This window comes from Ictidomys tridecemlineatus, chromosome 5 (assembly GCF_052094955.1).
Source record: "Ictidomys tridecemlineatus isolate mIctTri1 chromosome 5, mIctTri1.hap1, whole genome shotgun sequence".
Classification (NCBI taxonomy): Eukaryota; Metazoa; Chordata; class Mammalia; order Rodentia; family Sciuridae; genus Ictidomys; species Ictidomys tridecemlineatus.
In genome coordinates, this window is record NC_135481.1 from 93,603,744 (window position 1) to 93,742,064 (window position 138,321).

General features: G+C 41.4%; 1 protein-coding gene and 2 long non-coding RNA genes across 5 annotated transcripts; 2 read left to right on the forward strand and 1 right to left on the reverse strand.

Moving 5' to 3' along the window:
• Nucleotides 1-28,116: 28,116 nt before the first annotated feature.
• Nucleotides 28,117-58,875, forward strand: LOC144377870 (uncharacterized). Its single transcript, XR_013439105.1, has 3 exons — nt 28,117-28,339; nt 55,573-55,634; nt 57,643-58,875. It is a non-coding gene; the product is annotated as an uncharacterized LOC144377870 (long non-coding RNA).
• Nucleotides 58,876-60,929: 2,054 nt separating this feature from the next.
• Ttc9 (tetratricopeptide repeat domain 9) lies at nt 60,930-91,855 on the forward strand. Of its 3 annotated transcripts, none has more exons than XM_078050431.1 (4): nt 60,930-61,534; nt 87,827-88,009; nt 90,143-90,250; nt 90,360-91,855. In XM_078050431.1, exons 1-4 carry the CDS (start codon nt 61,129-61,131, stop codon nt 90,437-90,439), a joined length of 777 nt encoding a protein of 258 aa, XP_077906557.1. In that variant the 5' UTR covers nt 60,930-61,128; the 3' UTR covers nt 90,440-91,855. The 3 variants fall into 3 exon arrangements, with proteins under 3 accessions (XP_077906557.1, XP_077906558.1, XP_077906559.1); XM_078050432.1 differs by having other exon boundaries at nt 90,150-90,250; XM_078050433.1 differs by lacking the exon at nt 90,143-90,250.
• A 31,084-nt stretch (nt 91,856-122,939) lies between these two features.
• On the reverse strand, nt 122,940-131,067 carry LOC144377871 (uncharacterized). Its single transcript, XR_013439106.1, has 3 exons — nt 130,943-131,067; nt 127,475-127,545; nt 122,940-125,030 (listed from the first exon to the last, which is right to left on the reverse strand). It is a non-coding gene; the product is annotated as an uncharacterized LOC144377871 (long non-coding RNA).
• Nucleotides 131,068-138,321: the final 7,254 nt, after the last annotated feature.

Below are 138,321 nucleotides of genomic sequence, written 5' to 3' on the forward strand. Positions count from 1 at the left end.
CAGCACCATTTGTTGAAGGGCCTATCTTTTCTCCAATGTATGTTTTTGGCACCTTTGTCTAATATAAGATAATTGTAATTATATGGGTTTGTCTCTGTGACCTCTATTCTGTACCATTGGTCTACGAATCTATGTTGCTGCAATACCATGCTGTTTTTGTTACTATTTCCTCTGTAATATAGTTAAGGTCTAGTATACTGATGCCACCTGCTTGATTCTTCTTGCTAAGGATTGCTTTGGCTATTCCATGTCTTTTATTTTTCCAGATGAATTTCATGATGGCTTTTTCTATTTCTATGAGGAATGTCATTGGAATTTTAATTGGACTTGCATTAAATATGTATAGTGCTTTTGGTAGTATGGTCATTTTGATAATATTAATTCTGCCTATCTGAGAACAAAGGAGATCTTTCTATCTTCTAAGGTCTTCTTTAACTTCTTTCTTCAGTGTTCTGTAGTTTTTATTGTAGAAGTCTTTCACCTCTTTCATTAGATTGATTTCCAAGCATTTTTTTTGAGGCTGTTGTAAATGGGGGTAGTTTTCCTTGTTTCCCTGTCAGAGGATTTGTCACTGATATATAGAAATGCCTTTAATTTATGGGAGTTGATTTTGTATCTTGCTACTTTGCTGATTTCATTTATTAGTTCTAGAAGTTTTCTGATGGAATTTTTTGGGTCTTCTAGGTATGGATTCATATCATTGGCAAATAGTGGTAATTTGAGTTCCTCTTTTCCTATCTGTATCCCTTTAATTTCTCTCATCTGTCTAATTGCTCTGGCCAGTGTTTCAAGAACTATGTTAAATAAAAGTGGTGAAAGAGGTCATCCCTGTTTTATTCCAGTTTTAAGAAAGGAATGCTTTCAGTTTTTCTCTGTTTAGAATGATGTAAGCCTGGGGCTTAGCATGGATAGCTTTTACAATGTTGCGATATGTTCTTGTCTTCCCTAGTTTTTCTAGCGTTTTGTACATGAAGGGTGCTGTATTTTTTCCAATGCTTTTTCTTGTCTATTGAGATGATCATATGGTTCTTATCTGTAAGTCTATTGATGTGATGAATTACATTTATCGATTTCCTTACGTTGAACTAACCTTGCATCCCTGGGATGAACCCCAGTTGATCATTGCTGAGGGCCATTACCAAGTAGGAATGACGCATCGAAATTTCCTTGCCAAGCGTACCCCATGCTGCTTAGAGGACATTTGATGGAACATTGCATGCATGCTTTAATAAGGTGACCTTGCTCAAGGACCAAGGCGGATCTGGGTTTAGAGCTGATCAGGTTTGAGGAAGTAACCGGCTCCTTGAGTTTAAGGCGTTGCCAGTTTAAGATAATGGGTTTTAGGGAAGTTGGCGGTTGAAGATTATTGCTGGGATTAGGGTGTTCCTGCTGCTTGTTCCAGTTGAGTTCTCGTGAGATTAAAATGGGATTTGGAGAGAGCCTCGTGGAGTAGGTGGTTGGTGCGGGAGACAGCAGAACGCGTTTGCCCCTGGACCTGTGTGGAGGTGGTGTGAGAGCTGGAATAAAGAATTGCTGTTTGAACCTACAAAGCTGTGAGTGCCTCCTGAATCTTGTGCCAAGCCGAGACATTGGCCTTGGCATTTTGGTGGCCCGTACTTGGGATGTCTGAAGCTTGGGGGTAAGTGAATTTGCTCGATCCTGAAGGAGAGCAAAAAAATGGGTGACCATTTCAAAAAACAACGTGTTCTTGTTTTGATTTATTTTGTTTTTATTTCAAGTTGCCTGTTCCTAGAACTTTCTCAGGCAAACTGGGGAAAATGGTTGACTCAAGGTTTGAAGTTGTTTGCCTCCAAGGAAGAGAAACTGTTAGAGGAAGGAGGCACCCCAGTGAGACCAAGAACAGCTAGGGCATATGTTGATTCAATACAAAAATGTAGCCCATGGCTTTTTAAAGATGGGTTATTAAGTATATCAATGGGACCATCATGGTATCCTGTAGAAGGATTTTTCTTTAACAAGAAAGAGATGGCTAGTTCTGTTTACTATACTTGTCTAAGATCTTGGTTTTTACAGACATCTGATTAATTTACAAAGCTAAAGTGTTAAAATATCAACCACTAAATATGAAATCAAGTACTCTTTACTTATTAAGTTCCATAAGGTAATATATTTAAACATTATGTGTGTTTTCATAAATTGGTGAATGGAAAAAGGTTTAATATTGCTTTGGTCTGTGTCTTTGCTGAAACAAGGTTACTAAGTGTTAAGATTCTATCATGTGTAATTTATATACAAAGAGTATAAGAAGTTTCAGTTGGGTTTCAATTACAGTATAATAGTACCTTAAAAAACATGAAAGTATTTCATCTTATTAAAGTGGAGTAATTTGTCTAAATCAGAAATTTTTTAAGGGTTGTTTCAGAATGTGAATTTATAAAAAGGGTTAATGGTTAAAAAAAGAGATATAAAAAGGTTCAAGATATGGAAATATATTTTAATATAAAAGGTTAAAGGTTAAATAAATGTCTCTAGATGAGATAATCTCTGTGTGGTAAAAAGTTGTAAAGGCCATTTTAAAAGATTTTGAGAAAACTAGACTTACTTTAAAAGCTTGAGAAAGGAAGAAAGAAGAAAAAAGGTATTTGTACATGGCAGATTGAGACAAAGCTTCTTAATGGAGTTAAAAAAAAAAAGCCTTTGGTTGAAGGGCAGCCATGTAAACTAATATTAAGTGATTTATACAGAATCTAAGCCTTGTTTAAAAGAGTGAAGCTGTAGGTGGAGAAAAGGTACATTTAAAAGTACAGTATAGATGATAAATGAAATGCTTTAAAAGGTTAAATTGAAGGTTGTTGAGATACCTTCATGGCGGGAAAAAAGATTGCTTTACTCATCAAACTATTAAAATGTACTTTAAAAATTAAACTAAAAAGAGGGAGATGAGATAATCTTTGTGTGGTAAAGTAAAAAGTTGTAAAATGTCTAAGTACATTGCAAAAGGCTTTAAAAGATTAAATTGAAGGTGGTTAAGATGCCTTCATGACGAAAAAAAAAATAACCCATGAAAATGGGAAGATAATAAGATAAAAGATTTAGATAAAGAAGATTAAAAATTTGAAGTGGAAAACTTCAAAAACAGAAGTACAGAAAGGTAAAAAAAAAAGAGAGAAGATATAGAAAGATTAAAAAAGATATAGGAAGATAAAAAGATGTAGAAAGACAAGAATTTTATACCCACAAAATAGGAAACAAAAGAAAACTAGGAGAAAAGAAAGCAACTAAGGGTAAATATAAAAACCTTAGAAGAAAAGTAGAAGATAGAAATAAGATAAAAAATGGTTGAAAATGTCAAGTAAAGGTATTTCAGATAGAAAATGCAAAAGGCTAAGACAACTATGGTTTAAAACCACATCTAAAAATTATAAGGACTAAAATAATTCTAAAAAGTAAGGCAGAATGCTTTTGAAAGACTTAAATTTAAAAGGATCTTAAAGGGGTATATATCCCCCAAAGATAAACTTAAAATAACCCTTTTTTTTTTTTTACTCTAAACTTTCTAAATTTGGATTCATCAGGACTTAGTGCTGCGGAAAGACATATGTATCCGAAAAATGTACATAAGCCTAAGGTACTTTGGAAAGATATTCTAACAGGACAATGGAAAGGTCCCGACCCAGTTATTGTCTGGAGTCGGGGTTCCGTTTGTGTGTTCCCACAGGGAGAACAGCAGCCGATTTGGATTCCAGAGAGGTTAACCAAAACAATTTCTACAGAAAAAGATGATTTGACTGAAATCCATAACAGCTGAAATCCAGAGCTCCAGCTTGGCTATTCTTACATCTGCGACAGTGATTAACCACGGTGCCTTTTTTCAATATCTATTTTATTATTGCATTTTTCCCACATCATAAAGTTCTATTTTAATTTTTGAGCTCATACAAACCTAGGTTAATGTTTTTCTGATCAGTTTTGTTTTTTGACTGTTTTTAATTTTTTGACTGTGGAGTTTTTAAACATTGCAATGGAGATTTTACCTAGGTAAAGCTACAAGGCCGTTATTGTCTTATGTGTTGTATGTTATGTCTGCACTGTTTTGTGTTGCATGTCAGTATGTGTGTATGTCCATATTTTTATACGAGGAGCGTTCATGAAAAAATGGATCCAAATTTTTTTTTTATTCACGTGATTTAAGTGGTTTAATCTAATTAGGTAAACAGCTGTTAATGATTGTTTTCAAAGGTGGTTAATAGATCTGTTTGCTTACTATTGTTTTTAAAGGTGATTAACAGATCTGTTTGTTTACTTTCACTTTTCCTTTTCATCATATTTAATAATTCTGTTCAGGATAATGTCTCTTTAACATCATTGCCAGAATTCCCATCTCCATCCCAGTGCCGGTGAAGACAAAGAAAACCAAACTACAGCTTCTATGATAGCTACCACAGTAAACTGTATAAACTGATGCATCAATGAATATAACTCAACAAGTAATGCTCAATCAAGGACTTGATTTACTTTGGGAGGAAATGGACATATTGATAGACTCCTCCGATTTGAACTGCCTGCAGAACTTGCCTGGACTATATATCAGTTGCATGCATTGTGAACTATCGTCTGGTGCAGCGAATTGTGGTACTGCTGGCATATTTTTGCTGATGGTGTCACCAGTGATGCAATTTCCTTGCCAGCGCACCCCATGTTAATTGTGGTAATGCTGACATCTTTGCTGATGGTGTCACCAGTGATGCAATTTTTCCAAAGGAGCCGTCAATTGGCTTGGTGTTGTGGCATTTCTGTATCTTCCTCCCTTCTACTAGTGATGGTCTAAAATTTGGGGGCCAACAGAGGTGAGGCAAGAACCTCACCCCCCCACTGGCACCAAGGTTAAATTTGGGGGCCAACAGAGGTGAGGCAAGAACCTCACCCCCCCACTGGTGCTTAGGCCTATCCACAAGCATGGCTGAATGTTGGACCGGTAGTCAGCGACGGGTTGATCTGATTGCAGTGGATTCAACCTAAGACAGGGGACTGACGCCTAGAGGTCAGTTCATCCGATGACGGGTAAGAACCATATGTTGAATTGGACAACCTACCAGGCACGGTCCTAAGCCGCATTGCTTGTTGTTTAATTAATCAGAAGGGGGGAGATGCTGAGGGCCATTACCAAGTAGGAATGACGCATCGAAATTTCCTTGCCAAGCGTACCCCATGCTGCTTAGAGGACATTTGATGGAACATTGCATGCATGCTTTAATAAGGTGACCTTGCTCAAGGACCAAGGCGGATCTGGGTTTAGAGCTGATCAGGTTTGAGGAAGTAACCGGCTCCTTGAGTTTAAGGCGTTGCCAGTTTAAGATAATGGGTTTTAGGGAAGTTGGCGGTTGAAGATTATTGCTGGGATTAGGGTGTTCCTGCTGCTTGTTCCAGTTGAGTTCTCGTGAGATTAAAATGGGATTTGGAGAGAGCCTCGTGGAGTAGGTGGTTGGTGCGGGAGACAGCAGAACGCGTTTGCCCCTGGACCTGTGTGGAGGTGGTGTGAGAGCTGGAATAAAGAATTGCTGTTTGAACCTACAAAGCTGTGAGTGCCTCGTGATTCTGGTGCCAAGCCGAGACATTGGCTTTGGCAGATCATGGTGCACTATCTTTTTGATATATTTTTATATTTGATTTGCAAGAATTTTATTGAGAATTTTTGCATCTGTGTTCATTAGAGATATTCATCTGATGATTTATTTCTTTGATGTGTCTTTGCTTGGTTTTGGAATCAGGGTGACATTGGCCTCATAGGATGAGTTTGGAAGTACTCCCTCATTTTCTATTTCCTGAAATAAATTGAAGAGTATTGGTATTATTTCTTCTTTAGAGGTCTTTTAGAACTCGCACTCAGCTGTGTATCCATCTGGTCCTGTGCTTTTCTTAGTTGGTCAGCTTTTGATGGTGTCTTCTATTCTGTCACTTGAAATTGATGTGTTTACTTTGTGTATATCATCCTGATTCAATTTGGGCAAATCATATGACTCTAGAAATTTGTCAATGCCTTTGATATTTTCTATTTTATTGGAGTACAAGTTTTCAAAATAATTTCTAATTATCTTTTGTATTTCTGTAGTGTATGTCATGATATTTCCTTTTTCATCATGGATGTTAGTAATTTGAGTTTTCTCTCTCCTTCCCTTTGTTAGCATAGCTAAGGGTCTGTCAATTTTATTTATTTATTCAAAGAACCAACTTTTTGTTCTGTCATTTTTTAAATTATTTCAATTTCATTGATTTCAATTTTAATTTTAATTATTTCCTGTCTTCTACTGCTTTTGTTAATTATTCTTCTTTTTCTAGGGCTTTGAGATATAATGTTAAGTCGTTTATTTGTTGGCTTTTTCTTCTTTTAAGGAAGGAACTCCATGCAATGAACTTTCCTCTTTGAACTGCCTTCATAATGTTCTGGAGATTTTAATACATTTTATCTGTGTTCTCATTCACCTCTAAGAATCTTTTAATCTCCTCTTTGATGTCTCTTGCAACCCATTGTTCATTCAGTAGAATATTATTTAGTCTCCGGGTGTTGGAGTAGCTTTTATTTTTTATTTTATCATTGATTTCTAATTTCATTCCCTTATAATCTGGTAGAATCCAGGGTAATATCTTTACTTTTTTGTATTTGCGAAGAGTAAATTTGTGGCATAATATATGGTCTATTACAGAGAAGGATCCATGTGCTACTGAGAAGAAAGTATATTAGTTCATTGAATGATGAAATATTCTGTATATGTCAGTTAAGTCTAAATTGTTGATTGTATTATTGAGATCCATAGTTTCTTTGTTCAGCTTTTGTTTGGACAATCTATCCAGTGGTGAAAGAGATGTGTTAAAGTCACCCAGAATTGTTGTGTTGTGGTCTATTTGATTCTTGAACCTGAGAAGAGTATGTTTGGTGAACGTAGATGCTCCATTGTTTAGGGCATAGAAGTTTATTATTGTTATGTCTTGTTGATGAATTGTTCCCTTAAGCAGTATGAAATATCTTTCTTTATCATTTTTGATTAACTTTGGCTTGAAGTCTACTTTGATATGAGGATGGAAACCCCTGCTTGCTTCTGCACTCCATATGAGTGGTATGAGTTCTTCTCAATCTTTCACCTTCATATTGTTGGGTCTTTTTTTTTAATCAAATTTGCCAGTCTATGTATTTTGATTGGTGAGTTTAGGCCATTAACATTTAGGGTTATTATTGAGACAGATTTCTATTTCCATCCATTTTGTTTATTTTTGGTATTTAATGTGATTTGGTTTGTCCTTTGATTCATTTCATTTTTCCTTCAGTGTAAAACCCCCTTTGCTAATTTTATTGTTGTTTTTCAATTCCTCTTCATGGAATATTTTGCTGAGGATGTTCTGTAGTGTAGGCTTTTGAGTTGTAAAATCTTTTAACTTCTATTTATCATGGAAGGTTTTAATTTCATCATCAAATCTAAAGCTTAATTTTTCTAGATATAAGATTCTTGGTTGGCATCCATTTTCTTTCAGAGCTTGATATATGTTGTTCCAGGATCTTCTAGCTTTTAGGGTCTGGATTGAAAAATCTGAACATACTCTAATCAGTTTCTCACATATGTAATCTGGTTCCTTTCTCTTGTGGCTTTTAATATTCTCTCCTTATTCTGTATGTTAGGCATTTTCATTATAATGTGCCTGGGTGTGGTTCTGTTGTGATTTTGTACATTTGGTGTCCTGTAAGCTTCTTGAATTTGGTTTTCCAATTCATTCTTCATGTTTGGAAATTTTTCTGATATTATTTCACTGAATAGATTGCTCATTCCTTTTGTTTGGAAATCTATTCCTTCTTCTATCCCAATAACTCTTAAATTTGGTCTTTTTATACTATCCCATATTTTTTGTATGTTCTGTTCATGGGTTTCTTACCATTTTCATTGTGTGGTCAACATTATTTTCAAGATTATATATTGTATCTTCATTGTCTGAGGTCCTGTCTTCCAAGCAGTCTAATTTTTGGTGATGCATTCAATTGAACATTTAATTGGCTTTATTGTTTCTTTCATTTCAAGGATTTCTTTTTGTTTTTTTTTTTAAAAAAACTTATCTCCCTATTGAAGTAATTTTTTGCTTCCTGTATTTGTTTATGTAGCTCTTTGTCAATATGATCTTTTTCTGCCTGTATTTACTCTCTTATATCATCTTTTAATTTGCAGAACGTTTTAATTCTGTACATCTTGAACTCCTTCTCTGTCATATCTTTGGCTATGCTGGCCATGGATTCTAATAATGTGATATCTTGATTTGTTTGGAGCATTTATTCCCTTGTCTTTCTTATTGCTTGTGTGTCTTCCCTTCTAGCACTGTGGAGCCTAGGCATACCAATTTTACCCTATAGGCTTATTGTGCCCCTGTAGGAATCTAATACCTCTCCTTTGAGGTGAAGGACAATGTTATCAGATCCCAATATAAACAATATACACCCTAAAAGAACAAATGTTTGCTAATAAGATGTTTACAGTTTGTTCACAATGTACAGAAATGGTGAATTCAATTATTATCTCATGGTAGACAAAGAACCAGGGTTGAGGAGTAGGATGATATGCTGAGGAGGTAGGAGGTGAGGACATAGATTTGTTATACCTTAGGAAGTGTGAAAGAGAAATCTAAAGAGGAAGATTAGTAGCAGGAGAAAGGAGAGAAGTACTTTTGGGTAGACAAGTGAGTGAGAAGACAGTAGGGTACATAAAACAAACACATACATCAAGAAAAATTAAAATGTTAAAAATAGCAGAAATCGGTCGGAAAAAAGAAAAAGAAAAAAATTTAAAAAAATAAAAAAGAATGTACAACACAACATAATATACTATTCAGTCATCCCAGACCTCAGAATCCTAATTCATGCAAAGTATTTAGTTTTACATATGTTGGGGATGTGAGGGTGGGAGAAATTAGAGGGAAAGGGAAAAAAAGAGAAAGAGAGAAAGAAATCTTCAAGGAAGACCCAGGGCTTGTTTTGGTTGGTTATCAGTATCTTTCCTGCTTCCCTTCTCATCCAATAGGTGGGGGTCTGTTGTTAGCTGGTTTCTCCACCCGCAGGATGGTGAAGGTAACCAGGGTGTTACTGTGCCAGGTTAGCGGCTATTGGGGAGATTGTGAGTTAGAAACTGGGTACCTGGAAGATGGTGATGAAGGTGATCCAAGATGAAGGCTCCTGCTTTCAGCAGTAGGTGTCAGGCCAGGTGAGGGGAACCTGGCGATGGTGTTGGACGATGAGTTCAGCAGCGAGCTCTGTGGTTTGCAGTGTCGACTGACTTCAGAGCCTGTGTGAAGTTCCTGGGCACCAACAGGCTACTGCCCGTAGGGGACTATGTCTGCTATTGCAGAGTCCCAAGATGGCGGTGACTAGGGGATGCCCCATGTTGATAGATGGGGGTCCATACAGGGGTGGCAGCAAGAGTTCTTACTTGCAGGAAGCTACTGGGTGTCCTTCATGGGAGCGGTGACTGTGGGAGCGTTGTCTGTGATTTCTGCTCGAGTGGGTGGCCTATAGTTCACGGGTGCTACTGCCACCACCTCTGGTCTCACTTGGGTATCCAGTAGTCCTGCATGGGCGAGTAGTTGGGATACCTACTCTGCCACTGAGGCCTGGAGCCCTGGATGGGCACGGTGTTTCCTGAATGAGGGGCAGGAATATTGCTGGCAGAGAAGCCATATTCTCACAATTTGAACCCACGGTCACGAAGCGTCGCAGAATGTTGCCTCCCTCTAGCCTGCCATCTTGGAACCTCCTCAATTTTTAAAAATCTTAATGTAATAAAAGTATATTGGTTATATACTTCAATTTTTGTCGGGGAGAGGCATATCAGGGATTGAACTAAGGAGCACTCAACCACTGAGCCACATCCCCAACCATATTTTGTATTTTATTTAGACACAGGGTCTCACTGAGTTGATTAGTGCCTAACTGTGAGTCTGGCTTTGAACTCATGATTCTTCTGCCTCAGCGTCCTGAGCTGCTGGGATCACAGTCATGCACCACTGCACCCACCCAGCTTTTATATATATATATGATGTAATTGGACACAATACCTTTATTTATTTATTTATTTTTATGTGGTGCTGAGGATTGAACTCAGGGCCTCACACGTGCTATGTGAGCGCTCTGCCACTGAACCATAACCGCAGTAGCCCACCTCAATTTTTTACCTAGGGTTTTATACCTGAGATTGTATGTATAAAACAGTGCCTCAATGGAAGATATATATATATATATATATATATATATATATATATATATATATATATATATCCTGAACATAGTTTTGACAGATGGAATTTTCCAGAAGGAAATATCAAGTTTTATGTTTTGATTTGGTTTCCTTATATTTATATCAGGAGAGAAGGAGATTAGGAAGAAGTGTGACAGAATGTACATCTGTAGATAACAGAATAATCTGTAAACATGATAGCCAAGCCTGATTGCTCAACCATTATCTTGTAGGCCATAGGAGATATGTAATTGAGCTTCCAGTTTAGAAATTATGGAGAGCAAGCTGTGCCCTATTTTGAGTTACCCCATAATTTTCAGGCTGTGGCTGACTCTGAGTTACTCCATTTTGTAAAGCGGTAGTTTGCCACTTTGAGTCTAATTGCCAAGGTAAAATGATGCTACACCTTGTATATACAAGTAAGCAATCATATCTGCCCAGCACAACCATAGACACAATTTGAAAATTATTTTCTTTGTACCAACTTATTAAACTAAATCCAGGACATGTGGACATGTGGGTGTCCACAATCATATCAGAAACTCTAGACATGAACCTCTCACCAAACACAATGCCTTCACCTAAGACCCATAAAAGAAAACGCTCCCCTAAGACTGGACACAGAGCACCATGACCCCATCACTTGGTTACTCTTCTCAAGCCTTGTCCAGGAAACTCTCCCCCAATTCTCTGTCCACTGGCTTCAGCTCATCATTGTTTCTCCTGCCTGGACCAATGACAAATGAATAACCCATTCAAAGCAGACACTTTGAAACAACTATGAGTCCAGACCTTCACCTGATAACTCTGGGGAACTAGAGTCATCATTAAAACCCTTTTCTGGGCCTGGGGATGTGGTTCAGTGATATAGCGCTTGCCTAGCATGTGTGAGGCACTGGGTATGATTCTCAGCACCACATATAAATAAATAAAGTCTATTGACAAATAAAAAAATATTTTAAAAAAGAAACCTTTATTTGCTTTCTGCCCATGGGCGCCACCGAGAAAGCATCATTAAACTCTCCCTTCCTACAGCTTCATATCTGAATCAGACTCCCCTAATGATCCTGAACTGCTGCAGAAGCTATTCAGAGGACTGAGCTTTGAAACAACTGATGAGAGTCTGAGAAGCCATTTGGAGCAATGTGGAACACTCACGGGCTATGTGGCATCAAGAGACCTTAACACCAAGTGTTCCAAGGCCTTTGGTTTGTCATTTGTGCCACTGTGAAGGAAGTGGATGCAGCCATGAATTCAAGACCACACAACGTGATTGGAAGAGTTGTGGAACCAGAGAGAGCTGTCTCAAGGGAAGATTCTCAAAGACCCGGGGCCCATTTAACTGTGAAAAAAATCTTTGTTGGTGGCATTAAAGAAGACATTGAAGAACATCACCACAAGATTATTTTGAACAATATGAGAAAAGTGAAGTTATGAAAATCATGATTGACTGAGACAGTGGAAAGAAGAGGGGCTTTGCTTTTGTAACTTTTGACAACCATGACTCCATGGATAAGATTGTCATCAGAAATACCATACTGTGAATGGCTACAACAGTGAAGTGAGGAAAGCCCTGTCAAAGCAAGAAATGGCTAATGCTTCATTTAGCCAAAGAAGTCAAAGAAATTCTGGAAACTTTGATGTTGATCATGGAGGTGGTTTTAGTGGAAATGACAATTTTGGTCGTGGAGAAATGAGTGGTCATGGTGGCTTTGGTAGCAGCGTGGTAGTGATGGACATGATGGCATCGGGAATGGCTATAATGGATTTAGTAATAATGAAAGCAATTTTGGAGGTGGTGGAGGCTACAATGATTTGGGCAATTAAAATAGTCATCAAATTTTGGACCCATGAATGATGGAAACTTTGGAGACAGAAGCTCTGGACCTTATGGTGGTGGAGGCCAATAACTTGCCAAACTGTGAAACCAAGGTGACTGTGATGTTTCCAGCAGCAGCAGTAGCTCTGGCAGTGGCAGAGGTCTTCATACTGCCAGGAAATGAAGCTTGGCAGGAGAGGAGAGCCAGAGAAGTAACAGGGAAGCTACAGGTTACAATAGATTTGTGAATTCAGCCAAGCACAGTAGTGGCAGGGCCAAGCTGCTACAAAGAAGATATGGTTTAGACAAAACTCATGTGTATGGGCAAAAAAAAAAAACTTGAGGATGGTATTTGTGACTTATTGAATAACAGATTATTTTAGTTTCTATTCTGTGGAAAGTGTGAAGCATTCCAACAAAGGGTTTTAATGTAGAGGATGACTTCTTCTTCTCCTCCTCCCCCCGCCCCTCCTTCTCCTCCCCCTCCTTCTTCCCCATGCTGTTTATTGCTAAATGTAATGGTCTGATCATGATGCTGAATGTTTCTTAAAAAAAAAACAAAACCTTATCTGACCACCTACAGTAACTCTTTGCATTCCTGTCTGCTCTCTGCCTTTGCTTTTGGCATAGCATCCTTTAACCAGTTGTTCTCCTTAACACTTTCTTAGTTTTTCTGTAACACAGTGTTTTTTGAACTTAAGATGGGATAAAAGAACTTGAGATTGCCAGGCTTATGACTATCAAGTGACCTACAAGTTCTAGGTGAAGAGTAACTGATTGAAGTGGTATAGCTTGTGAATTTATCGTTTAATAAATTCTGACATTGTGGAAAGACACAAATGTGATTGGTCTGTTAATGGCATAGCTGGCTCATGACAGGAAGATTATTTGAGGAGGATGAATTAGAAGTGTTTATAAGACTCAAAATGAGTAGTCCATTTAGGAAGTTCTTCCAAACTAAAGGATGTCTACACTAATTCACAGGGAGAGGAGAGAAAGGGTTTAAAATGTTTATGTGATAGAAACAAAGAGATAACTAGTGACTAGTAGACAACAATTAATACAGCCAGATGAGAGAGAGGAATTAAAAATGAATCCCAAGAGCCAAGCGCAGTGGTGCACACCTGTGATCCTCAGGAGACTGAGGCAGGAAGATTGTGAGTTCAAAGCCAGCCTCATCAACTTAGGGAGGCCCTAAGCAACTCAGTGAGACCCTGTCTCTAATTAAAAAAAATACAAGTGCTGAGGGCCATTACCAAGTAGGAATGACGCATCGAAATTTCCTTGCCAAGCGTACCCCATGCTGCTTAGAGGACATTCGATGGGACATTGCATGCATGCTTTAATAAGGTGACCTTGCTCAAGGACCAAGGCGGATCCAGGTTTAGAGCTGATCAGGTTTGAGGAAGTAACCGGCTCCTTGAGTTTAAGGCGTTGCCAGTTTAAGATAATGGGTTTTAGGGAAGTTGGAAGTTGAAGATTATTGCTGGGATTAGGGTGTTCCTGCTGCTTGTTCCCGTTGAGTTCTCGTGAGATTGAAATGGGATTTGGAGATAGCCTCATGGAGTAGGTGAATTGTGCGGGAGACAGCAGAACGCGATTGCCCCTGGACCTGTGTGGAGGTGGTGTGAGAGCTGGAATAAAGAATTGCTGTTTGAATCTACAAAGCTGTGTGGTGGCTCGTGATTCTGGTGCCAAGCATTGGCCTTGGCATACAAGAAGGGACTAGGGATGTGATTAAGCACCCTTGAGTTCAATCCTAGTACCAAAAAAATAAATAAATAAAATAAAAGTTTTATCTTTTGTTATTAGCTTCTAATCATTGGCATTATTTTCAGAGATTATGTTCTATATGATACATATTCTTTGCTATTTATTTATATTTACTGTATACCTTATATGAATACATATGCTTAAGGAGTAAATACACTCTTTATGTGTCGGACACAGGATTTGGAAGCATCTGTATTTTCCTGGTCTATAGAATAGTACCCCACAACTGCTCTGTTACCTCCCTGGCTATTCTTATTCTATTTAGGATACTGGCTCCTTTTCCTCTCTTTTATTCACAAATTCAGCAATCCTGAATTCCATGCCTCATCTTTGCCATTTTCCTGCTTTTTACTCTCCACATGGTCTCATTCACACACAGTAGCTACAATGTCCATCTTAGGTTAATATACTTGCAAAGGAGCCTACTCCAGACTGCCCTTCTAAACTCTAGGGAGTTTATGCAAATGCCCATGGGATAGCTCCAGCCTACTATTCTCTTTTTTTTTTCCAGTTTACTATTCTATGTCTCAGATTGAAGATTTTCACTCCTCCTTGTATTCTTGATCTTAAGTAAGAAACCTTTCCTCTCCCTCTTCCTTACTGACCACATTCTATCTAACGCCAAATCTTACCATCTTTCTCATGCACCTTTCTTGAATTAAGAGTCATTTTTGCATTTCCAAGGCTACTCTTTTAATCCTAACACCCATTCTGTCTTGCCTGACTAGAACATGTTGCTAAAGGGTTTTGATTTGGATTTTTTCCCCCTGGTACTGAGGGTTGAACCCAGAACCTTGTGCATGCTAGGCAAGCAGTCTACCATGGAGCTACATCCTCAGCCCCCACCACAGGCTTTTTTTTTCTTTTTTTTCATTTTATTTTGAGACAGGATTTCACTAAGTTTCCCAGGCTAGCCTATAACTGTATTTGGGATTACAGGTATACGCCACAATACCCAGTTTAGGATAATTTTTTTAGATACTGTTTTCTTGCTCTGAAATGCTACTGACTTTACCTTTTGCTCATAGGATGAAATGTAAGTGGACCCCATCTACTTTTCAGCTTTATCCCAAACTGAGACAGTTAGGGACCACCATGGAGACTGAAGACAAAAAGAAGCAGCCTTAGCCCTTGGTCTGTCATCAATTAAAAGAATTGTATGCAGAAAAACATCTGAGGCCTAACCTATCATTCCTTAAAATTGTTATGTATTTTTTCCTTTTCTTTCCATTTTCCATTCCACATTTTTCAACAATCTTATCACAAAGTTCAGGATGGCCATAAAGCCAGGTGCCCCATAAAAGTGAGAACACTGGAGCCATACTCCAAGAATAAACCAAATGACTACAGATCCATATCTTCCTCAAGGAAGAAATTCCTTGAAAAAATACCACACTCATGACCAGTGGAAAATTACCAGACCCTATCCTACCTCAGCAACCCAATACAAATACTTGTTCCTTTCCTTGTTTGGGAAGCAGCCTGATCTCTATATATTGGTGCTATCTCCTTTCTCCTTGAGATAAACCCTCCTCCTCCTCCTCAATTAAACCTTTGTCTGTGTGTTCTTACTTTGGGGCTCTATTTCAATTTTTCTCTTCGTAATTTTATAGGCAATATTTTAAAAACATATTCTATTTCATTTCTATTGGAATCAGTCACAGGCTCCTGTCTCTGGCATCAAAACGACCACCCTGCATTCTGAACTCTTACAACATCAAGGGTCCCACAGCTTCCAGCCTGCATGAAATGTTTGTGTCTTCAGGCCTATGGAAATGGTTCTACCTGGAAATTTTAAATGCTGTCCTCTCCCTTTCCTCACTCACAATCTCAGCCTAGTACACAGACAGTGAGTATGCATACACACACACATACATGTACACACATTTACCTGGAAAATTCTACTCATATGTAAGGAAGATCAGGATGAGGGTGAAAACTTAAAAAGATTTATTACTTTGCAGATACTGACAATTCATAATTAATGTGATTTTAGTTGGAGAGGAATATGTGAGTAGGGAGAAGGTAGAAAATAGTTCATGTCTGTGGGCAGTCCTCATCATCCTCTCTCTTTTGACTTGTTAAGGAAATTTTCTTAAACCCCCACAATATTATAACATGCTAATTTCCACTTCTTCTCAGACACTTAATTGCCCAGGCATTTAGATGATTTTATCTCCCAATCCACATTCATATTACTTTCTCCTGGGATTAGTTGCCTGGTAACCCTGATCCTAAGCTTTCCTTTCTAGTAATTAAGGTTTTTTTTTTTTTTTTTGTATTCTCCAATCATTATCTCCAGCTGAGTTTTCCTGCAGTGTACACTTATTTATTTCTAAATCTAGGATGGGTAGACATAAAGAAATAATTCTATTTTGTTAGAGTAATATACAGAGTGTGTTTATATGAGACCATTAACTAAGTATTTATTGGTAGAAGAATATTTCTGGGTTTTTGTCCTATTTCCTGCTAGATGAAAGTGACCTTTTCCTCGAGAATCTCTGTCTTTATGAGAATGGCTTTATGTGAATCTGATGTACAATGTGAGATGATTCTGGATTTTCTTGTGACTGTCAAAAGTGAAATTCAGTGTCATCTTACAGATCAGGATTTTAAAAAGATAAAAAAATTCAGTAACAGCCAAATAAACCTTGATAAAAGAAAAAATGTTTGAAATGATATACTTTACACAATTTCTTTTCTTATGCCATCAGTCTATATCTAAGTTATTCCCAAATTATGTGTAAATGAAGAATATTCATATAATTTTTGTTTGTATACTGTACATACATAAAACATAAAACCATATGATATATGTGCTAGCTTTTTTGGCATTTTTAAAAAGATGCTATTTATAAATGTGAAAATATCTTTCTGATTTATGGGCAAATCACTAAAAAAAACCAATTTGTTGTCTTTGTCTTCATTTATTTATTCACTCAGCTTTTTGTTTTGATTGGGAACAGAATGGCCATGTAAATCAGTATGGTAATGCAAAGTGAAAAATTATGTAATAGGTGTTATAGGTTTAGAGAAGGCCAATCAACTGAAAAGTCCCAGTGAAAGAATGAAATTATGCTTTAAAATACAAATTTAACATGCTTAAATTTGTATTTTAGATGAATGAGACATATTTGTACATGTGTGTACAAAGATTAAAAATTTATATTTTTGCTGTTAATGTATTGCTCCTCTTACAAGAAAACTGAAAACACAAGAGTTTGTCAAATCTCAAAAGCAAGATTAGAAATCACAATGATATCTGTGATATTTTAATACAGAATGAAAATTTAATTAATTAATTAATTCATTTTGGTACTGGGGATTGAACCCAGGGGCGCTTAACCACTGAGCCACATCTCTAGCCCTTTTCTTAATATTTTACTTAGAGACAGGGGTCTCACTGAGTTGCTTAGGGTCTTGCTAAGTTGCTGAGGCTGGCTTTGAACTTGCAATTCTCCTGCCTCAGCCTCTGAGCTTCTGGGATTACAGGCAGGTGTGCACCACTGCTCCGATCTCAGAATGAAAATAAATTCGACTTTGATGTGTGGTTGAAATTAAAATAAGTTAAAATTGAAATTAGTATGAATAAATCCAAAGTGGTATTAAAAATTGTCCTTGCATGTACACAGTCTATAAAGTCTTTTTCTCTATGTAGAAATAGAAAACCTAAGTAGAGAGGTTTTACAAAGTTAAAGTCTCTATCTGGGAATATTAAAATTGCTTATTATTAAAGGAAAGTACTCAAAATACCTGAGTGGATGCTAAGAATTCTTGAAATACAAAAGCTTGACCTGGCCTAATAGTTCCTGATTGAGTAAGACTTAATGGATCCCTGCCACATGGCACAACAGTATAGCTTGCCCAGGTATACCTCTTGACATAACAGCTGTAAGAAATATAAAGGAATTGACAAACTAGAATTGATGATGCCATTATCTCAGTTATTTCATTTCCCCTGAACTAATATAATACTAGGCATAAAACATCAAGTAAGCTAAAATAATAGCAAAGTTAAAATACAACTGGGTTGAAGACAATATCTGTAAAAATAAAAATTTAAGAGTTAACATTGACATATTAAATACTTAATGATATACCAAGCCCAGTCCTGGGCACCGTAGAAAACGGTTGCATTTGATCCTCCCAACAACCTGATGAGGTATTTATTGTTAAATCATCAACTTACATGCAAAGAAATAGAAGCTTAGGGAAATTAAACTAGTCATGATGACAAACGTGATCCAGGGGACCTTACTCTCCAGAATCTTTACTCCTTCGCATTTTGCTGTTCTGCTTTTAACATTGAACACAACCAAAGTCTGAACTTAGTATTGAAAGCTAAGTGTGATTTTCCTTGGAAAGGAAATGGGTACATTGCTTTGGATGGGGGAATAGCTTGACAGTCATAAAAGTGGGAGGGATTTGATTCAGAGAAGATGAGTATATTGTGCCATGAGCATACATTGTGACAGTGCTGCAAGTTGATATTGAAGGAGCACATGGGCCCAGCTGGTTACAGATATTATTTGCTTAGAAATTCTGACTTTATCCAGAAGGCATTAGCTAGTCAATAGAGGCCTGTATGGGAAAATGAGAATTCACATGTCAATAAGAAGGGTGAAGAGGGAGCACTATATTAAGCAATGGTCTCTGACAATCCAGATAAAAGACAAAGTACAATTAAACTAAGGTGGGAACTATCAAAGTAACCAAGATATAGACCTTGGTCCTCCAAATAAAATAAATTTGCTCTCCACTCACTCAGGCCCACAGGTGGGAACACTTCAGTTTGAACTTGTCTGTTGGGTACGGTAAGTGGTGGGAAAGCAGTGTGGAGATTCCTCAAAATACTCCAAGTGGACCCACAAGACGACCCAGCTATCTCATTCCTTGGTATTTATCCAAAAGAACTAAAATCAGCATTCTACAGTGATGCAGGTATACCAACATTTATAGCACTATTCACAATCGCCAAATTATTAAAACTGCCTAGGTGTCCCTCAATAGACGTTGACAAAGAAAAATATATATACACACAATAGAGTTTTACTCAGCCATAAAGGAGAATGATTATGTCACTTGCTGATAAATGAATGGAACCAGAGAATATCATACTGAGTGAACTAAGCCACCCTCAGAAAGTCAAGGGTTGAATATTTTCTCTCATATGTGGAAGCTGAAATCAAATAAGGAATTTAAAAATGGTGAGTGGGAGATCTCATGAAAACAGTAGGAAGAACTGTGGAATAGAAGAAGGGGATCAAGAAGGGAGGGAGAAGGGATAGGAAAGGAGAGAAAACAGAATGAAACTGACCAAACTATGTTAGGTACATATATGAATATATCACAGTGAATTCCACTTGCATGTGTAACTATAATGCACCAATTACAAATATAAATTAATAGAAGAAAGACCAATGAAGTAGACAAAGCAGACAAGGGAAGAGAGGAGAAGGGGATATTTTTAAAGATTGAAATGGATATGATGTATTCATTTATGAATAAATCAAAATGAACCCTAAAATTATGCATAACTGTAATGCACTCATAAAATTTTAATTGAAAAAGAGGGGGTAATGGGTCAACAAAAAAAATCTGCCTTGAATTTTTTACACAGCACTATTTTCTGCTGTGGGATTTTTAAAATTAATTTAAATAAGAAATCATCACTTGTGACTTTAGAGGAAAGAGTAATTGCAAAGTCATTAGGTTTCCTGAATGAAAAAGTATAATGTATTCTAAGAAAATAAGTGAACCACCATAGGGCCAGTGTATAATTTAAAGCTGTGAAGTGGGTCATTGCTTAGTGTCCCAAATCTAGTCTACATGTAGCACATTCATAATCACACTCCATCTGGCTAAAACTCGTCATATTATTCTGTATGCCAAGAAAAAAATTGTTTTAGAAAAGAAGGAAAGGAAAAAGGAGGGTTTTAAAAATATTTGACCTTCCTCAATCCTACGAGGATTCACTGCATCAACTTTCACCACAGGAGACCTAAGTATCAGCACATAGTGTTTAATTTGAGAGCACTGGCTGGGATGCAGGTTATATCAGAAATCTCTTCAATGTGCGTCCCCCCCCAGTCTCCATTCTCATTACCTCTCACTTCAATTCTGTAATAGACTGTCCCTGATTAACTCTGGTTTACTTGCCCCACTGGAATAATAAACAATAAGAGGAAATAAAAGGAGCTTCTTTGGAAGTCAGATGTGTAGAATTGGTAATTGAACCCATGGGGATGCACAAGATCTCCTAGATGTAGTGTAGCCTTTAAAAAACCAACAATCTTTTTTACTACTGACCTAGGGAGAGAGCACATGTTGTTCTTTTATTCAATAAATAAGTATGATGAATACTATTATACAGTTACTATAGGATTAAAATATTCTACCTGGGAAATAATGGGGGTAATGGGGTAGGATTTCAGTAATGACTTCATACAGGAGATCACATTTTAATGGACATAAAAGTGAAGAGGTATTTCCCAGATGTGGTGGGGAAGAGACAGAAGAGAGAAGATGGGAGGAGAAAGAAAGAAAGGGCAAAATATGTAGGCACAAAGCATCCTGACATATTCCAAGTTTTGCAAGCATTTCCTGTGGTCTGGAAATTAGGAGTAATAGAGAATGATAATGTGAAAGACTCATATGAGATATATAACATGAAGCAAACTAAGCCCAGTAACTGGAGGCCTTGTATTCTTCAATGTAACTATTTTGGACTTTATCCTACAAGCAATGAGTTAAGCATTGGGAAGTTTTACCTAAAAGGTAATAAGACTTTTTTTTTTTGTCATAGGAAGCCCAATCTGACAGTTTTATAAAGAATGGATCGAAGGGTACAAGTGCATACAGGCACAACTATCTATAGTTAAAGCAAAGAAAGAATTTGGACCAGAATTGGGAAAACAGCAATGAAATGAAGAGGAAAGAGTAGATGTGATGGTTATCAAGGAATTAGAATTTAAAGAACTCGGTGACTGAATGAACATGGGAGTGAGTGAGAAAATCTAGGATGACTCCCAGTTATTTGGCTTGAGTGAAGGGCAAATAGTATTCACTGGGGAAGTTGTGAACCTATGAAGGTGAGATAACTATTGAACCTACAAATAGTGAGATCCAGAGGGTACTTGGAAATAAGAACAGATTTTAGGGAAAGCTGTGAACTAGAGTTATGCACATGGGAGATATTGGAAGCAAAGAAAAAAAATCACCTTTCATCTCTGTAGTCCTGCCAATGACTTCACTCATGATCTTGTGATCTCTACATTTGTCCATTAAAATTACCTCCATAGTGATCTCTCCAGTTCATTCTTCACATTTTTCACATTCCCATCAAGGTGGTAGTTCTAATATATACTAGAATATATATATATATATATATATATATCACATATATTCTAATATATATTATATAATATATACTCATACTCTCTCACTTTAAAACTCTAGTGGCTGCCTACAAGTCTGCAAAACAAAATCTCTACTTCTTGCTTTGGGATGTTTGACAGTTAGAGAATAGGGTAGCCTCACTAAAAATGTCTGTTTTTTATTTGATGTCTTACAAGGATTTCACTCTATGATTATTCCAAGGAAATCTTATTCCTACCCTACATGTCTGTGATCACACCATAGAAAGACATGGATCCTGTGCCTCCAGATTCTTAAAAACTTATTCTCTACTGCCACTGTAAAACTCAGAAATGCCAGCTACATCTTTGGCCTCCAACCCCAACTGGAGATTCGGGACCTGTGGTATCTAGATGTGAGCCACCCAGAATAGGTAGTTTCAAGAACTCTAAATGAAATGCAGCTAGAGGAAATTCCTTGGCCTCTCATTCCTAGACCTTTTCCTTAGTCATTACTTCAAATCTTTATTACCTTAGTGATAATTTCAATAGCTAAAAATGACTCAAGTGAATAATGGCTAGCCAGAGTTCTAGGATATGAACCAGAGCTCAGACTGTCAGCTGCTAGACCAAACTGTACTTGCAAACATCTTTTTGTTAGGCAACACTTAGATTCTCTGAACAATTTTTTGTTGTGGTGGTGGCACTAAGTATTGAACCCAAGGGCTCTCTATCACTGAGCTCCATCCCAGCCCTGTTGATTTTTCATTTTTGAGACAGCATCTTGCCAAGTTGCCCAGGATGGCCTCAAACTTGTGATCTTCCTACCTTAGCTTTACTGGGATTACAAGTGTGTGCCACCATGCCCAGCTGGACAAGTTTTTTTTTAAAAAAAATCTTTATTCCTTTCCTACTGTTAAAATGTGAAAAATCAATCCGCTTTAGAGATGTGGGTGAACTTTACATTTTGATGATTGCAAATCAAGTAGAGCTATAGCAGAATTTTTCCTTAGATGGAGATTTGATTTTCAGTTCATCACCCCTGACTCAGTTCAATCATGTGGAGTAGGCTAGCATTTCTCAATCATTAAGATGCATGCAAATCACCTGGAGAATTCTGTTAAAATTCAGATTCATATTCAGAAGTTGTATGGTAAGGTTCTAACAAACTCCAATGCTAAAGCTGCTGGTCCGAGGAAGCATACCCTCAGTGGCAAAGAATTTGGGTAGATAGGATAGTAGTTAAGTGCTTCTTATGCCTCCAATGGTCTGGTTTTAGATCTGAGTTCAGTCACTTACTGGTTCTAAGTGGGTAAATTCCCTGGGAAAATTCCTGTATTAACTGTACCTCTGCTTCCTCATTTATAAAATTGTTCTATTAATAGTTCTTAAATTATTACATGTAAGATTGAGTTATTGTATGTGACAGTTCTTAGAAGAATGCCTGACACTCAGTAAAAAATTCAATAAATATTAACTATTATTATTTATTATTGATGTTACTGTGGTTATTCTCATGTTTAAAACTGTGATGAAGTCTGAACTCCTGGGGATGGCTTATAATGCCTTTCATGATCTGGCCTCTATTTTCCTCTCATCTCTTAGCATGATCTGGCCTCTATTTTACACTCATCTCTAAGCACTCTGCTCTCTCCCTAGAAAGTACACTCTCATCCTGATCCCTCTGCCCATGGAGATCTTAATAATACCAGAGACAGGAACTTCTGACCCAATGACAATAGAAATGAAACTGGGAAAAGTATACAAACACATAGAGGGAAGAAATAGAGGCTTTACTTTGAGGAGAAGAGGACAGCCCTGATTAAGAAAATATTCAGGCTGACCTCTGAAGAAAGGAAGGAGTTAGCCTTTTATCTAGAGCAGAGGTGGGCTATGCTTTGTTACTTTTCCACTGGAGATGTCCTAGCATCACCTTGCATCTGGTCTCTGTGGTTGACTTGAATAAGAATAGGAGAGTTGGAAGTGTTGAAAAGGGGGAGGGAGGAGAGAAAGATTTGAGTGGATTACAAGTTAAGAATTAAGGCCTGAGAGTTTACCCTTTTGTCTTACTCCCTAGTGATTTTATTCTTCTTATTCTTTTTTTTTAATTTTAATTTTTAGTTGTAGATGGATACAATACCCTTTTTTAAAAAAATTTCTTTATGTGGTGCTGAGGATTGAACCCCGTGCCCAATGCATGCAAGGCAAGCGCTCTACCATTGAGCCACACAACCCTAGCCCTCCTTCTTATTCTTAAGGGGTGAAAGGATAGACCAGTTCCCTGTCTTCTCATAGCTTCTTCCTACTGATGTATGGATGTTGATACTCTCTGTCCTTGGAGGCTATAAAAATCTCTCACTGCCTGATCAGATGGGGACAAGTTTGGCACTGCAGGTTTGGTCTGTGATGGTTCAGAAACTGTGGGTGAGCATCAGCTTGACTTCAAACTGATGAAGTTTGGAAGACACAAATCTTATAAGCATATTGAAGAAGCAGAGACCAAAGATCAAAAATAGAATAATGATGACTAATGGTGCTAAAAGTGGTAGAAGCCAGGCAAGATGAGGTGGCATTTGGCAGATACCTTCCATAGATCCTTTGTAGTTATATTTATGTAGCCATTCAGCTTCCTGGTATGTTTCCTTAATGTCAACCTCTACATATCCTGTGTTTACCTAAGTACAACAGGTACAGTTTAGGAGCACACAAACCCCTCCCTGCTATGGTAATGAGAAAGGTTAGCTTCCCCTATTTTTCATCCCAATAATGGCCAAGGAATTTAGTGTAAGCTGTAGATCAACCAGTGCATCTGCTGGGGTTTTTCCCCCCTATTTTCTCAAGGACTTCATAGTGTTACTTTTTGGTAAGTGAAGCTGCTCCAGAGAGCAAGAGATGGGACAGTCCCCTACGGCTCCTGAGGAATCTGTCCTATAGCACACTTACATCAGTATGTACTGAGGACCCTGGTTTTGTTGGAGATTATTATCTGTGCAGGGATGGCATGTCTGGAAGTTACTCTACCTAATAGCACCATTGTTGCTATCTCTGGCAAACAGCTGAACCATCCTGGAGCCCCAGGGCTTATCTGTGGGAGAAATGACCTACTGGTCTTGGGATGGGTTCCTGCTTTGGGGTTAGGACCCTTAAAGATAAACCTGGTTTTTATATATGACTTTTTTTTACTCCATGTCTTTGGTTATACAGCATTTAAGACTAGGTAGGGAGCCCTTACGTCAGCTTCTTTTCAAATTGGTAAGGTCAGTCAAAGCCCTCTAAGAGTTACTTTTAGAGCCTCATATTGGCTTCTTTTAGGCCTTTCCTCTACCAGCTGTCTCATCTTCAAGGACAGGACAGGATCTTACTGATCCTGTGACTTCCCTTGACTTTGACTTTTCCTTTCCAATGACTCTCTTCTCTGAAAAACGTGCACTGGTTGGTTCCTGGTCTCTAGGGATCTCAAGATCCCCTGATTAGGAGGTCAGGTAACTCACTGGAGTTCTAAGACACTTTTAGAGGGGCCCTGTCATCCCCTAATCACGGAAGTGGTGGTGGAAGGTGAGAATCAACACACTGACTGTATTCTTGGCCCTTTTATCCTTCTTGGGTTTGGTCTCTACATTTTGGTTGTTGAGCACCCAGAAGGCTAGTTCCATCAGTCTTGAAGAGGGAGTAGTATTATAATTTTAACTTTTTCAAATTTCATCATTACCCCTTCCATTTAATAAGGGTCAATATCAGTACAGGGAGTCAATATCAGATTCTGTTGTAAAAGTGATGGTTAATTTCTCAAAACACTGTTCCGGTTGTTCTGTTAGAAGTTGTGCTTTTTTGCAAAATGTTAACAGGCAACAGTTACAAAGTTTTACTTGTAAAATACAAAATAAAACTAATAAGAGCAAAACAAATCCAGTTTGTACAATAGTTCTGAACCAAGAAACATAATTTTCACAATAATACTCATATTTATCAGACATTTGAAGAAAACCTAATTTGTTTGGAAAAAAAAACAAATCTAGTTGAAAACTGTGTCGATGATGACATTTTAGAGTTTTTAAAATAAGTCTGATTGCAAATGTTTTAATGAAAAATCAAAGCTGTAGATAAAAAAGACTTAGAACATCCATGGTTAGAATTTTGAGGAGAGTTTACCAATTGACAAAACAATCTAGTTATTTCCATTGTAGATAGCATTTAACATAACAATTATGACTGATAGCAATATAGCAGGAACATGAAGCTTTCCTTATTATTTTTTTTCAGAAATACTTTGCTACCCCAGTGTAAACTATAATAACTTTGAGTCCAAAGTGGTGGCCCAAGCCTGTAATTCCAGTGACTCAGGAGACTAAGGCAGGAGGATCAAAAGTTCAAGGTCAGCCTGAGAAAATTAACAAGACCTTGTTCCAAAATAAAAAATTAAAAAGGATAAGGGTGTTCCAGGCACAAAACTTAACTCAAAGTAGATCAAGGACCTAAAAATTAAACCAGAGATGCTGTACCTAATAGAAGGGAAAAAGGGCCCAAATCTTCATTATGTCGGATTAGGCCCCAACTGCCTTAATAAGACTCCTATAGTGCAGGAAATAAAATCAAGAATCAATAAATGGAATGGATTCAAACTAAAAAGCTTCTTCTCAGTAGAATAAACAATCATTGAGATGAATAGAGAGCCTACAGAATGGGAGCAAATTTTTACCACACACACATCAGATAGAGCACTAATCTCTAGGATATATATAAAGAACTTAAAAATCTTAGTACCAAACTAATAACCCAATCAATAAATGAGCCAAGGAACTGAACAGACACTTCTCATAAGATGATACACAATTGATCAACAAATATATGAAAAAATGTTCGACATCTCTAGCAATTAGAGAAATGCAAATCAAAACTACTCTAAGATTTCATCTTGCTCCAGTCAGAATGGCAGCTCTTAAGAATACAAACAACAGTAAGTGTTGGTGAGGATGTGAGGGAAAAGGCACACTCATACATTGCTGGTGGGACGGCAAAATGGTACAGCCAATTTGGAAAGCAATATAGAGATTCCTTGGAAAACTGGGAATGGAACCACCATTTGACCCAGCTATCCCACTCCTTGATCTACACCTCAAAGAGTTAAAAACAGCAGGGACACAGGGACACAGCCACATCAATGTTTAGAGCAGCACAATTCACAATAGCTAAATTGTGGAACCAACCTAGATGACCTTCAGTAGATGAATGGCTAAAGATAATGTTATACAAACACACACACACACACACACACACACACACACACACACAATGAAATATTACTCATCATTAAAAGAGGATAAAATCATGGCATTTGCAGGTAAATGGATGAAGTTGGAGCATATAATGCTAAGTGATTTAAGCCAATCCCCAAAACCAAATGCTGAATGTTTTGTCTGATATAAGGATGCTGATTCATAATGGGGATGTGTGGGGAGGGCATGAGAGGAATAGATGAACTCTAGATAGGGCAAAGGGGAGGGAGCAAGGGGAAGGGAGGGGGTGTGGGAAAGATGGTAGAATGAGATGGATATCATTTCCCCATGTACATGTATAAAGACACGAGTGGTGTGACTCTACTTTGTGTACAACGAGAGACATGAAAAATTGTGCTCTATATGTGTAATATGAATTGAATCACATTCTGCTGTCATATGTAACAAATTAGAATAAAATTTTTTTTTAAAAAAGGGTGAGGATGTAGCTCAGTGGTAGAGTGCCCCTGGGTTCAATTCTCAGAACAAAAACAAAAACAAAAAACAAACAAATTAACCCCAAATCCCTGTAACTTTTGTGTATAACTTATCATTAATAAAGTTACTTTTATCTAATTACAAAATATTAAATGCCATAAATAAATCATCATTTAAATTCTTATTTTTTTGTATTTTCTTGTCTTAAAAATAAAATGATTTTAAAAATAAGGTAGATGTGGTTCTCCAAGAACAATGTTCTTGTTTACGATGTACTCCCTAGGTTACCAGTACCTAATCTTTTAATTATCAGAGTGGCTTGGAATGAACAGTGTTTGGGCATGTCTAATTTATCTTTGTTCAAAGATGAGGGTCATAATACAATCAGGAACACACAAACATAACCCTGAAAAAGGCTATCATTACTAACAATTTTTGTTTGGAGGACATAAGCTCAATTAAAACATTGTTTGTTTGTTTGTTTTCAATACTGGGATTGAACCAAATTCTTGTACATGCTAGGCAAGCACTTTACCACTGAGATATATCCCCAATCCTTTAAAAATATTTATTTTTAAATGTTTGAGACAGGATCTCACTAAGTTACCCAGGCTGGCCTTAAACTTACAGTCTTCCAACCTCAGCTTCCTGAGCAGCTGGGATTACAAGTGTGTACCACGGTGCTCAAAAGAAAAGTGTTTTCTTAAGCACTACTGCATTTTTGGAAAGCCTGTACATTCAACAGACAAAGAAGCTAGTAATATTTAGTACCACTACTACCCAGTATAGTTTTGTATATTAACTTAGCTTATTATTAACTCTAATCCTAACCCAAACATACTACACACACACACACACACACACACACACACACACACACAAACACACACACACACACATACAAATGTTCTGACAAGAGTTCTGAAACAAAGAATATTAAAATTAACCTGTTTTTTTTTAGCCATTATCAAGTCAATCATCATAAACACAAAACAAAAGCCAGACTAACAGATCTAAGAACATATGAGCCAATTACATTAAGTCAGAGTACACTTTCAGGTACAGAGGAAACAAGAGGGGAGCCAAAGTAAGAGGAAAAAGTAGGAAGGTGAGAAAAAAGGAGTACACGGCAATTAGTTAGGGGACTTGCACGCCCTTCCATGTGGCAGGGAACTTAATTCCCTTAATTCCCTCTAACACGTCAGTAGTAGACTCAAACCCCTTCCAGTCAGCAGACTCACACCTCCCTCTACTTGGCAGGGGACTCAACCCCTGTCACAAGCTCACCAACTACTTCAGGGGATCAGGCCTGCTTTCTTGTTGGCAGCTCTCAAGATGATCAACCTTGGTGAGAAACTCCCCATGAATCAACCAGGAGACAAGAACCCCCTCCCAATACTATGGAGATTCCCTTCCACAACAGATATCAGACTCCCCAACTCAAATGGGAGCCAAAAGGTAGGAGAGAGAAAAGTAGAAAGAAGGAGGGGGGGAGGGAAAATGAAGTATTGCTTGCAGGGTGGGAGACAGGAGGCTTACCTGTCAGTGACTTTGGAATTAAGAAGGTCCGAGAGGCCATTCTTTTGGTGGCAGAGGTCATTGTCCAGGGATCCCAAGTCAAACAGGTCTTCCCCCTAAGCTTATTTCCAAGATCCCACTGGAGTTGATAAATGGGACCAGAGACAGGAACTTTTGACTCAATGACAATAGAAATGAATCTGGGCCAGAATACAAACACACAAGCAGGGCTTTAGTTGGAGGGGGGGGGGGGGAAAGGGAGGTCTTTACCTCGAGAAAAAGAGGAACAGCCCTGATGGACAGAAAATTCAGACTGGCCCCTGAAAAGAGGAAAGAGCAGCTGAGGTGAGTGAGGGTCTGGAATTTTTGCCCAGGTCCCAAGTATGATAATATTTTAAAGGAACTTCTTTCATGTGGAAGATCCTTGGAGACATCTTGGCATCATCTTGCATTTGGTCTCTGTGATTAGCTTTAGAAGGGTTGGGAAAGGCACATTCCAAACAGTGTTGAAAGAGTTGAGGAGGAGCGGGGAGGGAAAAGTCTTAGCAGGTAAGAGGTTATGTATTAAGACCCACGAGTTTATCTGCCCTTTTGTCCCTATCTCATTTCTGCCTAGAATGACCTTCCTTCTCTTGAGCTAGTCAACTCTTAGATGTCCCTTGAAATTTAGTTGGGGAAACTCAAGTTAGCTGAGTTGAAATTCCTCCCAGATCTTCCCCATTACCACTGTGAGTTAGGTTGCTCTCATACACGCTCCGATAGCATCCCAAGTACATCTCCGTACTCAGTCCCTATCACAGTGTACTTCAATGGTCACATTTTCTCTCTTCTTTAAGAAAAATTCCTGTAAGAGTAAGCTTCCTGTCAATGTCCATTGTGGAATAAATTAATACATGATGAAATCAGTATTGGTGCTATTTCTGAAGTATACTGGTTTGAATTTTTTGATGGACCGTTTCTTTTATGGGTCCTGGATTTCTGGCCTTTAAGGGTTGAGGAAGGCTATCGCCCCATCCCTCATTTCAGGGATGCCCACGCAGCCACCACTGCCATGACCCTGCCAAGTACCTGAAAGCAATACAGTAGACCCTGCAGAAGTTCTTCCATTCTCAGATTCAAGAATGTGACTAAGTAAGGTACAAATGCAAGGTTCAATCATCAGCTAAGTGGCTAGCCCAGCCTGGCAGATTTAGACCTAAAGTGAGCCGACTCAATTCAAATTTATGCTAGATACTTTCTGTGGACCATTTTTATTTAACTCTGCATGGCTCATTTTTATGGCCTATGAGACCTCTTCTGATCTCACGTTTGTCCACCTCTCTAGCCAAGTCTCATTACTCTATGTTCCAGCCACATGGGCCTGTTTGTTTTCACTTCCTGAAAGACACAGCTACCTTCAGCAGATTCTTCATGCAAGCTAGTTTGTTGACCTTAATTGTATCCTTATCCCACACACTTTACACACACACACACACACACACACACACACACACACACACACACACACACATATACATATACACATAGCCTCCAAGCTATCTCTGCCTCCTTTTCACCTTCAGAATGTTAGACTCTTGAGACTAGGATATTTTTTTTTCACTGCCTTATTTCAAGCACCAAATACAGTGCTGGGGTGTAGCTCAGTGGTAAAGCACTTGCCTAGCATCAAAAAATGAAAAGTAGGGGCTGGGGTTGTAACTCAGTGGTAGAACGCTTGCCTCACACACTTGAGGCACTGGGTTTGATCCTCAGCACCACGTAAAAATAAACAGATAAAGTGAAGATATTGTGTCCATTTACAATTTTAAAAATTTACAAAAAGAAAAAGAAAAGTAAACCTAACACCAAGAGTAGTGCCAAGGCACATGGTAAGAACTCAATGAATATATGCTGGATATTGTTGAATTCACTCCTCCTAGGAGGTCTCTGCTTAACAGAAACCTCACAGAAAGGTCTCTGATGCTTGCCCCATCTAAAGGCAGCCTCCCTCCCCCTTCAATACTCTATGAGTTCCCAGATGTGTTTGTTTGTACTTCATGACACCTATCACCAATTATATATATATATTCTCCTTTGTTTACTTTCTCTCCTGTGTTCTCTCCAATAGATACTAAGTTCCATGAGGAAAGAAATATGAATTTTGTTTGATGTTTAGCACCTAGTAATTGGTAGATAAACATTTGTTTTTAAGAATTGCTTAGTGAAAATTAACCAGCCAAAGAATGGTGGCACTATTATTCCATTTTATTTGATATGATAAACAAAATCCCCAAAAGGTTTTAAGGGTCCTTTGTAACTTTAAAAATGAAAGAAACAGAATTAACCATAGCAAGTTGGAAAGGGAAAAAGCATTAGATTTCATGTGATCCATTTTCTTCATTTTGCAAGTAAAGTAATTAGGTTCCTAGAAGGGAAACTGATGTGCACAACTAGTCAATAGCAAGATTAGAAGTAAAGCCCATGCTTTCTAACTCTCAGGCAGGCCGGTGTTTTTACTGCATGATTGATTCATCCTGCCAAGAATAAAATTTTATTAAATAGTTATCCTGTTGAGTGGACTTTAACTGATGTGCTCAAAGAGAAGCTAGGCTTTGGGCCGTGGTTTTCAGCTTTGGTTGCACACTGCAGTACCTAGAGATCTGTAAAGCATACTAATGCCAAGGATCCAACCCCAGAGTTTTTCATGTAATTAGGTTAAGTTTGTGATGCCTAGTTACAGTTCTAACTAATTAAATAAGAATCTCTGGGAATGGAGCCTACAGGCCATCATTTCTAAAGCTCCCCAGATGAGCTTAAAAGAAAGACAGGGATGCACCTATGTTGATTCACCTAGATATGGAGTGCAGGACCCCTGGCTACCATCAGCCCAGGTTTTCTTCTGTTTTTTTTTTTTCTTTCCTGATAATTATCAGTCCTTTTAAGTGTCTCTTGTAAAGAACCATCCCCAACTTGTCAAGACATGGCCCACTCTACTGGTATGTTTGAATAATCTAGTATGTAAGGACTTCTGAGAGACTTGGGTTGATTTCTCTATGACACTGTCTGCCCAGTGGAAATTACCGATGGTTAAAGAGGAACAAAACATATGAGCTTTGTATAAGAAGCAAAAAGCTACCGAATAAAAAAAATCATCTACAAAAGAAGATTCTCTGGTATTTTGACATTTATGCAAATAAGGAACAGGAATTCCCTTTAAAGTCTCAGATTACATTTATTTCAAAATATTTAAGGGATTTCGCAGACTATACCATCTTTTTCTTTTAATAGCCTATGTTATTATCTCCAACTATTTCCAGAGTCCAGGAGAATTTTGACTGCCAGATCTAATCCCCTGGTAGCATCCTAGGTGTTCTGTTGGGAAAGCAAGGTAGGGCATCTAAAGCTACCCAGTAGCTACATCAAAGGCAGACGCAGATAAAAGAATGTAGACTGCTGTTTCTTAAGATCAGGTTTTTTCCTTTTATATAGTTGTATTTGGGCTTAGTCACAAAAATTGCATTCACTTCTATTTAAGCTCACACGAAGTTCTCTTGTAGCCAGTTTCTGGGGGTGGTGGTAGTAATTAAAAACAATTACACCAAGACTTAATTTTGATAATTTTGTATTGTCAACAAATGACTCACAGTTTTGGCAACTGCAGTTGGTTAGGAAAATTCTAGGGAGAAACTGTCACCTTGGATCATGCTTCCTCAATGAAGGTGATGGAAGCTTTCAGGGGTGAGGAAGGGGTGCAAAAAAAGTGCTCTTTTTAGTTATAAAGCTTGGCTATGTTATGCAGTACATAAACAAGTCTATTGTTTATCCATGGTATTAAAATTTCAGGGCAACCACATATTGTATAATTCTTTTCATACAAAATCTCTGGAACAGGCAATTCTAAAGAAATACAAAAAAAAAAAAGCAGATGATTGTCTTGGAATGGGGGGAATGGGGATAGGAGGTTTTGAGGGTTATTTACTAATAAATAAAGTGTTTATTTGAGGGCTAATGAAAATGCCCTAAACTTGAGTGTAGTGCAGTTTTCATTCTGTATATATACTAAAAGCCATTGATTTGTACACTTTAAATGGGTGAGGTGTATAATTTGTGAATTACTTTTCAATAAAGTTGTGTTTTTTTTTTTTTTTAAAAAAAAAGCTTTCCTCAAGGGAAAAAAAAAAGCATGAGCAGGGGAGGGTAGTTAGGGGGAAAATGACTAAGAAGATTCCTGAAATGACCAACAATAAAAAAAAAAAATACTGAGAAATACTTCCTTGAACCAAAGAACCAAATTTCACTTTTTTTCCCATTCTTTTTTTTTATTGGTTGCTCAAAACATTACAAAAAACTCATGACATATCATCTTTCACACATTTGATTCAAGTGAGTTATGAACTCCCATTTTTACCCCAAATACAAATTGCAGAATCACATCAGTTACACATTCACATTTTTACATAATGCCCTATTAGTGACTGTTGTATTCTGCTGTCTTTCCTATCCCCTACTATCCCCCCTCCCCTCCCCTCCCACCTTCCCTCTCTACCTAATCTGTTGTTGTTCAGTTCTCTCCCTTGTTTTCCCCCCCTTTCCCCTCACAACCTCTTATATGTGATTTCGTATAATGTTGAGGGTTTCCTTCCGTTTCTATGCAATTTCCCTTCTCTCTCCCTTTCCCTCCCACCACTCGCCTCTAATTTCACTGTTGATCTCTGTATTCCCAGCCCAAACAGCAGTGGTGACCCGTCATCCCTAGGTGGCCTCCACAGGTTCTGGATTCTGTGAGCCTCTACCAGTAGGTGGAGTCTGGAGCTAGCGTTGCAGCCCACAGTTGGTCTCCGAGTGACTGGACTGTCTTATGGGGATCAGAAATCATGGGAGTCGCCCATTAGAAACGGTCTCCAAGGTTTTACCCAGTCAGTACCCAAAGGAACTTCACCTTTATGTATATGTAGAAGAAAGGAAATGTAGTAGAGTAGAAGAAGGAGAAGGGGGGAGAAAGAAGTGGAAGAAAAGAGGGGATGGGAATCGAAATCAAATTCCTTGCATGTATGATTTTGTCAAAATGAACCCAAATACTATGTAAAATTTTAATGCTTTAATTAAAAAAAGAAAGAAAGAAAGAAAGAAACTGTCTCCAAGGACTAAGCATATAGTACCGTGGTACAGGACCTGGGTTCACTCCCTAGCACCAAAATTAATGAAAAACAAAATGGAAAAGCAAAACCTAAAAACCCATAATCTATCTCCTGATCCTGGATTGCTTGAGGCCACTAGAGGTGTCCTAAGCACAAAAGTCTCTAAGCTGACAGTGCAGGCTAAGTCCTCAGGAAGGCAGACTCAGGTGGTTCACAGCATGGCTTTTATTAGGAAGTGCTCCTGGAGTCCACACTTGGGGAAGGGAGTGGAAGGAAACAGGATTCAGCAGAGGACTGAGTTGACTCACAATACAGGCTTCACAATGGTCTGTGAATACTGAAAGCCATTGCGTGTACACCAAGAGGGGATCTGGAGCTGAGACGGCCTTTCAGACTTGTCCCAATGAACATCATTCATGCTGGAAGATGAATTTGTGTGGCTCATCACAGCAGCAACCGTTAGTCAACTTTTCATCACTGTGACCAAAATACCTGATAAGAACAACTTAGAAGAGGACAAGTTTATTTTGGCTCATGGTTTCAGAGGTTCGGTCCATGGTGGGCTGACTCCCTTGCTCTGGGTCCAAGGTGAGGCAGGACATCATGGCAGAAGGGCATGCTAGAGGAGCCCTGCTCTGTTCAGAGCAGAATAGGAAGTAGAGAGAGAGAAGGGGAAGAGACTGTAGGGAAGGGTCACGCTTCCAGGGTACACCTCCAGTGACCCACCTCCTCCAATCACCACCCACTTGCCTTTAGTTACCAGCCAGTTAGTCCATTCAAATTAGGAAGGCCAGATTAGGTTATAGCTCTCATAATCTAATCATTTTACTTCTGATTTTCCTGCATTAACGTAGGAGCTTTTGAAGGACATCTCATATGCAAACCATAACAGCTTGTGACCCACTCAACATTTTATAAGGGTCAGAACCAGTGGATTAAAGAACTGGACTACAGAAAATGACCTCCAAGATGAATTCATCCTTTTAATCTCAGAACCATAATGAACTTTGATGGCATTATTTTTATAAGACAATTAACCACCATCACAAATAACTAGTATCACAAATTTATATTGATATTTTCAGACAAAATACATGCATCAGCCATCATCAAAGATGCTACCTCCATCAATGTAAGGATGGTTAGCAAATACTACCAACAGTGTGCATTTCAGTACCACATATCTATATTTCATGTTATTTGACATGCAGTCTACTGGGGCCCTGATCTTTGAATTGCCAGCCTACAGAACAATGAGAAATAAATTTCCGTTCATAAATTACCCAGTCTGAGGTGTTTTGTTACAGCAGCAAGAATGAACTAAGACATAAATTAGTATTAAGAAATAGGGTGATGCTATAACAAATACCTTAATGTGTAGAAGTAGCTTTGGAACTGGGAAACAAGCAGAAGCTCGAGGAGTTTAGAGGAGAAGACTAAGAAAAGACTATATGCCTTGAATGGAGCATTGTATCTGATTCTGGTGAGAGGTCAGAAGAAAACTGTAGAGAAAGGCTGAATCCTTATAGAGGTTTCTTAAGTGGAAATGAGGAACAAGATTAGAAACCAGAGGAAAGGTCATCCTTGTAACAAAGTGGAAAAGATTTTGGCTGGATTGTATTTGTGTCCTTGCAATTTGTGGAGGGAAGAACCTAAGAGCAATAAACTAAACTACGTACACTATTTGGCCAATGAAATCTTTAAGCAAAGTGCTCAGGATGGTACACGGCTTCTTTTGACTGCTTATAGTAAATTGCAAAAAGAAAGAAACAAATAAAAGATGGAATATATAATCAAAAGGGAAAAACTTAAAGATTTGGAAAATTTTCAATCTGGAAGTTTTGTAAAGAATTTTAAAGAAAAATGTTCAGAAGAAAATGGTCAAATAATTGTTTTGATAAAAAGACTAGTATAGATAGAAGAAAGCCAGATGCTATAATCAGGACAATAGAAAAAAAATGACCCTGAAGGCACCTGGGAGAAATCTGTGGCTGTCAACACAAACACCAGAACTTCAGCTTTAAGGACAGGTAGGATTCAAATGAGGGACCCTGGGCACCCGTAGGATCCCAGGACACACTGTGGAAGGCTGCCTCAACTTTTTTCTCCATACATTCAGGCAAAGTTCTCCTCTGTCACCTTAGCTTTTCCTTAAGCAGGTGTGGCTTGGGCTGCCCCTTTAGAAGGCACAAACTGTCAACTTGGTGACATCCATGCAGTGCCAATTCTGCAAAATATGTAGAGTGCAAGAATGGCGGACATGGTCACCTCCACCTAGATTTCAAAAGATATCCCGTAGACTCGTTGGGCCCAGGTGGGGGGGAACTGCCACAGGAGCAGGACCAACACAAGGAGTCCACACTAAGGCATCACCTGGTGAAGAACTGCAGACAGGCCAATTACCAAGACCTCCAAATCTGTAGAGCCAGCATGCAATACCAGCCTGGGAGACCTGCAGGCCCCAGACTCTAACTCCTGAGAGCTGCTGTGCAGTCTGTGCCCAGCGAAGCCATCGGGATGGGGCTGCCTAGATCCTTAGGGGCCAAATCCCCACCCTGTGTGTCTCAGAGAAGATTATTCCAGAGTCTTAAGATTGAATGTCGTTTGCTTCGTTGGGTTTTAAATTTACTTGGGACCTATTATACCTTCTTTCCTGTTCCTTCCTTTTGGGATGGAAATGTCTATCCTATACCTGCCCTGATATTGTATTTTGGAAGTACATAACTTACTTGATTACATAGATTCGTATCTGGAAAGTAATCTGCCTCAGAATGAATTGTACCCTGAGTATCTCCCACATCTGATTTAGGTGAGACTCTGGGCTTTGGATTTTTGAGTTGGTGCTGATGAGTTAAGAATTTGTGGGCCATTGGGGTAAAACAAATGTGTTTTGCTTTGAGAAGGATATGAATTTTGGAGGCCTGGGGCAAAATGCTAGGGTCTAAATCGTGTTTTCCAAAATTCTTAGGTTGAAATTTAATTGTTAGTATGATAGGATTAAGAGGTGGGGTCTTAAGGAGGTGATTAGGATTTGAGGGCAGAGACCTCATTAAAAAGATTAATGTCCTCATAAAAGAGGCTTCAGAGAGTGCCTTGGCCCTTTTTGCCTTCCTTTGTGCTCTGTGAAGATCAGCAACAAAGTTATCATCTTGGAAGGAGAGAGCAAAACTTTACTCAGATTCGGAATCTGGAGGTGCCTTGATCTCGGAATTCTCAGCCTCCAGAACTGTGGGAAATAAATTTCTGCTGTTTATAAATTATCCAATATCCAATTTGTTATAACAGCAAAAGTGGACTAAGACACTTGACAAGCTTTATAAGTTAATCAGATACTTCTTTGCCATTACATTAACCTCCTGGATATATTAAAAAAAACTCCAAAAAAATTAACACCAAAAATAAATAAATAAATAACCCAATCAACAGATGGGCAAAGGAACTGAACAGGCACTTCACAGAAGCAATACAAATGGCTGACAAATAGGTGAAAAAAATTAATTAGAGAAATACAAATTAAAACTACACAGAGATTTCATCTCACTCCAGTCAGAATGGCAATTATCAAGAATACAAGCAATAGTAAGTGTTGGCAAGGATGTAGGGGAAAAGGCATACTCATCCATTGCTGGTGGGACTGCAAATTGGTGCAAACTGTATGGAAAGCAGTATGGAGATTCCTAAGAAAACTTAGAATGGAATCACCATTTGGCCCAGTTATCCCACTCCTCAGTTTATGCCCCAAAGACTTAAAATCAGCATACTACAGTGATGCAGCCACCTCAATGTTTATAGCAACTCAATTCACAATAACTAAGCTATGGAAACAACCTAGGTGCCCTTTAACAGATGAATGGATAAAGAAAATGTCGTATATATACTCACAATGGAATATTACTCTGCCATAAAGAAGAACAAAATTATGGCATCATGCTAAGTGAAATAAGCCAGTCCTAAGGAACCAAAGGCTGAATATTTTCTCTGACATGCAAATGCAAATTCATAATAAAGGGAGAAGGGTTAGGGAAGAAAAGAAGTACTTTAGATTAGAAAAGGGGGAATGAAAGGAAGGGAGGGGAATAGAAATAGGAAAGATAGTAGAATGAATCAGACATTACTGTCCTATGGAGTGCACATATGATTACATGACCAATGTAATTCTGCATCATGTACAACCAGATGAATGAAAAGTCATACTCCATATATGTATAATATGTCAAAATGCATTCTACCATCATGCATAACTAATTAGAATAAACAAACAGAGGGATGGAGGCATAGGTGCACAGCTCAGTGGTGGAGCACCTGGCTTACATGTAAAAGATCCTCGGTTCAATCCCCAGTGGAGGAAGTGAAAGAGAAGAAGGAGGAACCAAATTATTATCAAATTGACTGAGCTGTTCTACACTCCCACCTGCACTCTGTGAGATTTTCCATTGCTCCCCATGATTATGTTTGTTTAAAAGACAGACTTTGACTCTGTGACTTGAACTTCCTATTTTCCAGCCCCATTTCCTTTTTCCGCTTGTATTCTGCCTCTTAGAAAAAAAAAAATTCTGAACGCTCTATGAAAAATGAGTTCACTAAAGCTCATGAAAAATCCTGTCCCCTCAAAGCCCCCCCAAAGCCTTGTTCCCCAGAATGGTGATGTTGAGAAGCAGTAGAAATTTGAACAAGTGGGGTCCAGTGGGAGATCTTTACGTCACGGGGGTGTGCCTTTGAAGAAGATTACTGGACTGTGGTCTCTGCGTCTCTCTTTTTCTTGCTTCCTGGCCATGAGGGGAGCAGATTTGCCTTGCCACACGCTCTCACCATGTTGTACTCCTACAGGCTCAAAGCAATGGACCAACTGATCACGGACTGAAACCTCTAACATTTCAATCCAAAGGAAACTTTTTTTTTTTAGTTGTAAATGGACTCAATACCTTTATTTTATTTGCTTATTTTTATGTAGTGCGAAGGATTGAACCCTGTGCCTCACACACATGAGACAAGTGCTCTCCATTGAGCCACAATCCCAGCCCTCAAGAAACCTTTTCTTTATAAGGTGAATATTTCAGATGTTTGTTATAGTAACAGAAAGGTGACAAACACATAAGGAATGGGGGAAAAGACAAAAAAAAAAAAAAAGGTGTATGTGGGGGAATTTCCTAGAGATTCTTTATCAGTTTAATTGTGGTCCCTTCAGAGCCTACACAAGTGTCACAGATAAATGAAGAATTTTCCATTTTCCAGGTTATAAGCAAATCCACTGTCCAGGAACCCACATGTTGATCAAAACCTACAAGTCTAATGAGGTCTTTTCTATATATGTCATCTATGATGAGCAACGAGGCATTCAAGTAGATTTGATCTGTCTGAGCGTAAGTAAGCCTCAAGAACAAAGGCTCCTCAAGGCAAGATATTTGACTGTTGTCCAGAGCAGGGTAAAATAGACAGTAGGTCCTCCATACATTTTTGTTGCTTATTCAATGTGAACGTAGTGTGTCAAATGTAATTTCTAAATATTTGCATAAGAAAACCGGTGACTATAGGTTTTGAATGTGTAAGGGATAAACACGTTTGACATATCAAACTGTGGTTCTAGCTAACGTTTCAAGACCCCGGAATCAAGCATTTGGATTGCTTTCTTTGCCACAGGTTATGTACACCGGACCAAGCATAGGATGAACGTGTCACGCTTCCAATTACAGATTTGTAAGAAATTCAAATCAAGATCTTTCAGTTTCTGATTACATCTTTTATGTTAACCAGCCTTCCATTACTGTCATAAAATACCTGAGATAATCAATTTAAAAAGAGGAAAGATTTATTTGGGATCAAAGTTTTGGAGGTTTAAGTCCATGGTCATTTGGCCCTGTTGCTTTTGGATCTAGATAGAACATCATAGCAATGATACATGGTGGAGCAAGCCCATGACAGCCAGGAAGAGCAGAATAGGAAGGAGCTAAGACCCCAGCATAACCTTCATGAGTATTTTCCCAGTGACCTAACTTCCTCTTTTTAGGCCCCACCTCTTAAAGTCTCCACAAAGTCCCAGTCCTGATACTCTGAGGAAGAAACCTCTAACATGAGAGCCTTTGGGTCCAAAGTCCAAACTATAAGTCCAAACTATTTAAACAATATTGATACCATCGAGCATGGCTGATTTAGTCTTAAAAGAACTGCACTACAAATTGAAATTTTTATATTTGTATTCATTCTTTCATTCATCAAAAAATATTTACAATATAAATATTTGAGCCACCATCCCAGCAACCCCCCCCCTAGCAAATCCTAGTGCTAACCATTGCACTAGAGGATAGAGAAATAACAGTGAATAAGATACAAATGGTCTCAAAATTTCAGTCTAGTGAGATGTATGGGCAAAAACACTGATAATCAGAGCTATGATGGAAGAAGGAGTGTAGCCTGAGAGCTGGGTGAGAGAGCATAACACACATGGAGGGGAAGGGGGCAAGGCCTCCTGGGGGAAGGGATGTTTAAGCAGAGATGACCAAAGGTGGAATAATGAAAGAAGAGGAAGGGCGTGAACCAAAACCAGAAGGCATAAGAGAAGAGGAAAGTGAACATTATCCAGAGTAGCCAGAGCACAGGATAGATAAGGAGAGGACACTGGAGCATAAATTAAGGGTGGGATCATGGTAAACTACATCAAGGGATTGAGAGCAGAAGGCACTAAAGAAAGACTTTTGAGGAGGCAAGTGATAAGGTCCGATTTGAACTGAGAAAGTTTATTACCAAAGTCGAAGCCCACAAAGCCTAACCTATGGTAAGTGAGTGTCAGAGTCAAAAGAAATGAACTAAAATGATAGATATTTAGAAGATGGAATTGATAGGGTAAAGCCTGGTGCGGTGGCACATGCCTATTATCCGGGTGGCTCTGGAGGCTGAGGCAAGGAGGATTGAGAGTTCAAAGCCAACCTCAGCAATTTAGTGAGGCCCTAAGCAACTTAGTGAGACCCTATCTCTAAATGAAAATATAAAAAAGGGCTGGGGATGTGGCTCAGTGGTTAAGCACCCCTGGGTTCAATCCCTGGTACCAAAAAAAAAAAAAAAAGGAAAAGCATGGAGTGAGAAGAGGGATAATTATACATATCTACCCTGGAAGTTGGGTGAATGATTGAATGATTTACTGAGGTATAAAGACTGGTTTAGGGAAGGAGGTAGAATAGTTGTGTTTCGTTTAGGTGTGTTTCACTGAAATGCCAGTGGAATATTCAATTGAAGATGTCAACTGGATGGATAAATCTTTTTTTCGGAGGGGGTAGGGAGTACCAGGGATTGAACTCAAGGGCACTTAACCACTGAGCCATATCCCCAGCCCTATTTTGTATTTTATTTAGAGATAGGGTCTCACTGAGTTGCTTAGTGCCTGGTTTTGCTTAAGCTTTGAACTCTGTGTTTCTCCTAAACCACTGGGATTGTAGGCATGCACCACCACATCCAGCATAGATGGAAAAATCTAAGAAAAACCCATGAATTCCATACATAAACTTCAGAGCTCTAGCAGCCATCAAGCACACAGTGAAACATCTGGGCTGAGTCAATAATAAGAAAATAAATAGGTTTGATGAATATTTCTTATTGCCCTACCGTGGGTTTGAGTCAATTTAATATTCAATTCTGGTTACCTAGTCTTCCTTGTCAAATGAGGGCCTCACAAACCTGGCATTTATGATGAGGCAAATCCTACCTGAGGAGCTCTTCTCGACCTGTTTCATTCCAGGTAGCTCACTGTGTCACTAAGAGTCCTCATAGTAATCCCTACGCAGGGCTGCAGTTGAGAGAATTGACTTAATGAGGGTGGCGATGAAGATCACGTTGTTTGGAAACAAATAAAATCTGGCTTTTTAAGTGTTCGAAATGAACTAATGCTGAAACCCTTTCTTTCTTTGTAACTGCCGCAGACACATAATAGTCCCACGACCTTTCCACCATTCTAATCCTAATTCATCACTGCAAAAATTTAGCATTTTTCTAGGAAAGAGCCCAGCCTAGACTAGATTGGTGGTGAGCCCTTGCCTAAACATAAGTCAGGTTGACCCCAATCAATTAAAAATATATTAAACATTTGAGTTTAAATTCTAGTGGCTACCTCTAACATCAAACTCATCTATGTGCCCGCCTCCCCCACCTTTAGAGAGCACTAAAGTGCCCATCTAATTTGGCGTTAAACCTCTCTTTCAATTTTAACTAAATAATAACCACCAACAACGCTTCACCTCTTCTGGTTTTTTGTTTTGTTTTGTTTTACTGGATTTGTAAAGAAGGCAATCACAGTAAATCAAAATGAAAAAATGTCAAACAAATTCTCCAAGCTAATAAGCTGTACTTGAACATTAACACTTATCTGCTTTTTTTTTTTTTTTTTTTTTGTATGTGCCCCCTAGCTGTCTCAGGCCTCAGTTCCCACAATAACTTTAAGTTGCTCTTGCAAACCCTGTCCCCATTCAGGTCTATCCTTTCTGATTGTGAACCCTGTTTCAAGGCTTCCTTCTCTTTTCCTCCATGCCAAGGTGGCTTGATAATGTTACTGCTTTGGCAATTACATAATATCAGCTCAAAACAATTGAGTACCTCTTTGGCTCAGCACAGAAAGTACTTGATGAAGACAGAGCAAATCTATGGACTGCAGTGCAACTTAGTTGCAACTTTGAAAAGAGAAATTAAATGAAGATTAGAAGGAGAGGATAAGGAAAGAGGCAAAGAATGAAGCAAAGTTATTAATAAATTTTCTCTATGCAGTATACTATGTGCTTTCACATATTTTTCTTCTTAATATTAACCTTTGGTAGCCTCCTTAATCCCCATTAGGAAGCCTGAACTTTTTTTTTTTATTCTAAAAGTTCAGAGAACCCTGGACTCTTGGTCTTTAACAGGTCAGGTATTTTACATTCCCATATACAATTATCTGTTACATGTAAGAGATTTAAGTGAAAACAAAGCTGTGTGATCATAATAATTCTTTCTTTTTGTCCTACCCACCATTGTTCTCAAATATCTCTCTTTCAGGCTCACACCCTGGTCTGAGGTTATCAACAAAGCCTCAGCAACCTAAATGTAGGAGGATTTAGGCCAAATGTAAGGAAAGAAAACAAATAATGGATGATTAACTTGACTGGTGACAGATTGTTGCAGAAGTACGAGAATCTGCAGGAATGCATTTATAATTTTGCTGATCTGAAGAGATCTTGGATATGAGAGAAGGGAAAGAAAATCTAGCCATCTTCAGGAATGCCCTGAGTACAAGCCCACATTCCATTATTATCACTGGGCAACCAAGTGACGTCACACAATGCCAACATTTGTCCTTATCAAGAATGTGACTTGAGGGCTGGGGATATGGCTCAGTTGGTAGAATGTTTACCATGCATGCACAAGGCCCTGGGTTCAATCCCCAGCACCACAAAAAGAAAGAAAGAAAAAAAGAAGGTGACTTGAGGCAGATAGAAATAGCTATAAGATAAGCAGGAGAGACCTTTCTTATCCAAGAAAGGTCTCTCCTGCTGTGTCTGAAATGACCCATGCATCCCTTGGTTTCCCAATATCATCTTCATATCACCAAAAGTACCATGTTATCCAAGTTAGGGACTCAAATCCAAAGGAATTAGCTAAAAGGCTCTGGGAGGAGACAGTGATGTCAGCAAATGAATAAATGGAATAAGAAGATGCAGGTCTTCATTTCCCCCACAGAAATATCAAGTTAACAATGTATAGACGAGAATACCTCCAAGAACTCTAGCAACTGGTTGAGAAGATACAGCACTTCAGGTCATTGTGAATCCAAGACAGGATTCCAGCAAAAGAGCGGAAATTTTGCAGCAATTGGCACATCCATCTTGACCTTTCCTAAATGTGACATAGTGCTAAGCAATGGGGAAGAAACCCCTTACATCAGGGATCCTCCCCCAAGCATGGAAACAAAAGAGTGGACCATGCGTTAAATGTTCTGGCTTACCTGGGGGCCACCCAAAGGACTAGTTGCTGCATCATCTGACTTGGAGTGCTTACAGGACCAGGAAAGAGACTGTAAGCCACTAACAATAAAGGTGAACAACCAGGAGGCTCTGCTACATGACACCAAGAGGAACAAGATGACAGAAAAAAATTGAGAGATTCTTGAACCTCCAAGAGGGATAACTGGTGAAGGCCTTCTGCTTCATGAAGCCAAAGACTAGGAAAGTTGGCTTTTTTTTTTTAAATTCCCAAACATCAGCAAAAAATTACAAGATATACAAAGAAACAGGGAAATGAAATATAACCCAATCAAAGGATCAAAATAAAATTCCAGAAAGCAATCCTAAAGAAATGCAATCTATGAGCTGCCTGGAAAAGGATTTAAAATAACTGTTAAAAAGATGTTCAGTGATTTAAAGAGAAAATACATAGGCAGCTAAATGGAAGTAGAAAAATGATGCATGGACAAAATGATATCAACAAAGAAACAGAAACTATATTTTAAAACAGAACCAAATGGATATTTTGGAGCTTAAAAATGTAATAACTAGGGGGCTGGGGATGTGGCTCAAGCGGTAGCGCGCTCGCCTGCCATGCGTGCGGCCCGGGTTCGATCCTCACCACCACATACCAACAAAAATGTTGTGTCCGCTGAGAACTAAAAAATAAATCTTAAAAAAAAAAATTTAATAACTAAACTGAAAAAAAATATTACAGAAATCTAACAGCAGACTTATCAGGCAGAAGAAATAATGAACAAACTTTATTACAGGTCATTTGAAGTAATTAAGTCAGAGGAGCACAAACTAAAAAGGATGAGGAAAAGTAGAAAGAGGCTAATGGACTTACAGAACACCATCAAATAGACTAGTGTACTCATTATGGGAATCCTAGAATAAAGACAAAAGGGAAAGTAAGCTTATTTGAAGAAATAATGGCTTATACCTTCCTAAGTCTGAAAGGAAAAAAATGAACATAGAGATTTAAGAAGCTGAAAGAATTCCAACTTGGAAAAATTCAAAGAGTATCACAACAAGACACATTACAACCAAACATCTAAAGTTAAAGACAAAGAAGATATCTTGAAAGCACCAAGAGAATAGCAATGTCACACAAAAAGGAGCCTCTATATGATTAAGCAGTGAAAATTTTCTCAATAGAAACTACAGATTTAAAGGGAGTAGCATAACATGTCCAAAGTATTGAAAGGAAAAAAAATCTCAATAAAGAATACTCTTTATATACCAATGGATAATGTTTTGTTGAAACTTTTTTTGTATGTAAGTTCAAGCGAAATACTTAAATGTCATTTTTATCTTTGTTTTGTCTTTTGTGGGTTTTGCTAAACAGGTAATTATAATCTTTAAAACGAGTTAGGGAGTTTTTTTATTATTGAGAAAAGATTGCATAAAGTTGTTACTTGTTTTCTAATCAATGGGTCAAATTCAAAAGAAAATCATATGGCCTAGATACTTCATTGAGGGTAGATTTTAAACTAGTATTTCTATTTACTTAATGATTATAAACTTATTTCAGTTAACTCTCCATCTGGATTGGCTTTTACAATTTGTAATTTTCAAAGAAATGGCCCATTTAATTTCATTAGTTAAATTTCTGAGCACAAAGTTGTTTATGTTCTTCCATTATTACACTTTTTGTTAATGTCAAGATCTATAAAGATAAACCCTGTTTCACTCCTAAAAAATAAAAAAATATAGTATCCAGCACAACTTTTCTTCCAAAATGAAGGAAAGGGGCTGGAGTATAGCTTATGGGTAGAGTGCTTACTTAGCATACATGAGGACCTGGGTTTGATCCCAGAGGCAAGGGGTGGGAGGAAAGGTGGGGGGGCGGGGAGATTGATTGATTGATTGATTAAGATTTTTCAGGGAAACAAAAACAGAGGGAATTTGTTACCAGTAGACCTGCCTACAAGAAAAGCTAAAGGGAGTCCTTCAAGTTGAATGAAAGGCCAATAGGCAGCAACACAAAGCCATATTAAAGTATAAAGTTCTCTGATAAAGGTAAATACCTAGACAGATATAGAAACATACGTTATTGTGATTTTCTGTATAGAATATTAATGACCAAATACAAATCTATGTTAATACGTATACAATGCATAAATATATAATTTGTAATATCAGTAATATTTGGGAAGGGTAGAACTTCAAAGATGTAGTATTTTCTTGTGTGCAGCTGAAGTTATGAGCCCTTATAAATTTTTTAAAATATCTTTATTTATTTGTTATTTATTTTTATGTGGTGCTGAGGATCGAACCCAGGACCTCACACCTGCAAGGCAAGTACTCTACCACTACAGCTCCAGCAGTTATAAATTTAAAATGGAATCCTAAAACTTCATGATGTTTTGTTGCAATGGAATATATATAAAAAGATGTGAAAAAGAAATCAGAACATACCACCAACAAAAATAATGAATGAAACACAAAAGAAAATTTAAAAAAATAAGAAAGGGAGAAGGAGGGACAAAAATGGCTACAAGACATGTAGGAAACAATGAACAAAATGGAAATTGTAAGTCCTTCCCTGTCGATGTTGACTTTAAGATAAATGGATTAATCACTCCTACCAAAAGACACAAATTGGCTGAACAGACTTAAAAAAAAAACCAGCATCCAGCTATATGCTCTATGAGAGACTTAAGTTAGATCTAAGGATATACATGTGCTGAAGGTGAAAAGATAGAAAAGATATTAAAGGTATTCTATAAAACCAATTACCAAAAGAGTTCAGGGATTATGGGGCTATACTAAAATCACAGAAAATCAGCTTTAAATCAAAATCGTCACAAGAGACAAAAAGAATACTATATAATGATACAATAGTTTATTGTTTTCTCTCTGTCTTGTAGATTTGGGTCCCTTCTGTCCTCCTTTACTGTCTTCCTCTGAGTTTCACTGATTTCTTTGGTTCTGATTCCCTCTCATTTCCCTTTATGTATGTCCTGTGGATATCTTCTTTGTGTTACCGTTGCAAGGACAGAAACATCCAAAAATTATAAGATTCCATTTTAATTCATAACTGCTCATAACTTCAGTTGGTCAACTCACCAATACAATGTAATAGTTATATGCACCAGTTCATGCACCAAACATTAACTCTCCTAAATTTACAGAGAAAAACTTGATAGATTTAAAATGAGAAGTAGACAACAACATAATGGTAGTCAGAAACTTTCAGCACTCGACTCTCCTACTGGATAGAACAACCAGAGGCCCCCCCAAAAAAATCAGTAAGGAAATAAAGAACTTGAGTAGGACCTTAGATCAATTGATCCCCACCCAGAACACTGCGGCGTCCCACATCAGAATATAGGCTCTTCTCAGCACACATAGGATATTTCCAGGACAGATTGCATAATAGGCCACAGAAAAAAGTTTGAACAAATTAAAAAGCATTGAATATCTTTTGAATAACAATGGAATGAAACTAGAAATCAACAGCACAAAGGATAACAGGTCAAAGCACAAATATGTGGAAATTAAATAACCAATATGTCAAAGAAAGAGTCATCAAGGAAACTAGATATTAACTTGAGAAAAGTGAAAATAAAAATAGAACATACCAAAACTTATGGGATGTGGTGAAAACAGTGTTAAGGGAGCCGCAATAGCTGTAAATGCACACATTAAAAAATAATAAACATCTCAAATCAACAATCTAACTTTACATCTCACAAAGCCAGAAAAGAGTTTGATCTCCAGCACCCAAACAAACAAACAAATAAGTTAAAGGAACAAGAGAGAGAGAAAAACTACAAAAGGAAGAATAAACTCAAAGTTATCAAAGAAAAAAATAATCATGATTAGAGATAAATGAAATAGAGAAAAGAAAATTTTAAAAATCAATGAAAGGGTGTTTTTATTGTTGTGGTTGTTGTGCTTTTGTTGTTTGTTTGTTTGTTTTGGTACCAGGGATTGAACCCATGGGAGCTTAACCACTGAGGCACATCCCCAGCCCTTTTTTATATTTTATTTAGAGACAGGGTCTTACTGAGTTGCTTAGGGCCTTGTTGAGTTGCTGAAGCTCACTTTGAAACTCAGAATCCTCCTTCCTCGGTCTCTGGAGCTATTCACCCAGCAAAAGTTGTTTGTTTGTTTGTTTTAATCAACAAAATTGACAAATTTTTAGCTATATTAAGAAAAAAAATAAAAGACTCAAATAGCTAACATAAAAAATAAAAGGGAAACCATTTCAAGCAATGCTACAGAGATGAAAAGGATTATAAGATAATGTGTGAACAATTATATGCCATCAAATCAGATAACCAAGAGGAATGGATAATCCCTAAAAAATCCAATCTACCAAGACTGAGTCAGGCATTAATAAAGAATATGACAGACCAATAATGAAAAAGGAGATGAAATCAGTAATCAAAATCCTCCTAACAAAAAAAAAGACCAGGACCAGACAGACTCACTATGGAATTCTACCAAACATTTGAAGAATTAACAAAAATCCTCCTGAAACTCTTCCAAAAAATTGAAAATCAGAGAACACCTCCAATCTCATTCTATGAGACTAACAGTACCTTGAGACCAAAGTCAAACAAAGACCAGCAGAAAAGAAAATTAGAGACTAAATTCTTATCAAATTCCTTGACTAAATAATGTCAAATTGAATTCAACAGCACATTAAAACAATGCTATATCATGAATAAGTGGGATTCATTTCTGAAATGTAAGGATAATTTAGCATATAAAAATAAATCAATGTAAGATACCACATTAAAAGAAAGTGGCGGATAGTGGAGGGTGTTGGGTATTACAGTGATAATCAACATACAAAAACCAGTTGTATTTCTGTATACTAATAATAGATGTACAATCAAAAAATAATGAAGAAAACAGTGCCATTTATAATTGTATCAAGAACAGTACATAGAAATAAAGTGAACCAAGGAGAGAAAAGACTTGTACACTGATAATTACAAACGACTGCAGAGAGAAATGAAAGATATGAATAAATAGAAACATATCCCTTATTTATGAATCTGAAGACTTAATATCACTCAGATGGTCATACCATCCAAAGGAATGTACAGATTCAATGCAAACTCCATCAAAATCCCAATAGTTTCTTTTTTTCAGAAATAGAAAAATTCATCCTAGAATTCATATGGAAACTCAAGGGACCTTGAAAATACCAGAATAATCTTTTTTTAAATATATTTTTAATTGTCAGTGGACCTTTATTTTATTTATTTATGTGGGGGCTAAGAATCAAATCCAGTGCTTCACACATGCTAGGCAAGTGCTCTACCACTGAGCCACAACCCCAGCCCCAGAGCAATCTTTTAAAATAACAATAGCAGCGAACTCACTATTTTTGATTTCAAACTACTACAAAATTATGTTTAAGCTTTTATAAAACTACAGTAGCCAAAATGATATGACCCTGGCATAAAGATAGACAAATAAACCAATGGAATAAATCTGAAGCAAATAAAACAAACAAAAAAATGAGCAAAAACGTGAAGGGACATTTTTTCAAGGGTCCTGTATAAATGGCCAACAATCATATAAAGAGATGCTCAAGCTGGGTGCAGTGGTGCATGCATGAGGATCACATTATAGATAGGAGGATCATGAGTTCAAAGCCAGCTTCAGCAAAAGTGAGGGGCTAAGCAACTCAGTGAGACCCTGCCTCTAAATAAAATACAAAATAGGGCTGGGGATGTGGCTCAGTGGTTGAGTGTCCCTGAGTGACACCCTCCCTAAAAAAAGAAAGAGATGATCAACATCACTAAATCATCAGAGAAACGTCAATCAAAACCTCAATGAGATACAACCTCACACCCATTAAGAAGTCTATTACCAAACAAAATAACAAATATTGGAAAGAATGTGGAGAAACTGGAGCACTTGTGCACTGTTGGTGGGATTGTAAAATGGTGCAAGCACAATGAAAAACAATGTGGAGTTTCCTCTGTAAATTAAAAATAGAACTACTGTGTGATCCAGCACCTCCAATTCTGGGTATGTACCCTAAAGAATTGAAAGCAGGGTTTCAAAGAGGTATTGGTACACCCATGTTCATAGTACCTAAGAGGTAGAAGCAACACAAGTGTTCATGCAGAAATGAATGGTGATGCAAAATGTGGTATATACATACAATAGAATAGTATTCAGCTGTTAAAAGGAAGGAAATCCTGTCACTTCTAGCAAAGTGGATGAAACTTAGAGACATTTTATTAAACCAAAAAAGCCAATCACAAAAAAGAAAGAGAAATAGTTACTGTATGATTCCATTATATGAAGTATCTAGACTAGTCAAATTTGAATAAAAACAGAAAGTAGAATGGTGGTTTCCAGGGGCTGGTGGGGGTGGGGAGAGGGGAGTTGTTTTTAATGGGTATAGAAGTTCACATTTGCAAAAAATTCTCGAGATCTGTTTCACAATAATGTGAATATACTTAATAGTAGTGAGCTGTGCACTTAAAAAATGGTTAATAAGGTAAATTTCAGGTTATACTTTTTTCAAATAATTTTTTACTTAAATTATTTATTCTAATTTATTATACATGATGGCAGAATGCAATTCATTTCATATTATACATAAAGAGCACAATTTTTTAAGTCACTAATTATATACAAAGTATTTTCACACCATTCATGTCTTCCTACACGTACTTAGGGTAATGATGACTAACTCATTCCACCATCATTCCTACCCTCTTGTCCCTTCCTTTCCCCTCCTTCCCCTTTGCCCTATTTAAAGTTCCTCCATTCCTCTCATGCTCCACCCCCGCCCCCCATCACCAGTATGGGTCAGCATCCTCATATCAAAGAAAACATTCAGCCTGTGGTTTTGGGGGATTGGTGCTTCACTTAGTATTATATTCTCTAACTTCATCCATTTACCTGCAAATGCCATGATTTTATTCTCTTTTAATGCTGAGTAATGTTCCATTGTCTGTATATACCAAAGTTTCCCTATCCATTCATCTACTGAAGGGCATCTAGGTTGGTTCCATAATTTAGTTATTGTGAATTGTGCTACTACAAACATTGATGTGGCTGTGTCCCTGTAGTAGGCTGTTTTTAAGTCCTTTGGGTATAACTGAGGAGAGGGATAGCTGGGTCAAATGGTGATGCCATTTCAAGAAATCTCCATACTGCTTTCCAGATTGGCTGTACCATTTTGCAATCCCACTAGCAATGTAGGAATGTGCCTTTTCCCCACATCCTCGCCAACTCTTATTGTTGTTTGTATTCTTAATAGCTGCCATTCTGACTGGAGTGAGATGAAATCTTAGAGTAGTTTTGATTTGCATTTTTCTAATTGCTATAGATGCTGAACATTTTTTTCATATGTTTTGTTTTGTTTTGTTTTTGTGTTAAGCTTTTTGAGTGCTTCATGTATCCTAGAGATTAGTGCTTTATCTGATGTGCTTGTGGTAAAGATTTGCTCCCATTCTGTAGGCTCTCTCTTCACTCACTGATTATTTCTTTTACTGAGAATAAGCTTGTTATGCTTTCTTTACCATACTTTTTTTTTTTAAGGCTCCAGGTGTTAGGGGAAGATGGAGTTAATGTTTAATGGGTACAGAGTTTCAATTTTGTAAGATGGAAAGAGTTCTGGGGATGGGCAGTGTTGATGGTTTCACAACGATGTAAATGTACCTAATGCCAGTGAATTGTACACTTAAAAGAGGTTTTAAGATGGTAAATTTTGCTGGGCACAGTGGTGCATACCTGTAATTCCAGCAGCTCAAAAGGATGAGGAAGAAGGATTTTGAGTTCAAAGCCAGCCTCAGCAAAAGCGAGGTGCTGAACAGCTCAGTGAGACCCTGTCTCTAAATAAAATACAAAAAGGGGCTGGGGGTGTGGTTCAGTGGTAAAGTGCCCTTGAGTTCAATCCCCGATAACACCCCATAAAAAAAAGATGATAAATTTTGCTTTGTGTATTTTAAGATCAAATAAAAAATAACCTATATAAATTAATCATAAATTCACTTTACTCCTACGTTTGTTCCACTTTTCCTGATGTAGCACCTTCAGAATCCATTACACAAAATATTTCCAAAGGGATGCCAGTGTAAGTAAGTGAAATACTGCAAAAAAGGTAGGGGTATGGGGTAAGTCACAGAAACACAGAAGGCTAAAAAACTAGATTTGAGACTGCATAGGAAGGAACAATGCCCCAAATCATTTCATCAAATAAATCATAAACCATTCATATGCCACTACCACCAAATTCTGTCATAAACAATATTGTCAATGCAGTCTGCAGTTCCTTTCCTCAAAAGATTAAAAACTAACAAAACACATGTGGTAATTGACAGAACAATCCTATGGAAACTTCCTATTATCAAAGTGCCTTCAAAGAAAATTGCAAGGACCCAATAATTTTTTAACATCTTAAAAATGCATTAATAATACTGTTCAGTTTTAAAAATGAGAAGTTAAATTTACAGAAAAGCAAGAAACCCCAAGAGTGTTGAGTTCCAAATTCCTTTCAATGCCCCAAATTTCATCTGACTTTTGTAATAAAAATGCATACTTTTATATATTATTGTGATCATTGGTCAATTTATCTCTTTTTATTTTTCATTTGATATTATACAAATGTTCTCTGAAGTTCTATTATATGGCTAGGTATAATGAAAAATATAGTGCCTACTGTTCTCTTAAAATAGCCAGCCTCTATGATGCCCACCACTATTCCCCACCTTCTGGTACTCACACTCTGTGGAGTCTCCTACCAACTTGTACCCAGGTTGGTCTGCATGACCAATACAATTCATCAGAAGTGATGATATGTCAGTTCTAATACTGGGTTGTAGGATTTTGGAGCTCTGAGATCTTACTCTGCAGGAAACCAGGTACCTTGTTGTGAAGACAGTCAGGAGCCTATGGTGAGGAATCAAGATGAAGATGTTCAGCCAATAGTAGAAACAGAGGCCTCCAGCAACAATGAGTAAACTTGGAACCAGAATCCCCTCCAGGAAAGCCTTCAGTCCCAGGCAACAGCTTAACTGAAACTTCTTAAAAGAATATTAGAGCTGGGGATAGAACTCCGCAGTTGACTACTTGCCTAGCATGTCCAAGGCCCTGAGTTTCATCCTAAGCAAAGCAAAAAGAAACAAACCCACAGAACATTAGCTAGAACTACCCAAGTAAAAGCTCCCACAGAATCTGTGGGATTGTTTTAAAAATAATAAATGAGCATTTTAAAAATGATAAATGAGCTGCTAAGTTTGGGGGCAATGTGTTTCACAGATGCAGATAACTAATATATATATATATATATATATATATATATATATATATATATATATATATATATATATATATATATATAAAACACTTCTATAGGGAAAAAGGAGAGAAAGAGAGCGCAGGAGAAAGAACGCATTCTCATGTATGCCATTCAGGCTGTAAAATGTTAAATGCTTGCAGACAGAAACTGTAGTTCAGACTGTCAGAGGTTCACATAAATTTATGAGAAATAGAACAGTTGCAAAAAAATTAACATGCTCACAACCTGACATACTTCACTACTTCACCCCTGGCCTAAGTAACAAAAATTCCCAACAAAAAAGAACAAAAGAATGAGTGTTTTTTAGGCAGGGGGGCATGATTTGGTTATTGACCACATGTAACAGCAACCAACATGGTTGCAGTAGGTCATGAATGAAAAAGGCAAATACCTGAAAAGGAACATACAAGCCAATATTTTTTGGATTATAAGCAACAGCTCAAAGTAGCTTAAGTATAAAGACAATTCATTGGTTCACATAATTGGGAAGCCCAGGGTTGTATCTATCATTAAAAAATCACTGGATCGGGCTGGGGCTCTAACTCAGTGGTAGAGCTCTTGCCTAGCAAAGGTGAGGCATTGGGTTCGATCCTCAGCACCACATTAAAAAACCAAACAAACAAATTAACAAATTAACAAAATAAAGAACTTAACTGCTATTGCTAGAGCTGTCTCTCCCTCACCTCTTTTTTAAAAAAATTTTTATTGTAATTTATTATGTAAAATATATGACAGTGGAATGCATTACAATTTATATTACACATATAGAGCACAATTTTTCATATCTCTGGTTGTATACAAAGTATATTCACACCATTCATGTTCATACTTAGGATAACGAAGTCTGTCTCATTCCACCATCTCTTTTACACCCTTTGCCCTCTCCCTTCCCCTCCCTCCCCTTTTCCCTATCTAGAGTTCATCTATTCCGCCCATGCTTCCCCCTCCCAACCCTACTATGAATCAGCCTCCTTATATCAGAGAGAACATTTGGCATTTGTTTTTTTGGGATTGGCTTAAATACTTAGCATTATATTCTCCAACTTCATCCATTTACCTCCAGATGTCATGATTTTATTCTTTTTTATTGCTGAGTAATATTCCATTGTGTATATGTACCACATTTTCTTTATCCATTCATCTACTGACAGGCATCTAGGTTGGTTCCACAGTTTAGCTATTGTGAATTGTGCTGCTATACTCACCCATGTGGCTGTATCTCTGTAATACCCTGTTTTTAAGTCCTTTGGGTACAGTCCAAGGAGAGGAATAGCTGGGTCAAATGGTGATTCCATTCCCAGTTTTCCAAGGAATCTCCATACTGCTTTCCATTGGCTGCACCATTTTGCAGTCCCCCCAGCAATGTATGAGTGCTTTTCCTCCCACATCCTTGCCAACACTTATTTGTTGTTTGTATTCTTAATAGCTGCCAGTATGACTGGAGTGAAGCAGATGGCATGACTATACTAGACCTTAAGCTATACTACAGAGCAGTAGTAACAAAAATAGCATGGTATTGGCACCAAAACAGACTAGTAGACCAAGGGTACAGAATAGAGGACACACAGAGACTAACCCACAAAATTACAATTATCTTATATTAGACAAAGGCACCAAAAACATGCACTGGAGAAAGGATAGCCTCTTCAACAAATGGTGCTGGGAGAACTGGAAATCCATATGCAACAAAATCAAATTAAACCCCTATCTCTCACCATGCACAAAATTCAACTCAAAGTGGATCAAGGACCTAGGAATTAAACCAGAGACCCTGCATTTAATAAAAGAAAAAGTAGGCCCAAATCTCCATCATATCGGATTAGGCCCCTACTTCCTTAATAAGACTCCTATAGCACAAAAATTAGAATCAATAATTAATAAATGGGATGAATTCAAACTAAAAAGCTTCTTCTCAGCAAAAGAAACCATCAGTGAGGTGAACAGAGAGCCTATAACTTGGGAGCAAATTTTTTCCACTTTCACATCAGATAGAGCACTAATCTCTAGCATATATAAAGAATTCAAAAAGCTAAAAAACCAAAATAACAAATAAACCAATCAATAAATGGGCCAAGGAACTGAACAGACACTTCTAAGAAGGTGATAAACAAACAACAAACACATGAAAAAATGTTCAACATCTCTAGCAATTAGAGAAATGCAAGTCAAACCTACTCTAAGATTTCATCTCACTCCCTCACCTTTTTTTTGCTCTATTGTATTTCCTTTTTTTTCAGATAGTCCTTCTCCAAGTACTGAGCAAGATGACCACAGATAGTCCCAACCTCAGAGCCTCCCAACTTAATAACCCAGCTGGAAAAATAAACTTTCTCTCAATGTCTGTGTATAAATCTCAGGGAAAACTGTTTCTAGTCGGTTTGTGTTGCCCCCCGCCCCACCCCCACCTCAAACCAATCATTATGATGCAGGAATTGGGAGTAACAGGATTGGTCTGGCCCTGGAATATGTACTAGCAAGCGGGAGATGGCATGGGTGCCAGGAGTGAGCAGACACCGGAGACTGACAGTTCCAGATCACATGGAAGAGGGGAAGGAAGTGAGCCCCAAGGAAGGGGTGCTAGCAGATCCAAATAACTAGCCCCCAAATGTGAGTATAATTGACACAGGCGGTGAGGAGGCTGGCGTGGTAAGAGTGAGTAGGGAGAAGCACAGAGACCTTATTTTCTAAACAAGGCCAGGCTGGAGGCGGTCTGTAATTATAGAGTTTGTTGTTGGGGTGATGGAGGGAGATGGGATGGATTAAAATATGAAGCTCATAATGACTACATCTCTGTATCCCTCTTTTCCACAGAGAGATATTTGAAGATTAAATGTGAATAAAAATGGATGATGAGAATGCTTCAATTTTCTCAGGTAAATCATGAAGTTCGGTGCCATTAGAAAACCATCTCCAAGATAGTTTTGATTTGGCTAGGCTGTGACCAAGCCTGAAAAGCTCTGATGGTATAAAAGAAATTGAAATACGTGTGTCACATTTGCTCAAGAAAGGGAGCTAAAGGAAGAGACAAAGCAGCATCAGCCATCTGGTTAGGAGGCATGCAAGCTGCTGAGTGAATTTGGAAATAAAAGGGGGCTTTAGTCTCCTAAGAGGGGTGGGCAGTGTAAGAGTCAGAGATTCCAAGAAACAGAAAGGAGGTCAAGAGTCAGGACAGATACAATGCTTTAAACCCCTAAATCCAGCAGGAGCATTATGCTTTCCTGTTGCTTACTTACCACACAGTTCTTTCCTTCAAAATAGTCCTACCCAGTCTTCTCTAAAACATCTACCAGCGTACCTCTGCAGGGAGAAGCTATTCCAGGAGTTGTGTGACCGTCCATAGGATGCATTGCCATGAGTCAGAGCTTACCTGTTAGGAATTAAGGAAGAGGTTGTGATGACATGGGACCCAACGACCATGATTCTTAGAAACCTGCTGGGGCTCAATCCTCTTTCACCTCTGAGAAAGAGGTTCATGAGGAAGCAGCACATTCAAGGGTCACTAAGATGAGAGATCAGATACCATTTTTGCATTCATCTGAATAAATGCTCAATTTATTGAGAGTGCGGAGGTCTGGGAAGCGAAGTCTTCAAGGGTCTTTCCCTCCCTGTGACACACCAAAATCATCTCACCCTGGGTACTGCCACATTGGACAAGAAATCCAGTCATGCATGGTGGTGCACATCTCTAATCCCAGCTCCTGGAGGGAGTGAGGCCAGCCTGAAAAAATCAGTGAGACCCTGTCTCAAAATGAAAAATAAAAAGGGCTGGGGGTGTACCTCAGTGGTAGAGCACCCCTGGGTTCAATTCCCAGTACCAGAGGGTAAAAAAAGAAAGAAAATAAGAAAAATACAAAAGAAAGAAAAGAAAGCAATAAAAGTCTGCCCGGCTATGTGTTTAGGGAAAAGAAGACAAGAGGTCAGATTCTAAGAAGAGGCCCTGACTCACCTTACCTATTCCTGATATACGAAGTAGAAGAGAAAGCTCAACAGGGATTGGTACCGCTCTTGTTAAGTGTGGACCACTTTATTTCCTGGAATCTGACCAACACTGCTGAACACTCCTCTGGGGGAAAAGGTGAAAACTTGGAGAGAACACTAGCTCCAACACTAGCTCCTCCTAACAGGCACCATGGACCAACAGGATCAGCATTGCCTGGTAGCTTCTTAGAAATACAGAATCGTGGACTCCGGCCTACACCAACGGAATTAGAGAACTTCATTTTTTTAATAAGATCTCAAGGCAATTCATACATATGTTGAAGTCTGAGAAGCACCGCTTTTCTGACTCCTAAACATATGCTCAGGTTTTCTGTCATTTGGATCTTTGATCATGTCCTAAATTAGTGCTCTGCATATGGTCAATAGATAATGAAAGAAGGTTTGAGAAATTCTCACTGACGCTTATTTACTTCCATTTGAAGGGAAGAGATCATTTTTGAGAAGCTACAACACACCAGTCAGTGGCTCAGACAGAGACAGAAGTGTACTAAAAACAAGCAAATAAAACATTTTCAGATGCACACAGAGCTCTGCCGAGTAGGACAGATGGGCATAGTAATTCTCCTCTCACTCCATCCTCCCGCCCATAATATTTCCCTCCTTCTTCATTCGCATTCTCTTTTATGTGAGCTAGTACTAAGCTCTTGGGTTGAGTCTGCTTTGTACATAGTGTTGTACCACGTGGGTTACAACACTATGTACAAAGTGTTGTATCTTGCAGCCCTGCCCTCAAAGTAAAACTCTCAGAATGGGATACTATACCACTGAGCCGGGACATAGGGCTGGGAGGGGAAGCAATTGTAGCACATCGATAATTGTCTCACCTTTAATGATGGTGACCATCCGGTCCTGGTAACCCAATGCATGTCTTATTTCTGACAGTACCAAATCCCAGGCCTGGAGTTCATCCAACAATTGTCCTCTGTGTCCCTTCCTACCTGAGGAACTTTGCACACTGGTAATGATGAAGATTCAGAGCACCCAACCCCAATTTCTTCTCTCTGCTCAACCGGATAGATCACTTGGCAAATATGTATGGATTAACTGGAGTTCTGCCACAACATTATGGGATCCAATGATGACAGAATTTAACCAGCAACAAAATTACCACCTGTTGAACACTCACAAGGTGCTTGGCAACCACCCTATAAGGCAAGCACCATCCCCCACTTAATAAGTAGGGAAATTTGAGGTTGTCTAAAGTTGAATAACTTGTCCAGGAAATAGTAAAGATAGATTTCCAGCCCACACCTGCCTGAGTCCAAAGCTTCTTAAACACTGAACCATAGGTTGGCTCAGTGAGAAGAGAATCATTTCCCTCTCTGAGGCTAATGTGAGAATCAAGTGAGATTGAAGACAATAAAGCACTCAGAAAAGTTAGGTACTCAGAAAACATAAGGTATAATTTAGTACCTTAAGAGTGTGTCCAGCTGGGTGTGGTGGCACATGCCTCTAATCCCAGCAGCTTGGGAGGCTGAGCAGGAGGATTGCAAGTTCAAAGCCAGCCTCAGCAACTTAGCAAGGCCCTAAGCAACTCAGTGAGACCTTGTCTCTAAATAAACTACAAAATAGGGCTGGAGATGTGGCTCAGCGGTTGAGTGCCCCTGAGTTCAAAGCCTAGTACCAAAAAGAAAAAGAAAAAAAAAAAAAAAAAAGAACGTGTCCAACCAAAAGCCTTTAATTTTTTAAAAACAGCAACTACACTTGTGAAAAATATTCACCTGAAAAGATAATTCCAGTTAATCTGATATATGTTTTTATTTATCAAATTAGAAAATATTTTTAACAGGTTCATCCTTTATATTGGTAAGAATGCTGCAAACCTGTACATTACTAGTAGAAGCACAAGTTAGTTCCACCTTTCCAAAAAAGCAAATTGGTAATAGGTTTCAAGCCTTTCTTGGTTATCACAGGATGATTCCCAGATCTGCACCCCAAGCTGTACATTGTCACATAGATGTATTCTTTATTAATACTTTGATATGATTTCTACCAACTGTTTATTATGTGCCTGTATTTCTACAGTATTCTTTTAACAAACATCAGTGGTATGAGAAAATACATGTAATTTGTTCCTGACTTTTAAAACTATATATTATATGTGATTGAATATTCTTTTAAAGTTTATTTTTTTTTTTTGGTAGTTGTAGCTGTTGTTGTTTTTATTGTTGTTTGGTGCTGGAGATTATACACAGGGCCTCATTCAAGCTAAGCAAGTGGTAGCTCTACCACTAAGCTACCCTCCCTAACCCCTAAAGTGTCATTTTAATGGTTGTATAATATTCCCTTGTGTGTCTGTGCCATAATGTATGTAGCCAGTTTTTTATGTCTAATCAGATGTTACTATTATAGATAACACTGAAATAAAAATATAGATACTTCATATGGAGTGGTTAATTTGTGCCGAGCACTGTATTAAGCACTTCATCTATAATTATTGATTTAGTTCTCATAATGACCTTGTGAAATTGTGCCATCATTATCTCCATTTTGAACACCAAGTCACAGAGACTTGCCTAAGATCACACCAGTAGTAAGCAGCATATCTGGGACTTTATTCAAGCAATCTGGCCCCAGAATCTATGCTCTTAACTCTCTTTATATTCAAAATTTTGTCCTAATTTTTTCCTTATAAGGAATTATGTCAATTTTTAAGAAACGTGTATGTGTGTGTGTGTGTGTGTGTGTGTGTGTGTGTGTGTGTGTTTCTGGGGATGGAACCCAGGGCCTCATGTAAGTTAATCAACACTCCACCCCTGAACTGGTATCCTGAAGGAGGGAAGGGCACTTAAAATATGCTTAAAATTCTTCACTTCCTACAAAATCTAATCCAAATTCTTCATCCAAAAGCCTCCATATGGGATGGGAATGTAGCTCAGTGATAGAGTGCTTTGCCCAGCGTAAGTGAGGCCCTAGGTTCAATCCCCAGTACTGCAAAAGAGCTAGATTAAAAATTAATTAAATTAAAGTTTCCATAATTCATCAGAACAATTTCCCAGTACTTAGGCCACAAAATCAAACCACTGTGTTCTAAATACACCCGAGATTTCAGACCTCATGATTCGTCTGGGATATCCTCACTCTGGCTGATATGTCACTCTCTTCTATTTTCTTTTGTCCACCTCCTACTCGACTTTCAAGGCCCTCAATGTTATTTTGTCCATAAAGCCTCCGGATCCTTCTCTACTCAAGAAGCCACCTCCCCCACTCCTCCTCAGGGCTGCACCGCACTGTCTTGTTCCTCCCCAGTGACACTTTCCATTCTACCTGGAGCGGTGATTGGTGGTTGGCTGGGGGTTTCTTGTGGGCAGGGGAGTAACCTGCTTATCTCCGTCTGCCTGTCCCAATCCCCAACAGACAGCTGACACTTGGGGTTGACTGAAAAAAAAATGAAGGAAGGAAGTGAGCCTCCTAAGGAAGGGCACGGAACTGTCTAGTAATGGAAACTGGAACCGCAAACCCGCCAAGCCCGATGACCCACAGTAACAGGTGTTTCCATCTCTGGTGTCTGTGATTCATCTGCACGGCTGCGCACTCACACAGCGTAAGCCTACCGTCTCCTGGAGTACAACGCCCCACACGCAGACGTGCACACCGTGTTCGGGCCGCCCTGGAGACACACCTCAGCGACAACCAGGATCCACGAAAAAGGAAACCCTGCACCCTTAAGATATTAATGCCTTACTGCCAAAAGAAAAAAAAAAAAAAGCCCCAACAAAACAATACAAAAAACCAAGAAGCTATGGTTGTGCCTACTTCTCTTGCTCACCGCTGCATCTTTTGAGTTTTTAAGAAATCTATGCATGCATCTCGTTGCTGCCCTCCTACACACACACACACACACACACACACACACACACACACACACACACACACACACACCACCCTTCCCCCATTCCTCTCTTTCAGACTAGGCGCGCCTGCGAGGACTGGATTGAATGGGAAAGAGCGGGGCCGTCTTTGTCATTAATTCTCCCCTCCTTGGAGCCAGCCAAGCTTCTTCCGGGTCAGTGGCAATCACCGCCACCCCAATTCGAGCCCGCGGATCCCCCAAACCGATCACCCCGGAGCGCGCGAGGGCCGGGTCGCCACCGGCGGCAGGTTGCGGAGGGGAGGAGGGCGGGGAAGAGGGCGGGCGGCGCGAGTGGGGGAGGGAGGGAGGGAGGGAAGGAGGGAAGCCATCCGAGGGGGAGGAGAGAGCAGCCTCCCGCAGCTGACGGGGAGAATGGGAGTGCGGGGCGACAGACCGCCGCAGGGTGTCACGGCCGCTGAGAAGCCGGAGAGGCGCGGGGCCAGCGCCCGCCGCTTTTAAACCCGGGAGGGCGCGGCGGCGGCGGGCGGATCGCGGCGTGCTCGGGCGGCGGCCGAATGGAGAGGAAGGGCTCGGCGGCCGGGGCCAAGGGGAACCCGAGCCCGCCCGCGGCCGGCGAGGGGCAGCGGCCGTCGCCGCCAGTGTGCGTCCCGGGAGGCAGCGGAGGAGCCCCCGCGCGGGGCCAGGCTGGGGCGGCGGCCGAGCCCGCCGAGCTCATCCGGCGCGCTCAGGAGTTCAAGAGCCAAGGGGCGCAGTGCTACAAGGACAAGAAATTCCGCGAAGCCATCGGCAAATACCACCGGGCGTTGCTGGAGCTGAAGGGGCTGCTGCCGCCCCCCGGGGAACGGGAGCGGGACTCGCGCGCAGCCTCCCCGGCCGGGGCCCCCAAGCCTGGCCGCCTCTCAGAGGAGCAGAGCAAGACGGTGGAAGCCATCGAGATCGACTGCTACAACAGCTTGGCAGGTGAGCCGCGCCGCGCCCCCGGCCCCTCCTGCTGCCCCCGGGGTCTGAGGCCCGTTCCCCGTCCCTGTCCCTCCTGCGTCCGGACCGCTGCGGCGCACCCGCGGTGCAGCCTCTGGGGCTGTGACCGTGCCGCTCGGGGAAGGAAGGAACCTGGGAGGGAGGCGCTTTGGAAAAAGTGTGACTTTCAAGATGATGCCTCTCAAAGGCCTTAGACATCTCACGTCCTTTTCTTTGCATACATCGCAAATCTCCCATTTAAATGGCTGGACAAACAGAAGGCGATTTAACTGGCCTGGCGACGGCTGCTACTGCTTACCAGTGGACTTGGGTCCAAAATGCAGAAGCGGCGCCCTAGGTGGGGCCCTGCAGCCGCTGCTAACCCAGCGTTTTCTTTTGGGTGGGTCCTAAGGACGGGCCCACGCACCTGTCCACTGTCCTCAGGTACCATTGGCTCCAAAGTTGGCCATCACCCTCCAACCCCAACTAACTGCATCCCTTTGAGTAAGGTTCTTTTGCAAGTTCTTTGACCCCTGTAGCAAAGGGGAGTTTGACACAATGCCTTTCCAATCTTGAGCAAAATGGATTCCAAAATGCCACTTTCTTCTTTCTGAGCTCCCCTGGAGCTCCGGGTTGCCAGGTGAAGACAGAAGTCTCAAAGGAAACCCAGTTCACGTTTGGTCTTAAGCTTTGCTGCATTCTTTTTGCTCTCTTCTGAGCTAAGAATAGATGTACATCCAGAGTTCACTTTGGGGATGAGGTCAAAGTCAGCCATTTACAAAATTTAATTTAGGCACAGAAAATTCTAAGTCCCTAAAACAAAAACAAACAAACAAAACAACAACAACAAAGACTCTGGATCTTCCCAAGGCCTTCTGTGAGAAGGTGAGAGTTGTTGGAAGTGGCAACAGCTTATATTTGAAGTGCTCTCTCTTCTCCTCCTACCCACTTTGGTAGGATTTTAACATGGTCAAGCTTCCCTAACTAAATAAATGCCCATTTCTCCTAGTTCCTAACCCTTAAAGTTGCCTAAACTAGCTAGGGACTGTTAGAATAGGGTATATAGGTGTAATGTGACTGGATGTGGCTGGGATGGTGGATGTGCCAGGCACATGGGAGATGAAAATAAACAACTGCTAAGTCCGCTTGGTTCCCAAGTGCAGACCTGCTGTGTTCCCTTTGCAGTTTCTAGTACTCATTTACCTCTGTCTTCCCATAATGCTGTGTACAGTATCATCTTTAATCAGGTAAAACCCAGTCCAAGGAAGCACAGTGTCAAGTAGTTAACAAATTTAAAGGATGAATAGCAATAGTAATCTGTAGCAACTGTTGTAGAAATGGTGACACTGATAGCATACCACTAATAAAATAATAGCATCAAAGGATAGCACAGCAAAGATGGAATTTTTCAATCCATTATAAGATACAGTTTGACTCCTTTTATTTTCCATAAGTCTCTAGCATATTGTCTGATGCCTGATAAGTAGTTAAAGGGCAGAGCAGCTGTAGGTAGAGGGAGAGGTGCTCTGGATCACTAATGCAGTGGTTTCAAAGTGGTAATGGAACTTTATATTCAGTGTTATCCAGAACATTGGAGAACCACCCTTCACTCCATATTTTTGTTTACCAGCCAGTGGTTACATTTCTATGGTGAAACCAAAAATATGTCCTTGGTCAGGCCAGCCCAGCAGGCCTAGACTGAGATCTGGACAGCTCCTCCACTTCCTTCCCCACCCCCACACACTTTGGGGAACTTCAGTGGTGAGAGAATGGAAAGCAGCAGTAGCAGATTTCCCCATTTGCTGCTTTCTCTGGTGCCCATAAGTCTTCTTCAGTTTCCACCACTTATTATTGTTAATAATTTATTGTATGCATTATTAGGTACCCTACACACATTGACTTTTTAAATCTTTGTAATCTAAAAGAAATATATGATCCTCAGGTTTGCCTAGAAAACCCTAAGACTCCAGAGCCCTTCCACTTCATAGGCAATTCTCTTGTCATCACAATGTCTGTATTCTCTGGGCCCTTGTCTTCCATGAGCCCAGTCTCAGGTAAGCTGCTAAGCTCTACGCTTCAAAATTTCTTTAGGAGCTCTCAGCCCTGGTACCCAGGAGAAAGAACTGCAGTGCCTTGAATTCAAGGTTCTGATAGGGCTACACATTTCCAAATGTTGTCATGTTTCACAGAAGAATCACTTTTTGAGTTTTTAATCTTTAGGAGATGGGCAAAATCTGTATACTGTGTAGAAATTTAAGCCATTGGGAGGAAGGTTCTGCGGAGAAGTGTCTTTGGGGAGGATAGAAGTCTGATGTTGTTTTCCTTGGGGTAATGCATCAAATTGGTTACCACTATATCAGAAGTCCCAGCTAATAGCAAAGTATCCTTCCTTGTAAGTAATACTTACGATATGTGTTTCCTTTTAGAAAATACCAAAAAGTTTAAAGAAGTGAATACAAAATTACTTCTGATCTCACCACCTAGAGAAATCCACTGTGGTGTATTTCCTTCCTGTATTTTTTTTTTCTGCACATAAATGTAAAATTGTTTACAAAGCGGAGGCCCTCCTGTATGTACCATCATGTATCCTGCTTTTAATCCCACTTATGTTAGAAGCATTTTTATATCTTATTAAAATATTTTCCTAGTTTTAGATGGCAATCTAAACATTTTAAATGTGTGTTTACAGTTATTATTGGATAGAAAGGAAGGAAAGATGATCACTGTTGTTAGGGCCAGAACAGTGCTGCCTGGCCCATGAGATATCTTTTCCCCTGTGTGTCTGCTAAAAGGAAGGGGACCAGCAACTGCAGGCTCATTTTGGCAGAAAGGAATCTGACTCTTCCATCAGGCCTGTGATGCCAGCGAAACAGCCCAATGAGCTCCAGGTGGGAGCACACTGAACTTATTTTCTAAAGGTTCTGTCCTCCTTCCACACAAAGCCATGGATAGAGGGAGAGGCTTAGGATTTGGAAGGAACTCCAACTAGCCCAGAAGTACCTGAAGAATTAGACTATGTTGCTAAGGGCATCTGTCCTCCAAACAAGAGATAGCATGAGGCTTCTGGAAGAAATTTAAATTCAGTGAACCCTTGTACATTGACTGGAAACCTCCAAAGGAATAGCAAGGGGACAGCTAGAATGTGCTTAGAGATGTTAGCATAGAAACCCATTTGGTTGGCCTGAGGGACTGTAAGAAACTGCAGACAGTTTTCAAAATGCTCCAGGTCATGGTCTGCTCTAGCTTGGATTTGTTTTTGGTTGGGAGGAATCCAGCTAGTTGTGCAAGGCCCCTGAATGTGATTTTGCATGTCTTATTTTTAAGAATAATTTCAAGGAAAGAGATGGGGACCATTCTGTTCCTTCAGAATTCCAAATGATTCTGATATGATTATTAGAAAAGATATTCTGATCTGTCTGGAGAGACTTAGGGATCTGTCCTTACCAAGGCCACAGAGGAAGCATGTATTGGCCTGTTGAATGACTCTTGTTGTCCTTGAACTAGAAACAGGATTCCTCTGGGGCCTTGGAACCCCTTGAAGGGCAAAGCCTTTTGCTGCACATCTGTTCCTGTGGTGGCCCCATCTGGGGTCTGATCAAAGGGAGACAATGCATAATGACTTTGTTGGTATCCTCCAGTGATGTTCAAGACTCAAATGCCAGCAGTGGAGACCGATGCCAACAGAGCATGACACTGAAACTAAAGGCTGGGACTTGGGCCTCTATCCCTGGCATGCCTTGTGACCTTGAAAAGCCCCTTTCTCTTTGTTCTACCTTCATTTTTTTTTTTTAATCTATTTAGAGCTATGTCTGAGAGATTTTTGTTTGCTTGTTTATTTTACCAAAGGAGTAGAAAATATGTCTTGGTCTCAACTGAAGCCCCAAGACAGGGGTATGACAGGGCCTTGAAAGAAGTCCATGGTATGAAAAGGCCTGGGATGATACCTTCTGAAAAAAGGCTTCCTAGACAGATCTTGAAGCCACGGCCCTAGCATCAGGGCAAATCACAGAATTTGCAGGGTGCAGTGCAAAATGAGAACATGAGACCCCTTGTTCAATAAGCAGAGAAACCATGTCATTAAAAGTCCCAAAAGATAAGACTTTTTCCTTTCTTTCATGGTTTCTCTCTCTCATCTATTTTTTATTTGCTATTTAATATCACTACAAGTAAAGACAATTAAATTTTTAAATTATTGGCATCAATTTTACTATTTATTTGTGTTTTGTGCATGCCAGTTTTAAAGGAAAATATAAGAACACTTGTATGCGGAATCATAAAAAGCACACAATTCATATTTCATAGCTCATACATGCATAAGTAATTTATTCTTACTAGGACAGTGGAAATGCCACACCAAATTAACTTTTTTTAAAATTTATCTTCTTTGTGTGCCTACTTTATGGGCATATTTTTTAATTTTTTTAATTGCTTTTATTTTTTTTAAATACATGACAACCAAATGCATCACAATTCTTATTACACATATAGAACACAATTTTTCATAGCTTTGTATAAAAAGCATGTTCACACCAATTTGTGTCTTCATACATGTACTTTGGATAATGATGTCTATCACATTCCACCATCATTGCTAACTCCTTCCCCCTCCCTTCCACTCCCTTCTGCCCTGTCTAGAGTTCGTCTGTTCCTCTATGGGCATATTTTATATGCACACTTTCTGATGAGCAAGAGAAGGAAAAGGAGCTAGGAGGTCATCTTACCCTTTCCTTTTGTGTTGGCATTTTTAGCATAAGTGGTTGACTAGTAAGAGAAGTAACATAAATTGAGAAAGATGTGGTGGGGTTCCTTGGGCATTTGTGTTTCTTAGGACACTTCAGTTTCTTTCTGAATTTGGAGGAATTTCTGATTTTTTTTAATATTTATTTTTTAGTTGGACACAATACCTTCATTTATTTATTTTTATGTGGTGCTGAGGACCAAACCCAGGGCCTCTCATGAGATAGGCGAGCACTCTACCACTAAGCCACAACCCCAGCCCGTAATTTCTGATTTAATGGAAGACTGGGGCCTCTTGGGACTGTCAGCATGTTTATTTCCTTGTTATAGATGTAATACCTTTATCTTGTACTTACACTGAGTCTTGAACTCTCACGTGTCATGAGTCTGCAGGAATTCTGTGTTCATGGGGCATTGTAAATGCATACTTGGATGGGGCTATGGTCACACCTATTTCCTCTGCTCATGCCCATGTTGCACTGTTCCATAACATTTCACATACAAAACACAAGTTCAGTGATAAAACTATTAACGACTTCAAGAAGGCAACAGAAGTACATTAAACAGTTGAGAGCTCTTCTGAGTATGAGACCCTATACAGCTGCATCTGTGGCCCACTAATGAAGCCAGCCCTCAGTAGGGTACCAGAAAGTGAATAAATGTACACATCCCAGGTAGACAAAAATCGGATACAGACTCTGAGGCAGATTTCTAAAAACAATGGGTACTCTACAAAAACTGGTATAGAAGCAGAGAATCAAGCTTAGGAATTAGATGAATTACAAATGTATAAACTAGGCCTGGTGCAGTGGTGCACGCCTGTAATCCCAGCAGCTCCAGAGGCTGAGACAGGAGAATCGCGAGTTCAAAGCCAGCCTCAGCAACAGCAAGGCGCTAAGCAACTCAGACCCTGACTCTAAATTCAAAATAGGGCTGGAGATGTGGCTTAGTGGTCTAGTGTCCCTAAGTTTAATCCCTGGTACCAAAAAACAAAAACAAAACACAAATGCACAAACTAATTAATGGAAAGGAGGTCAAAGCTAGAGACAAGCAGTAACCTTGTAGCTGGAAGATAAGTTTTGGGGGTCAGGACTGGTCAAAGGAAGGGGGAAAAGAGGGGCTCTTGCTAAAATGCTCAGCTGGGATCCTGCCACTTGGAAGAGAGAGTTTGGCCAAACGTTGTTGATCCAGGACAGTTTTTTGGATAGTATCTTGGCCAATAAATCTTAAGGACCCTGTAAGTGTAGCTTCTAAGACCATCCTCCAAGGTAAGATGTGAGAGTCAAAACTTGGAGAATGCTTTCAGGGAAGGTACTGGGAAGGATATTTTGAATTTAGACTTTGGCTGAGTTTCTGAAATTTCTTAGTCCACCTCCAATGGCAACAAGTTAAGTGGCTTTGATCCAGAAACTCTTTAGGACACCTCAAAATCAGACTCCCTACAGCCAAAATAACCAAGAGCAACCCATCCAAGATAAAGATTTGGCTGAAATGCAGACAGAGAGAATGATCAAGATGCGGAGAAGCATAGAGCTGCTCCTAGAGCTTCCCAGGTTTAGAGTGACCTCCAGATACAAGTTCTCTCCTTCCGGCTATTCTCTTTCATCACCCGTCTGTGCCTACTACAGACAGCTAGGGTGAAAACAACGGATTTCAAACAACCTACCAGAGGATTCCCAATTCCATCTGGGATGTCAGATGTCCATGTTTGGAACAGAGTTTTCCATTTGCACCCAAAATGATTAGTGTGGCTCAGTCCCAACCACTGAGCAGCAAACACACGTGCTCTAGCACAAACAGTGGGTGGGATCAGACATAAAAAGACCAAAAATAATACTACAGAAGATTAAAGCAGTTGAGCCTTCCCGGTGAGATTGCACTGCCTTGACATCCCACATTAGCAGTGTAAAGATCATTACCCGTCTCTTGTTCACATATGAAATTTCATGTCAGCATCAAAATGAGACTATCTTCAGTAGGACATAAAACCAACAGTTCCCAGCTTTGTTTTGTTGTTTTGTTTTTAAAGAAAGCAGGATTTTAAGAGCCAAGAAGAGTTGATTTGATCTAGAAAAGTCCCAGGTTGGAATAGATCCAAATGGACCTTCCTTCAGCTGTCTGCCTACAGGACTTTAAAAAGAGCATCCCAATCTCATATAGGGTGTACCCAGAGAAACCTTGTGACACCACTGCTTCCCTTTCATGTCTTTTCCATATGGAAAGAACAAAAGTGCAATGTGGTGTTAATTAGTAGCTCAAGAGTTATGAAAGTCAAAATTGTGATGGAAGATCTGGGTATAACCCCAAATCTTAAGCAGGTGCATGAATTTCCTTGTCAAGATTGCCAGCTTGTCATCCATCATGAGCTAGGCAATTATGACAATAGGGGTACTCACCACCACCTAACATGAACATTTGACAACCACCGTTGTCAAAACAATAACCCTAAGCATAATAAAAGTAACAGTAACGACAGAGAAGACTACCACGATGAGCTGGCACATAATAGATATTTCACCAATGTGTTTACAATGAATGAAAATGCCTATCCCAGCATCTATCTCATGTTCAGGAGCCAATAAATCAGTCATTCCACTAATATTTGTTGAACACCTACTAGGTTCTAGGTTTGGGGGCTAGATGGAGACCAGTGAAAATGATGGGCAAGATCCCTGCCTTCAGTGAACTTGCATATTTATAATTTCAGTTCATCTTCTTCTCTTATATCTTTGTAAGAGAAAACTCAATCTTAGGGCTGGAATTGTGGCTCAGAGGTAGAGCACTTGCCTAGCACGCATGAGGCACTGGGTTCGATCCTCAGCACCACATAAAAATAAAGATATGTGTCCACCTGTAATAAATATTTGAAAAAAATCACTAATTAAAAAAAAAAACCCTCAGTCTTGGAACAGTTAAATCATTTGCCCATGGTCACATAGTACCCTGTGACAAACTGGGGTTTCTTACCTGCTAGGTCTGTAATTCTAAAACCTGCAATTTTAGCCACTCACCCTACAGCTCCTTTCTTAGGAACTAAAATTTTCCTCCTTGAAATTTCTCTTGATCCATATTCTCCCTTGGAAGTAACACGGAATACATCTCCTTCCTGTTACAAGGACAAGCCTTGACATTTTGAGGACAGCTTCCGTGCCCATCCTCTAATCATTTCTTCTGGAGATTTAAACATCCCTTTACTGTACTTGTGCCTTGTGGGTTAGGATTCCCAGTTCATGGCCATCCTGGGTGGAAGTGTCCTGCATTCTGGAAACAGGTCATGGTGTCCCTAGCTCCTCCCCTGTCACTAAAAAGGTGACCTAATAAAGAAGAAGGAGGAGCCCATGAATCAGACACTTAACGGGCATAGAAACTGCAGAAGCCCCCCACCCCACCCCCACCCCCACCCCCGCACCTTTATCTCTTCCCATCCCCCCTTGCTCCCGAATGTGTGGATTCCAGTTAGGAAGGCTTGAGAAATTTAAGTGTAAGTGTGACGAGTAGGCATTCATTTCAGCATTAACCAAGGCACCCCTGAGGAAATGCAAGGGATGTGTTCTTTGAAGATTGAAATGTCCCCCATTCTCTTCAAACATCCCGTTCTTTAAGGACACATCAGAAGTATGGCTTAGTGTAAAGGGACCTGGACGATAAGTGCGGTCTCTGACTTGCTGTGCATCTCTGGGGCCTAAGAATTTTACCTCTTGGGTCATGGTTTTCTGATTTATAAAAGCGCAGGGTTGGATTCCAAGATCTCCAAGGTCCTTTCCAGCTCTTAAAAGATAAATTCTCCATCTTATTCTTTGCTGAACTCTGTGGCCATTACAACATTACATAGAATGGAGTAGTTCTATGTGTGCTTATAGAGACCAGTCTCCAAAAACTAAGAGAACTTTAAAAAGGCAGAGGGTAGAACAGTGTTTGATCTGACTTCCTTTATATAAAATTTAAAAAGGTAATATATATATATATGCTATTACAGTATTTATATTAGAGAAGATTATCTGAATCATACCAGGGAAGCAGTTAATAGGTTACCTTTGAAAAATGAAGCTAGGCAAAGAACTGCAGTGAGACTTCATCTTTTTATTTTAAATCTTTCTGTCATGTTTGACTTTTCTCGCTATATTCCATATGACTTGAACTTTTTTAATAGAAGTGATGGACATGGGTTATCTATGTAGAGAAATTATGAGTGCTTTTGCTTTATTTTTTTTTTTTGAAGAAAATCTAACGAATAAATGCAGTTTTTGCTTCTATTCTGCTACTCTTACCTAAGGCTTGACTATCCTTGTCAATAGCACCAAAGATGTCAAACAAAGTTATCCCAGGACCCATAAGAGGACTCATGCCCTTTTCTGCAGTACCCACCACCCCAATCCACATTCCGAGCTAGATCCCAGGAGCATGGTACCCCGTGGAATAGGGGGATGCCCCCTCTCGATTCCATTGCATATTAGCAACAATTTGATCTCCTGGTGAGGCAGGGTAGAGAGTTGGGTCAGAGCCTGTGCTTTATAAGCTGGTCCTGAACATGAACGATGGGTCTCTAGTGTTTGGGAAAGGATGGTATGAGAGTGCATCCCTTGCATCAGCCCCTGTATTATGGAGATTTGCCTACAGGTGGCTCATAAGGAGCAGCCAGGTCACCCAGAAAGAAGCTCACTGATGATGGATCTTCACTGGACACCTGCCACAGCTCCTCACAGCCCAAACCTAACCCCCTGTTCATCTCAAAACGCAGAGTGGAGGCCAGAGCTTTAGTCCAGGTTCTGCTGCCAAACTGCCTTGTAACTTAGCAAGTCCCATCTCTCATTTTCCCCCGTGGGTCAACATGGGGAGCTGGATCCCATGTTCTCCAAGTCCCCTTTCAGAAACATTGAACCATCTAGGATTCTGAAAGACTTCTAACCTTTCTCCCCAAGTTGGTCTTTCTCTTAGGAAACGGCCAGATTTCGGGAGAGAAATAAAAGACAAGCTCTCTTTGATGCCAGTTTTGCTCATATGCTGACAAACAACAATTAAAAGACAACAACTGAGATGTCCAACCCCACCCTTGCAACTTTTGGGGCATAAACCAAAACAGGGACCTCACAACCTCCAGTGATGTGGGTTCAGCATGAGGTTTCCGTGGGAAGGGGCTGAAATTGATACAAATTGCTATCTGAGCCCTGGAATCTAAATGGATGACCCCAAATATTACCCATTGCTGCTCCGTTTAACAATTCCACATTATTTAAAACTTCAGACCTTCTTCTGACCAAGTTGTCATTCAGCATCAGAAACCTGGCAATGTTGGCTATATTAGGGTGGGAAGTCCTGGTGGCAAGGAAAGGAAAACAAGCTTTTAAGAAACAGACAAGCCAGGGCAAGCCTTTTGGGGAACAGGTGCCAGCTAAATTATAATATCTCAGAGAGCGACCTGGGAATCCTGGGGAGCCTGAGCCAGATCTGAGTGTTTGGGTTTGTGATCCTGGGCATGTGGCACACAGCAAGTCAGAACTGAGCTTCTTTCTCTAATGGACCTGCACCCCCTGGTTATGGAGGCAACTCCTTGATAGTTCTGCAGGAAGGGCTGTATCCCCATGTGCGCCCATGGGGACAGGCAGGAAGAGACAGAACACAGAGGAAGAGGCAGCACCCCTATGTCCCAGGAGAATGGGAAATGGTCTTTACTTTGTGTGAGAGGATCTGCATTTGAATTCTGGTCTTCTCCACCCATTCCTCCATCGATCTGGGACAGGTCCAAACCTCTATCAGTTTCTGTGTCCATTAGAGCATGAGATACACCCCCACCCCCAGGATTGTGGTGGTGATTAAATGATAAAGGCTCCTATGGCTAGCACAGTGCCAGGCACATAACAGATGCTCAATAAATGATGATTGTGTATAAATCTGGCTACTGATATGTGTGAAGACAGAGAACAGTATATGGCCGGAAAGAAGAAAGGACCCAGTAATTGAGGCTGTGGGGAACATGGGAAGCAAGTGAGCAAACGGATGAGGCAGGAAAGGGGGATCAGGGAAGTTACATCTCCTTAAGTGACTTGGGAGGTGTGCCCGGTGTGATCCAATCGCCTTTGGGGTGGTCATTTCCTTCTGGGCCAGGGAGGCTGAGGGAATGAGGCTCCCTCTGAAGCAGATAGGCTCTGACAGAACCTGCCTTCAGGGGCCTGTGTCCCCTTCCATCTTTTCAGGATTCAGGTCAGTCCAGGAAGCATTTAGTAACTGCCAGGTTCCAGGTAGGGGGTGTCTCCAGCCTGAGAGTCTCCGAGATGGTGCCTGTTGTCAGTCACTTTCCGAACTCTGCCCCAGGATGTTTCCTGTCCCTTTCTTTGAACTGAACCAGCAGGGAGGGGGCTTCAGGTTCTCTCACAAGTGAGATCTGATTGGAGTCTGAGAGCGGAGAGTAAGGGCTTACTGGGAAGGTGCAGGCTGTGACCAGCTGGGTCCCCAGGGCAGCTTCGCCAGAAAGCAAGAAAGTGGACAGGAAGGAAGGGGAATGGAGGAAGGCAGAGGCCTGGGGGGGGGGGGGGAGTCATGAGGCTGGCACCTCGTGCCCGGACTGCCCATTAGTGCCAGCTCCCTGAGAAAGTCCTGGCCTCACCAGGCCTCCTGGGAGTGAGACCGCGGTTAATGTCCCTTGAGCCCCCAAATGGGTGCTCCTCCACCTAAATGCCCCCAGTCCTCTCATGATCCCAGATGTCCCCAGAGCAGTGTCCCATGAACAGGCAGTGTGTTGTCTGACTTCAGAATCGTTTTCCCCACCTCTTCCCCTGCCCCCTTAAACCCAGTAAGGTTTTTTTTATAGTTTCCAGTTACAAAAGTAAAACATTGTCATTTAGGTCTGGGAGTGCAGCTCAGTGGTAGCATGCATGCCGAGTGACATCCTCAACGCCAGAAGGTGATAATTGTAGAAGTCATTGAAAGTAGAAAATGAAAGGCCTGGGGATCTAGCCCAGTTAGTAGAGTGCCTACCTCACATGCGCAAGGCCCTGGGTTCAATCCCCAGCACCACAAAAAAAGAAAAAAAGGATAAATAGAACTCACTTGTCATCCACTACCCCAAGATGACAACTCTTACCTATTTTGATTTATTTGCTCCCAGTTTTCATATGTGTGTGAGTGTGTGTGTGTGTGTGTGAACCTTTATATTAAAAGCATCAGCTGGTCCACTTCAAGGTTCACCTTTCTCCAGTTTACTCAGGAGAGAAGAGGTTTGTCTCCCATATACTGAGGATACTTTGGCAACTGTCTCCTGGCCTCCTTTTCACCCCTCCACCCTGTAGGAGTTAAAATCTGGAGAAGGCTGTATGTGGCTTTATGCAAATACGATGCCATTTTATATAAAGAACTTGAGCATCCACAGATTTGGGATCTACTGGAGCCAATACTGGAGCCAGTCCTATGTGGATCCTAGTGGTGACTGGTTAACGGTTAAAACAATGGATGAAAAAGGCTGATCTAAAATCCTAGAAACTAAAGGCATTTATTGATAGTCCTTAAAGGGTGTTTGGGATCCGTTCAAGGGAGCTATAACACCAAAGCCTGAGATTGGTTCAGGTCTCTGCCTCCTGTCACGTGACCCTGTTCAACGCAGAAGGCGCCTGCCTGGTTGCCATGGCAGCTTACTTAGAAGTTATCCCCTGTACATCTCCTAACTCTCACTCTTGATCTTGACTTGATAGACAGAGGGAGAAGGCAGGAGTGGGGATAAGGTGTGACAGGTCGTCACCCAGGCTCACTGTACCTGAGAGTCAACCGAGGACACGGCTGTCACCTCGTCTCGCATTCCATGGTCACCCCCACACCAGGCTGCAGAGTTCCTCCAGGTTTAACCTGAGGCTCAGGGGTTCAGGTAGTGGATATCCTTATTCCTAAAACTCCTCTGGTCATAGACAACCGGGAATTTCTTTTCAGCCACTTACCTTTTCTGTCAGGTTCCTGCTACCTGCCAAGCTGTTGACCCTTTTTCTCCTCCTGCCCCCCCCTCTCTACTTCTCAGGTTTCCCCACTCTCAAATTCCCCTCCTTCCATATGCAGAGCAATCTTCACTATTTTTCGTATCTACCTGATTCGCCACTAGTGACCTCTATCTAAGCTTCACCGTGCCCACCTGAAGCAACTGAACAGAGTGTTCTCCTTGAAAAATATGATTTCTTCCATAAGAGGAACTCTGATTCCAGCTGTTACAAATTCTTCTCCCTGAGACAGACAGAACACACACACACACACACACAGACACACACACACTCACAGCATTCAAGTTGTACTGTACAAACTTTGACACCCTTCATTTTCTCTGGCGATATTTTCCATAGAAAACGTTTTTCAGTGTAGTTAACTTTGGGCAGTATGATTGTTGTGGTTCTTCTGTGTTCCGTTACATCAGTGTCCCACTATTTATCTCAGCAGTCACTGATGACACTTAGGTGATTTCTGACACTCTGCTACACATGGGGCTGCTGCAGAGGGGCACGGGTAGCTCTTTCTTCTCTTCACAGGAGCACCTACAACTAACTTATCCCCAAACATATATGATGACATGATAGAAGGAGCCGGGAGAGGCAATAGGAACAAGAGATGTGTCACCAGGGTCCTTGAGGATGAGTAGGAGAGGTGATCAAAATGGGGGAAGCCTTCTTTGATGTCCAAAAACAAACAAACAAAGAAACAGGATGTCGCTTTGGCTTCTGAGATTCCCCTCATTCCTGGCTCAGCATTTCTAATAATGGGCAAGACATGATCTTGGCCAGAGTTGACAATTAAAAGATAACATTGGGCACAGTTTTCTTCTGAATATTTCTGGTTCTGTGATCCTTATCACATTCCAAATGGCCTAACTGAGCTCTGGGAAGTTCCACTTTCAGACCCCAGAAGGGATATTAATAAAGACTCCAGAAAACAGGACTCCTGTCCCTTTCCCCGTGGCTCCTTCTCCATCACTCCAAGATCAAGAGTGAAAGTTAGGAGTCAAAGATGGGATAACTTCTAATTGTGCTGCCATAGCAACCAGGCACCCTCTGGAACAGTGTCACATGACTGACACCAAAGACAGGAGACAGCCTCAGGCTTTGACATTGCAGCAACTTGAGCAGATTCTAATGGCCCTTGAAGGACTCTCAATATGTGCCTTTGGCTTATAGGATTGTATTTAGACTGTCTTTCCACCCCTGCTTCTTCACTCTCGGCTTTAACAGTTCTACAGTCATCTCTATGGATCCACAGAGAATTGGCTCCAGTTTCCCCAGCAGGTACCAAAATCTGTGGATGCTCACGTTCTTTTTATAAAATGATATTTGCATAAAATCTACACACACACTTCTATACTTTAAATCATCTCTAGATTACTTATGAGACCTAATACAATGCAAAGAGTTGTTACACTGTATTATTAAGGGAACAATGACAAGAAAAAAGTATGTACATGTTCAGTACAAAAGTAGTTCTTTTCCCCTGAATATGTTTGATTCAGGGTTGGCAGAATCCATGGGTACAGAACCTGCAGACATGGAAGGCTGACTGTACTCACCAGCAGAGGGTGGATAAGAATATAAACTCCTTGAAGATATCAATATGTTTGAATGTTTTCCATTTTCCTTGTGAAATCCTGGGCACAGGCCATGGAGAGTGAAACTTTTTTTTTTCCTGGTAGCAGGGATTGAACCCAGGGATGCTTATCCACTGAGCCACATCCCCAGCCCAATTCTGTGTTTCATTTAGAGTTAGAGTCTCACTGAGTTGCTTAGTGCCTCGCTGTCACTGAGGCCGGCTTTGAACTTGCGATCCTCCTGCCTCAGCCTCCCAAGCCACTAGGATTACAGGCCTGCACCACTGTGCTCGTCTGAGAGTGAAACCTGATTGACTGAGTTTACTGACAGTATTGACCAGAATCATGGAACAATGGTGAGAGGGAAGCACATGCTCTGGTAGGTATCTCATTGCTTCGGCATCCATGTGAAGGATTCAGAAGGTGGGAAAACAAAGAACAGCCTGGTAATGGTGGAAGGAGTGATTCCCAAAGACCGTGGCGTTGCTAAAGCAAAGAAAACAGAAGTAATGTTTGGCAGTGTGTTAGACACCAGCAAGTCAAGGTTTCCGCCCTTTACATTTCCTCGGTTGGAGTGACTTGAAGTTAAATAACCCTGGCTCGCTCTCTACAAGTTGAGAATGCAAGTCACTTAGCTTCCCAAGTCTCAGCTTCTGGAAACAGGACTAATAATACCTACTTCTTAGAGCTTCCGTGAAAGTCAAGTGAGCTGTAAAACACTACTATGTCAGGTATTGCTACCTTCTCAGCATGATCACTACAATAGGTACTCGGTGTAGATTTAAAGATACCCTAGATTTTCTTGTCTGGAAGAGCAAAGAATTTTTATTTGTTCTTTTTAGTTATACCTAACAATAGAATATATTTTGACATATCAGACACACATGGAGTATAACTTCCCATTTTTGTGATTATACATTATGTGGAGTGACACTGGTCATGTATTCATATATGAACACAGGAAAGTTATATCCTATTTAGTCTACTGTCTTTCCCATTCCCATCCCCCTACCTTCTCCCCACTTTCCCCTGTCTAATCTGATGAATCCCCACTCCTTCCTCCACCTATTGTGAGTCAGCATCCTCATATCAGAGAGAACATTCAGCCTTTACATTTTTGGGATTGGCTTATTTCACTTAGCATGATAGTTTCCAGTTCTATTGATTTACCTGCAGATGCCATGATTTCATTCTTCTTCATGGCTGAGGAGTATTCCATTGTGTACATGTACCACATTTTCTTTATCCATTCATCTGTTGAAGGACACTTAGGTTGGTTCCATAGCTTAGCTATTGTGCTGCTGTAAACATAGATGTGGCTGCGTCACTATAGTATGCTAATTTTAAGGCCTTTGGATATATGTCAAGGAGTGGGATGGCTGGGTCAAATGGTGGTTCTATTCCAAGTTTTCTGAGTAATCTCCACACTGCTTTCCAGAGTGGTTGCACCAATTTGCTGTCCCATTATGGTGTATGAGTGTGCCTTTTTCCCCACGTCCTCACCAACATTTACTGTTACTTGTATTCTTGATAATTGCCATTCTGACTGGAGTGAGATTAAATATCAGTATAGTTTTAATTTCCATTTCTTTAATTGCTGTAAATGTTGAATATTCCTTCATGTATTTGTTGATTAATCGTGTTTCTTCTGTGATGTGTCTGTTCAGTTCCTTATTCCATTTGTTGACTGGGTTATTTGGGGGGTTTTCTTTTTGCTTTGGTGTTAAGTTTTTTGAGTTCTTGGTATATCCTGGAGATTAATGCTCTATCTGAAGTGCAGATGGCAAAGATTTTCTCCCATTCTTTGGGCTCTCTCTCTCCACATTCTTGATTGTTCCCTTTGCCATGAAGAAATTTTTTACTTTGATTCCATCTTATTTATTCATTCTTGATTTTACTTCTTGTGCTTTAGGAGTCTTGTTGAGGAATTTAGTTCCTAAGCCGACATGATGGAGATTTGGGTCTACTTTTTCTTCTAGTTGGCGCAGGGTCTCTGGTCTAATGCCTACATCCTTGATCCACTTAAGAATTGAATTTTGTGCAGGGTGAGAGATACAGGTCTAACTTCATTTTGTTACATATGTATTTCCAGTTTTCCCAGCACCATTTGTTGAAAAGACTTCTTTCCCATGTATATTTATGGTGCCTTTGTCTAGTAGGAAATAACTGTATTTATGTCTATGAAGAAGACACTTCATAAGTAACTGCAAAGATGGGCATCTCCTGATTTGAGAATGCAACTATGAAAAATTACTTTTTGTAAAACAGGAAAGGCCCACTTGATGATTACGCCTGTGGATATGGCTTTATTAGAAAGAGAGTCCCCAAAATGTTCTGCAAAAGCCTTACCATTTGTCAAGAGTGTGCTACAATTCCCATGAATTTAAAAAAAAATTAGAAATTCCCTGATCTTGATCAAGAGCATATACAAGCAGACTAAAACTAACTTTATGGTGAGAGACTGAATGTTTTCCTTCATAATTGCTCTCCTAGGATACTATGGACATTAACTCAGGTCCTGCATTTTTATTTACTTGTTTTTTGTTTCCTTTCCTTTATGTATTCTTGGGCATTTTTGCTATGAAAATCAAAGCTACAAATGACTGTTCCTATCAGCTCTATTCATGATAATTTATAATTATGAATATTTATAATTTATTCACAATTCATAAAGTTTGAAACAGCCCAGATGTCCTTCAACAAGTAAATGGTTAAACAAACTGTGGCACATCCATGCTAATGGAATACTACTCAGCAATAAAAAGAACCACTGATAAATGAACAACTTGGATGAATCTCAAGGAAATTATGCTAAATGATAAAGAAAATCCCAAAGATTTCATACTATATGGTTCCATGTGTATTATTTTAAAATTACAAACATTTAGAAGTGCAGAAGAGCAGGTTAGCAGTTATCAAGGGTTAAAGAGGAGGTGGTGGGACAGGTATTTATAAGATAACTGGAGGGATTCTTAGAGCGATGAAACTCTTCTGTAACTTGACTTTGGAAGTAGAGAAAGGCAACTACTCATAAAATTGTATATAACTGAACATAGTATACAAATAAGTACTAATAAAGCTAGGGAAATTTGAATGAGATCTGTGGACTGGATCATGATCAGGATGCTGCATTATCTTTTTTTTACAAGAGGTTACCATTGAGGAAACTGGATAAAGTGTAAGGAAATCTCTGTATTATTTCTTACAACGGTATGTGAATCTTTAATTATCTCAATAAAAATTTTGAGTAAAAAAAAATTTAATCATTTGGGAGTTAGTTTTGCAAGCACCAGGTAAGATTGGGGTTGTTTCAGGAAGAAACCAGAAACGTGTCCTCTCAGCTCTAATGTATAACAGTAGCCTCTCAGTGGAATTGGAGAGGCTGGTGGTTTTAAAAACGTGAAAGAAAGATCCAGTCGCCGTGGAAACTCCACACTTGGTTCTGTTTACTGTTGTGTCGCTTTTCTGTATGGGATACAGAGAAGGAGTCCGGTAGAAGGTCCTGGAGGGTTGTTAGGAAGCTTGCAGATGAGAAGTATTTACATGTAGAGTGAGTACAGGTTGTCACCCTTAGGAGATCACACTGGAGTCTCCCAACAAGCAGGACCAGTGCCTGGGGGATGTCTCATGCAGGAATGGAGTTAATAACCGTGGTAATATAGGAGAGCAGAATCTCTCAGCATTGAGAGCAGAATCTTAGGGGTCAGGTGGCTTTCCTTCAATCCTAACGTTGACACTTATTAGCTTTGTGATCTTGGGCAAGTGACCCAAATTCCTTGGGTCTCTTTCATCCATCTAAAAAAAAAAAAAATGGATAAAATACCAGAACCTACCTTGTAAGTTCATGTCAGGGTTAAATGGGTTGGTGCTTAGAACAGGGCTTGTCCATTTGCACTTACTACACTCTTACTCCTCTTGCCTTACTGGGAGAGAGGATGGACACCACCCACGGGTGTAGGCCTAGATTCTCCTGAGTGTACCCTGGACGGCTCATCCCTTTCCCCCTACCCCATCTCCCTGAACTGAGCCCCTGTCCCACAATGAGAAATCTCAAACCACTAAGAAGAGAAATATCCAAAACGTCACAAACGGAGAGACCGAGAACGTTGGTTTGCCTGGATGTGTGGATTTTCTAGTTTTAGGACTTGGCCATGTGACTTGGGACCCGTGTGGGTTCTCCTGTTTTAACCAGCTGGGTGGTTCCTAAGAAACACATACCTCAAGCTCTAGGATGCAGGTGAGCCGCCCACCTGCAGGAGCCACTGAGGACTTACCAAGTGTGGATTCCTAAGCTTCACCTGAGCCCTTCAGAATATGTGTCTCTGCAGATAGAGCCTGGAAACTCCATGTTCTGGTGACTTGAGGAGAAACTCCCTCATCTGGGGGTTCTCCAGATGTGAGGATCTGGTGCTAATGCAACCCTCAATTTTTTTCATCCTTCCAACATGCCGTGAAGGAAAATGCAGATAGTGAGCATTATTACTTTTTTTTTTTTTTAACCTTTCCACACTGAGATCCTGAGAGGTGAGGTGTTTTAACCTAGGAACACAGGTGAATTGCTGGGCTGGGGACATTATCTTTAGTCAACTAGCTCTGAGGCACCTACACCAGCCTGTCAACTTCTCTGCTAAAAATACCTCCCTCTTCCCCTCATAGGCTCTCTTGTGCCCTACAGAGTCAGGAAAAGGCCTAGTCATATTATTTTTTTTTTCCTGCTACATCTGACTTTCAGAGCTCCTAGCTCTCCTGAATTATCAGGACTCCAGGAGAGCCAGAGACTTTTGGTCCTTTCCCCACCCCACCCCACCCATAAATCTGTCAGTGAGACTTAACTGCAGAATCCATTTATGGAGAAGGACGGGCCTAGGGCAGGCAGCATTAGTGTCTGCAGTTTAGAGGTATGAGGGGTGGGGGTTGACTCAGGGGCTAATCTGTAAGAGAAGAAAATAAGCCCAGCCCCCAGCGCCTAGCCCCTCTTTCTGACTGACTTCCAAACTGCTTCTGTAATGTTCTCTGCATTTCCCCAGCCCAGTATGGAAAATGCAGCATTGGAAGGAAAACTGAAAGTAAAACCAAGCATCAAACCTAGATTTGAGAAGCATTTGGAGCAAGTAAGTGTTCATGTACATCTAGACCAGGAAACAAAAATGAGAAATCACGGAACTGGGAATGCAAGGGTTTTGTGTATGCGGAAGAGAACATCAGCATGTTCGTGGAAAGGTGAAATTGTGACCCATATCTGACCTATATCTGACCTATTTTAGAAAATTTGCCGTTAAGTCAGCCATAACTTGGTGTTCACATCATACATTGTGTATAGAACTCAAGATGGAAATTTCCTCTAATTTATGTGCACATGGCTGTGTAAACCACAGTTAATAAGTGTCTTCCTCAAGAACCAGTATTTATGAGAATCAGTCTTTTGTGTTAGCACTGGGAAGGCGTATAACATGCATTGATCATCTCATTTCATCATCACAAGAGCTACCACCAAATAGGTGTTATTACCTTCATGGGACACAGGAAGAACGAGACCCAGGGAGATTAAGCAACTTGCCCCAGGGCCTGTGCTGGTAGGTGGTGGAGCTTGCATCCCAACCCAGGCCTGGTCTCCAGCCAGGGCACCCCAGAGCTGGGAAAAATACCATGTGCCTACTTGGTTTGGTTACCATCTGTTCCAGGTGTTAAATATTCTGAATGTCTCTCTGTCCCGATCCCAGTCTTCTTCTCCTTTACGACTGTGCCATTGCTCTCATTGAAATAAATAAATCTGACCAGAACTCAAGTCAAACTTGGGAAGTAGAATGGCCACTTCCTAGGCCTGTCCCCCAGAATGACGAGCAAGGTGTATTCATTTCCTAAGGCGACTCTAATAACACACACGAACTGAGTGGCTTGAAATAACAGGAACTCTCTCACAATTCTGGAAGGTGAGAGTCCAAAGTCAAGGGGTCAGCAGGACTAGTTCCTTCTGAGAGCTGTGAAGAAGAACAGGTCCCCTGGTTCTCTCTAGAGTGCCTGATAATCAAGCCTCAGACATCCCTGTGTGTCACCTCTCCTCTGGGCAGGTCTGTCTCTGTGGCCAAATTTCTTTATAAAAGGGACACCAGTCGTATTGGATTAGGACCTACTCTGATGACTTCCTTTTCACTTGGTTATCTCTGTAAAGACCCCATCTCCCCGCAAAAGGTCACATTCTCAGATACTAAGGGTCAGGACTCCAGTGCACTTTGGGGAGGACACAAAGCGGACCCAGAGTAGCAAGACGGCCTTGAAGAGTAGGTTCCTCCACCTCACTCCCAGCCCTAGGTGGGTCCCTCCTTCCTTCCCATCCAGCCCCTGATTCCCTCTCTTGAGCAGGTAAAGGCAAATTAGAGTGAGTGAGTCAGCCCCAGGAAGAAAGCCGGTGACTCCATGAACTTGTTCTTCCTCTCATCTAGATTCCCTTCATCTCATGCCAGTGGGTGGCATTCTGCCCGGGCAGTCACTATGCCCTGCATGGGCCAGGAAAAAAACAAAAACAAAACAGGTGCCAGAGTGAGGAGAGCCTAAGAGGCTGTAGCCAGAGGTCTGAGTGTGCTTGTTTTGGAGAATTCTGAACAAAAGCTCTTCCCTGTCTCCGTGTGTGGCTGACTTTTTATGGCCATAGATCCCTTTGTGGGGCTAAGAAAGAAAGCCTGCAAGCTCCTTTCCCATAATCACACCCCAACCACCCAAATTAGGAAGAATCTTCCTGGGGGTAGAATAGTGGTTATTAGACATTTACAGCCCCTCATTCTGGTCCTCCAAATTCACCTTTCTCTTGTAAGTTGCCGCCGTCACCACCAGTCTCAAGGAAGGCTGTGTCCCTTCTCACATTTCTTCCCAAGCGTGGATTGAGTTTGTCTTCCTTCTCCCTGACTTGCAGGCCACAGCATTTATTCAGACCCAGAGACCAGAAGATGAATAGCATTTTTTTTTTTCAAAAGTGCTTCCAGAGATGGCCATCTGGGAGTCAAGGCTATTGTGACACGTCCACTGCAGGCTTATCTCCTGCCCTGTAATTCACCAAGTGACTGCGTCTTTGAATCCAGATATGTATTCAAAATTCCGACCCAGTTTACTCTCCTGTTCCCAGAAACAAGCTCACTCTCCAGTTGATTCAAGAGCTGCCTCACCAATTCCACCAATTTCCTTCCAGAAAAATTTTGCTCGAGAGCCTTCCCTGGAATAGACCACATCAGATCCTCATCCAAGCTCTGGGCGAAAAAAATCCACTGAGCAGGAGGGGAAGTCTCACAGAAGCCCTCTGGACCACTGTCTTCCCAGTTCTGATGTCACTCCGACTGACAAAGTGACACCTTAACTGATAAAGAGAGTGGAATTCCTTTTGAAGAGGAACCAAAGAAACAACTGTGTTCTTAGGTTAAGTGGCAGATGCTTGTATTTATAAGCTGTTAGATCTAAAGGGATGGAAGCGATTATTTAGTGAAGTGTAGGCTCCTCATTTTGCCAACAGGAAATCAAGGCTAAGAAAGGGAAAGTGTTTCGAGTAATGTTGGCTAGGGGCAAAGGTGCAAACGAGAATCCATCTCTTTCTTCTTTATGGATGCGTAATATTACATTGTACATATGTACCACATTTCCTTGACCCATTCACCCGTTGAAAGACACGTGGGTTCTTGACTATTGTGAGTCAAGCTCTTATAATCATTGATGTGGATGCATCACTATAGTGTGCTGTTTTTAAGTCCTTTGGCTAACCCCAAACAAGGGAGGTGGGGGAGGGGAATAATAGAAATCCATTGGATTAGACAAAGGGAAATGAAGAGAAGGGGAAGAGGAAAGATAGTAGAATTAATTGGACATAACTTCCCTAGCCTTGTATTTGAATATGTGACCAGGATAACTCCACATCACGTACAACCACAAGAGTGGGATCCTGGGCTGGGGACATAGCTCAGTTGGTAGAGTGCTTGCCTCACATGTCCAAGGCCCTGGGTTCAATCCCCAGCAACACACACACACACACACACACACACACACACACACACACACACGTACACAAATAGTGGGATCCTAAGTAGAATAAATCATACTCTTTGTATGTATAGTTTGCCAAAATACATTCTACTATCTTGTATCACCAAAAAGAACAATAACAAAAAAAGAATTCAGGTCCTCTCTTCCCAGTCCAGGACTCTAAAAGATTGATCCGTGCTATACAGCAGAGGAAAGAGGCCTCATTTCAGAAATAGACACCAGGTTGCAACCATGTTATGTGGAAGGACCCTTCTTGGTTGTCAGTAAATCCAAAATGACAAGAAAAAAAGGGCTCTGACTTTGCAAATGTGTGCCACAGAGGGGGAGTGAGTCGGGGCTTCTTTGAAGGCCACTTAGGTCCATCCATTCCTTTCGGCCGCCATTCGGGTTACCCAGCATCTTCACTGTGCCATCCCAGTCCACCCTTGCCTTAGGAGAAAGTCCCAGATCCCCAGTTTGGACGGGAAGGTCTGACTGTCCTGGTTTCTTGCTTTTCCAGCTCCACCTTCTCTCATCCTTCCCCTCCGGCTCTCTGCTGCGGCCTGGTGTAGCTTCTCAGAGTTCCTCTATCAGGCCATGTGGGTGATCTTTCTCTCATGCTCTCTCCTCTCTCTCTCCTTTGTCCATTTCACCTAGGCTTGCGATTCTGAAATGGGCCATTTTACCTCCCCAGGGGATACCTGGCAATGTCTGGAGACACTTGGTTGTCATAACTGGCATCTAGTGAGAGACCAAGGGTGCTGCCAACACCTTCAATGCCCAAATCATCCTCCCATCACAAGAGATGATCCAGCCCCAAACAGTGCAAAGATTGATTGAGAAGCAATCTTTAAATCAGTTGAAATACCACTTCCTCCAAGAAGACCTCCCTTGATGCTTTAGATAAAGCCGAGGGCCCTTCCCCTCTCGGTGTGCTTCTACCATGTCCCTCTCCTTCACAGCACTTAGCTTCCAGGTGAACATTTGAGATAATGTGACATCTTCCTTCCCCACCAGTCTATTGGTCCCAGAGGACAGAGCAGGCTGTTGGTCATCATCTGATCCTACTGTCCAGTTGGTACCCAGCACAGTTAGGCATCTTTTTCCCCTGTTAGCCTGAGGACACTGAGGATGGTAGAGCACAGATGACCTTTCTTTCTCCCCAGGGGTGATGAGGGTTTCCAGGGGTCCCAAATGCAGGCCACAGACACCCCAAAGAAGCCTGGTCCAATGCACGATCTTGGGAGACTGACAGAAATGGGCTGATATTATAACTCCACCACCCTCTAGCCGGGTGACCTTCAGCAAGTTGCTGAATTTCTCTGGAACTCCATTTTATCATCTATGAAAGAAACACAAAAATAGAACCCGTTTCATGGAGTTGTGAAGATTCAAAGGCATAGAGTATGTGAAATACTGAGCTCCAGCTCCAGCACTGGGTATGGGATTAATCACTGTGAGGAGGACATGCTGAGGGACAATGCCACTTATTTTGAGAGCCCTCTGCAACTAGGCACTGGTTAATGGCCACAGGGATGGGGTTGGAAGAATCTGGAGGCAGTCTGCCAACTTCTTCTTATGTCCCTCACCTCTCAAATGTGCCTAGGAACACCCCCATCTTCCCTAGCCCACGGACTCGTTATATCTACCAGCAGCTCCCCACCCAAAGCCAAGGTGCCTCCATGTCACCTGTAGGTAGGGTGAGGCTAGACCGTCTCTCCCTCCTCCACACCCACACCCTCTTAAGAGCCCTTACCTGGCGCCATGGCCTCTTATCTGGATTCTGCCTCCCAGCCCAGCCTTTCCCTGGACCATTTCTTGGTCTTGCTGGACCGGGCCTATGATATCAGCAGGGGCCCCACACCCTGAAAACCATCCTGGCCCTGCCTCCAACCAGGTGTGAACCCTGGTCACAGCCAGGCATCCCCGGTTTTCCTCACGGGCTTCCCCAGGGTATCAGAAACATTTTCAACAAACAAATCCCAGGAATGGATTGCTAGGGTTCCCTTCAGCCCTTGGGGGGCCATTGGAGGGAAAAGACTTTCCCATTTCGAGCCCTTTCTGCTTCCTTTCCCCACTCTTAGACATTCCCAAACTGTTTTTTAAAAGAAACAAAGGTCTGTTTCCTACACGGACCAGGTCAGCAAACAGAAGCGTGTGTTTGGAGATGGAGGGCTGGACCGGAAGAGGCTGCTGGGCCTGGTCAGAGGGGATATCAGGGCAAGGGGAGGCTGCAGACAGGAAATCCTTTGGCTCTGGGAGCAGATGTTGGAGCCAAGTCTGGCACAGATAGCAGTCGGTGGTGTTCACACCCGGGAACCTCTCTACAGAGCCCCCTCCCTATCTGCAGAGCTCCAACACCACGGGGCTGGGGAGGAGGATGGCCCTCACTGCTGGGAGACCAAGAAGGGGGAACTTGTGGCATCAGCTTCAGGTGAAGGAGCCCTGATGCTCCCGCAGACCCTGGGCTGAGCAGCCTGCTGCTTCTGGAGTTGACTGGTTTGGCTTGCTGCTCTGCAGCCTGTGAAACCGGACAGGTCAGTTTCCAGATCTCAGCTGATTCTCTTTCCCTTCCTGGTTCTCCTGCCTGTAACTTGAGAGTTGGTGCCGTTTCCCTCCTCTTCCTCCTTCTGCCAAAGGAGGTTTTTCGTGGCTTTTGTTTTCACAAAATATTCAAGGAAAGGTCCACTCTCTTAAAAATAAGCTTGGTGATTCTGACACCTGGGAAGTTATTTAAGGCACTGCAACAACTGCAGTTAGACCCCAGAAGAGAGAAATCAGCCTTGCCTCTACCCTGAGGACACTTTTTTCTCATTGAGCTCAGAGAAGGAAACTGGCATCAGCATCTGCCCTCACCCTACTCCCTGCCAAGTCAGGTCTTGGGGGAAGTAACAGTTTTGTCCCCAGTGTCTCTTTTTAAAATTTATTTTGAAAAAGTAGAAAGTGCCCTCTTTGTCCACTTGGTACCCAGCACAGTTAGGCATCTCCAAAGTGTATAGCACGCGTCTTTCTCCGTAGTCAGTGCTACTAAATATATGAGTGATCTAAGGGAGGCGGAGGTGGCTCAGCAGGGCCAGAGTGACGTACCTAGGGCCCAAAATTTCAAACACTCTCCAAGGTTGTTCAGTCCCCCTCCAGGGACATCCTCACCTTGGACCCATCCCTGTGGCTCACCTTGCAGGAGCTAGCCGCTAGTCCAGCAGATGGTCCCTGCTCCCTGGCACTGCAGATTCAAATAAGTGATACAGGGAAAAATAAAGACTTCCCTTGGGGGATGTCCAAGGCATGAAAGTAAACATTCACCAAATATCAGCTGTGGTTGTTATTATTATTATTTTTATTGCCTACAGTAGCTTATTCCTAGGGCTGCTCCAACAAAGTCCCACAAACCAGTTGGCACAAAGTAATAAAAATATATCGGAGTGTCGGTCCTGGGGGCTAAGAGTCCACAATCATGGTGTTGGTGGCTTGGTTCTTTCAAAGGACTGTGGAAGAATCTGTCCCATGCCTCTTAGCTTCCGGTAACCTCAGGTATTCCTTGGCTTGAGGGTGGCTGTCTTCTACCTTTGCTTCTTAATATTGTCTTTCCTCTGTGTGTGTCTGTCTCAGTGTCCAGATTTCTGCTTTAATAAGCACACCAGTCATGTTGGATTGGGGTCTACCCTAATGATTGCCTCTTAACTTGATTATCTCTGGAAAGACCCTATTTCCCAAAAAAAAAGGTCACATTGTCAAGTATGGAGGGGTCAGGACTCCAACATGTCTTTTAGGAGAGGAGAGGCATCACTCAGCTCCTGATGCAAGGCTGTATCACTGGCTCAAGGTCACATAGCTTGTTGGTGATGAAACTGGTCCCACAACCCAGGATGATTAGAAGTCGTGTTGAGGGCGTAACCCCCAGTGGAAAGCCCCATGCATCTAACCTCCTCTGGAGAGAAAGAACTGAGGAGAGACCCACAGACTGCTGCTGTCATGTTGATGACACGTTCCCTCTCTTCTCCCTTCCTCCGCAGCCTGCCTGCTCCAGGCTGAGCTGGTAAACTACGAGCGAGTCAAGGAGTACTGCCTCAAAGTGCTGAAGAAGGAAGGGGAGAACTTCAAGGCCCTCTACCGGTCTGGTGTGGCCTTCTACCACCTTGGGGACTATGACAAAGCACTCTACTACCTGAAGGAAGCAAGAACCCGACAACCAACAGGTAAGGCAGCGGTTACCGCTTTCCATCAGCCCCCTCTGGCAGCTCCTGGGGCCTTCCCATTGCAGCACCCAGGCTAGCGGGGCCTGGTGGGGACAGAGATGCAAATCAGGGGTCAGTGAATGGTAAGATCTGGAACGAGGAGAGCACACAGCTGTGCACTCACCTGGGGTCTGGGCTCCAGGGAGCAGAGGCACCTCTCTCTCCAAATAGGCTGCAGAATGTTTTGCCTTGTCCGACTCAGAGTGTCAAATTCTGACCCTATAGACCCCCATTTGTGGTGGGTCCTGGGAATGGAGATGAGAAGACATGCTCCCTACCCCCGAGGAGCTCACATCTGGTTGGCAAGTGAGTGTGACCTCTACCATTCGTGGAGTGATGTCCATTACATTAGCTCACCCAATCATTCATTCGTTCACTCATTTCACAGACATTTATAGAGAGCATACAGTGGGCCAGCCACTATTCTAGCAGGAGGGTAGTCGTGGCTCAAGGAATTCCCATTCAAGTGGAGAAAGATGGACAGTTTGCAAATAGACAAACAGATGATAGAGTTTTTAGTACTGGCAAATGCTCTGAAGAAACCAAAGCAGGGAAAAAGAAGTGCTATTTTCGGCCAGGTGATCAGAAAGAGCCTCTCTGAGGAGGTAGCATTCAAACGATTTCTTTGATTTAATGTTACCATCATTATTAACATATAGTACTATTTTTTTTAATGCAATCCTCCTTCCATGAAGTCTTTAAGAACCTCAGGATCTGTTTGCAAATGTCCATATAAATACTTTTCTAAGGGTACCTCTTTATTTTTATGTGATATTGGTTTGTTTTCTATATATAAATTGTGTTCTAGCAACTATACTGTTAGCAACCTGAGAACTGAGAACTGGACTCGAGAATTTTCTTGAGCACCTACTCTGTGCCAGTACTGTTCTGGATGCTGCCTGGCACTTTTGAGCATGATACAGTATTCATTTCTATTTCTGGAAATAGATATCCTGGTAACCCTGTAACTATTTTGCTCTGATGTATGCAGAGCTAAGCAGTTGTTCCATGTCACGCCCTGCTCACCAATTTGAGGACTGTAAGGGGAAATATCCCAGTTGTGGAAACGTGGTTGTCTGACTTATAAAGACAAAACTAAGTGAAACAAAGTCATTATAAACTCTTCAAGCTTTTTTTTTAAAAAAAAAGCACATTCAACTAATATTTATTGATCATTGTATTAAGCACTTTCAGACTTGCCTATCTTGGTCCTCATGTCAACTTTGTGAGGATAATATTCTTCTTTTTTTTTTTTTTGGTGAGGGGGTACCAGGGATTGAACTCAGGGCCACTCGGCCACTGAGCACATCCCCAGCCCTATTTTATATTTTACTTAGAGACAGGTCTCACTTGGTTACTTAGAACTCACTTTTGCTGAGGCTGGCTTTGAACTTGCAATCCTCCTGCCTCAGCCTCCCAACCTGCTGGAATTACAGATATGCACCACCGCACACAGCATAAGAATAGTATTCTACTCCAAAGGAGAGCCAGGCTTTGGAATTAGGCGCACCATTTACTATGCGTCTCCTTGGGTATCTTACTTGATCTCTCCAGGTACCAGTCTTCCCAGTCCCAGTGAGGATGAGGATAAAAAATCTTTGCAGAAGTGTAGTGATGATTAAATGAGAAAATGAAGGTTTAAAGCTGGCACAAGCTGGGCCCAGAGGCACATGCCTGTATTCCAGCTACTCCAGAGGCTGAGGCAGGAGGATCATGAGTTTGAGGCCAGCCTGGGTAACTCAGAGAGACCTTGTCTCAAAATACAATTTTTAAAAAGGACTGAGGGTGTAGCTCAGTGGTAGAGTGCTTGCCTAGCTTGTGCAAGGCCCTGCGTTGATCCCCAGGCCTGGGAAAAAAAATTAAAATCCAGTTATAAATGAACTAGCAAGCAAAAGCAGCACAAAGCAGGCATTCAGAAATGAAGGTTGTTTCTTGCAAGTGAGACATCAGGATCCGAGGAGTCGGTAATTTATCTAAGATTAATCTCCAAGTGGAGTTGTAGCTAACTGCTGATTTGAGAGGGACTGGGATGTCTGCTGCATAGAAATGGAAGAGAAATTCTCCTCTCCTCTCCCTCCTGCCTGTCCCTTTGAGGTCACAGCGAGCTGTCCACATTTGCAAGGAGAGGTAGTGAAAGAGAAGGCCGAACATCTGGTTCCCCTCTCAGCTGCCACCATGGGAAGGCCGAGGGACCTTGGCTGAGTGAGTCACCTGCCCTGTCCCCGAGTTGCAGGCCCAGCTTTGCCCTATTCGGTGTAGATACAGTTGTGCCCTCCTGGCTGTCCGCTCAGGTATGTTTCTCTCCTCGCAGACACCAACGTGATTCGGTATATCCAGCTGACGGAGATGAAGCTCAGCAGATGCTCCCAGAGGGAGAAAGAAGCCATGTAACTACCAAGCCTCTCCAGAGACACCCACGCCTGACTGGAGACTTCCAGGCACCCGCTGGTGGAGAGCCCCACCCTAGATTCTGTCCCTTTACCCCACTTCTTCCAGCTCCCCTTCTTCCTCCCATTGTTCCTCAACTCTGTCTGCGCCCAGTGTGAAAAGAAGGTGAGATGCACATTTGGAATCTGGTGGGCTGCCCAGACACAGAGACTCCTCTTCACTGGCAGGTCAGGGACTGAGAGGGGCCTAACGTCTGCTGGGGGGGGAGTCTCACAGGCTGGAATGCTGGGAAGGCAGCAGGCACGGAGCCCACGTACTGGAACCTGCTATGTCCTCCTAAGGGACCAGGATACCTTAAGGCAACTGTGACAAATCTAGGGCTGAAGCAAACACCAGAAGCACAGGTGGAGGCAACATTAAAGACTGGACTTGTAACTGGACCCCCGCCCCCAGCCCCCTGTCACCTTAGCCCCTGCCACCCCTCCCCGTCACTTGGCTTGGCTTGTGCTTCCTTCTCTCTGCCAGGATTCACATGCCATTGAGGCCCACGCTCAGTGCCCTCTGGTGACCACACATACCATTCCCCCAACTCCCAGCCAGTAGGCAGCTGGGACAGCACAAAGGCAGAGCATGTTGGTGACAGGGGAGGGACAGATGATGGGTAAGGGAAAGAGCATTGTGTAGGCTGGGGGATCCCACTGTGGACTCCTTAAGTGTAAACAAAAACAAACTTTCAGGCAGCGGTTCCTGTCACCCTGTGGGGATCTACTCCTTCCCTCCCTCACCTCCTCCCCCAATCCTCCCTCAGAGCTGCTTACAACCAGGCAGGATGGGCTTCCCCCAAAGTGCAGGGCCATTTGTCCAGAGCCAATGTATGCCACGTTGACTGTGGCTTGACAGAGTGGGCTGGGATCATGGAGACTGCCCTGGGGCCTGGCTTCCTGGGAACCTGTCCAGCCTCTTTTTGATGAAATGATCTGGACTCCATACCTAACACATAAAATGTGTTCAACAAATATTTGTTGAATGAATAAATTATAACTGCAGACTGACTCTCCTGCCTTAAAATAATTTTATCCCAGCCTAGTCTCCTGGTACCCCTGCTCTTTATGCTATGCCATGTTGCTTCAGTCAAACAAGAAACATTGATTGAGGGCTTGCTGTTTGCTCATTGTAGTGCAATATGCCCTGGGACACAGGATGTGGTCCCAGTCTTCAAGGACATTGGAAGAGTTGAGAAATGCATATGAGATTACTACCAATGACACCTTTAATTTATACGATGCTTCAATGTTTTCAGAGCACTTTGGTGTATTTTTCGTGCGATTAGTGAGATACTATTGTACAAAATTAAGATATCTACTGATGCAATAATGTGAATAGTTAGGATTTATTAAATGCACTATCCTCAGATCTTTACATGGACAATCTCATTTCTTTCATACAGTTATTCTGTGAGATTACTATTCCCATGTGATAGATAAGAAAACTGAAAGCCAGAAAATTAACTACCCTAAGGTTGCATGCCCTTAAGGGACAAAGGCTAGGATTGGAACCAGATCTGACTCGAGAGCTCTAGCTAATAATTATCCTATACTTAGTTGACTCTGTACATAGTATGTTAGGGCATTACAACTGTTTCAGACCTGGACAATAAGCATTAGGTTGAAATTATTTCACCATGTTAATAGTGGTACATGGGCCCCCTCTTGTTTTCACCCAAGGCAGAAAAAGATCAGCGATTAGAATCCCTAGAGGCCAGAGCAGTGGCAGACCAGCAAAGACAGCTGAGATCCAACAGTTTTTTCATATAGTGTCCATTCTACTTACTGATGAAGCCAGCACGTATCTAAGTAACCCACCCAGCATCCCCACCCCATCCCCAGCTCTGGGAAAGGATTACAATTATAGGTACAGACAAAAAGGAAATGCAAAGTTAATTATGGGTTATTTATTTAAGCAGAGGCTCTGTCACTGCAAGATCCAATCACTGCCCAGGGGCCCAGAAGCCAGCAACACAGGTTATATTCACATAGCTCCCCAAAGACTTTCAAAGGGAGCTGCGGAAGGTGCTAGAAATATCCAGGGGTCCACAATTGCTTACCTGTAGCTCACCCTCTGGAGAAGAGGAAAAGAAAAAGCCATTCTAGCTGCCACATTTTCTGCTCCTGTTCCCCCATCCCTATCACATCCTTCTCTCTATCCCTCTTCCTCCAAAATGGCTTCAACATGACCCCAACCCAAAATTACCCTCAGGCTGAGCATCAGCATACGCACAAAGCTCCCCCTTTCCCAAGCCTTCAGCTTGGGAAAGTTCATGAGTTGGCTAACTGTTTGTTAGAAGATGAAGGATAAAGATGAGGTCAGAGGTGGCCTGCAGAACCAGTTCAAATTAGCAGGGTCTTTCTTTATTCTTCATGCATCTGAAAGGACTCTGAGTAACTATTTCCAACGTGGAGGTAGGAGAGAAGTCTTGCTTAAATGGGTGCATTGGGACAGGACTGGACAGATAGGGACAAGACGGTTACCATCCCAAAGAGAACACTTAGAAACCAGAACTAGGTGAGGACGACCTCTCAGAAGCTCACACAGCAAGTGTATAAGCCATTGGCCTGTCTGTTGACTTAGATTCATATGCTTAGTGGAACTCCATTCACTGTGACCCAAACTTGAACCATCCTCCACCCCCCCACGCCCACCCCCCGAAAAAAGCTGCCTGGGTGATTGGTTGATGTTTAGGGTGGTAGGACTGAATTTTCCATGCATTTGTCCAACAGAGAGCTGTTAATCAAAAATCAGATTCATTTAACCTTATTAACTCTTCAGCTTCCTTCTCTCCACCCCTTTTAAAAACAGGGACTGTGGTTTAATTACACACTTTTCGGATGTCACTGTTGAACTCTATAGACAGAGCACTAATCATGGGTCTGACCTGCATCATCATCTTCTGCCTGGACTTTTGTGATAGACTCTTTGAAGAAAAAAATTATACTTTTTGTTTAATTGTGAAAGTCTCACACGTGTATTGTAGAAAATTTAGGGGGGAAGAAAAAGAAAAGAAATGACAAAATTCAACTCATAATTCTACCACCCAAGAACTATATCTTTTATTCTTTTTGGTATAAATGTATGCACACACAGACACAGGTTTTTTGTTTGTTTTGTTTTTTTATGAAAAAATACTGGATCACACTGTATATACTCTTTAATAACTTACTTTTCAAAATGCATATTTATATTTTAGAATAGGTAATACATATAGAGAAACAAAATTCAAAAAGTACAAAAAGCTCTATAGTCGGAAGTAACTCTTCCTTCCCTGTCTGCCAACATCTAGTTTGCCTCTAATTTCTTGAATATCCTTTCAGAGATACACATTTTTGAACATACATATATACTTTTATCACACACAGTGGTAGCATATTGGACACACTTTTTTTTTGCTCATTTTATTATTTCACTGAATATATTCTGAACATTTTTCATGTGTGTCTTCCAGACTTTGGAAATAGCATCTTCATTGTATGGATGAACCCTCATTTTGTAATCAACACCCAAATTTCGTTTGTTCCAAGGCTTTCTTGTAAATAATGGTGCAACAGACAACCCTGTAGCTGAAATTTGCACACCCCTATGACTGTTTCCTTAGGTTATATCCAAGAAGGAAATTGCTTGGCTATTTTTAAGAATTTTGATATATATTGCCAATTGCCCCCCAAGAAGTTTATATCAGAACACTGTCCTATTTGCAGTTTCTAGAGTGTCCTGTTTCCTGCAACCTAACACTGGGTATTATCACTAATCAAATCTCTACCAATTTGACAGGCAAAATAATAGTATGTCAATCTTATTTTAGCTTTGATTATTAGTGAATAACATTTTCATATGCTTATTGACCATTTGTACTTCTTTCTTTGTGAATTTTCTATTTATTTGATATTGGTATGTTTATTATCGATTTGTAATTTGAAGAATATTATTTTGTCAAGAAATGCTGCAAATATGCTTTCCAAGTGCTTTGCTTTCAAATTTTGTTTATGGTGCTTTTTGACATACATAAATTCTTAATTCTGCAATTAATTTGTTCCTCTGTTGCTGGCTTCTCCTGCCTCCAGTTTTTTCTCTCATTTCTATCAGAGTGACCCTTCTCAGATATAATCTGATTGTGTCGTTCCAGAGCTTAAAGATTTTTCATGGCTTCTCATCACCTTTAGGAAACAGGGCAAATTCCTTAACATATAACTAACTCCTTAACATTTCTTTCATGTATTTGCTCCCTCTGACTTTCCCAGGCTCACCTCCTGGCCCTCTTTTCAAGGTATCCTGCATTTTACTGTCCCATAGCCCTGAACCTTTGAGCGTTGGGATTTTTACGCTGTTCCCTCTGCCTCCTTGTCATTTCTCACTCCTTCCATCCTCTCTTTGCCTTGCTAATTCCTGTAAGTTTTGATCTGAGTTCACTGCTCCCAAAGCAACACCAGCCTACCTCTGCCCAGCATGTGCTTCAAATGATTGGAATTTCCTAGTTGGATTCATCTCTCCCACCATACGGATGCCCCCCAAGGCAGGAACTATGGTCGATTGATCTTTGCAGTCAGAATGTCCAGCACAGGGGCTGGGGTTGTGTGTAGCTCGGTGGTAGAGCACCTGCCTAGCACATGTGAGACAGTGGGTTCAATCCTTAGCACCACATAAAAATAAATAAATAAAACGAAGGTATTGTGACCATCTACCACTAAACAAAAATTTAAACAAAAAGAATGTCCAGTCCAGTGCCTGGCACATTATAGGTACTCAAAAGCTATTGAACATTGAGCCTGCCACAGATGAATAATGGATTCAACAGCAAATGTCACTTGTGGTAAATGCAGGGCTGGACTAGATCTGTACTTCTGAGAAATAAAGAAGTCCTAGGAGGCCTGGGTCAGCAGAGAAGCCATGTGCTCCAGCCCTGTGCCTCCAAATCATCACAATCACTTGCAAGAGCTTTTTAAAAATATATCATCTCAGGCTCTGCTCCAATCCCAATAAATCATACTCACGGGGATACTAAAGCTTTTAAAAATGTTTTGAAGTGTTTCTGATGACCCGGATGCTGAGCAGCCACCACGGAGGTAGACCAGAAGACTCATTTTAGAGCACTCAGCTCTAAATTTCAAACCATATGACCTTTTGGAAGGACTTTTGTTTGAATTCAAGATGTACCATCTAGGAGTGATTGTGACCCTGGGAAAGTGGCTTAATTGTTCTGACCCTCATTTTCCTAACCTGCATATGGAAACAATGTTATATCCCTAAAAAGGATATGGAAAGGGTTAAGAATTAACTTGGGGGTGGGGGGGGGACTGGGGTTGTGGCCCAGAGGTAGAGTGCTTGCCTAGCACGTGTGAAGCACTGGGTTAGATTCTTAACACCACATAAAATAAATAAATAAAATATTTTATATCCATCTACAACTAAAAAAAATTTCAAAAAAAGAAGTAACTGTCTGATCTGGGGTTGTGGCTCAGTGGTAGAGCACTTGCCTAGCATGTGTGAGGCACTGGGATTGATCCTCAGTACCACATAAAAATAAAAAAAAAATGAAACTATTGTGTCCATCTGCAACCAAAAAAAAAAAATTAAAAACAAGAAGTAACTGTCTCTCGGCTCAGTACTTGCTACAGAGCAAGCACAGAATAGATCTGCATTTCCTTCCCCCAGTGCCTCAGCCTCAGTTTCCTCACTTACAGAGGGGCTACTAATCCCTGCATGCTTGTCTTTCATATCCCCACGCTCTCCACTCTAGGAGGAAGGGACTTCCCAACAAGCCCTTGGATTGCTCTCTTGTCAAACAAACAGGACAAATGTTTGGGAGTTGTGTAAGGGACAGAGGAAGTCCTGCACTCCACCCCAGGACCTCCCCAGGCATAGCAGACACTTTGCAGCAATCAATGGGAATCATTCTGATGGTTTTCAGAACCGACTGTCCTCCCGTCACATCCAAAGAGCAACAAGGGTTTCTTCCAGACAGTTCACCCTGAAGCCAGCAGTCTCTGAGCTACAAGAAGGCAATTGTCTGGAAACAGAGTGGTCATTTCCCACTCTCCTTCCAGCGCCCTTGGTATCCTCATCACATGCCTCAGGGCAGGAAAGACAAGACTGGTTGTGAGGTCAAATAGCTGATATGCAGCTGCTTTGATTAAGATGCCCCATTCCCCACTCCCATGACTGCACCAGCCCAGGGCAGCAGCAGAGGCAGGGGGAGAAATGCCTTCAGTCCATCAGTCGTGGCATAGTTCAAATTACGGAGTCAGCATGAAAAGTCCCACTCTAAATGGACTGAAATTGGATTCTATTAAAAACCACACTCAGCAAGGCTCTTGGCTATTAATATTTGCTAAGACATGGAGGAGGGAGAGGAGGCGGAGGCCCCTGAAAAAGGCTGAGGATCTCAGCTTCTGTTGAATTACTTGTCTGGAAGGGAGCCTACATCTGAAATGTGGACTTGCCCTGTTTCAGAGTCTCACAGAAAATATCAAGGCTGGAGAGAAGCTCGAAGTTCAATAGTTCCATCATCCTCCTCTGTTATAGATAATGGATCAGATCCAGAGAAGGCTAATGATTTATTCAAGGTCATACAGCCTATATAAGTAAGTACAAGAGTCAGAACTGGAACTCAAGTCGGTTTCCTAACATTAAATTTAATCCTGTTTCCACTGATCCAAACGTACTTACAAAGCACCTAACTTAAAAAAAATTATTCATATATGCATGTGTGCATATATACACATGTATATATATAAATGCTGTAAAAATATTCTCTTCTAAAGAAAGAAGAAGCATTATACTCATTTATTCCTTCATTCAAGTTATCTTTGCTATCGCTTTCCTAGGGGGTTCAATGATTAACAGTATTTTCTCTGCTGGAGGGGCTTACAATCTGCAGAGGAGAAAGAAAAGTAAATAGGAAGGACCAATTCTATATAAGAAATGTTACAAAAACATCATGGGCACAGATGAAAGGGAGCATCTGTACCAATCTTGGAGGATCAGGGAAGAGTTTCCAGAGACAGAGCCAGGTGAGTAGAGCAAGAGTAGCTAGAGATGGGTAAGCTTCAGAAGAGGGCCAATGACAATATAATATTCTGTTACTCCCTTTCCTGGATATAAGATACAAAGGTGTGCCTCATCATAAATTGTCTTTCTGGTATTTTTTCCTGGTTTTTCTATGCCTGGGCTTAAGCAATGCCACCTTCATAGACCCAAGGACTGAGAAATCACCTAAGACCCTGCACATTCTATCTGACTAAACCCCCTCCTGGCTACCATATAGGGACAAGTGCCTATGCGTGTTTTCTCGAGTGCAATCAAAAGGGCTTTAAGATATTTGATTTTCACACAGGGAAAATCCTACACCAGGTTTCACAAATGTCAATCCAGAGGCACAATTTAGCAAAAGGAATATCAAACTGCTGAGCATGGTAGCACAGACCTATAATCCCAGCAACTTGGGAGTTTTGAGGCAGGAGGATCACAAGTTTGGGGCTCAAAGCAACTTAGTAAGACTTTATCTCAAAATGAAAACTAAAAGGGCTGGGGATGAAGTTCAATGGTAGAGCACCCCTGGGTTCAATCCCCAGCATCAAAAAAGAAGAAGAAGGAGGAGGAGGAGGGGGAGGGGGAGGAAGAGGAGGAGGAGGAGGAGGAGGAGGAGGAGGAGGAGGAGGAGGAGAAAGAAGAGAAAAAGAAGAAAACTAATGATCTTGAAGGTACAAAACATTGTTGAAGGAGATTAAAAGAAGCCTAAATAAATGGAAATATAACTTGTGATAATTGCAAGACTTACTATTATCAAGATGTAAATACTTCCTGAATTGATCTACAGATTCAACATAGTTTCTGTCAAAACTCAAACTGATTTTTTTTCTTTGCAGAAATTGACATACTGATCCTAAACTTCATATAAAAATTAAAGGAATTAATTAAAGGTATTCTGGAATACCTACACTACACACACACACACACACACAAATCCAGAAAAAGAATAGAGGACCCACATTTCCTGATTTCAAAACTTCAAAACTTACTACAAAGCTACAGTAATCAAGACAGTGATACTAGCATAAAGTATAGCAATAGATCAACAGAATAGAAATGAGAGTACAAAAATAAATTCTTGCATTTACAGTAAATTGATTTTCCTACAAGAGTATTAAGACAATTCAATGAGGAAAAAAGAATCTTTTCAACAAATGATGCTGGGACAACTGGATAGTCATGTGCCAAAAAAATGAAGTTAGAACCTGGTGCAGTGGTGCACACCTGCAATCAGAGCAACTTCGGAGGCTAAAGCGGGAGGATTGTGAGTTCAAGTCCATTTTCAGCAACTCAGTGAGACCCTCAGCAACCTAGCAAGACTCTGTCTCAAAACAAAATTATTTTGAAAATCTGGGTATATAGCTCAGTATTAAAAAGAAGATGAAGAAGTTAGATCCCCTGCTTCACACTCTATACAAAAATCTACTTAAAATATATCAAAGGCCCTAAATGTAAGAACTAAAATTGTAAAATTCTTCATGACACTGGATTAGGTGACAGTTTCTTATATATGACACCAAAACACTAGCAACAACAAAAAAAAAATGACAAATTTGACTTTATATCCATTAATATTAAAAATATGCTTCAAAAGACACTTTCAAGAAATGTTAACCCAAATAATGAAAAAAAATTGCAATTATGTAACCGATAAAACACTGTCTATTATGACGCAATAACAAGAAGACAATCCAATTTAAAAACAGGCAAAGAATCTGAACACACGTTTCTCCAAAGAAGATATGCAAATGCCAAAAAACACATTAACAGATGATCAACATCATTAGCCATTAGAGAAATGCAAATCAAAACTATGATGAAACACCACTTCACAGCCATTAGGATGGCTATCATCAGATAGACAGATTATAAGGGTTGTTGAAGATGTAGAAAACATGAAACCCTCATACACTGATGTTGGTAACATGATATGGCCCAGCAGCTGCTGGAGAAAACAGTTTGGCAGTTCCTCAAACAGTTAATCATAGAAACTTTATGACCCAGCAATTCTACTCTAAGTATATGCCCAAGAAACCTGAATCCATATGTCCACACAAAAACTTACACACTAAGCTGAGTGTGGTGGTGCATGCCTGCAATCCCAGCTACTCAGGAGGTTGAGGCAGGGAGATTGTAAATTTGAGGGCAGCCTGGGCAATTTAGCAAGACCCTAACTCAAAATAAAGAATAAATAGAGTGAGGGATGTGGCTCAGTGGTAGAGCACTTGCCTAGCACTCACAAGGCCCAGGGTTCAATCCCCAATACGGGGGGGGGGGGGTGAGGTCAGGAGGAAGAGGAAGAGAAGAAGAAAAAAAGAGGAGGAGAAGGAAGAGGAGAAGAAGGAGGTGACAAATGGAAACAACTGAATGCCCATCAAATGATGAATGGATAAATAAAATGTGGTATATCCACACATTATTCTCAATAAAAGAAATGTGGTACATATATACAATGGAATATTACTCAGCAATAAAAGAGAATAAAATCATGGCATTTGCAGGTAAATGAATGGTGTTGAGAAGATAATGCTAAGTGAAGTTAGCCAATCCCAAAAAAACAAATGCCGAATGTTTTCTCTGATATAAGGAGGCAGCTGATTCGTACTGGGGTAGGGAGGGGGAGCATGGGAGGAGTAGACAAACTCTAGATAGGGCAGAGGGGTGGGAGGGGAAGGGAGAGGGCATGGGGTTAGTAATGATGGTGGAATGTGATGGACATTATTATCCAAAATACATGTATAAAGACACTAATTGATGTGAATATATTTTGTATACAACCAGAGATATGAAAAATTGTGCTCTTTAATAAAATTGTAATGCATTCCACTGTCATATATAAATTAAAAATTAATTTAAAAAAAAAGAAATGAGTTACCAGCGCATGCTAAAAGCCAACCTTGAAAACACTATGCTAAGTGAAAGAAGTGAGTCACAAAGTATCACTTGTGGCATGATTCCACTTACATAAAATTTCCAGAGTAAATAAATTATAGAGACAAGAAGGTAGATTAATGGTTGCCTTGAGGAAGGGTTCAAAGAGATGAAAGGAATGGGAAGTGATAGCCAAAGGAAGCAAGAGTTTCTTGTGGAGGTACTGAAAAAATGACTGTGATGATCAATGCACAACTGTGAATATCTTAAAAGTCATTGAAATGTACATTATAAATGGGTACACTGTATCACATTAAAACTATTGAATTCACCCAGTGAATCTAAACCCTTACCACTTTAGCATGGAATCCACATAAAAACTATTAACTCCGTGTCCTGCCTTCTTCTTTCCATAACGCAGTGTGTAATTCGTACTCAACAGCACATCTCCCTTTGGATCAGCCACATAGGAATTGCTCAGTTGTTACGTTTGGCTAGTGAATGGAGAGCAAAGTTGTTGCCCTTCAAGGAAGATCCTATGAGGACTGAACAGTCACCAAATTGGTAGAGCCTTCCTGGTTCTTTAAATCCTGTTCCTTCTGGAAGTTTCACCTGCCCCACCCCCGAACCCTCCTGGGGCAGCTGTTGCTGAGTCAAGGCAGGGTGAAGACCACAGCAGGGAGGAGAACTCTGCTCTGTGGGCCTCCTGTGTTGGCCACACGCTAGCCCACACGTCCTTTATCAAGGTTCAACTTTAAATCTCAACACTATGAGTTGTTTATCTTGTTTATGGAAATGGGGATTATAACAGTAGCATTCTCAGAGTATTACCATAAAAATGAAACGTGATCATGTATGTAAATGCTTTGGCTGGTGTCTGGGACAGTAAGCATTTTTTAGTACAAGCTAATTATTGAACAATAATAGTAATAATGATATCATTCATTTTGTCTCCCAGTTGTTTTTTTTAAATTTTTTTTAGATGTTGATGAATCTTTATTTTATTCATTTATTTATATGTGGTGCTGAGGATCGAACCCAGTGCCTCACACATGCTAGGCAAGCACTCTACCACTGAGCCACAACCCCAGTCCTATATCCCAGTTTTAGTAGAGTGCACATAGTAGATGGTCAGGAAACCATAGCTCTCCACACAGGAACCTTAAGATATCTATAACAGCTGGTTCTCTAGCTGCCCCCTGACTACTTCCAGGGAGTCCTATGTCTAAGACAGTCCATTCTGGTTTTTAGGAAGTTCTACTTATTGGAAAGGACTCTCTTACACTGAAGTAGCTTCCATTCACAACCTGCCTTTGACCTTGTCTAGAGCAAGATCATCTTCTCTTCCGTATGACATTGTGGCAAATACTTAAAGACAGCCATCTGAGCTCTCTTTATGATCTGTTTTCCCAGCCTGTATGTTATTTGTGTCTTCCACTTTTCTGCTCCTAATAGGTTCGCCAGCTCTGAGCCTTCTTTTTCAGTCTATTACTGTCCCTCTAACAATGTTGCACATTGAAACCATAAAAAGGCCTTCATTTTCTCCCTCCTTTTGGACTGCACAGGTGCCTAGCTTTTAAATTTTTTTTTACCCAATCATTTCACAGTGGGCATATATATGACTCTGTCTTATAGTTATACCATTGACTTAAAATTTTTATATGGTATTATTGAATGATAATCATGTACATTAGTTCCCCACCAATAACATCACCATTCACAATTTCTTTTTTTATTATTTTTTTATTTTTAGTTAATACATGACAGAAGAATATATTTTGACATGTCATACATACATGGAATATAACATCCGATTTTTGTGGTTGTACAAAACCATCCACGATTTCAATCTCTGCTATTTCAGTTATCTGTGATCAACTGTGGTCTGAAAATATTAAATGTAAAATTCCCAAAATAAACAATTCACAAGTTTTAAATTGTGCATTGTTCTGAGTAGTGTGACAAATCTCACAGTCCTGTTCCCATCTACCCAGGATGTAAGTCATCCTCTTTGTCTAGTGTATCCATACTGTATGCATTTCCCACCCATCTCAGTTATCAGATCAACTATCATGGTATCACAGTGCTTTTATGCAAGAAGCCTTTAGTTTACTTAACAATGATCCCAAAGCACAATAGCAGTGATGCTGGCAATTTAGATTTGCCAAAGAGAAACGGTAAAGTGCTTCTTATATTTTATTATTGGTTATTGTTGTTAATCTCTCACTGTGACTAATTTATAAATTAAACTTTATCATATATATACATATGCACGAGAGTCCCACAAAAAAATAGGAGACTCCAAGAGCTAGATCATATGAAAAAAACATAGTTATATAGGGTTCAGTACTATCTGTAGTTTCCGGCATCCGCTGTGAGTCCTGGAACATATTTCCTGAATAAAGGGGGAACAACTGTACTATAAATGCATAGATCTCAGGTGTTAAATGAATATATTTGCACCAACATACCAATTATAAGTTAGAAAATTCTCTTATGCTGTCATCCCAATTGATCTCCTACCCAGGCCTCTAAAAACAACTCAATTTTGACTTTTTAGTCCCAGAGATTAGTTCTACAAAAACAATTTTTTTCAAAATTCATATAAATGAAATAATATAGTATTATAACTTCTATACCTTAATGCAAAATTTCATTTCTATTAAATTAATATTAAATTTACCCATTGACTTCAGTCTTTCCTTATGATCTGAGGTGGGCATTTTGGTCCTGATTTCACCATTCACATGTGCTTATTTCCTCAGCTTCATACCATCTACAGATTTAGCAATAATTCTGTGTCCTTAATCTGACGTAAGACAAGAACAAAAATGGAGTTCCAGGTTACTTAACTAGAAACCTTCTTTTAATTTTCAAGTTTAGCAGATGAGAGCCGTTATGGAAGCACTGACCAAAAGGAGGCACAGGAATGTGATCTACATTGATGGAGGGAACCGAGTTCTGATGGGGGTTACTTTACAGGGGATGGGAAATGGCTTCCCTCCACCCTTCTAGCTTCTTTAGCTGAGCTATGAATTAAATTGACAGAAGGCAAATTAACATGAGAAAAATCATTTTAATTATCTACATATGCACGAGAGTCCCACAAAAAAAATAAGAGACTCCAAGAGCTAGATCATTGGAACTTATATAATATCCTGAGTGATAGAAAGGAATAGGGGCTTGGGGCTTCTGCAGGGCAGTGGAGGAAATTTAAGGAGCAGGGGTGAGTAAATGTCACTTCATTATGCAAGTAAGAGAGAGAAATGTCTAGGAGCAGCCTCTTTCTGGTATAGGTACCTTCAACTAATGAAAATGTCCTTTATGAAATCCTTTTACAGAAGGCAGCTGTTCAGAGCTACCTTGTATTTGCAGTTTCTTAAAATAATCAACTAATAAACAGTATGGCAAAGAGGTTCACTGTGGGGTGGCATGATGTGGTCTGCTGTCATATTTTGGGGTATTGTGTCCTGAGCACCAGAATATTAAAAGAGGGAGGTGGGGACCCTAGGAGAGTATATGCTGGGGAGAAAGCAGAACTCAGAGAAAAGTCTAAGAGACACACCATAAAAGTGACCACTCATGTGGAAGGAGGAAAACACCCCAAGGGAAGAACTGAGGCTTGGTCAGTCTCCAACAGGAGAGGGCCTGGAAAGCTTCTAAGGTCATCTGCGGAATCTTGAGCTAAAGCTATTGTTTGGTCTGGTTTTATGTTTTGTTTTGTTGTTTTGCTAAGTCCTAATTGGGGTCTGGCAGCTCATAAAGAAAACTATTTTCCTAGATTTAGAAGCTACTGAAATTGTGAAATCACAGAGTGCACTTAGTCCTTTCCCTCATCCTGACCTCAAAGCAACCAGGCTGTGGGTACAGGGTGAGGAGTTCAGACATGGAGGTGAGAGTGAGAAGGGTGTTTGGAAGATGTTGGTTCTTTCAATCTTTCAGGGAAGAACTCAAATAAAGTAAAAGCCACTTTATTGAAATGTTCCTTAAATTTTTGTTTTACATTCCATTTTTTTTTTTTTTTTTTGGTACTAGGGATTAAACCCAGGGTTGCTTTGCTACTGAGCCATATCCCCAGCCCTTCTTATTTTTGAGACAGGATCTCACTAAATTTCTCAGGGTCTTGCTAAGTTCCTGTGTCTGGCCTCAAACTTGTGATCCTCCAACTTCAGCCTCCCACATTGCTGGGATTACAAGCATGAACCACCATGCCTGGCTTATTTTGATTATTTTTGATCTAGCATTACCTATAATGTTTCTTTGATGCAAACATGGGCTTAGCAATGCAGGCTTCCTCTGACAGCAAACTTCAACCTGGATCTGTCATCTTAAACTGTGGGACCCTGAGTTTGTGACAAACTTCATTCACCTTCCTTTATTTCACCTAGAAAGGGTGAAGATGAGCCATAAATCTGTCAGGGTATCAGAGTCACCCAGGAAGCATTTGAAAGACTATAAGGAAACAGCGTTTTTTTGTTTTTGTTTTTGTTTTTTTTAGAAACTGAAATTCTGATCCTTGTTCATAAACTGATACTTGGGAATCACTGAATTACTTTTAGATCTCTTGTAGTTTTATTTTATTTTTAAAAATATTTATTTATTTATTTTTAGGTGTAGATGGACACAACGTAATACCTTTATCTTTATGTGGTGCTGAGGATGGAACCCGGGCCCCACTCATGCTAGGCAAGCGCTCTACTGCTGAGCCATGTTGAGCCCCAATCCCAGGCCCTGTTTGTTTGTTTTGAGAGGGGTCCTCACTAAGTGGCCCAGGCTGGTCTTGAACTCCTGGGCTCAAGCCCTCTTATTTCAGCCTCCCAAGGAGCTGGGACTACAAGCTTGTGCCACATTCCTTAGCTTAGTTTCAATATTCTAAAAATGTTTCTTAGAAGATACTACTTAACCCCAAGCAGAATTGGTCCTTCCTGATTCAGATATCTATTTGCATGAATTAATATGCATGAGGATAAAGGGATGGAGATTAAAAACAATTGTATTTGTCCATCAAGCATGGTTACAAGTTCATTGTAGACTGGTACTTAATGGAAACATCTAAAATTGTAGGAAATGAAGAGAGGGTAAAAGCATGTCAGTAGCCCCTCAGGCACAATGGCAGTAAGCAAGGTACTGATACTTCATCCAAAGGGGCTCATGAGGTAATTTAAGGTGCCATCAGAGCTGGCATTGAACATGTAGAAGGGTAAAATTCTTCAGCTTTCTCCATTCCCCTTTACTCCTTGCAACTACAGTTACCTTTTGAGCCATTATGTCCCACTGTTCTAGCCTATGTTTAGCACTAAACCTGCCAGATTTGCATAAGCTTCTAATTAAAAGAATACAGAGTCTCTTCAGAAAAACGTTGAAGCAAAAGAGAAAAGAGAACCGAGAATGTGTTCTGAAAGCCAGAAACCCTCTTTGTCAGAACCCTCTCTGTCAATTACTCACTTTGCAAACGTGAGACTGAGGCACAGACCAGGGAAAGGTCCAACAAGTATGATGGACATGCTGGACAGAGCAAAAGCTTCTTAACCTGATTCCCAGTCCTTGTGGTGCTCGCTGCACAGAGACCTTTCAGGACAGCTAGAGTTTGCTTGAATTGATTTCCTGCATCTCCTTGCAGGTGGCAATAGGAAATTTTAAATAAGACTCTTAATAAAAATTTTGCATTGGGGAATGTCTACTGAATCTACTGATGTAGGAACTGTCTGGTGATCAAAGCTTATGATGAATATTGCTGGTGTGTGTGTGTGTGTGTGTATGCTCATGCATGTGCCAAGGCCAGACATATTTGATACATCAAAGGCATATTGATGATGTGGTTTCCTTCTGCTATTGGTCTATATAAGAGATTTTATTCAAAGATAAGCCCACTAACGTATAAAGTTCATTAAAATTGGAATGTAATCAGGTTCCTTCCTTCACCGGACAGTATTCTGTCCTGCTGTAAAGAGTCTAAAACTCTCAGCAGTTTTCACACACACCCCTCCAGCAACTTTAATGTCCCCATGAATCACCTGGGGGATCTTGTTAAAATGTAGATTTTGATTCAGTATGTGTGGAGCAGGGTCCAGGATTCTGCCCAACAGGATTCCAGGTGATACTATGCAGCTGGTCTGTGGACCACACTCTGAAAAGGACGGTCCCAAGTGGGCTGAGTCCAGAGCAGAGGCAGACAGACTGCAGAGTCAGCTCATTTCCAGCCCTCTATCCAGACACTGGCTCTGACTATATCTCTATCTAGCCACATGTTGTTTATAAATAAACTACAATATTCTTAAGTGTCACTGAGACTTTGGGGCATTTCACCATTCCAAACATCTTGGGAACCAGAGTAGGGACTTTCACATACTAACTCCACCTCCACACCTCCTAACCTCTAAGTCTTCTTTGCACAACCCCAAACCATCCCTTATAATCCATGCCCCCAACCCTGCCATTTACTTCTTATTTTTCTCCCTCCAAAATAATCCAGGCCCATAATCGGAAACATCTGCAATGGCCACGTACCAGAGCTGTGTTTTACTCTCTTTATTTGGTTTGTAAATGTCACCTTATGAGGTAGTTATTATAACCTCCACGTTACTGATGAGGAGCTGGAGACCCAGCGGAGTTAAATAAATTACCCAAAGTCACTCAACTAAGTAGAAATATCAAGGTATAAACCCTAGCTGTCCTATTCCAAAACCCAGTGTGACGTGCAAAGTTGTGTCCTGGAATGTCGAGGGCTCTCACTGTACCTGGTCCAAACTACTCTGGCTACTTTTGACCTCTCCTTAGCCTGGAATACAACTGCATTGTGGACTGAATGTGCAGGATGAAAGCCTGACTTTAACTTTGTGCATCTTCAGCACTTGAGAAGTTAGCTGAATTGATCTCTGAGATTCCTAGCCTCCCCTTCCTGAACCTCAGGGCCATCATCCCCTGAGATCACTTTACAGTCCCCATTCCACTCACTGCAGGAGCCTCCGACTTCCTTTGTTCTCCACCTGGGCTTCCCTTCTATATCAAAAGGCACCTCCAAGGAAAATCGAGCAATTATTAGTGTCTCCATATGTGTGAGGATTTTTAGGGAGTTTGCATTTCAAGTCTTATCATTAACCAAAGGAAAAAAATCTCAGGGAGCTGTGGCCTGGAGGATAAATAGTTATAAAGGGGAAGAGGAGCCAGGCACAGTGGTGGTGCATGCCTATATTCCCAGCTAATCTGAAGGCTGTAGCAGGAGGGTCACAAAGTCAAGGCCAGCCTGTTTCAAAAATATAATTTTAAAAAGGGCTGTAGATGTAGCTCAGTGATAAACTCTTGCGTAGCATGTGTGAGGCCCTGGGTTCAGTCCATAACACCACAAAATAAAAGGGGTTGGGGGGAGATGGATATTCAAGGCAGCAGGATTTATTCTTATATGTGGTAGTGACTCAATAAATGCTGGTGAAACAATGAAGAGGAAAGGGGTACTTTTATTTAAATTCACTGGGAACTTAAAGAGAGAATCCCCTGCAGAAGCTCTGGCCTCTCTTCCTGCCTTTAATCCAACTTTAAAAAAAAAAAAAAAAAAACCAGAGTTAGTAGTTTTTATTTTTTAAATATATACTTAGAGTGTCTTCTCTCCTATCTCCTCTCCTAGCCATATGAGTTGATTTTTGCTTTTAATTAGGTATTTTAAAAGTAAAAATAATAACTCTACCAGGTGCCACTTAAAGAGGAAATCTGTGATTTCCAACCAAAAACCTCTTGTTACAAGGGAACGCGTTGGAGTTGCCTCCTTTACCCACCCATGGGCTCATTTGGTCTATTCAGACCTGTACATAGTTTCTCCTTCTGGAACTGCTGCTTAGCCATTGGTATTTGGCTTTTAACTCTGGAGCCCTGTCAGGAATGGGGACCCAAACCCAGAGCTTTTGATGGGAGGGCTACATGTCTGGTGTGTGACATGGAAGCTCCACCCTTTCTTGTCTAGTCTCCAACCCCTTCGCTACTCTAAGCTATGGGGAGTTGTGGCTGCTCATCTGAGAGTGAGCAAGCAAGAAGGCAGCAGCAGGATCAGCTTGGGGTGCAGTTCACACAGCTGACAAGGCCTAGAATTGGCTGATGCTTTTGCACCATTGAAGAGAAGTAAACAAATAGAATAGAATAGAATAGAATAGAATGTAGAAGAGTGAGAAATGGGAAACAGGTGTGGGAGGCTACCCTGCCCATGAGGTGAGCATCCTGTCTCCCTCCACCTTGAGTAAGGGTATTTGGTTGGTCTGGCCCCATACACCATGCACTGTGAAAGAATGTGGCACCTTCGCTCGGCAAAGAAGTTTGCTCTAGCACTGGACTTGGGTGTTTTCCAATGGGATTGGACAACCCCCCTTGGAAACCTGCCTTATTTGGTGAAGAACATTCCATCAAAACTCCTTTCTATGTTCCCCCTATAAAAATAAAGAGATTCTGGGTGCAGGCTCTCTTGCCTTCCAGCATGGAAGAGGACCCTTAAGGTCGCAGAGCAGTCCTGCCCTCCATCTGAGAAACTCATGTCTGTGAGTTGCATGATTTCTTTGCTGTTCTCGTAGCTTAATGTTGTAGCCAGTCTTTTGAAGCCAGCTCATCTCGTCAGCGCAGGTCTTTGGCGAGACCCTAGGAAGTGTTGATCATGAGTATAGGCCAAGGAATAAGGGCCGATCTAGAGTTCCTTATCATCCACTGAAACATCCCACTACCTCTTAGGGCAGGCACCAGAGCCATTTGAATGGCAAGTGTCTGATAAGAACCTAAGAACAAGGAGCACTCCTGCTCAGGCTCAGAGGTGAGGCCCACTGACAGGAGACTGATAGCAGGGTAGGGGTGATGGCATGGACATTCAGCAAGAAAATTGTGAGCTTTTACATGGGCAAGTAAGTGTGGGATAAGAACATGGGTCAAGTGTTGAAGCCAAGTCTTTTAGCCCATATACCATCTTGCTAGAAGAACGAAAGGGAGGTTCCCATCCACTTGGTCAGTGACCTGGATAAGACCTAGTTTATTCGCAAGAAGTGAAGTCAAGAATCAATAAATGGGATGGAATCAAACTAAAAAGCTTCTTCACAGCAAAGGAAACAATCCAGAATGTGAAGAGAGATTCTAAAGAATGGGAGAGAAATCTGTGTTACCTGCACCTCAGATACAGCATTAATCTCTATAAAGAACTCAAAAAACTTAACAACAAAAAAACAAACAAAAAACCCTAATAACCCAATAAGTAAATGGCAAAGGAATTGAACAAGCACTTCACAGAAGAATAAATATTAATGGTCAACAAATATATAAAAGATGTTCAACATCACTAGAAAAATACAAATTAAAACTACATAAGAGGCAGGTGTGGTGACACGCGCCTGTAATCCCAGTGGCTCAGGAGACTGAGGCAGGAGGATTAGGAGTCCAAAGCCAGCTTCAGTGACTTAATGAGACTCTAAGCAACTCAGCAAGACCCTGTCTCTAAATAAAACTTTAAAATGGGCTGGGGATGTGACTCAGTGGTTAAGCAACCCTGGGTTCAATCCCCACTACAATAATAATAATAACAATAATAATAATAATAACAACAACAACAACTATTGAGATTCCATTTCACTCCAGTCAGAATGGCAATTATCAAGATATAAGTAACAATAAATGTCGGTGAGGATGTGGGGGTTGGGGGAAGGCATATTCATACATTGATAGTGGGACTGCAAATTAGAGCAACCACTCTACAAAGCAGTATGGGAATTCCTCAGAAAGTTTTGAATGGAACCATTTGACCCAGCTATCCCACTCCTCTGTATACACCCAAAGGATTCAAAATTAGCATACTATCTTGATGCAGCCACATCAATGTATACAGCTCAATTCACAATAGCTAAGCTATGAAACCAACCAACATGTCCTTTAACAGATGAATGGATATTCTGGTATATATATAGTACTCAGCCATAAAGAAGAAATTGTGGCATTTGCTGGTAAATGGATGGAATTGGAGCCTACCATGCTAAGGAAATAAATCCCCAAAAAACCCAAAGGCCAAATGTTCTCTCTAATATGCAGATGCTAACGCATTACAAGGTTGGCAGGAATAGAGGTTCCTTGGATTAGACAAAGGGGAATGAAGGGAAAGGAAGGGAGGATGGGAATAGGAAAGACAGCAGAATGAATTGGTCATAACTCTTCTTTGTTCCTATATGAATTCATGACCAGTGAAATTCCACATCATGTACAACCACAAGAATGGGATCTTAATTAGAATAAGTTATACTCCATTTATGCATAATATGTCAGAATACACTCATGTACATCTAAAAAAAACAAATAAAAATATGGAAAAAAAACCCAACCCTAGCTTATTCTAAGAATAGCCAGCCTGAATTTTGTTTTAAGTAGTCTCTAGCATTCAGCAAAGTATTATTGAGCATGTAGTTATAAGTTCACATGTTTGTGTCCCCTTTAGATAGGAGTCCCTCAAGGTCAGAGACCATAGGTCTTTTCGCTCTTGCATCCTGGATGATTGGTGAATAACAGTCCATCACCCAGGGGCCTCTCTACATTTAATAGACACAGGGAAGGTCACACTAATAAAGATCATGGGAAAAGGCAGCTGCTTACCTCCCCGTCACCCACTTCTGCACAAACCTAAGGTGAGGGCAGACTGCTCCCAAGTAGCCCTAATGAAAGCCCAGTTTTCCTGGGTCTCCACTGCTGACTTTGTCTCTCATATCTCCTTATCGTCTAACACACAAGTTTTGCACCCAAAAGCAAAAATCCCTGAGTGATCGCTAATTCCAGGCTCTAATTCTGACCACCTTAAGTCTCAGTTGGGAAAAACAACTGTGTGGTATGTCTCCTCATCTAACAACCCCATACAGAGTACCCAGGAAACCAGTGTCTGTCATACAGGGGCCTTCAGAAAATATGGTCTAGGGGCCTTGGTGTCCAGTTCAGGAGGACTGGAGTGAGAATTTGGGCATTCATATCTTTGGCTTGGAGGAGCTGCTCCTGGGCTGGTTTCAAGATGGCTGCCAGGATCTGTGTCACCACAGAAGAGAAATCCCCCATCCACAGCCAGGAGAGCTCAGATCTCCACAGCCCCTCCCACCAGGCTGATGGCCCAAATGGAGCTAGGGAGGGAAGGGTGATCAGGAAACACCCCAAAAGTGGACAGCCCACTTCTTCCCACCTAAGAGTCACCTTTGCCTTTGTCACACCTAAGAGCCGTGGAGCTGATAGAGAAGTTTTGTTTATTTTCTGAAAAGACAACTCCCAAGAAAAAACGAGAATAAAGACCATTGGGAACAAGGAAGTCAAATTCTCCAGGTGTCACCTTCCCTGGCCCAGCGCTTCTGCTGACTCACTCCTGCTTGCCTCAGAGACAGGAACTCTCTTCAGACTCAAAGGCGAGGCCCATCTGTCGGACACTGATGAGTTTCCAAGCCAAGGCCTGGAAGTCTAGCTCAAAGGCATCCTCTATCATCACGCCATCTTGGAAAAATGCAATTCATCTCTCTCTGTTGATTTATAGGATGCTCAACAAGGATGAGGACTCCAAACAAGCCAAAGCACAGGGAAAGAAATATCTCAGACCAAAAAAAAAAGCATTTTTATGGGTCAAATAAAAGACTTTGTAGCTGGAAAGAAGCTGATCTCTGATCTAATTATTCCCCTTGAAAGTAGTGTCAGGCCCATGGGGAGGGTTGGGACTCTTGAGTTAGTGCTTTTCAATAGCCCCAGTCCTTCCACACATTTCTGAGTTGGCAGCTCAATCCTAAGAACCATAAGTTTGTGCTTCAAAACTAACAAGGGGAAGAAGTGATTTTTGAACTTCATTGCCAGGCAACTATGTTGTAAGAGCCACAATAAAAAATCACACAAAAATGCTTCTTTAAAAAAAACAAAAAACAAACAAACAAACAAAACAAAACAAAAAAACAGGATACAGAGCTTCCTGACCCCAGTAATCATGGCTGTGACCTCAAGCAATCTTCTAACCCTTGGGTCTTCATGAAAAGGGAGCAACCCCTGAGCATACTTGACAGAGACATGTTTTGGACTGATTGGTTGGCATGTAGAAGGACCTGTGCCAAGCTGTATTTTGAGGGCCTGCAGTTGGAACTTATATCACTGCTAGCAGGGCAAAGCCGTAGTTAAGCAAATTCTGTCAGTTCTACTTTAAAAATATATCTAGAATCTGACCCCTTCTCTCCACTTCTACTATCACCACTAAGATCAAAGACATGACTTGAATTCTAGCTCCCTAGCAATACCCTCCAACTAGACTCACTACTCTGTCTGACTCCTGCAGTCTATTCCAATGTGACCCTAGTAAAACTCGATTCAGATCATATCACTCCTCTGCTTAAAACCCTCTAATCACTTCCCTCAGAGTGAAAGCTAAATTCTTTAGTATGAACTACAGAGTCCAACATAATTTGGTGCTTATGATTCTCCAATTTCATTACCTGCCACTGTCCCTCTGGTCTGGCAACACTGGCCTCCCTGAGATTCCTTGATGATGCCAGGCTGCCTCCCGCCTCAGGGCTTCGACACTGGCTGTTCCCCTAATTCAGAATTTTTCTGCCCCACCCACCCCAGATAACATGGCAAGTTTTATAACTTTTTTCCTAAGGTCTTTAATCAAAAGATACTTTCTGCCAGGCATGGTGGCACACGCCTGTTATCCCAGCAACCTGGGAGGCTAAGGCAGGAGGGTTGCAAGTTCAAGGTCAGCCTGCTGCAACTTAGCAAAGACTGTCTCAAAATTAAAAAATAAAAAGGGCTGAGGATGGGGCTGGGGTCGTGGCTCTATGGTAGAGTGCTTGCCTAGCATGTGTGGGGTGCTGGGTTCGATTCTCAGCACCGCATATAAATAAATAGATAAAATGAAGGTCCATTGACAACTAAAAAATATTTTTTTAAAAAAAGCGCTGAGGATGTTGCTCAGAGGTAGAGCATCCCTGTATTCAATCCTCAGCACTCACCAAAACAAACAAACAAAAAAATACCTTCTTCTCAGGAAAAAGAAATAATCAGTGAGGTGAATAGAGAGCCTACAGATTGGGAGCAAATCTTTACCACAAGGACATCAGATAGAGCACTAATCTCTAGGATATATAAAGCACTCAAAACCCTTAACACACACACACACACAAAAAAAAAACCAAATAATCAATCAATCAATAAATGGGCCAAGGAACTGAACAGACACTTCTTGGAAGAGTATGTGCAATCAATCAACAAAAAAATGTTCAACATCTCTAGCAATTAGAGAAATGCAAATCAAAACTACTCTTAGATTTTATCTCACTCCAGTAAGAATGGCAGCTATCAAGAACACAAACAACAATAAGTGTTGGTGAGGATGTGGGGGAAAAGGTACACTCATACATTGCTGGTGGGACAGCAAATTGGTGCAGCCAATCTGGAAAGCAGTATGGAGATTCCTTGGAAAACTGGGAATGGAACCACCATTTGACCTAGCTATCCCTCTCCTCAGTCTATACCCAAAGGACTTAAAAACAACATAGTACAGGGACACAGCCATATCAATGTTTGTAGCAGCACAATTCACAGTAGCTAAACTGTGGAACCAACCTAGATGCCCTTCAGTAGATGAATGGATAGGGAAACTTTATTATGTATATACAATGGAACATTATTCAGCATTAAAAGAGAATAAAATCATGGCATTTGCAGGTAAATGGATGAAGTTGGAAAATAAAATGCTAAATGAAGCAAGCCTATCCTTAAAAACCAAAGGCTGAAGTTTTCTTTGATATGAGGATGCTGACCTATAATGGTGATGGCGGGGGGTGGGGGGAGGATGAGAGGAGAAATGGAGGAACTTTAGATAGGGCAAAGGGGAGAGAGGGGAAAGGAGGGGGCAAAGGAGTAGGAATGATAGTGAAATGAGTTAGACATCATTATTCTAAGTACATGTATGCAGACACGAATGGTGTGAAAATACTTTGTGTACAACCAGTGTCTTGAAAAATTATGTTCTATATGTGTAATATGAAATGAACTGCATTCTGCATACAAATCAGAATAAATTTAATAAAAACATGTGCCTATCTACAACTAAAAAAATTTATAAAAAAATCATATGCTCATCCTCTTTGACATAGCTATTTAACTTTCAGGAATTTATTCTACACAGACATAGAAAACTAAACAAGAATATTCACTGGAGGGCTGGGGATGTGGCTCAAGCGGTAGCGCGCTCGCCTGGCATGCGTGCAGCCCGGGTTCGATCCTCAGCACCACATACGGACAAAGATGTTGTGTCCGCCGAGAACTAAAAAATAAATATTAAAAATTCTCTCTCTCTCTCTCTCTCTCTCTCTCTCTCTCTCTCTCTCTTAAAAAAAAAGGAATATTCACTGGAGAGCATTCTGTAACGGTAAAAATATAGAAATAATTGTAAGTATACATCAGTAGAGGGTATGGTTAAATAATTATGTTTATGCCCATGTTATGTATGATACTGAGATAGCCCAAGATATTCTGTACAGAGAGGAGAAAGTTTGTGGACAATATAAACTGCATAATCCTTGTATTGTGAAATGTACAGAGAATGTGTGTGTGTGTGTGTGTGTGTGTGTGTGTGTGTGTTTTCACCGATGGAGAACAGACACAGAGATTATTTTTTTTTACTAAAAATACTTTTTAAAAATTAAATGTTTATACCAGTTTGCATTACCTTAATAATTAACTACAAATAAAATTCAGAGAGAAAGGGATGCTGGGGTTTCCAGCAGCACCATTCAATAACCAAAAGCTGGAAACAACCCAAGAGTTCATCAACTAAGAATGGAGAGAGTTGGGATTGTGGCTCAGCGGGAGAGCGCTCCCCTAGCACAGGCGGACCTGGGTTCGATCCTCAGCACCTCAGCACCACATTAAAAAAAATAAAATAAAAGCATTGTGTTGTGTCTATCTACACCTAAAAAATAAATATTTTTAAAAATGCACCTGAAAACATGCTGAGTGGAAGAGGCCAATCACAGAGGACCACCCCCTGCATAACCTCATCTATGCAAAACACTTTTGTGGACAAATCCTAGTGGCTGCCAGGGCCTGAGGGAGGGAGGGAGGGAGGAATCCGGAATGGCTGCTAATGACAACGGACTTATTTGGAGGTGATGAATATATTCTGAAATTAGTGGTGACGCCTGCACCACCTTGAAAATATATGTAAACCAACGAACTGTACAACGAACTGGTGCATTTTATGGCCAAAAAAAGATACCTTCTTAGGCCCTCTTGGCTACCCGGCTTCTCCCACCTGTTTGACATTTCATATATCTAGTTCCCCACTTTATTTCTTCTTAGCATTTAGCACTTTGTGGTGAGGGTTACCAGAGATTGAACTCAGGGGCACTCGCCCACTGAGCCACATCCCCAGCTCTATTTTGTATTTTATTTAGAGACAGAGTCTCACTGAGTTGCTTAGCACCTCACTTTTGTGAGGCTGGCTTTGAACTTGTGATCCTCCTGTCTCAGCCTCCCAAGCCGCTGGAATTACAAGCGTGCGCCATTGCACCGGCCTTAGCACTCTTCATTATCTGTTTTATTTGTCTCATTTAATGCTTTCCTTTCCCACTAAAATGTAAATATTGCTGAATCTCCAGCACTAGAGCAGTTACATAGCACATAGTATATACTCAACTAAGAATGAATGAAAGGATGCTTTAGGTACATGGTAATGGTGACTTTCTCTCCAGCTGGGAATTAGAAGTCAGGCCTCCTAAGAGCAACAACATCTGAGCATCCACAATGCCAATTGTTGACAGCTCTGTGTCCCTCAATAGATCAAAGAATGGAACCACATTCCTAGGACTCACACCCCTTTGGCCTGTTCCTTCTGAATTCCTTCCCTGCCCAAACCCACCCCACCTCAAGGATCTTCCTCCAAACTCAGTGAAACTCACCTTGAATAATTCAACAAATGGTAGCACTTGCCATGTATTGATCATGATGATTAGCATTTCATATAGAGTTCTTATTTAGTCCCTTATGAGATAGGTAATATCATCCCCATTTTGACATGATAAATTGAAGCTTAGAGATGGCATCCAACAATGAATTGAGTGATTTTTCTCTTCTTTGAGAAACTCCCACCTAGGCACAAAGGTGGGCTGTGGCTGGCATGTTGGTATCCAATATACTCCACCTTCCACCCCTTGGGCCAGCCCTGGCAGATGGGGTCAAGGTAGAAACCAGACCCCAGCAGGGATGGTCCATTTCTTTTTCCCAGAAATGTAGAATTCGGATTCAGAGACACATGTCCTGAGTAGGACCAGAACACCTTAGGCCGGTCATGAAAGAAAAGACTTCAAGCGTGCTAACCATCACAGATAACTCTACGACTCCAGAAAAAGGCAAACGAGGAGACTCAGCTAGACAGATGGGTGGGGTGAAGAGAGGAGTGGCCAGGAAGGAGTGTCCGGACAGCTTAGCTTTTGGAATGGGGACTTCATCCATGAGGCTTCCAGGCCCGAATCATTCCCTTACCTTGTACCTCTCATTCAGTCTCAGTCCAAAGATGCCTTCCAGCCAGGTGAAGCCCCAAGCAAAGTGGGTCAAAGGCTTCCCTGGGCAGAGCTATTAGCAGCAGCTGCTCCCTTGGAGCCACTTGAAGTCTGAAGCTCCTGAAGCTGTTTATTGACTCTGTTTATTTCTCTAATTTGTCAAGTACTGTCTGCAAGCTGCAGCGCTCAGCTTCTCTTTCGCCTCGCAGGCTTCACCAATTTGATTAGCACACTCTGCACTCCATCTTTCAAGTCATTAATGAAAACACTGATGAATACTGGGTAAGTCAGTTCCCCGGGGCCTCTCCTCCACCCCGGCATCTTCCTGCCTCGCTAAACAACCCTCTTTTCAGATAACCTTGGCCCATTGTTAGAGAAGTTTTGTTCACTTACTCATTTACTCCTTTTCTAGGTCTAGAGTCGGTAGCATAATGGCGGGCCCATGAACCATGCTTAGCAACAGCACGCCATTACTGTTATGAGATGTGCAGGGGAAGCAGAGAAGCACAGGACAGACTCCGGCCCTCAACAATAAGACTCAGACTAAGAATAACAGAGACCACTTATGAAATGCTTACTAAATATGGGCGAAGTATGGTGAGGACTTTCTCCATCCTGTGCTAGACATTGTCCACACCAGAGGGGCAGCTGCTGGTAATGTTTCTAAAGTTTAAGATGTTAGTTGGGATTCTAAAGTCAAAGTTCCTACTCTGGCTCTCCCACTTACTGGTTTCTTGGTCTTGGACCACCTTCTGTAAAGTTGGGATACTATACCACTTACCTTATTGTTGAGAGGATTTAAATTATTAAATAAGATGATACAGAAAAGGTACTTGGAGCACTGCCCATCACATAATATGCATTCAACAATGGTGATTATTATTTCATGTAATATGATTACCCTTTATGAGAGGCAAGTATCATTATCTGTGTTTTACCAACAAGAAAGCTGAAGCTTGAAGAGGTTAATTTGCCCAAAGTCCCACAGCCAACGATGAGACTAGAGTCCAAGCCCAAATCGGTTTGATTCCAAATTCCATTTGGTTTATTAGTGCAACCTGGAAAGAAAGAAGACATGCGTAAATAACTATTTTACGAAATAGAAAAGCAAAGGAGGCTGTGAAGCACAAAACGTTTTCTTGGCACATAGGAGGTTCTCGACAAACCCTGCCTGCTGATGATGCTGATGCTGACGATGATAATAAGATTCTAAGTGTCAGAGGACAGAGGGAGATTATTTCAGAGCAGAGGAATAGTTGGTGACTGTCATAGCTGGGGAAGGTGGCATTTGAACAGAATAGGTGTGAGTGGGACCCAATGATGAAAGAGAAAAAGACGTCCCACACAGAGAAAACCACAGGAGCAAAGGCATGTGGATGGGAATGTGCCGGCGTGTTTGAAAAGAAACGGCAAGAAGTTCCGTTCGGCTGGTATGTGGTGTATGAAAGGCACCAGTTGAGACGGAGCTAATTGGAAAGGAGCCACAACGGCATTGATAAGTGAGGCCTTGACCAAAACACTGGCCAAAGCAGAGAGATGTCTCATAGTCCAGTCTCCTGGAACTCATCTTGGGGAAAGAACCATAGAGGATTGGGAGATAAGGAATGAAGGGGATCTCTTTAATGTTCAAGTAAGCAACTCCCAGAGTTCCTACACAAGCAGGGCTAACATTCAGCCAACATGTGTGTATATAAATATAGATTCAAAAATATATACATTCAAGGGTTTTTCTTCCAGGCTGGTAAATGGCACTGCCTTGAGCCACCTGAGGCCCCTCCCCCGGGATGTGAAGACCTCCTTGATTTCCTGCCATAAAATTATTTAACGTCTGGCACTATTATGAAAATAGTCCCAGGGGCTGGGGAACTTGGCTTGAGTATATTTTTGCAAAGCATTTTCCTTCAGATTGACAAACACAACAACCCTATCAATGAATGGGGAAGCAGGCAGGGCATTGCTGATACAGTGTGTAGGAGAAAACAGACCCAGACACTATACACGGGCCTCAGATATTCCTCAGGTTAGATCCTTGCCAGGAACTGTCTCTCTGCTGAGTCATTGGGGCTGGGGCCCAGCCCTGCCCAGCCACGTGTCTGATTGTTATGTGGGAGTCTTGTTCCTTCCTGAGCCTGGAGAGACCACATGGTCTATTTCAGGACACGGATGCTGCCACCATGCTAGGTGCACACCTAACTGTTCTTGGGAGCTCCTGGTTTTCCTGCAACTTTTAGCATCAGATATCTTGGATCTTGCCATTAGTTTGGCAATGCTTTAGAAGGTGCCAGCAAAAGGAATCCTAGAGTTGGTTCTTGGAAGTTGTGGCTGAGGCATTTCTCTTCCTAATGAACCAATGGTGGGCTGGTTCTGCTGTTCCTCAGATCTTTTGGATGCCTGAGGTGAGACCAGGGAAGGGGAAGGAAGCTGGGATCTGTTCTTTCCTCCACTACAACTTCTCCTGCCCACAGCAATGGCCGCTCTTATCCCTGCAATTCAATTCGATTGCTCCCACTGCCCACAATCTCCTCGGACCCTCACTCCTTCACAAAAGAGCCCTAACAGGGAGGAGAGGATCCCAAGGCAGATCCCTGATGAGGCAGGGCCCACAGGCAAGTCTGCACCCTGGGCAACTCCTGGGATCACAGGTGTGGGTGATGCTCCAGGGTGAATGGTGCCCCTGAATCCTTGAGTACAAGCCCTGTGTGCCATCTGCTGCTCCTTCCTTGGGACAAAAGCCCCTTACACTGCAGGGACACCAGAAAGGAGGTCCTAGACCTCCAAAATCTGCCCTCCTGCTGGATAAAGAGATTGTTTCTTTAATGAAAGTCAGAATTTCCCATCTCTCCCTTGCAGCAAAAGCAGAGAAGACACGGAACGTCTTGATCTCATGCACCCGGGGCTGGAGCCCAGAGGATTTTTCAAGGAACTTCTCCCAGAAGTGGAAACAAGGGCCCCTGGATTGTAGTGAGGATCTAATCAAGGACACAAGAAACAGAGGAGGGAAGTGACACCTAGATGGGTCTTTATTAGCAATCAGCCTGCTGTGTGCAGCAGGTCCTGCCTGCTCATCCTCACACAGATTCCTGGGGCCATTCAAGTCCTCCTCTTGTAAGAGCCTGTGGTCTCTGTTCTCCTAGACGCTGGGCCTGATGGTTGCCCCGTGGTCCAGTGGTCCAGTGGTTGTTGGAATCACATCCGCCCTGCTTGTTCAGACCCTGCCTTCTCTTCCTACCTCACATGTGCTTCTTTTCTCCACGGTGGTCTTCAAGTCTCAAGCCTACTGTGCTGACTTGGGCATTGGCTCAGCCTTTCCTGATCATCACCAACATTGGCCTGGCCATTCGGATGGCAGCAGACACTGATCTGGCCTCCTCCCTAGCCTAACCACCCTGCCATACCCGTTGATTCAGAGTGTCATGGCATGAAAGGGGGCATCTCCTACCAGTAGGACTCCTTATTGAGCCCTAGCATATCAAAAATTTTTAATTAAATTCATTGATTAATTTGTTTATTTTTGTCATACTGGGGCTTGGACCCAGGGGTGCTCTACAACTGAGCTGCATCCTCAGTCCTATTTATTGAGACAGGGTCTTGCTAAGTTGAACCAGACCAGCCTTGAACCTGGGATCCTCCTGCCTCAACCTCCTGAGTTGCTGGGACTGCATGTATGCCACTGTACCTAGCTGGACCAAAGTTTTCTAAAGGCACGAGATGCCAAGAGCCTCTCAATAGACCTACGCAAGTCCTGGGGAAGAGAGGAGTGGGGCCACAGAGCTAGAGATCAAGTATGAATGCCCCTGCCCACAGGGCCTGGCATGTTGATTCCCTGGCCCTGAAGCAGGCAGCAGACTGCTGGGACAGGCACAGACCAAGGGCGAGGACAGGGAGGAGAGCCACCCCCACAGCCACTGGGATGCCTTGTCAACAGGCCAATGTCCTTTGGAAAATGCTCCAGCAAGAACGGCAAGAGTGAGACAAAGGATTTCCTTCCTCTTCCCTCATGTTAGGAATTCCCTGGAGGTCCTCTCGGGAGCCATGAGTCTGTCTTTGTAACAATCCTAGACGCTGGTCAAAGTTTTAAACCACCTTATAAACAGGAAATGGAACAAGAGGCAAGATTAAAAAGATGTGTCAGAGACCTCAGCTCCGGGAGCTCGCTGGTTCTGTCACCGTGGGCAAGGTTCAGGAAACAGATCTTTCCACGTTGCGTTTGAGGCCGTGGGAGCTTGCACTCACAGCCCAGGGTCTGGGGGGTGGGGAACGGAGCACACCAGTTAGAGAAAGGGGGAGTGGGAAGGAAGACAGGGGAGCAGAGACAGATAGGGGAGATGTGGGGGGAAAAAAAGGAAAAGGGAGGGCTGGGAAAGGAGGAGAGGAGGAGGCGGGAGGAGGGAGGGGAAGAACAGGGCAAAGTGGACTCACCCTTGACGTGCCTTCACTTCTCCTGCCTCCTCATTCTCTGTGTGCTCCAGTAAGCAAGTTCCTTATTGGCACTTATTCTATACGCCATGAACCCCCTCCACCCACCCTTCCAGGTCCTTCCTGTCTCTCCCCTGGACGTGTCCGTGATTCCAATTGTCTTTTTACCTTCAGTTTCTCTCATCTGCAGCTCCTCTTTCTCACCACTCTAGGAAAGCTTCTTAAAATATTTTTTGCATGCCATTATTCTTATCCTATGATCATTTGTTTTATAACTTCCCCCTCTTAATTCCCCAATTTGGTGTAATAAAAAGATATGAGCGGCTGGCAGGGTAGTGCTCATCTATAATCCCAGCTACTGGAGAGGCTAAGCAGGAAGACTGCAAGTTCAAGACCAGCCCAGGAGGCTTAGCAAGATGTTGTTACAAAATAAAAAGGGCTGGGGTGTAACTCAGTGCTAGAGTGCCCCTGGGTGCAATCTGCAGAACTGAAAAAAAATTTTAAATAAATAAAGAAAAAGTGGGGTTGGGGTTGTGGCTCAGTGGTAGAGCCACTGGCATGCGTGATGCACTGGGTTCAATCCTCGGCACCACATATAAATAAAAATAAAGATATTGTGTCCACCTAAAACTAAACAAACAAAAAGAGAGGAGTGTTTCACAGACTGGAACTTTGGGTTCTCAACCTCAGCACTGTTGACATTTTGGGATGGATAATTTGGTATCACAGGGGCTGTCCTGTACGTATTTGGATGTTCAGCAACATACCTATCCCTCCCCCAACACTCCCACTTGTGACAACTAAAAACTTCTCATACATCAACAATGTCCCCTGGGGGACAACATTGCCCCTAGTTAAGAACCACTGACCCAGGGCTGGGGATGTGGCTTAGTGGTAGGCTCTTGCCTAGCATGTATGAGGCACTGGGTTCGGTTCTCAGCACCACATGGAAGTAAATAAATAAAATAAAGGTCCATCAAAAACTAATAAAAAATATTAAAAAATAAAAAAAGAATCACTGTCCCAGATTCAAATCTCGACTCTGTCACCTGTTCACTGTGTTCCCTTGAATTCAGGGCTAATCATACCTACTTGATGAAGCTATGGTAAAAATTAAATAAAATTGTTCTAACACACCTAACTGATTTGTTCTTAGTCTCCATTCTTTCATCCAAAAGGCTCTGGTGGTTATCGTCATGTAAAGTACAAACCAGAGATTCCACAACCATTGAGCCCTATCCTGGATGTATTAGTTAGAACAGATAAAATAACAGTGGATTAAACTAGTCAGAAGTTTCTCAAGTGAAGTAGAGAGGAAATTGGGCCAAACTCATCCTTTTTTTTAAATCAGGAACCCACTTCTGCATTAATGGCATTAACCCCTTCAAGAGGGTGAGACCCTTGTGGCCTGACCACCTCTTAACTGTCCCATCTCTCAAAACCGTCACAGTGCAGTTCAAGTTCAACATGAGTTTGGAGGGGATGTTCCAACCATAGCAGGCTTCAGAGTATAAATTGGGATCGTGATAGGCACAATTTTTAAGCCCATAACAAGCATACCGTAGATGCCCAGGAAATATTTCTTGTTGTAGGGATAGACAAGGCAAGACACGGAAGACAGCAGGAAGCAGATTTATTGTTTATTTATGGTTGCAACCAGGTTCAGAGGGAAAAGCTCTTGCTGTAAACAACTAATCCCCCTGAACCTCTAGTTCAGGCAGTTTCAGAACTTTATACTCAGTGCGTAGGAGAAGGGGCTTAGAAGTTCACAGTCTGCAGAAGTTCACACAAAAGCCGCTTTTTCTTTCACTGTTCTGGGCAAGTTAACCCTTCAAGGTCATGTGTGAGACGTGGAGGGCTTCTTCTCCTCTGCCAGCTGTCACCATGGAGCCCAATTAATAACATTTTCTCTTCTTATTGAAATGGAAACATCTCTGTGAATCCCATTTTGCAACGGCAAACACACTTCCTGCTTGAAAACTTTTACAAACAATTATATACCATTACAATACTAGATAATCCATAAATGTTATGAAACACTAGTAAAGGGGTGTCTAGCCAAGTAAGACAGAAAGAGCAGCAGGAAATAGGAAGTTTAACTACATTGTTAAACTTTTGAAGAGATTCTTTTGCTGATGGTCCTAAGATCAATTATGGTGTGGAAAAGCTTAATTAAGATCCCCTGTGGGGGAGGGGGTGCACTACAATCTGATTGAAAGGGAAAGGCTGCGCCTCCTGGCTGACTGCTGCACCCCCTGGCTGACTGCTGCACCAGGATCCCTTGCTGCTTTTTTGCCCTGGTTCCTCCTCTGGCCTCCTCTTTGGATTCTCAGACTCTGCTCCCACTCGTGCTTCTCCTTCTTCTCAGGCTGTTCCTTCTCAGTTCCTTTGTGAGTTCCTCTACCTTTGGCCATTGTTTAAAAACTGAGTGTTCTCCAGCCATCTTTTCTCCTGGCTCTTCGGTCTCTCTGCGTTGGTCTCGCTACTCCACGTAGTGTCCTGGTAGTTCTCAGATCCCTCACTTCCACCCCGACCTCTTCTGAATGGCTCCTTCAAATCACTACCAGGGCTATCTGCATGACGCTAGCACCGTCACCTCAATATGCCCCCAACGGCAGCACTTATCAGCACCCTCCTCGGTTTTCTCCACAGCATACTCCATGCTCCCAGCACACACACACACACACACACACACACACACACACACACACACACTCGCTCTTCTCTGAGCTTCTCAGAGAACCACATCATCATGTCCTTGGGACTAAGCTTTCCCTCACTCCAACCCCCAAATCCCATTGGTTTCACCTTCTTGATACTTCTTTTTTTTTAACCTTTTTAAAATCTTTTTTTGTTTTTTTTTGGGGGGGGGTGGGGGTCGAACCCAGGGCTTTGTGAATGCAAGGCAGACGCTTTGCCACTGAGCTCCATCCTAGCCCTCTTGATACTTCTTTATATCCCTGACCAGTTGACTTTGGGCCACTGTCGTCTGTCATTTAGATGAAAAAAAAAAAACAACCTTCTTTCTAAATCACTTGCCTTTAATCCACTTTCCTCTTCAATCCAACTGATATTCTAAAACATAAATGCAATCACATCTCTCTCCTGATTAAAACTTTTTAAGGACTTACCATGGGCCTAGTACAAAATTCCAAATTCCTTAGTCTCGCAAAAGAATTCTTCATGCTCTGGGCCTTCTCCACGGCAGTTCATCTCTCTCAAAGTGCGGGCAAGGCCATAGCCTCGGGCAGGAGTCTCTGCAAGGACTCGCCACACTGTCCTCTGATATTCCTAGGGAGTTGGGGCTGGAAAGACCTCAGTGCTCACTAAACCGGCAGAATCTGGGGCCAGGAAGGAACACAATTGTCCAAGATAGCACAGTAAGTTAGGGACAAAGAGGTGTCCTATGCCAGTTCTCCTGACAAGCAAACTTACCACCTCATTTGCCACACCGTGCTGGCTCCTGAGGACAGAGGATGCTTCCAAGATGTCAGGTTTCAATGGGGGTCAGGCCCACAAAAGAAGAGAGGCAGACAGAGCACACAGGTTGGCTCCAATGTGCAAAACTTGGAAACAGTACTGGTTGGGCTGTGGCTACACCTGTGGCAACACGTTGTCAGTGCTGACTCTGAGCTCACTGAATACGGACCTGAATTGTATGTAACCCTGAAAAGTAAGTCCATTTCTCCAAGCCTTGGTTTCCTCATCTGTAAAATGAAGGTAAAAAGAATACTCACCTCATAGGATTTTTGTGGAATTAAATAAAGTGATTCTTGTAAAGCACTTTACACAACTTAAAACTGAACGAGAATTTGATGTATGCTATTACTTATATTTGTAGTAATTGTCTCATTGAATGACTCACACTCTCTTTTTAAGAGAGTTAGGACATGAACTTAGGTAAGTTATTTGTTCAAATTTATGTATTCATGTGTGTGAAGCTTCCGCCACGCGCTGGACACTATTCTAGACCGTGGGGATACGGCAGTAAATACGGGTAACAAAAATCCCTCCCCTCGTGGAGCTAACAAACAGAAAATGTAAGTCAATTATATAAAATACCAGAGAGTAATTCCTATGGTGAAAAATAAAGCAAGGAAGGGGATGGGTTGTGGGGGGGCGGACAGTTGCAAGTTCAGAGAGAGAATTGTTATGGTTCTACATGAGGACATGGAAAAGCCTGAAGAAGGCAAAGGTACAGGACCATAGATCCCTGAGGAAAGAACATTCCAGAGAAAAAGAAATACAAGTGCAAAGGCCCTGAGGTATGCAACAAGTGCAGCTGGCCCTACAGATCCATGGGTTTCACATCCTCAACCATGAATTCAAACACACACATATCAAAAAATACTTAGAGTGGGCTGGGGATGTGGCTCAGAGGTAGAGTGCTTGCCTAGCATGCATAAGGCCCTGGGTTTGATCCCTAGCACCAGGTAAAAATAAATGAATAAATAAAATAAAGATATTGTGTCCAACTACAACTAAAAAATAAATATTAAAAAAATTTAAAATACTTAGAAAAAAAATGCCTCTAGGACTGGGGTTGTGGCTCAAGGGTAGAGAGCTTGCCTAACACATGTGAGAAACTGTGGTCAATCCTCAGCACTACATAAAAATAAATCAAATAAAGGTACTGTGTCCAGTTACAACAAAACAATACAGTATAAGTATGCTATACTGGAATAGCATTTATATTGTAGTAGGTATTGAAGTAATCCAAAGAGGATCTAAAGTAGATAGGAGGATGTGCATAGATTATGTGCAAATATTACACCATTTAATGTAAGGGTCTTGGGCATTGGTGGATTTTGGTATCCATGTGTGTGTGTGGCGAGGGGCGTCCTGGAACCAATTCTCCACAGATACTGAAGGATGTCTATATTATAAAGAAAGACTGGAGGCTAGAGTTCTAAAATAAAGGAGCACATGGAGGGGGCATGGGGAGGTAAAATTAGCAAATGCTGTAAAATATGGTGCTGGGAGCTGTGGTTTAAACTCAGACTTGATTCTCAAACCCTTGCTAGGGAAGATTTTGTGGGGCTAAAAAATCAGTTACCAGGAAGGATGGAAGGCAGATTCCATTTGCAAATAAGTATAACTCTGTCTTCAGAATGTAAATTTGAAGAAGGACGTGACATATAAAGAGGACCAAATAGAATATTTGAAATGAGGGCATCCAAGATGCCCCTTAAACAAGTAGAAATGCTTTTTTGATCCCAAAGATCTTTAGATACTTTATCTTTAGCCACCTCTAATAAGGCACCTCCATTGGCCTGAAAAGGGGAAACTGAGATTCTTGAAAATCCTTTACCTGCCAGGGAAACAGCAAGGTCTAAAGTCTAGGTGCAGAAAGCAGGGCAGGGGGTCATAGTCCTTATTCCTGGACAATCTTAGAACCAACCTTCTGTGTTATAGTTTGTATGTGAGGTGTCCCCCCAAAAGCTCACATGTGAGACAATGCAAGAAGGTTTATAGAAGAAATGATTGGGTTATGGGAATCTTAACCCAATTAATCCCCTGATGGCATTAACTGAGTGGTAATTGAAGGCAGGTAGGGTGTGGTTGGAGGAGCTGGGTCCCAAGGGGCATGGCTTTGGGTATACATTTTGTAACTAACCAGCGGAATCTTTTTCTCTGCTTCCTGATCATCTTGTGAGCTGCTTCTCTCTGCCACACTCTTCCACCATGATGTTCTGCTTTATCTCAAGCCCCAAGGAATGCAGCCGGCTGTCTATGGACTGAGACCTCTGAAACCATGAGCCCCCAAATAAACTTTTCCTCCTCTACAATTGTCGTGGTCAGGTCTTGTAGTTATAGCAGCAAAAAAGCAAACTAAAATACTCTGTGGGCATTGGTTTTCCTGTCCTAGGAGGACATCCAACTGCCCACCCACCTCTGATGATGATGTAGGATGGATTAAACCACTTGAAAGGGTTGGCTTCCACTCCACATGGTTGTTAGGTAAACATACAGGGTCTTCCTGGTGTCACAGGCCTGTGCAGGCAGAGCTGAACAGAGGAAATCGCTCACTTTGGGGAGGGGCAGGAACTCTTCCAGGCCATTACGATCCACTGAGTAAGTGGCCATCACCAAGGTGGAATGACTTAAAACGTGAGCTGCCAGCTACCCTTTCACGAGGCACTCTGGTTACCTGGGCTATGATGTTCTCTTCTCTGTCCACGGACCCTCCATAGCAGCGCCACCTCACTTCTGACAGAAAGACTGGAAAAACAAGCACAGATATCAAAGAGCATGGGAATTCAGGTGAAAGGAAGGAGGGTGGAGAGAGTGGAGAAGAGGTTGCCCTAGAGCCAAACGAGGGGGCTCAGGGATGTTCCAGAAAGGGGCCTTGTGCCTGGGATCCAGTTCTGGTCATTTCCAAAAACCACCTTGAACAAGAGTGGCCTTGAACAAGTCAGTTCATGCAACCTGCCATCAGATTTCTCACAAAGAAAGTTGAAACATAGTTACAGTGTTCATATTCAGCTCTAAAATCCTATGATTTTAAGCAGAAGGAATTGCATGAAGGATTTGTAATAACGGAGATGGCTCATAATTGGGCTGAGACTCTCGATCGGTTTTGGATCCAGAACCTCCTTCAACGGAACATCACTGTCACAGCCAGATTTAGACCTAGATAAGGATTTTCACACAAACCATATGTGCACACACACACACACATACACACACACACAACAGGGCTGATTATTTTTACCTGAAACTTGGGGGCCCCAGAGGAAAATACTCAAATAGGGCTGGGGACACCTCCACACACAACTCCTGAATTTTAATATCTGAAGATCATTATCTTAAACTGCCTCAACAACTTGGGATCCCAAATGGTGCCAACTGAGCCCTCTTGCTTAATTATGTGCTTACAGTTCCACGATTTAAAATCCTGGCAGCAGTGTTCTCTGCAATTAAAAATAAGTACCTCAAAAGCCTTCGTTGTGCCCCTAATACTTTGCTAGAGTTTTTCATGCCGCCACTTCCCCATGACACTGCTATCACTAAACAGCCTGTGCCTGCTTCTCAAATGCCTGCCAATCACTTTCCAACTTCAGTCAACAGGCCAAGGGTCAGGTACCATCGGGACCAATGGCTTTGCTTACTCTCAGCTTGAACCTCTAGGTCACCATCCTATCATTTTTTCTCAATCGAGAAACATAAGAATCCAGAGTGGGTGCTGGTGAATAGATTTTGTATCAAGAGTGGTAACTGAAGGTTAGGTAAGGTGTGGATGGAGGAGCTGGGTCCCAAGGGGACCAAGATTGAAAATAAGATGTCAGCATTGAACCAAGATGAGCTTTCATTCATAATCAGCTTTTCCAGGTTTATGAGCAGAAATTGAGACTTAACAATCCTGTGTCACTATTAGCCAGATTCACAGGAGACTGAGGGCCCTGAAATCACTTCCACACATCCTTTCAAATCAAACATTAGTCCAGTCCCAACTACAATTTTTTTTTTTTTTTTAGTTTGAACCCAAGAGCACTCTACTTCTGAGCTACATTCCCAGCCCTTTTTTAATTTTTTGTTTTGAGACAGGGTCTCACTAAGTTCCTGAGGCTGGCCTCCAACTTGCTATCCTCCTGCCTTAGCCTCCTAAATCACTGGGATTATAGGCATGTGCACCACAGCATTTAGCCCAACTACACATTTTATGAGAGCCCCTAGCAAGCAGAAATATGGTCAGGCTGGAAGTTTAACCCCTGAGCAAATGTTTCCACATCACTGGGGAACAAAGGAGGCACTGTGTATGTTTAAGGATGGAATCTCCACATCAAATTTATCTACACATAATATTGTTATATTGTGTGCATGTACAAATACGTAACAACAAATCCCATCATTAATACAACTAAAATGCACCAATAAAAATGTGGAAAAAACATCCATCAGCACAACCTGGGTGCTCTATTCCAAAATGGATGGACACCTTCCTCCTTATTTTCATGTCTGGTGCCAAGACCCCAACCCAGGCCATCATTATTTCTTGAACATCAGATGGACAACTGCAGTGGCCATGGCTGCAATGACTGTCACTCCAGCCAACCCATTCTCTACTCTACAGCCTGAGTGATCTTTGCAAAATTCAAAACAGATACTGTTGGGAGCCACTCTGGAAATACACGCCCTTAAGTCCTGAGCAAGAGATATTGAATAATTCTTGCACCCCACAATAACTTGGGCTTTACCTCTGCTCAGATAATGAGGCATGGCTCCAGGAGTAGGTGGCACCCTGTGGGGTTGAGCTACACTCACCTGTTCCTTTGTAATTCTACCCCTTTGCCCTTTTTGAGATAGAATGTTCCGTGGAACCTCCCTTTATGTGTCCCTTATATAAGAATAAAGAATTCCAGTGGCTCTCTCTTTCCATGGACCCCTTAGGTCAGAGAGCTGTCCTGGATTATTGAAAAGGTACTTCTGTGTGTTTGCGTGCTTTATTGGCCATTTTCCTAAGTTATTGGAGTAGTCAGATTTGTGAACCCAGCATAGGTCACCAGCTAGGATAGATAGCGATAGATACTGTCACCCCAGGTTGAAAATGTTGATCACTTTCTACTTGGAATAAAGTTCAAATTCTTTCCCATGGCCTACAAGACTCTCAGGGTACTCCTTTCTTGATGGACTCCTCATCTTTAAGATCTTGGCTTCAATCAATGGTGCTTGGGACTCATTTTTCCCCACAAAGGACATTCGGCAATGTCCAGAGACATTTTAGGCTGTCATAAATGAGAAGAGGAGGTGCTACTGCATCTAGCAGGCCAAGGATGCTGCTAGACAGTTTACAATGTACAGGACAGTCCCCAACAACAAAGAATTGTCTGGTCCAAACACTAGTAGTGCCAATATTGAGGACTCCTGGCTTAAATTCATTTTTCAGAGGGCCTTTATCTGAACTTCTTGATCTAAAGTTGCTCCTGAATCCTGCTAACTGCAATCTGTAGTTTTTTGTTGTTGTTTGCACAGTGGTTGGTTATAAGCTCCACTTTCCAGGCTACATCTGTTCAACTCTGTAGCCTCAGCATCTAGTAGATACTCAGTGTTATGCAAAGAAGAAGGGCAGGAAGGAAGGAGGAAGGGGAAAAGAAAAGGGAAGTCATGGTTAAACAGAATCCAAATCCACTCTGAGCCTCTCCTGGCCTCATGGGCCTCTTCATCTGCATATGGAAAATGTGTCATTCAACTTGGTCCATTGTACTGACCATGCTTCATTAGAGAATAAACCGAGTGGACCTGGAAAGCTTTCAAAGCCTGGGGGTGGGCGTGGGAGGATGGGCATGAGGATGTTTAGATTATTTTCAGAATTGATTGGTTTTTTTCTAACAGGTGCACTTGAGAGAAGAGTCCTGTCTATTTCAGTCTTAGCTGACACTCCAGCACCTTGCTTAGTGCCTACTATACAGATATTAGGTCCCCCAAAATATGTATGAGTAAACACCAGAGGAACACACACTTCAACCCTTGGCCTACAGAAGAGGGAGTAGGTCCCACTTCACACCACTTTTCTGGCGGCCCATAAGCTGATTTATCTATCTAGCCAGCCCCCGAGTTTGAGCTCTTGGTCTTTTTACTGGTGATCCTTCTGAGAACATTTGCCCAATAAAATCTTTACCTTTGAAAGATGATTTTGTCCTTTGTCAGCTACTTCAGACTGCTTTTGAAGAGACAACAAATGTGGCTTCAGACCTTCCTGTTTCTAGTTCCTCACACAAAGTCAAAGCCATCTCCAAAGTTCTCTCCCACCTCCACCCCAGCTTCTCCCACCCTCACCCCAGCTACTTCTTCCCCACCCAGCCTTCCAAGGGCCCATGTGAATAAGCTGCAGGCGGCAAGTTTTCTGCCAAGCACTCCCCTTCCAGGGGAAAACTGCCGAAATTTTACTTTTAAACCCCAGAGATTAATGTTATCTTATTAGCAACACAAAATGGGAAAGACTGAGCCCTTTCAGTTTAATCTGCTTAGTTTCCAAGGCTGCAGGGAGCTTCTCCAAGGAATGTGCTGGGCTTCTGTTAGCAGGGATAACCAAAAAAAACAGAAGCCCAACATATTATTTGGCATAAATTTGCCTGCCTAATTTACATTGTGGAAACCTAATGATTAAGTCCCTTTTTTCCCCTATAGACTCTACAAGTATCATTAATATTAGGAAATCTTATATTATACAGCTTAAGACCACAAATCCCAACATGCTTTCTCCTCTCTCTCTCTCTCTCTCTCTCTCTCTCACACACACACACACACACACACACACACACACACACACACACACACTTTGCTTTTTATTCTCATTAGCACCATCTAGTGGTACTTCACATGTTCTAACACTGTTGTTTTTTCCCAGCCCATTTTATGTTTTTGAGACAGGGTCCTGCTGAATTGCTTAGGGCCTCGCTAAATTGCTAAGGCTGGCTCTGAACTTGTGATTCTCTTGCCTCAGCCTCCCAAATCACTGGGATTACAGGCATGCATCACAATGCCCAGAATGTTCTAACACTCTTAAAAGTTATGGAAGACCCCAAAGAGCATCTGTGTATACGTTATAGCTATCACATTGCTTTATCCTATTCGAAAATAAAACTCAAAACACTTTTTTTGTAATTTAATTTTATTTATTTATTTTTGGTGCTGGAAGATTGAATACAGAGCCTTGCACACGGGAAGTGAGGGCAGCACCACAGAGCTACACCCTCAGACCTATTTATCTGTTTGTTTATTTATTTATTTAGAGACAGGGTCCCTGTCTACTACTAAGTTGCCCAGCTGGCCTTGAACTTTCGACCCCCCCTGTCTAAGACTCCCCAGTTGTTGGGATTACAGGTATGTGCCACCACACTTGGCTACTGATTCATTTTTAAATAACAGTAATAAATCCACTAAATGTTTTAAATATCATTTTAATGAAAAATATAACCATATTTTCTGAAACAAAAAAAAATTATGAAGAGTGGCATTATTCTACAGTTTTGCACATCTCTTTGTTGTCCAGCTTAATAAAAGATACCTAGATTTCCATGTTCAGAGTGTTTCAATATCTTATTTTGGTAGAAACATATGAAGAAAATCCTCACATGGAAAAGGGAGGGTGTTTTACTACATTTTCAGATAATTGTGGATATCCTTTGATAGGACAACAAAACGCAACAAGTTGTAGTTTCATCAAGCTTAGGTGAGCTTTTTATACTACGTTAAAATTCGCTGGTATCTCTTAGTCTTTAAATGGATTTTTAAAAAAAATATTTCTTCTTTAGTTGTAGTTGGACACGATACCTTTATTTTATTGATTTATTTCTATGTAGTGCTGAGGATGGAACCCAGGGCCTTGCACGGGTTAGAGGAGCACTCTACCTTTGAGCCACAACCCCAGCCCTGAATGGAATTTTTTAATGTATGATTTTTATAACTTCATTCGTTGTCATTTGGAAAATATTCGCTCTTTGAGTTGTTCAGATCTTCCCAACAGCAACCCATTACATTACATGACACCCACAAATGGCATTCACTGATATCACCAACAATCTGATATAAAAAGTCTTTTAAGTATCAATAGACCGTCAAGCTCATGACATACACATTTTCCCAAATCCTAATTTTCACGTGTAAGCCTTATTTTTACCATTTACAACAAATATAGTTGTTTTTCTTCAGTTTCAAGAAAACATATGCCAAATACTTGAGTCTGAATAACCATTATTTGCTTGATAATCATCCTTTCATGTAAAAATAATGTTCCATGGAAAAAAAAAAAAAAAAGCAACCAATTCAGCCTACAAGCCCATCAGTATAGGTGCTCCTCCTACAGGCGGGCTTGCACTTCAGTACGCAGCCTCAGTGCTTGGTGTGAATATTAAAAGTATGTGCTGTAGCCAGGGGTCAGGATTTCGAGGGTCAGGTGATTGAAATACTAAGTACTTACTGCTTTATCAGGAATAGTCTTCAGTGGACTGACATCTCTATTACTTGCAGTGCCTGGTGGTGAAGAATACAAGGACCGCTGTCCAGGCTGTTGTGATTGTCCTGTTAGGTGCTAAGGTACCATGACATTTCGCTATCATGTCAACACAGCGAAAGGCCAATAGTTTAGTGTTACTGGGAAAATAGTTTTGTCCTCACATATCCTCAGGGATCAATGGACCAAACTTTGAGAACCATTATTCTCCTAAGCTAAGCTCCCCCATAAGATGGGTTGCGGTTGCAAGGAGGGAGGGGTGATTATATTTTGAGTTCAGTATCTTTTGCTCAGAGACAAGTGCAAAGAAAATATCCCCAGGCATGAAAGCCACCTCCTAAACCCCTTGCTCCTCGTGTTATTTTCCATTGGCCATTCCCTTTCCTGATTCCCCATGAAAAGTCTCCTTAGAGAACCGATTTTCCTCCCGCTGGGGCAGATTAAACAGAGCAGGTAGTACCTCGCCAGGAGAACCTGCTCTATGTGCCACCTATGCAAAAATGTCTTTTTCTCTCTCAGTCATTACCTAGCCTTAATCCTCATAAGCAAAAGCTATTAGAACAAAGTGCCCTGCAAGGTGAGGAATGGCAGAAGATTTAAAGCAAACAAACAACACTTACATGGGTTGTTCCCAAATACTTCAAATCTTCATTATCATCAGCACCCAGGAGCAATTTAAATCTTACACACCTTCAGGTCTCAACTGAGACATCACTTCTCACCTCTGTCCATCTGTTGATCTCTCTCCTTCCCTCCACAGAATGATGTGGACAGGGAGAGTTACAGATATTTACATACAGATTCTCAGAGCCTTAACTGGTGCCTTTCCCCACTAGATAGTAAACACCAAAAAGGATACACTCATTTTCTGCCTCCTTCACTCTCAGGGGTTTTAAAACACAGTGGTGACCTGCTTAAAGGCATTGGTTTTAGGTGGAAGCTTGTAGCTGGGGCCTGCCTCTCCATCCACCCTAGTCCCCATGCACCTTTACTGCCCCTAAGAGGGCCTCACCTGCAATATGTCTGGCCCTAAGCAGAATTGGAATTGCCAGCACCCTGCAACCCAGAGAGGAGGCCTCAGTAAATATTAATGAGAGGCTCAGAGGGCCATGTCTTTTCTTTCCAGATTGCATAACACTTAGAGCAAGACGGGGGCTGCAACCCAGAGAGGAGGCCTCAGTAAATATTAATGAGAGGCTCAGAGGGCCATGTCTTTTCTTTCCAGATTGCATAACACTTAGAGCAAGACGGGGGTCCATGCTGGTTTAATTGGCTCCCACTAACCATGGCACTCAGGGCTTCTTTCCATTTGCAGGTGTCTCCATGGTGCTTGGTAAACATCTTCCTTTCATCCTAGGGAGACTATCATCTTCCATGGGTAAGAATCTGACTTCTTTCTTTTTTTTAATATTTATATTTCAGTTTTCGGTGGACACAACATCTTTATTTTTATGTGGTGCTGAGGATCGAACCCAGCGCCCTGCACATGCCAGGCGAGCGCATTACCGCTTGAGCCACATACCCAGCCTGAAGAATCTGACTTCTGTTCCATCTTTCTCTTTCCCTTTCTCTTGCCCAACTCTCCCTTGTCTCTTTCCCCCAAAGTCCACCACTTAATTAGGTGAGCACTTAATTAGGCTAGAGCCTGCTCAGACACCTGAGTGGGTAGCAGAAAGTGCTCATTAGGAGGATAACACTCTCTCAAGCTGGAGGCCTCCAATCCTGGGAAAGCAAGTCTTACAGGAGGCAGAGAAGGTCACAGTATTAGGGCTGGGCAAGGACTAGAGGCCGGGAAATTATAACAGGAGTTTGTGCAGATCATGCAGCGCCCTCCTGGTCATGTTGGAGTGTGGATCCTCTCTGATGGGCGTTGGGGTGTCACATGACCAGACCTGTGTTCCAGGAGCATACAGATTTCCTAAGGCTGATTTTCTGTCCCAACTGTGCCCCTAACAAAAAAAGTGTCCAGTGCCTCACCCTGGGTCTGCACAACAGGTCCTCCTGACTGGGTGGCAGCGTGTGACCATGCCAGGAGGAGGAGCCAGGCAGAAGAGCAGACACCCACCCTTCACTGCCACCCCACCCTCTGTGCCAAAACATGTTCTCCAACTTAAGCTAGTTGGGCTAGATCAGGTGGGGACTGGAGGGCTCAGAGGATTAGGACATCAGTTCCAGCCTTGAATGAAGCACATTCCACAGTCAGGTAAACAGGGTGTGGCGAACACAGGCCCAGATCAGCTCCTTTTGTGGAGGTGCATTCCCACCCAGCTGTGCCCTCTAGGAGACCTGCACAGCTCCTCCTCCCTCAGAACCTTCTCTGCTCACGTGTCCTCACCAGATTCTGCTTGTAGTCTGCAGGTGACTCATTCTGGCACCATCTCTCCATGAGGGGGAAGGGATGAAGAAAAGGGTGAGGGGGGTTTCCATCAGGACTGAGAAGCTGGCCCGACCGTGGCCCCAGTTGTACTTTCCAAGAGAAGGGCTTCTAGAGCCGCTTCTTTTTTGCTCAGGGCAAGGAACAGCCTTAAAACAAGGGGCCTGGGCCTATAGTACATCTGTAGAGGAACCTACTATTCTAAAAAAGGATCCCCAAACCACTTCATTTGCCATTGTTTTGCTGAATATGAAAATAGCCTGTGGGGCTGGGGTTGTGGCTCAGTGGTAGAGCGCTTGCCTACCGTGTGAGACACTGGGTTCAATTCTCAGCACCACAAATAAATAAATAAATAAATAAATAAATAAAATAAAGGCATTTGTGTTCTTCTATAACTAAAAATATTAAAAAATAAAATAAAAAGAAAGTAACCTAGGCCAGGCAGGGTGGCACACACCTGTAATCCCAGCAGCTCAGGAGGCTGAGGCAGGAGGATGGCAAATTCAAAGCCAGCTTCAGCAACTTGGCGAGGCCCTCAGCAACTTGGAGAGAACCTGTCTCTAAATAAAATATAAAAAGGGCTGGGGATGTGGCTCAGTGGTTTAGTGGCCCTGAGTTCAATCCCTGGTACCAAAAGAAAAAGAAAAAAGTAACCAATATTCATTATTAAAAACAAAGTTTGAAAAATTCTAAGAAGACCTTTTTAAACCATCCACGACACTGCTCCACAAAGGTAATGCTTTGTCTTTTTCCTATCAAGTGTGAGTGTATTTTCTTTAAAAGATAGAAATATATTTTCTGTATATAATTGGAATCAAATTGTTTTTGAAGATTTTTGTTATCCTGCCTTCTAACTTCCACTTCACTGTTCCCTTAATTATCCTTCAATAATCTAAGGTAGTGACTACATAATAGCTCATTTGGTTGATAATAAAATCAGAGATAGGAACCTAGAATGAGGTATTGAGAGTTCATTTTTTAAAAGAAGGAAGTGCGCTACCTGATACAGGAGGCAGCTGTTTTACTATCTCACACCTCCACACCCTCCCCACCCCCATACTCTTAGGACTCAACTTAGGTGCTGTGTCCTCCGTGGAGTATCCTGGGAAGCCCAGCTTAGGCTCACCCCAGCCCACGGTGCTCCCACAGCACCCTGAGCATACAGCATGAGAGAACTGACCACACTGCATTAAACAGATTTCTTTGTATTTTAGTCTCCTCTATCAGGTCAAAGATCTTCGAGAGGCAGGGCTCCATCTGAATGAGCTATGAATTTCCAATGTTATCCGGGCACCAGACAACAGAAGGTGCTTAACCAACACCTGGTTAAGTCCCGTGGCCAAGAATTTGGACTGTTTCTTAAGCCGTTCTGGCTCTGCTGTGCTCTTTCTCACATTCTTAAGTTGAGTGAAGAAGAGGGTAGAGGTAGGTTAAAAAAAAAAATGCCTGAGTCATTAGTAGTAATTTGAATGCTCTTGTAAATAATGTCAGGTTGACTTGTAAATAATTCTTTGTCTGCATCTGACTCTTTTGACACAAGTGTCGATGCTAGAATCAGACAAATCCCAGCTCCATGATTTGCCAGTAGTTAGGTCTTGGGCATATTGATTCTCTGATCCTCTTGTCTTCAAGAGGAGATAAATGGAGATAATAATGAGCCTACTCTAAAGCATGTTGAGATATTGTAAATGAGATAATGTAGTGTTATGGTTTGGATCTGGAATGTCGCCAAAAGGCTCATGTGTTGAAGGTTTGGTCCCCGATGCAGCAATGTTCAGAGGTAGGGCCTTTGGGAAGGTGATTGGATCGTGAGGGCCATCTCTTCATCAGTGGACTAACCTACTGATGGATTCATGATTTGATGGCATTACTGGGAGCCAGGGGCAACTGTAGGAGGTAGGGCCCAGTTAAAAGAAGTAGGTCACCGGAAGGATACACCTTATCTATGGCCCCTGTTCCCTCTATCTCCCTTCCGGCTGCCATGAGGTAAGCAGCTCTGCTCCACTGCCTTCTCCACCATGATGCTCTGTCTCACCAGAGGCCATAGCAATGGAGTCAGCTGACCATGGACTGAAACCTCTGACCAACACATGTGATTTGGGTCTCAGTGCCGTTTTTGGCATATTGGGCTAGTTGTTATTTTAAGAAATTATTGGGCCCACGTTACAGTTCTTAGGACAATATGACCAACGGCTTTCCAGAAGCATGCGGCAATCTTGTCCCTGCTAACAGCTGAAGCACCTATCCATATGGTGCCAGCAGAGTTTGGTCAACATTTCATCTTTGCCCAGTTGGCAAAGGTTGTCTGGACCCTGATCAAACTTACCTTGAGATTCAGCACTCAGTCCAAGCATCCAGCACAAAACTCCACCTCAGTCATTCTTCCCCACGTGTCAGAAAATGAGGCAGAGGTTAGGACTGAAATGAAAGGTCACAGCATTAAAGTAGAAAGCTGTCTTAATTTTTAAGTTCAGAAGCTATTTTTCTGGCTGTCGCTGAATGATGAAGTAGAAGACTTAATGGTGAAAAACGGTCCCAAACAAGAGTCGTCCTGTCCACTCTATCCTCATCCCCATCGAACCCAAAGTCATGGTCAGTGGGAGCACAAAGGCTGCTTTGTGACCAGCTTGCTCCAGAAGAAGAGGAAGTGGCTCACCCAGTGTCACACAGC

Bases quoted from the DNA above. Each gene is read 5' to 3' on its own strand.
- Ttc9 (XM_078050431.1), top strand. From the start codon at position 61,129: ATGGAGAGGAAGGGCTCGGCGGCCGGGGCCAAGGGGAACCCGAGCCCG. The intron at 61,535-87,826 runs GTGAGCCGCGCC...CTTCCTCCGCAG, and splicing joins CTGCTACAACAGCTTGGCAG to CCTGCCTGCTCCAGGCTGAG. The intron at 90,251-90,359 runs GTGAGTCACCTG...CTCTCCTCGCAG, and splicing joins GGCCGAGGGACCTTGGCTGA to ACACCAACGTGATTCGGTAT.